The sequence below is a fragment of the Acinonyx jubatus genome, chromosome E1 (assembly GCF_027475565.1).
Source record: "Acinonyx jubatus isolate Ajub_Pintada_27869175 chromosome E1, VMU_Ajub_asm_v1.0, whole genome shotgun sequence".
Classification (NCBI taxonomy): Eukaryota; Metazoa; Chordata; class Mammalia; order Carnivora; family Felidae; genus Acinonyx; species Acinonyx jubatus.
Genome location: NC_069397.1, coordinates 41,236,780 through 41,367,115, shown reverse-complemented (window position 1 = coordinate 41,367,115; position 130,336 = coordinate 41,236,780). Strand labels below are relative to the sequence as shown.

The 130,336-nt window shown below is 52.6% G+C and overlaps 5 protein-coding genes and 1 non-coding gene across 11 annotated transcripts; 3 read left to right on the top strand and 3 right to left on the bottom strand.

The window, feature by feature from the left end:
• Window positions 1–14,193: 14,193 nt before the first annotated feature.
• On the top strand, window positions 14,194–53,521 carry HDAC5 (histone deacetylase 5). 4 transcript variants are annotated; one of them, XM_027049011.2, is made up of 28 exons: window positions 14,194–14,365; window positions 19,694–19,904; window positions 26,123–26,280; window positions 27,509–27,580; window positions 38,420–38,679; window positions 38,785–38,929; window positions 39,033–39,147; window positions 39,446–39,576; window positions 39,708–39,854; window positions 39,944–40,056; window positions 40,373–40,504; window positions 40,731–40,953; window positions 42,716–42,927; window positions 43,193–43,486; window positions 44,209–44,374; window positions 45,223–45,356; window positions 45,960–46,080; window positions 46,552–46,601; window positions 46,771–46,878; window positions 47,285–47,340; window positions 47,489–47,576; window positions 48,527–48,646; window positions 48,904–49,001; window positions 49,180–49,298; window positions 49,920–50,053; window positions 50,365–50,449; window positions 50,580–50,745; window positions 50,825–53,521. In XM_027049011.2, the coding sequence occupies exons 4-28, from the start codon at window positions 27,514–27,516 to the stop codon at window positions 50,862–50,864; spliced, it is 3,324 nt and encodes a 1,107-aa protein (XP_026904812.2). In that variant the 5' UTR covers window positions 14,194–14,365; window positions 19,694–19,904; window positions 26,123–26,280; window positions 27,509–27,513; the 3' UTR covers window positions 50,865–53,521. The 4 variants fall into 4 exon arrangements, with proteins under 4 accessions (XP_026904812.2, XP_026904811.2, XP_026904809.2 ...); XM_027049010.2 differs by lacking the exon at window positions 26,123–26,280; XM_027049008.2 differs by lacking the exon at window positions 26,123–26,280 and having other exon boundaries at window positions 27,506–27,580.
• On the bottom strand, window positions 52,849–57,263 carry G6PC3 (glucose-6-phosphatase catalytic subunit 3). 2 transcript variants are annotated; one of them, XM_027049014.2, is made up of 6 exons: window positions 56,855–57,255; window positions 54,872–54,978; window positions 54,401–54,491; window positions 54,084–54,202; window positions 53,752–53,893; window positions 52,849–53,520 (listed from the first exon to the last, which is right to left on the bottom strand). In XM_027049014.2, the coding sequence occupies exons 1-6, from the start codon at window positions 57,070–57,072 to the stop codon at window positions 53,157–53,159; spliced, it is 1,041 nt and encodes a 346-aa protein (XP_026904815.1). In that variant the 5' UTR covers window positions 57,073–57,255; the 3' UTR covers window positions 52,849–53,156. The 2 variants fall into 2 exon arrangements, with proteins under 2 accessions (XP_026904815.1, XP_026904816.1); XM_027049015.2 differs by lacking the exon at window positions 54,084–54,202 and having other exon boundaries at window positions 53,382–53,520; window positions 56,855–57,263.
• A 2,481-nt stretch (window positions 57,264–59,744) lies between these two features.
• Window positions 59,745–79,708, top strand: LSM12 (LSM12 homolog). Its single transcript, XM_027048830.2, has 5 exons — window positions 59,745–59,965; window positions 61,737–61,870; window positions 75,604–75,713; window positions 77,117–77,243; window positions 78,028–79,708. The coding sequence occupies exons 1-5, from the start codon at window positions 59,842–59,844 to the stop codon at window positions 78,118–78,120; spliced, it is 588 nt and encodes a 195-aa protein (XP_026904631.1). The 5' UTR covers window positions 59,745–59,841; the 3' UTR covers window positions 78,121–79,708.
• An 11,882-nt stretch (window positions 79,709–91,590) lies between these two features.
• Window positions 91,591–95,102, top strand: TMEM101 (transmembrane protein 101). Its single transcript, XM_015071521.3, has 4 exons — window positions 91,591–91,808; window positions 92,109–92,289; window positions 93,167–93,313; window positions 94,074–95,102. The coding sequence occupies exons 1-4, from the start codon at window positions 91,672–91,674 to the stop codon at window positions 94,380–94,382; spliced, it is 774 nt and encodes a 257-aa protein (XP_014927007.2). The 5' UTR covers window positions 91,591–91,671; the 3' UTR covers window positions 94,383–95,102.
• A 965-nt stretch (window positions 95,103–96,067) lies between these two features.
• Window positions 96,068–100,490, bottom strand: NAGS (N-acetylglutamate synthase). Of its 2 annotated transcripts, XM_027048846.2 has the most exons (7): window positions 99,928–100,487; window positions 99,087–99,361; window positions 98,758–98,971; window positions 98,308–98,488; window positions 97,589–97,760; window positions 97,315–97,497; window positions 96,068–96,696 (listed from the first exon to the last, which is right to left on the bottom strand). In XM_027048846.2, the coding sequence occupies exons 1-7, from the start codon at window positions 100,342–100,344 to the stop codon at window positions 96,543–96,545; spliced, it is 1,596 nt and encodes a 531-aa protein (XP_026904647.1). In that variant the 5' UTR covers window positions 100,345–100,487; the 3' UTR covers window positions 96,068–96,542. The 2 variants fall into 2 exon arrangements, with proteins under 2 accessions (XP_026904647.1, XP_053067892.1); XM_053211917.1 differs by lacking the exon at window positions 97,315–97,497 and having other exon boundaries at window positions 99,928–100,490.
• Window positions 100,491–101,109: 619 nt separating this feature from the next.
• LOC113596312 (small nucleolar RNA SNORA61) lies at window positions 101,110–101,242 on the bottom strand. The gene has a single exon (XR_003417062.1). It is a non-coding gene; the product is annotated as a small nucleolar RNA SNORA61 (small nucleolar RNA).
• Between the last annotated feature and the right edge of the window lie 29,094 nt (window positions 101,243–130,336).

Genomic DNA, 130,336 nt, shown 5'->3' with positions numbered 1-130,336 from the left:
GAGATGCACAGGGTCCCAGTGAGCTGGCATAGCTAGTTAGCTCTTATCACTGAGCCAGTCCTCAGTCCTCCTGTTTTCCTTCTTGCTTGTCACTATAGGGAGTGACATGAGAGCCGCATAGTCATTTGTTTGTTTGTTTGTTTGTTTGTTTGTTTGTTTATAAGTAGGCTTCCCACCCAGCTTGGAGCCCAACATGGGGCCCGAACTCATGACCCTGAGATCAAGACCTGAGCTGAGATCAAGAGTCTGAGGCAAGGGGCGCCTGGGTGGCTCGGTCAGTTAAACGTCCGACTTCGGCTCAGGTCATGATCTCACGGTCTGTGAGTTTGAGCCCCGCGTCGGGCTCTATGCTGACAGCTCGGAGCCTGGCGCCTGTTTCAGATTCTGTGTCTCCCTCTCTCTCTGCCCCTCCCCTGTTCATGCTCTGCCTCTCTCTGTCTCAAAAATAAATAAACGTTTAAAAAAAAAAAAAAAAGAGTCTGAGGCTTAACCAACAGTGCTACCCAGGTGCCCCTAGAGCTGCATAGTTTTGAGGACTCAAAAGGCAGGAGGAAGGTAGCTGATTCAAGTTCTTAATGATGTGATCTTGGATCTTCTCTAGGGTGGCCTGGACTGGCCTCACCTCTGGACAGCCGTCATAGCTTCATATGGACCAGTTTACCCATCACATGTCAGAATGGAAGCCAAAATGGCGATGGGAGGTGAAAGCTGGACTCCTCTCATCCAATCTGGGAATTCCTTCATAGCCTCTGTGCTTCGTCTGACCTGGGACCTCCTCTCCTTACTGGAATCCTGGGCACAGCTCTTCCTGCTCAGCTATGGATGATCCTGGAGACCCAGTCTCAGGGCCCCTCAGGCATCCGGGCTCTGTCAGCTCCAGCTGAAGGGGGATCACAGACCCCAAAAGGCCAAGAGGACTAATAGCAACTCCTATCCACACCGGAGTCTGAGGCTTCCAGTATTAATCACAAGCTCATTTTGTCTCCACAAAAATCCCATGAAGAGTGAGGGGCTAGTATTATTTTACAGGTTAGGAAACTGAGGTCCAGGGGATAAGAGACCCCCTGAGGGTCACACAGTCACTTAGTGGTGGATCTTCTGATGGGAAATCCTATTTTCTCCTCCATCACTTTTCTAAGTTAAATGAACTTGGCCATCTACTGCCCCACCTCTTGTTAGAACCTGGATGGAGTTGGGGATAGGTGGTTGGAGCAAAGGGAAAATGTGGACCTGTGACATTTTAGAGAGGAGATGGCAGGACACAGTGAGGAGGTGGTCTGCGATTTTACAGTTGGGAAGGACCCCCATACTGAAGGGTCTCCCTTCCCCCAAATCAAATGTCATCTTAAGGGAAAAGCAAGGATTGGGTCTCCATGGTGATGGGACCTCGATCCTTTTCTCCCTCCTCCTAGAAGAGAGGTTAGTGTTCATTCTAAGAACCAGCCTTGAGGATAATGGAGACTCAGGCCAAAAAGGAAGGGGTGGGTTCCGGGAAAGGGCAAAGTGGGCTGCCCGGACTTGGACTAGAGGGCCACACGAGAAGACACCAGCCCCCCAGCTATGAAGTGGGGTACAAAAAGGAGTGAGTGTAGTGAGAGGGTCTTAATAGCACTCTGATGTAACCCGTTATAACAGCCAGTACTTCCTGAGCACTGTTCTGGAACTTTCCATGTATTGGCTCACTTGACCATTGTAACAAGCCTCGACATAGGTGCTAGGACTACTTCTGCCTTACAGAGGAGGAAAAGGTCAATGTCTTGCCCAAGCTCCTATAGTTAATAGGTGGTGGAGCTGAGATGAGGAAGCAGGCAGTCTGATTCCACACAGGTTTAACCACTATGTCATTCTGCCTGTTAGAATTCCAAGGAATGGGGTTCTTAACCTGGGGCTTCAGGGAATATAGCCCCCTATAATTATAATTATGCGCAAAAACTGTGCACCTATGCCTATATGCCCTGTTCTGAGCGAGAATCCATGGCTTTGATCACATTTTCAGGGGTCAGAAACCTGTTGCCTTGCTCTTTCTTGGGACTAGGATACACCCCAACTCCCCCATCCCCGTCTATCCCTCACCTTGTCCAGATGCCTTCCAACTGTATGTACATCAGGGCTTACAAACTCCCACCTGAGCTATGGTGGTAGCTTCCTGCATGGTCTCCCTAGTCCAAGCTCTCTTCCCTCTGTCCATTCTTTCTAAGATGCCAATGGGATACTATTTTCCATCATAAAAAAATGTCAGTCCTCTCAGTTGCTGAGGGATGACATATAAAATCCCCAGGGCCTGCAATGCCCTGGTGTGTGCCTCCCTGCCCTAGCTCATCTCTCAACCAATCTCCTAATCAATACCAATCCTTCTCCACCCCACTCGTTCTTCATGCCCTGGCTCACAGGCTGCCTCCTCTAAGAAGCCTTCCTTACTGCCCCAGGAGATCTTACCGAGAAGGTAAGAGAGCTTACCTTCTCTTTGGTTCCCTGCATTTTTGGCCTACTTCCATTATGACTTGGGTCTCTTATATACCTTGTATTGTCTTTAGGCTTCCCTCACACCTCTCTGCTGGATTTCAAACTCCTTCAGGGCGACAACTGTGGCGTTCCTTTTGTGAACTGGTACTTGGAATAGGACTTGAACACCGAAGACACTTAGCAAGTGTTTGTTGAATGACTTAATGCCATTTGTCAAGAGGGAGTATAAATGAATCTGCTTACTTCCCCAAATCCTGCAGTTGCTGGATGAGGAGACTCACCTTCTTAGGTACAAAGGAGGACACGCCTTGAGTGTGTATGTGTGTGTGTATGGGTGTGTGCGTGTGTGTGTGTGCACGTGCACCAATGCCAGTGCATGTGTGTTTGCAGACAGCATGCTGCATTGACTATGAAGTTAAACAAATCTTGGTTTGTATTTGACCCTGTTGCTAACTGACCGTGTGACAGTTTGCGTTGTTACTTTTCTTCTCTGAAACTTAGCTGCCTCATCTATAAAAATGGGACAATATACCTTCCTTGCAAAGTTGCTGTGAGATTAACTGAATTAACGCATTGAAATGGCTAACTCCATGCCTGGCACGTTGGCAGGGACTCAACAATGTGGGTTCCCTTCCCCCCTACTTGAGTTGGCAAACATGTGCTGAGATTTGTTATGAGAACCACATGGTTTGAGTTTGTATCTATTTCAGCATGTTTGCAAATGCATTTTCCCCTAACTTGTATTTTTATTGTACCAACAGTTGTATGTGAATCCGTGTGCTGATGTGTGTGTGTGTGTGTGTTTATGTTTAGATTTTCCTTGGTATGGACATTGTGAGTCTCGCGTGGCCACGTTGGCAGGTGGGTGCTGTGTGAGCGTGTGTATGGAATGAAATGACTTGTTGCGTGCTGCATAGTGGGTGGGGGTGCTGAGTGTCTGGGCTGGGGGAGGGCTGATCTGTTTGTGTGGCTTTGTGTGCGTGAAGGTTGTGCAGACCAGCGCTGCTGATAGACCATTCTGTGTTGATAGAGGTGTTTTCTATCCACTCTGTGCAGTGGAGTAGCCACTAGTAACCTGAGGCTTTGAGCACTTGGAATGTGGCTAGTGAAACTGAGGAACTGAAGTTTTTTGTATTTAATTTTAATTAATTTGAATGTAAATAGCCATGGGTAGACTAGACAGAAACCTCAAGACTTGTTCTCCACAGACCAAGTGGTGTGCATCCCCCTCCGTCTTATCCCAGAAACCCATCTATGGGGGCACTGACCCCAGCAGGTAAGTGGACCCGCTGGAGCCCCGCCCCCGCGCGCGCGCGCGTGTGCGCCCGTGTGCGCGCCCGTGTGCGTGTGTGTGCGACAGTCTGAGTCGTACAGAGGGGGCTGCTGCAGCCTCCCCCCCGCCCTCCAAGTCCCCAGGAGAGCAGTGAATCAGCCTGACAATGAGGTGAGTCATTCATGAACTGCTCGGCCGACCCAGCAGGCGGGAAGCAAACGTCAGCCAGCCTCCCAGCCCTACCCCCTACAACCCCCCAGTGGGATCGCTCAACCCCACGCACTGCAGATGTTGAAGAAACTGACGCGGGCGAATCAAGGCACCAAAGCTCATCTCCTCAGCCCCTCCCTCTGGTTTGCAATCCATTCATCCCCCAGCCCCTTTCTCCCTTCGGGTGGCGGGTGGCCTTATGAATCATCTCAAGATCTACGCCCCCAATCCGACACCCACCTGCTCTAGCCTCTCCCAGTTGGTCTTCCTCCAAGGTTGGAGGAGGGGGAGGGGAAAGGAGGCTGGACCCCTGGTGGGATGCCAGGGTCCGCCTTTGGAAGCCAGACTGACCCACTCAGAGCTTTGGGGGTGGGCAGGACTCTGGGCAGGCTGCAGCTGGCTGGATCTTGGAGAGCTGGCATCCAGCTTGCTTGGAGGAGCTTCAAGAGGAACAGGGGGTGGCAGGGAAGGAGTTCCTGAAGTGTGCTGCCTCGAACACCTGTGGCTGGTGGGGGGGGGGGGGCAAGAGTATTCCTCTGGTTTCCAAGGAAGTCCTACATGGTGTCTCCCCAGTATCCCCAGTACCTGACAGTCTTCAATGCCTGGTAGCTTCTCTCCTCTGCACCCCCCCCCCCCCCGCTTGTTCCCCCTATCACCTATACACCGCCACTCCCATGTCAGCCTTCAGCCGTCAGTCGTCTTCTGTTGTACTGAACCCCCTACCTGAGGCTTCTGACTTGGACAACGGGTCCCATGGTAGTGTCCCTTACTGGGTCGGAAAATACTATCCAAAGCCTTAAAAATGTGTAGACCCTTTGACAAAACAACTCCACTTTTAAGAATTTATCCTAAGAAAATAATAATTGAAGGGCGCTTGGGTGGCTCTGTTGGTGAAGCGTGGGACCCTTGATTTCAGCTCTGTGCTGACAGCGAGAAGCCTGTTTGGGATTCCCTCTTTCTGCCTCTCTCTCTGTCCCTCCCCTGCTCACACTCTGTCTCTCCCAAAATAAAGTTTAAAAACTTAAAAAAAGAAAAAAGAATTTGTGGCTTTATACAGGAGAAAAAACGATTTATTAAATGTTTAAAAAAGCAATTTGTGGGCACAGTCCTGGGAATTAATTGTAAGTGGGTACTTATTGGGGTGATGACAATGTTTTAGAGCTGGATTTTTGTGACGGTTGTACAACGTGGTAAATTTACTAACAAATATGGACTTGTACACCTAACATGGGTGACTGTTATGTTATGCAAATTGTACTTAAAAGTGCTTAAAAACTCCTGATAAAAGCCATTTCCTGGGCTGTCTGCCATTAAGGTCAGTCTTCCAAGGAGATCTGGGGCGTGGATGCCAGATAAAATAAAGGACACCCACTTAAATTTGAATTTCAGGTAAGGAATAATCTTTTAATATAAGTATAAAAACAAATAAGTTTTAAAAAGTTATGAAGTTAATATAATAAGTATACAAAATTATTCTTTCTTTATCTGAAATTCAAATGTAACTGGGCATCCTGTATGTATTTTTATTTGCTAATTCTGGCTACCCTCGCCTGGAGTCCTTGCTCCTGCAGGTTTCCTGGAGCAGGGAAACAGACTTGGGGGAGGATATCTGGCCTTGCACCCCCACCCATCCCCAGGGCAATTCGATAAAGCCTGGGAGTGTGAAATGGGGAGCTCAGGAGCCAGAAACAGCAAGGTGAGAGAGGGTGGGGAAGGAGTCATTTCCGGTGAGGAAGGTGAGTACCTTGCCCAGGGAATGGGAGTGGCCAGTAGCCTATCAACCACCTCAGACCCCTGGAGTGGTAACACCGAGGTTGGGGGAGGGGGGGTTACCTGGAGCCTAGCCGGCCAGCCTTTCACACAAATACTGGGTGTCAGGCCCCAAGGACGCAGTGAGGAGGATGTTGTCCATCTTTAGAGGTGATAAAACAGATTCGAAGAGTTTTAAGTACGTTTCCAAGTTCATGGCTAGGAAGTGGCCAACTGGGTCTTTATACTCCGTCCTTGGGGTGGAATCCAGTGGTTAAAACAAGCAAGCTCTGGGCTCCACTAACCTGGGCAATAGCTGCACCCAGAATAGCCTTTGTTTTTACTTTATTTTATTTTTTTGAGTTTATTTATTTATTTTTAGAGAGAGAGCACGAGCAAGCGAGGGAGGGGCAGAGAGAGGGAGAGACAGAATCCCAGCACTGTCCGTGCAGGCCAAGCAGGCTCCCTACTGTCAGATCACGCATGACCTGAGCCAAGATCAAGTGAGATCATGACCTGAGTGATCATGACCTGAGTGAGATGACCTGAGCCAAGATCAAGACCCAGACGTTTAACCAACTGAGCTACCCAGGCGCCCCAGAATAGTCTTTGTTTTTAAACAAATGCCTAGCTTGTCGTAGGAGCCATGACGCTAGCTTTCCCCAGGCGTGGCCGTTGCTAAGTGTAGAGACAGGGGTCTGGGGCAGGGAGGCATCTTTACTTACTGGGTTTGTGGCTTTTGGCAGGTTTGTTAAGTCTCTTGAACTTCATCTTTTTTTTTTTTTTTTTTTTTTAGATAGCGAGCAGGCGAGAGTGAGAGAGACTCTTAAGCGGGCTCCACGCTCAGCATGGAGCCCGATGCGGGGCTTGATCCCAGGAGCCTTGGGATCATGCCCTGAACCGAAACCAAGAGTCGGATGCTCAACCAACTTAGCCACTCAGGCGCCCCTCCTGAACCTCATCTTAAAAGGGAGCTAATAACAATCACACCCACCTATGGGTCAGAGGATGACACCGAATGGTACAGGGAAAGTCTGTTGTCAGCTGCTCTGTCTGCCAGGCAGGATGGACGTGCCAGAGACCCTGCTGCTTAAGGATGATGGAATGTGCCTTCCAGACATATGAATCAAGGATTTCCTGCGGAGGTCCTGGGTCCTCAAGGAGTTTCCTGGAGAAAGATGACAGAGCTGTCTCTGCCCGTTTGGGGAAGACCCCCTCAAAGCTGGGGAGACCTCACCTGGTGCTGTACCCAGAGAGCCTGGGTTGTGCCCTGGCCTGCCACATACTGGTTGCTCAACCTCCCCGGTCCTCCTCTCCTTGTCTAGAAGATGGAGTTCATAATATCGACCTTGTAGAGTTGTGAGAATGAGAACATAGGAGACAAGGCCCTTCAAAAAGGAAGTCGCTCGACAAATATTTACAAAAAGGGGGGGCAAAACATGTGTCACCTGAAGACTGTTTGCTGGAGGGAAGGCAATTAGGCCGGGTTTTGAGTGGTGATAGTCCTTGCCCCTCCACGTAGCATGTAAGTCCATGTCTTGTTCTCTTTTGTTTTATGACCTTTGGGCCAAGAGGGTCTTCCAGAATTAGAGGGTCCAACCCTCCAATCACAGAGGGAAAACTGAGGCTCAGAGAGAGCAGATGATTTGCGTGAGCTTCTAGGCCAACCTGACCTGTGTCTCCCAGACTCCCTCCTTCCCCCCTGCTCCATCTTGCTTTCTGGGGCTCTGTTGTTTCCAAAGGATCATAAAGTTCTGAGAGGGCAGGCACATTTGCATACTCTGTTCCTTCCCAAACACCCATGCTCTGCCCAGAGAAGAGCTTCTGGAGGAACCTGCGGACATGTGGGATGTGACTGACCACAGCTGTCGCTTCCAGTCTTGTGTTCATGTGGCCTCGACTCTTGGGCAGGCAGAGAGGAGCCCTGTATAGTCCAGGAAATCCCGGGCCTCATTTCCAGGTCCCAGCAGGGATGTGGGGGAGAGGATAGGCTTCCTTTTCAGCCATCCCCCTGGACCTCCTGCTCTTCTTGCTGTTAGAGGGGTAAGAAGGTTCTGTGTGAACCGCTCCAGGCTCCTGGGGGGATCTGGGCTAAGAAGCATTGTCTTCTGTGCTAGGCCTTCTGGTCACCTGCTGTCCCTTAGCAGGTACCTACCTGGCTGCTGTGGGAGGCTCTTGGTAGATGTAACCAGAGGACTGGCAGAGAAGCTGCTCTCTCCACACCCCCCCACTCTTTTTAAGTTTATTTATTTTGAGAGAGAGAGAGAGAGAGAGGCAGAGAGAGAATCCCAAGCAGGCTCTGTGCTGTGAACACAGAGCCCGACACAGAACCTGATCTCACAAACCATGAGATCATGACCTGAGCAGAGATCAAGAGTCAAACGCTTAACCCACTGAGCCATCCAGGCGCCCCTCTGCTCGTTCTCTTTGTTTGTGTGTGTGTGTGTGTGTGTGTGTGTGTGTGTGTGTGAATGCACCATGACAAATTGTGGTAGCTGCACCCAGAGCAGTCTATTTTTTTTTAATGTTTATTCATTTTTGAGAGCGGTTAGCGGCAGAAAGGGAGGACAGAGGATCTGAAGTGGACTCTGTGCTGACAGGAGAGAGCCCAATGCCAGGCTTGAACTCATGAGCCACGAGATCATGATCTGAGCTGAAGTTGGACAATTGACCAAGCCACCCACGCGCCCCCAGAACAGTCTATTTTAAGCAAATTCATGGGGCCTGAGTGGCTCAGTCAGCTAAGTGTCTGACTCTTGATTTCGCTCAGGTCATGATCTTGTGGTTTTGTGAGTTTGAGTCCCACGTCAGCCTCTGCGTGCTGACCATGCGGAGTCTGCTTGGGATTCTCCCTCTCTCCCTCTCTCTCTGCCCTTCACCCACTCACGCTGTCTCTGTCTCTCTCAATAAATAAATAAGCTTAAAAAAAATAAATAAATTCATACCTTAATCTATGAGCCATGATGCTGGCTGGCTTTCCCCAGGCTTGGTCATTACTGAGTATGGAGACAGGGACCTGCTCCTGATCTCTGGTCCAGGAAGGCAGGAGCTGGGTGGCGTAGGAAGGGACAGACAGTGTTGAGGGCCAGGTAACACTCAAGTGAATGACTGAGGCTCTCACCTCCAGCCAGGCCTTCTTGGTTTTGTTTTTGTTTTTGTGAGCTACAACTGTAGAATTGTTGGCTCGCAGAGCTGGAAAAATCCTCGGAAGTTAGCCATCCAATCATACCATTTTACCGATGAGGAAACTGGCAGAGGAATGGCAGCTTGCCAGGCACCTGTCACTCTTCCCCCAAAACATCTCAGTCAAGATGACTCTTCCTGGATGCTGGCCTGAAAGCAGTTCCCTTCAGCCCTAAGCCCAGAGAAGAGGGCCCTAGGGGAGAGGAAGGAAGGGCAGGAAGAAGGAACTCCTTTTCCATCCTTCCTTCTCAACTTCACCTTGTTGGACCATCCAGAAAAGTCTCTAGCTGGAAGGAAGGGAATCCAGTCCAACCCTCTAATCCTACAGATACACGTGCAGAGGCCCAGAGAGAGGAAGGGACTTATTCAGGGTCACACAGAGAGACCTGAGCCAAACTCAGGCATCCTGGGGGCAGTTTTCATTATATTCTGCACAACTCGGTCCTCAGTGACGCCTTTGCTTTGTGCCTCAGGGCACATGAATTGTTTGCCCTGAAATAAACTCTTCTGCCCCTAGAACACATTGTAAACAGCCCAAGGGCAGGACTTAGAGCATCTCAGGGAATGAAGGTCCAGCCCAAACTTTGAAGTCCAGCTTTATGCTGGATGTGGACACATCTGCCATCACATCTAATTTGGAATTCACAGAATGTCAGAACTGAAAGAGACCTTAGAGAACAGAAGTCCAAGTCCTGTTTCCCAGATAAGGACACGAAGGTCCAGAGGGAAAATGACTCATCCAACAACACACCGGGATAGAGCTGATCGTAGGACCCAGATTGTCTCACTTCCTGTCCTGTTTTCTTATTTTTTTGTGCAGTCCCCACAGTACCTTGCACTGTGTTAGCCTCATAACCTTTCAATATGCTCAATAAGTTCTTGCTGGATGGAATAGAAACAAGGTGCCTTATGTACAAATCACCCTTGGTAATTGACAAAAGACTTAAAGAATGTACATTTCCTTTGATAAATATCTAGTAAATATCTATTGCTTGGGCTTATCAGCTCACTTTTCCCTTGTTCTATATTATTTTCTGCCGGAGGCTATATTTAGGCACAATTGGACTATTTCCACCCCAGGCACTCTTTGGAGGCCAGCAAGACCACTTAAGTGCTCCTCCACCATAGACTGGAACTGACCAGAGCCTCTGGAATCCTGTCTGTGGATCTGAGGATTTCTACTGCATAAGAAATTCTGGGTGAGAGTTTGGAAGTAAGGGTGCCCTGTCTGTTCCCCAGGAATGCTAACCTTATCTTTTTAAATTTGTATTATTATTTTTTTAAATTTATTTTTAAGTAATCCCAACACCCAACATGGGGCTTGAACTCACAACCCTGAGATCAAAAGTCATCTGCTTTACTGACTGAGCGGCTGACCAGGTGCCCCTAGGTTATGCTAACTTTGGAGGGCCTAGGCCTGGGTGAGCCAGGGGGGTGTGGCAGCAACGGGTGCTATCAGTTCAGGAGTGTCCACTGATCGGGGAGGAAGCTTGTTCTGTCTCCTGGTCCAGGTACTGGCCAGGGCATTTCTCATGATTCCAAATGGGAGTGGCAACTCCCATAGTCCTTAGCAACGTTGTTCGCCATCCTTATTCTTCTCCCTTGATGCTTCTGCTTAAAGTCCAGTAGCGCTGCCAACCTGTCAGGCTAATAGGTTAAATGTCCAGCTCTCCTCCAAGATTGATTTCCTTCCTACCAAGGGGCCAAATTCACTATTGGATCCCAGGGACAGAAGTTCCCTAATCATCTACTGGGTTCTATCTGCAGGCTCCTTCTACATTGGGAAACTGAGGCAGCATTTGAGACAGACCCCTGATCCCTGTTTCCATGGTGAATGGTCTTAGCAAGGGCCTACTCTAGGGACTCATAACAAAAGACAGTTTTATTTTCTGTGAGGAACTCTAAGTTCCTTAAAGGCAGATTCATTTCTGTATCCCCAGCACCTACCACAGGTACTCAAAAACATAATGTAGAGTGAGTGCAGGATTATTTAACCCCCGCTTACCTGAGAAGGGGAAATCTGAGGGCTCCTCAGGGCCCCTCATGATGAATTCTTATAACCCCTGGGGCATTTGGCCCCTGGGGAACCGAGGTGATAATCTCAGGGGCATCTGGAGGAGACACCTAGAGTACTGGGAGCCCAGCCCCTTCGGGCCCTGTCCCGGACCTGAGTTTGAATCCCAGTTCTTGCCTGCGTGAACCCTGTGACGTTGGGCGAGTCAGCTCAGCTTTGCTGTGCCTCAGTCCCCTCGTCTCTGGAATGGGAAGGGCCTAGCCAAGGTGCTCTGTGACAGTTATTGACATCTATCATCCCACATGGGGAGATTCTTTCCCCGTGTTCTGAGATCTTGAGAGAAGAAATTCTAGAGTCTTCAGTATCCCGAGGCCTTGACTGAGTACCTGCTATATGCAGGGTGAAGTGCTAGGTACTGGGAAAGCACAAAGAAATATGATCTTATCTCTTCTCTCAAGTGGCTTATACTCTTTTTGGGTAGGCAAAACATGCACTGGGAAAGCAAAATCCCAACCCAATCCAACCCAACCCAACCGCCCTAGAGACAACATAAGGTTGATCAAGAGTAACAGCAATTGGGTGGCACCATCTTTATGGGGTGGAGGCAAGAGGATCCCTGTCTTGGAGCCACAGGGGATGACCTGGGCGGGGGGGTGGTCTTTCTGCCTAGAGTCCATTGTCTAGTCAGAATGTGCTTCCTTTGGCTTAATGTTTTTTTTTTTTTTTAATTTTTGTAACATTTATTGATTGAGAGATCGAGTGGGGGAGGGGAGAGAGAGGGGGAGACACAGAATCCGAAGCAGGCTTCGTGCTCCGAGCTGTCAGCACAGAGCCTGATGTGGGGCTCGAACTCACGGGGTGCAAGATCATGCCCTGAGCTGAAGTCCAACACTTAATGGACTGAGCCGCCCCGGTGCCCCAATTTTTTTTATGTTAATTTACTTTGAGAGGGAGAGAGAGAATCCCAAGCAGGCTCCAAGCTGTCAGTGCAGAGCTCCATGTGGGGCTCAGTCTCATGAACCGTGAGATCACGACCTGAGCAGAGATCAAGAATCTGATGGCTTAGCTGACTGAGCACCCAGCCACCCCAGCTTAATCTTTTAATACTCATTCATTTCACTCAACAAATATTCATTAAGTCTTTTTGTTGTTGTTCCAGGCACTGTGCTGAGAGGAAATGTAGGGTTTCTGCACTCAAGAAGCTTACAGTTTAGGGGAAGACACGGACACTGAACCAACAATGCCATAAATAGGTACATATTTGCAAGTTGCTATCAGGGTCAGTTAAAGCATATAGAACAAGGGGAATTAATTTAGCTTAAGAACCAAAGAAGGCCACTTTGAGGAAGTGATATTTTATTGAGTTCTATGGATGAGTAAGAGTTAGCCAGGCAAAGAGAAGAAGGGAGTGGAGCATTCCAGAAATTTAAAAAAAAAAAAAAAAAAAAAATAGCGTATGCAAAGGCCCTGAGGAGCAAGGGGCACATGGTTCAAGAACATAAGAGAAAGCCAGCTAAAGGAAGAAAGGTGAGGTGGGTAGGGACCAGATCATGTAGAAGCTTCTAGGCTGTTTGTTTTTTTCTCCAAGTATGAAAAAAGGGCTGGCTGCAGCAAAATCCCCTGGGGTACTTATAATATTTGTGGTCCCATCCCCACTGAAAAAGGTAATTTGTAGGTACCCCAAAGTTTGGAAACCACTTTTCTGGGCCAGATACAGATTTCAGTGACAAAAATGGAAAGGTTTTAAGCCCTCCCTCTATTAGATGTGTGTTCTGAAGGGGTCACCCTGGCTTTGGAAGAACACTGGGATGGAGGCAGGGAATGGACCTGTCATGGAGGCAGCTAGTATTTCAGGTGAGGTATGATTTGTTTTAGACCAAGGGGTGGGGTTAGAGATGGGTCAGAGTGGACTGATTCCCGAGACACTTTGTAGGAAGAACCTTTATCATTCATTACAGAAACATTTATTTCGGTCATTTACTTTTTCTGATTAAGTAAATCAGATATACAGAAAAACTTCAGCTATACAGAAAAAGATGAAGAAAGCAAAGGTAAATATTTAAGTATATATTATTTTAGGCTTTTTTATATGCATACATATTCAGACATATGGATCTAGCTTGTCGTGTACAATAATGAAACAGTTCTGTAATGCTGGATCAATGATTTTCTTTTTTTTTCTTTTAAAAAAATTTTTAACGTTTATTTATTATTGAGAGACAGAGAGACAGAGCATGAGCAGGGGAGGGGCAGAGAGAGGAGAAGACACAGAATCCGAAGCAGGCTCCAGGCCCGAGCTGTCAGCACAGAGCCCCACGGGGGGTGCTGGAACTCACAAACCAGGAGATCATGACCCAAGGGGAAGTCAGACGCCCAACCCACTGAGCCACCCAGGCATCCCGGATCAATCATTTTTAAGAGAACGGTGTATCGTGTGCATCTTTCAGGTCAATATAGACGTGCATAATTTTTAATGTCTGGATGGTATGCTGCTTAGTGGGTGTACGCCAGTTCCCTACTGATGACTAGTTAGGTTGTTTCCAACTTTTTACATTATTATAAAGAACCTTCTTACCTCTGTACTTATTTTTGAACGCAATTCCCATTTCCTCAGAAAAAACTTTTGTTAGTGAAATTACCGGTCATTGCCAAACTGTCTAGGTTTAATTACACATACTCATAGAGTGTCCTAAGGGGAGTTGTAGAGGAGCAGGGCATCAAAGTCGGGAACCGGAAGTCTTCCTTTTGAAGGCCTTGAACTGTTACAGCCATACTCTGCCCTTTCTCAGTTTCTCCTTTCCCTGGCAAGGATACAGTGTGGGCGGTGGGATCTGGAGGATTCGGGACCTGTGCCAGCCCTCCGCCTCCAGCCTAGCCCCCTAGGTGGGGTCTCGGCGGCTCTCCCAGTCCCTAGGAACCCATCTCCAGTTGCCCTCCCCCACCGCGGGAGGACGGGTCAGGGAGAAGCTTAGGCAGGCAACGATTGCACCATCCACGGTTTGAAAAGGAAGTCGAGGGAGCGCAGGGAGGAAAGTCGAGCGTCCCAAAGGCCGGGGCCCAGGAGTCAGACCGGGTCCCCTGCAGCGCTCCTTCCACCACTTCTCGCAGGGCTCGGATCCCTTGCCTTCCACCCCCTCCCCAGCCCAACCCTTTGCTGGGTGTCGGCCCTTTAAGAACCTATCCCGGTGGCGCTGCTGGCCCCGCCCGGCGGGGAGGGCCGAGAGGGAGGGGAGGAGTTGGTGGTGGCTGAAGCTAGGGTGTTGGAGGGGGGGGGGGGGTCTGGGTCTATTTTTAGCTCTGGGTCGGGTCACGTGACGGGAGTGACGTCTCCGAATGTTGTTGTTGGTGGCGGCGGCGAGCGGAGCCGGAGGAGCCGCCGCAAAGATGGAGGAGCCGTCGAGGAGGCGCTGCCGCTGCTGCCGCCGCCGCTGCTGCCGCCGCCGCCCGCGAAGCCGGAGCTCGAGCCGCAGGGGGTGAGCCCGCCGAACCACCCCGGATCCCATCTTCCCCGGGTGCCCGCGACGCGAGGCGGCGCCCCCTCCTCCTGCCGTCGCTGCCCGCGGGCTCCCCGCGCGCGCGCCGAGCTCCGCGCCCCCCTTCCTTCCTCCCGGCTCCCGGTGCCCGGCGGCGCCCCCCGGGAGCATCGCCAGCCCGGGAGCCGGGCCTCGGGGTTATTGCGCGCGCCCCTCCCCGCCACTCCCGTGCAGGGGCGCGTTCCCTGCAGGTGAGGGAGGGGCCCGCCTCCCCGCGACCCGCACCCCCTAATGGCCCGGAGACCAGCCGGGGCTTCCTGATTTGCCCCTTCCCAGGCGGCGCATGTTGCGTTGCAGAGCGATTTGAGCCCTGCACCCGGATTCTATGCAGACCCCTCTACGCTGGACACTCCTTTCTTGGTACTCTGAGGTGAGGGGCGCTGCCCACCCCGCAGCGCTTCCACCCAGACCTAAGAACGCATCCTTGATTTTGTGTCCTTGACTTACGTGCGTGAGGAGGGGGTCTGTGGGCCCACCTTACTTCTCTCTCCCATTATTCTCACCCCCTCCCCCGTGAGGCGTTATTGCGTTTGTTCCCACCCTCTCCACCGTCTGACACCCTGGGGCCAGAGAGAGATGAAAGCTGCCCTCCTTCCTGTCTGGGGTGGATGCCCCCGTTTTTAATCCTGGATCTGTATCTCATAGAGGCAGGGTCTGCTCTTGCCTTTTAACTTGAGGGAGGCTGCCTCCCTACCCCACCCTTCTCTGGGGCCCTGGGGAAGATGAGAACTGGCTGGGTGATAAGGAATTGATTTGGGAGTCTGGTTGTTGGGGGGAGAAGAGGGGAAGGTGGGGGTGCCTCCTTTGGGGGAAGAGGTGACCATCTGATACCTCCACTGTTGGCCTTCTGAGATGAGGTGTGTCCCCAAAGAGGAAGGGGTAGTAGTAGCTGCAGTTACTTTTGGGGGGGGGGTGCTCAAGAGACCCACCACCCTGACAGTGATCACTGTGCTTGTGGGGCCTGGAATTAGTTTTGGCAATTTGGGGTGATGATGGTGATGGTTGGGTTCACCTGAGAAGGGAGGATGATGCCAGATCTGAGGAACAAAAGGAGGCAGGGGATGGGAGATCCAGGAGGCTTGGCCAGAGGGACTCCTGGCCAGACTGCCCTGCAGGACTGGAGCTGGAGACTGGGTCTTGCCCTGGGCCTCTTCAGGTTCCGAGGACTTAGACAGAAAGGATCCTCAGTCCGAGTTCAGGTGCGAGGGCCCCGGAGTCTGTGCTGGCTGTTGAGATGCTGGGCTGGGCTGGGCTGGGCTGGGCTGGGGCTGGTGGGTGAGCCATGCTGGGGGCTGCCTGCTTCTTCCTTCCAGTCTTCTCTCCTTCCTAAAACACAAAGCTTGGGACATCTTGGTTTGCCCCCTGCCCCTTTTGAATCCTCTCTTTGCTCTGTCTCCCCTTGGACTTAAATGTGGACTCTGTCTTGATAAGGCAGGCGGAGGTCTTTCTGAGTTAGAGGGGTGGGCCCCCAGTATCCCCACTCTGTCCTGTATATGCATGTCAGGGGCCAGAGAGACAGAGACCAGGTGTAAGTTACTTGGGGGGCAAGGCTGGAGGACATGTTAACTCTGTGCCAGCCTTCCCTTCCTCCCCAGTATATCCTCCCCAGTAGCTGGACCTAGTAATGGAGGTGGGGGGCAGCGGTATCACATGCCCCACCCACTCCAAGTAGCAGCAGAGACAAAGGTTTGCTTTCCTTTCCCTAGGGGTGGCATCTTAGCTATGTGTTTAGAAATGGGGCCTGGGGATGGGGGGTGGTGTGGTTTGTGTTTCTGCCCAAGGGGGAGGGGGATCAGCTATAGGAGCTGGGGGGAGTGCAGTCGGTGCCGAAATACCAGCTGCTCTTTAATAATTAATTCTTCCTACTCACATCCCTTTGAGGAGGGATGTCTGGAACACGGCATCAGGCTCAGCCAGCCTGCTAGAGGACGCACTCCTGTTGGGGGGGGTGGGGGAGAGACTGCGAGGGGGGGCGGTTCTTGGCATTTTTGGAGCACTGTCGCTTGCTCATGAATGAAAACCTGATGCAGCCCATGAGGGGGCCTATTGTAGTCGACTTTGGCTAATTAAACTTTCTCTGCCTTTCTTCTCCCCTACCCCACCTCACCCCAGCCCCCGCCTCAGCCCTTTCTTGAATGAGGACCCTGTCTGGTAGTGCTGGGGAGGGGGGTATCGGTCTGCCTGAGGTTTTAGGGCAAACAGACCCGGTCTTCTGCCCTCTGCCTCCACCTCCTCCCTCCCTCCCCTCTCATTCCCCCCCCCCCTTTTTTTTTTCTAGAAATAGCAGCCTCCTCCATCTGGCTTGTGCAGATGCCTGGAGCTGCGTCTGAGCAGACAAACAGAAATGGGCCGATTGCAAAAATGAATTTGTCAGCCTGGTGCCTTTTTTCCTTTCCTGTTCTCTCCCCCTTCCCTTAGTTTGGGGCCTACAGATCCAAGTCAGCCACCCCTCCTGGCTCTGATAATCCTGGGTTTCTGGTGGCCCAGCTTGGGGGAGGCACAAGGTGGAGGGAGCTCTTGGAGGCTGGGGAAAGTGATCTGCCAGGGCCACAGTCAGCAGGGGTCAAGATCATAGGTCTTTTGTGCCCGTGGGATGGGATGTCTGGGCTTGCAGCTTTCTGATGAGGTCTTTGCAACTGATCTCAGATTCTGGGTAATCTCAGGTTCACAGGGTTTGGTTCAGACAGCTCCACCCAACTGTCTGTGACCTGGGGAGGGGACCCCAGGCTGCAGTGCTCAGGACCTGGGAGAAGGCTGCCTGTTGGTGCTGGAGTCCAGGTTCCAGAGAGGCTGTTGAAGGGACACCTGACTCCCCAGGAATTCTGAGGGAGTTGTTTGAGGGACAGATCCCTGCAGGGCAGCCCTGTGAACTTGTGGCCTTGGGGTCATTACATTGTTCCCTGCCTCCCTTATTTGTCTGCCCTTCTCCTCCCACCCTCTGCCAGAGTTTTTATTACTCATGAATGGGGTGGGGGAGTCTTTGCCCTACCTCCCCTGGTTTAGCCATGAGCTTGTGGGGTGAGGCGGGGCCGGTTTCCCTCATTCCACGCCCTGCCATCCTGGCTGGAGGTGGGAGGTGGGTTTGGATCCTGGAGTGGGACAGAGGTCTCACTACAAGAGAGAGTTGATGGGTTGGAGACTGGGCTCTGGGGGTCTGCCTGCTGATGATGTCACAGAAGCCAGGCTGCTCACTGGTCAGGCATCAAAGTGTTCTGTTACCCAGAAGTGACACCTCTCTCGGTCCCTCACTGCCCACCGAGACCCTCGTATAACTATAGCCAACAGTGGAGTTTTTGCAGCAGAGGAAGGACCAAAGAGCCAGGTTTTAACCATTCCCCTGTCCTTTTTCCCTTTCATGCCCCACCCCAGACAAGAATCTTTGCCTGTCCGGATCAGGCAGTGAACTCTGCTTTGTTTCCCAGGGAGGCCCCTGTTCACTCAGGAGGAGGCTTGACAGAGGGATGGGGGCGGGGGCGGGGCGGGGGAGGGGGGGGACTCAAAGTTGATCTTAACTTAGGTTTTGTACCGTTGAGGTCCTGCCCCTTCTGAGTGTGCCCTGCTATGGAGGTGCCGAGATGGGCTGGGCCACTCGGGCTGCTGGGAATCGTGGGAATTTCTGAACGTGTGTTCCCCAGCCCACGGGAAAGGGTGTGAACAGGACTGGGCGCCAGCCCTGGGGTGGGCACGGGCTGAGCTGCCTGCCCACGCGGGCCCGGCCAGGGCACCAACAGCCCCACCTGCTACATTCCTGAGCTTGGCCTGAGCCCTGTGCAGCCTCTTTTGTCCTTGCCCCACATCTGTGCCTGCTGAGAACAATTCAGCCCCTTTACTCTGCCTCATCCTAACTCCCCATCTGAGTGCACCTTTCTCCAGCTATAGAGTGCAAACCTTGTGGATGATAGCAGGGGACAGCAGGCTTAGGAAGACTTGAGGTCTTCTGTGTGTGTGTGTGTGTGTGTGTGTGTGTGTGTGTGTGTCTGTGTTTCCTGTGTCCGGGCCATGCCTGACTCCCTGGCTACTGGCTCCAAATGGACCCCTCTCCTGGAATCCTTGATGACAGTGCAGGGCTTACTGAGAATTAATCCTGCCAGGAGGTGGGGCTGTCCAGGGGGGAGAGCTGGTTGCTTGTCCCTGGCTGGGGGAACCAGGTGAGGGCTTAAACATATACCTCCTTTCAGCCTCACTGGATCACTCAGCTACCTAGTTTTCACTGGGTATTGGAAGACCTGCCTTCATTTGGATCAGATGAATGAGATCATGTCTGGGGTGGATCATGGGCTGTTTAGGGATGGGCCCAGGTGGGTGCCTGTGTAGCGTCTGAGGCTTGAAGAGTACCTGTGGGGCTGGAAGGGGGGTGGCGAGTTGCTGAAGGAGTGAGGCCAGGTTGGAAAACTCACGGTCCTGTAATACTGGGCTATCCTCCATTATTGTGTTGGTCTGGGCATACCTGTTATTGAGGTCTTTGGTGCCTTGGTACAAACTGGAAAGAAGGTGTCCCTTATTCTGGGTGGTCTCAGCCTGGCTGACTCATTGCTTGGCAGGCAGAGAACAGGTTGGTCTTCAGACCTCCTTGCACAGGGCACAACCTGTACAACACACGCAAAGCCCTGGGTTTGGGCCCTGGACCCTAGTCTGGGGAGTGCTAGATGTGGGGTACGTGTGTCTGCTTTTCCAAATCCCTGGAAACAGCACGGGTTATGGGTAGAAGAGGCGGCTACCCTCTTTCCTGGACCTGTTGTTGAATGGGGGAGACCAAGACAGAAACCCTTCACAATTCCAGAGTCGGGTGACACGAGGATCAGAGAGGAGGGAGAAAGTGACTGCGTTCCGATCCCAGCTCCGGCTTCTGGGGCTGGGGTACCAGTTTCTCCCGTAACTTTTGCCAGAGACTCCAGATCAGCCTGCCTCGCCCCACCGCCGTAGACGGTTCAAAGCCTCCCTGCACTTTTTTCCTTTCGTGTACACCCAGTCCCACATCAGGCCCCCCGAGCGAACGAGTCTGTAAGGTCTCCCCACCTGGTAGTGGGCACTGTCACCTGAAAAGGAGTTTGGGTGTGGCTTCTGTAGCCATTTCCCTTTCCTCGAGTGCTGGCAGCCTCACCAGTTAGAGAAGAAGCGAGGGTCTGGCTGTTTTTGCTGATTTCCTCTGGGCCCCTGGGGCAGATGTCCCTCCTTCTCTTCCCCAGGTGTAAACTCACAAGCCCTGAGGTCTCCTTCAACTCTCATTCCTGAGTTGGGGGCCTCTAACCCTGCTCCGTCTCTCCCTAGGGATGCCGTTCTGAGTGCCTGACTGCCTCACCCCGAAGGATGGCCTCTGATGGGCATTAGAGGCACAGCGGCCCCGGGCTCCTGTCCCGTCCGTCTGTCTGTTTTCGTCTGTCTCTCTTGACATCACCGCAGCTCCACCCCCTCCCGTCCCAGCCCCCAACGCCAGCTTCCTGTGGGCCCAGAGCCGGCATGAACTCTCCCACCGAGTCGGGTAAGAGCTGGGAGGCCAGAGAAGGGCACCCTGGGGTGGTTTTGGCTAAATGAGCTTGTGTGAGTTTCCAGCCAAGGCCAGCTGACCTTTGGGGTCTGAGCTGTAAAGGAACAAGGGGGGTCAGGAATGGAGAAGCCTTTGGAGAAAAAGACCGAGGCAAACCTGAAGTTATTGACCATGGGGTAGAGCTGGAAATTGATGAGCTGACAGTACAGCCTGGCCCTGGGAGGACATGGGTCCAACTCTGTCCCCATGCTTACCTTCTCAACTAGGGAGCCTCCAGTCCCCCTTCTGCCCTGCCGTTTGCCAAGACAGGCAGGCCTGAGAAGGGGACATGTATCCCTGAATGTCTCTGGGCCATCTGAGGATGATACTGGAAGATTTCCTACAGCAGCCGAATGCAGCTTCCTTTTTTGTGGTGGTGTTTCTCCTCCTGGTGGAGAGTTTCTCTGTGTTCCATGTTTTTTTCTTAGTGGAGGTTCGCAGGGCCTTTGGCCTTAGCCTTTGCTGGGATGTGTGGTACCGGGATGGAGGGGCGCAGTGATGCGTTGGTAGAGGAGTCTTGGCTTTCTCCTTTGAGTCTGGGTACCCCCTCTCTTCTTGGGCCCTGGACATGGTGGGTTCCTAATTTGGGGTCTTTGGCCCTGCAATTTCCTAGTCCCCTTTGCTCTTAGGAGGCTGCCTGGTACTGCCAGAAATAGTCTATGGGTGAGTCTCCAGGCAGATTTATGGATGGGTGGGTCTGGGTGTATGCCCATGAGGATGTGTCCAAGTGGCCCGAGCTGGACCCTCAGGAGTTTCACAGGAGGGTCATGGGTCAGTGTGGTCAGAGTAATAACTACCTTCTTTCCCTGGCTGTCTCCTTCGGCACAGTCTTAGAGGGTCAGAGTCCATCATGTTCCATTTTACCGCCCCCCCCCACCCCAGCCCAGCCTGTCCCCCACATCTTTTTCCATAGGGGTAGAGGGATATTTCCCCATCTTGTAGAGGCAAGACAACTAGGGCCTAGAGATGAAAACCCATTTGCAGGATGGAAGCAGCATCAGGATCCAAGGCTTCTCCCATCTCATTGCTGATCATTGATTTGCTGGACCTGATGCTTTCTTAAAAAAAAATTTTTTTTTATTATGTTTATTTTGTTTATTTGTTTCTGAGAGAGAGAGAGAGCGTGAGCGCACACAAGCGGGGAAGAGGCAGAGAGAGAGAGGGAGACACAGAGTCCAAAGGAGGCTCTAGGCTCTGAGCTGTCAGCACAGAGCCCGATGAGGGGCTTGAACCCATGAATCGTGAGATCATGACCTGAGCCAAGGTTGGGTGCTCAACCTACTGAGCCGCCCAGGCACCCCTAAAAAGATGGTTTTTTTAATGTTTATTTTTGAGAGAGAGACATAGTACAAGTGGGGGAGGGGCAGAGAGAGAGGGAGACAGAATCAGAAGCAGGCTCCAGGCTCTGAGCTGTCTGCACAGACCCTGATGCGGGACTCGAAATCACAAACTGTGAGATCATGACCTGAGCCGAAGTCGGATGCTTAACCAGCTGAGCCACCCAGGCGCCCTGGACCTTGGCTTTCTGTTGTGGGGACCCAGTGCTGGTGCTCTGTGGCAGAGGTCCTGACCAGGGTTCTGGGGGTTCTGTAGACTCAGGGAAGCTGGCAGCTGGGGGGATTGTTTGGCTTTGCGCCGTTTGTTTTAGTCAAGGTTGTGCCCCTTCCCCTTTCCAACATGACATACTCAGGGCATGGGCCGCTGGCAGAGTAGGGCCCCGGCTGGTGAGGGCTGTACTCCTAAGACTCCCCACATCAGCTTTGCCTGCTGAGCCCCCTCCTGCAGGGTTTTTGTTTCCCCTTTGGAGCCTCTAGTCTCTGTCTTTGCCTTCATTCAACCTGTGGGGGCTGTGGCGGGAGTTAGACGTGGAGAGGTCTGGGTGACTCCGGTGCTGGGGGAGGCTCTGACTTCCTGCTTCCTCCTCTGAGGCGGGGCTGACCAAGGGAAGGGAGAGGCCTGGTGGGTTCTCCACAGTCCCCGGCCCACCTCAGCTGGGCCCTGCTGTGGCATGGTCGCTTGTGCCCTGGTCGCTTGTGCCCAGCAGCGGGGCCCAGCTGCTCCTTTCCTCTGAGCTACTGTGCTGACCTATCTAGGCGCCACCTGCAGTCACACCGAGCCTGGGTCAAACCCTTGGTCAAGGGAACAGAAACTGCCCGGAGGCATCTGGCTGTGGCTTGGGAAGGACATTTCCCGGCTTTGGGATTTTATTCCCTTACGGCGAAAGGCTAAAAAACATCACCCTTGGCTAGATGCGGTCACTAGGTTGCCTTGCCAGATGCTGGTGGCCCAGGTTTCCCTGGAAGCTGGTTCTGCCAGGGCTGGTAGGAGTGTGGTGGTAGATGGAGGTGTCCACCAGCGAAGGAGGCAGGCAGCCTGGGAGTGGCTGCTGAGCCTGGCCAGGAGGGGCCTCTGGGGCCTGGAGAGCTGGCCTCACCTCCTGGCTGGTTTTCCAGATCCCCCCAGCAGGGGGAGATGCTGTCTTCTCATGTTTGGGAAGGAGTTAGAGGAGGAGGGGGCCAAGAGGCTGGGAACCACATTTCAGGACTGTGGAGAGGCCTCAGAGCTGGGGATCGTCGCCCGGAGGCTCTTCCCGTCCAGTTTTCCTGGGGCTCCAGGGCTGCCTCTCCTTGCGGAGGAAGAGCTGCTCTGGGCCGGGGGTGGGGGGTGGGGGGATGGCTCGCCTCCACACAGCTCTTCCTTTTTGAGGGGCCCCCGCGTCTCCTGTTCCCAGGGCTCAGAGTGGTATCTGGGCTGGGGCTCCTGGTGCCTGTGCCTGGCACGGGCCTGGAAAGCACGTGCCTTTGGCTCCGCAGAAGTAAAATGAAACTGTAGCTGGGCGGGTGGGTGTCCACTTGGCCTGTGGACACTCTGAAGGGAGCCCCAGAAAGAGCGTGGGGCCCTGGGGCTGGGGACAGAGGTAGGAATGATGAGAACGGGTAGTGCCCGGGACCTGGGTGCCCTGGCCCCTGAGCACTCCTCTCCTTCTCCTGAATCCCTGAAGACTCCCTCCTCTCTCCTTAGGGCACAGAACAGCACTGTTCCTTGGTTCCCTCCACTCTCTCAGGGTGGGAGCTTTCCTATTTGACCAGTGCTTGCTGAGTATCCCCAGCGTGCCCAACCCTGAGTTCAGCCTGCGGAGGGGACACAGAAGGAAAATAGAAGATGGTCCATCCCTGCCCTCCTAACAAACGAGTTAGTGGGAGAGAGTCTCCTGGGTGAGGGGCGGCAGGCAGAGGGAGCAGTTTGCTTCTGGGGCTCACCCCTCCTCCCCCGGGGGTAGGAGCTGATTGACTTACCTCTGGGCTGGGCTGAACGCCAGCATTTGACCTGATTTGCCTCTTTTGTCGTCTTGGGAGTACAGGCAGAGGCCATTGATGGGGCCGCCTGCTTCCCTGAAGAGGCCACTCCCTGGTGTCTGGCTTCTCTTCGGGCCAAAGGGGGCTCAAGGAGCGAGGCTTTCTTTATTTTTCTGGAACTGGTCGTTTCTGCTCCCCTCAGTGGGGTTGAAGGACTGACAGAACCTGCCGCCTGTCTGGGCTCAGACAGGCCAGGTTGGAGGAGATGCCCTGGCACCTGGGACCTGGGACCGAGGCCTGCTCTGGTCCCTGCCCCGTCCTCTGTGCTGTTGCCCAGAAGGGAGGGCAAGAGTGAGGCCCGCCGTGGGAGCCAGTCTGGATGGTGGCAGGGCCCCAGGAGGAGGCGGCCAGGTTCCTTATCCCCAGCGTGGGAGGGGAGACAAGCTTCATGACAACACCTGCCTGGCCAGCACCTCCCAACACACTCCACACTTTCTCTCCTTCCCTTTCCCAGGAAGGAGGGAGGGAAGGCAGCTGCCCCCTCCGGGTGACCAGAGAAACTGGGGCATGGGTGTGGGGTGGAGCCAGGAACCTTGGCATCCTGCCTCCCAGCCTCGGGCTCAGGCTCTGCCTCTGACGCCCCCCCCCCTTAAGGGGAGGCAGGCACCCAGCCCCGAGAAGGAGAAAGTGGGTCAGTACGGGTGTGGGCCTGGGGTCTGGGAAGTGGACTCTCTACTTAGATGCCCCCTGGCACACCTGTGCTTACTGTAGATTGGGATCTGCTCCGCCCTCCTCTTCCCTGCTTCATCAGTGGAAAGGGATTGAAGGCTCAGATGGGACGGCAGGGTCAACCCTGAGGGGATGTGAAAGCTGCCAAAGTAGGTGTTCACGTTTTTCCGGGACTTGGTTTCGAATGGGAGGCTTCAGCCAGCACCTAGCGTGGAACCTGGCACACGCAGCTCTGTCTGATGCCATGGGCTGACGGGCTCCAGCATGATAGGGGCTCAAAGGGCAGGAGAAAGCTGGAGGGCAGGCCGGCCTGATGTCCCCAGGGCCGCAGGGCACCTGGTACCCTCCCTCGATCCAGGGTGCTCCTGAGCCAGCCCTCGGGTTTTCACTGTGCACGAATAAGATTTGCTTTCTTCTCTTAGGTCAGGGCACTACCCCAACCTTTTGTGCCCAGGAAATGGGAGCCTGGAGGAACTCAAGGAGCCAGCAATGGCCTCTTCCCCTCCTCTAGATTTGGAAAGTTAGGAGGCCTGAGGCCGGCCTCTGAGGGAGGGAATGAGATCGTTGTGGTCTGGAGGGGATGGTGCCAGCTGCCAATGGCGTTCACGCACCCTAGGCTTGGTGGGTGCTCTGTGAGGTTTGTGGGATGACACATGGGGGGGCTCGATGCCTGGAGACAGAGAAATGAACCACGAGGAGAGGGGCTGTAGAGTGGGAAACGTTGAGGGTTGGACATGAGGAAGACCTTATTGCATCACCTGAATCTCAGAAGGAGAAAAGACACTTGTTCTCACCCCAGGCCTCGTCTCCAGCTCCCCTGGAGGATTCTGGGAAGTGCGTTGAGGATTGTCTGGTTGTCTGACGCTTTCCTTCCCACTTCGTGCTGTTACAGGAAGTCCTAACAGTGCTGGGAACTGCCCCGAGCCCCAGGCTGTGGCCACCTCTGGTTGCCCAGCCTCCTGGGTGCTCGTATCTTTCCTATGCAAGGAGTTCTCTTTCCTTAGGTTTCTGGCTGCTCCAAGTTCTGGGGGCTCTGCTTTTGAGGACCTCCTCTCCTCCAGAACAGGGCTCCCCGACCATATTCTCCTGTGCCTGGGGCAGGCAGAGAGAGCCAGGACAGGGCTAGCCAGCCCTTCTGGTTGCTCCCAGCGTGGGTGGGTGGAGTCCTGAGCTGGGAGGGGCTCCTGCCCCTGGCTCTCTGGGCTGCCTTGAGTCTGCTGCCCATCCCCTCACTGAGGGGACTTTGGGTCTTTGCTTCCCTTCCTCTTTAGAGAGTCTGGTTGGCCAGGATGAGGTTGGGGCAGGAGGTGGTGAATGAGGTCCCCAGACCCACCCTGAGATGTCTGCCAACGCCAAACCCCTGCGGGGAGCACTGTCGCATCACCATTTTTTCAGAGTCTGCCTTGGCAGAGAAGCTGAAGCTCCAGATCTTTGTTCGGGTCCTGTTTCCCGCCCTCCACCCCAGTGTCCGTCTTATTGTGTGAGATCAGCTCGTCGAGTGCCTGGGAAAGCCCATTTCTGCCACCTCCCTGTCTATATGGTCCCCCACCTGAGGGCAGGAGGCCCCTCTGCTGTCATCCCTGCTTGGCAGAAGCTGGCTAGAATACCGGGCTGCAGGAGCCACGGCTACCATGTCCTTGGTTGGCCAGCTCCTTCAGGGCTCCTGACCGGAGGGTGAGGTCATCCAGTCCAGGGAGAGGACAGGTGTCCCTGGCTCCCTGCCTGGAGTTGGGGGCAAGGGGGGGCCAGGAGGGGGCTCCAAAATAGCAACCGTGACATCAGGAAGGGGGAGGGGGACCGAGACCCAGGAATAACCAGGCTATTAAAAGGCTCCAGTGAGGTCAGGGGGCCAAGTGGGATCTCTGTACCAGTGGGAGGTATAACCCGAGGAGAAGGGAGGAGCCAGCAGTGAGCAGGGTAGGCGGGTGTCACAGGTCCTCGTGTGCACTAGCCCTAGGTCCCAGTAAGGCCCCAGGAGCATGGGCTGCCGTGCCAGGCCTGGAGCCGGTCGGGAAGGGCTGGGTCCTGGCAGCCTCTGGAGTCTTCTTAGAGGGGCTCTGTCCTCACGTGTCTTCCTCCCTGGGTACTGGGGGTCATCGTACCTGTGAATGGAAACCCTGGGGCAGCTTCATGTGTTCCTTTGTGTAGGAGGCAGTGGGCTGTGGTGGTTAGCACTCAGACTGGAGCCTCAGACATCCCGGCCTTACCATTTAAGCAGCTGTATGACCTAGAGTGAGTGACTTCATCTCTGCCTCAGTTTCCCCATCTGCACCTATCTCGTGAGGTCATCGTGCAGAGTAAACGAGGTGATGTATGTGCTGCCGTTAGCATTGCACCTGGTACATAGCCAGGGAGGAGCTCCGTGTGCCCAGAGTGGGCAGGTGCCCCCGCCCCCCGCCCCGCCTCCCCCCCCCCCCCCCCCCCCGCCCCGCTCCCTTCCATGGATGCGGCAAGGCCTATCGAGGAACTCTCCCTGCCCCCTAGAAGAAAGTGGAGCAGCCCATGGAGGTGACACCCCTAGTGGGTAGGAGGGAGCTGCCATTTAGCTGCTGCTCAGGGGTCTCCCTGCTGGTTGAGGGGGTGGGGAGGCACCTTCCAGCTCCGAGGGAGGGCGGAAGTTAAATCAACTCCCATCTGGCTGTTAGAAGGACTCCAGGGAAGATGTGAGGTTAGGCCAGGTGGCCCTGTCTGCCACCCTCTCCCAGACCCTTCTGGTTTCTTTACCTGCTCTGATGGCGAGAGGGAACATAGAGACGGAATCTGGCTTTTTGGTCTCCAGCCCCTCGCCTGCCAAGAATAGTGCCAGAGCGGCTCCTGAACACATGGGTCCTCTGGCCTGTGCCCTTCTCCAGCTCAGCCTCTGGCCACCCGGTTCTGTGGCCTTGGCCCTGAGTGCAGGCCCTCCCCGTTCCCATCCCCCTGCCTGGCGCTTCCTCCTGGGGTGGAACGCGCCTCCCCCCCCCCCCCCCCATGGGGCCTCCGCCAGGCCTGGGCTCCTGGCAGCCGGCCGGCGGCTCCCTGAGCATGCTCCACCTATTTATAGACAGGGCCCTCCCCCAACTGCTATTTCAGTCTCCTGCCAGCTGCCGGCGGCTCATTCGGGAAGGAGGAGCAGGGAGCCAGGCCCAGAGCTGTCACCCAGGGCTGGGAGGGAACACAGAGAGCCCGCCTGCCTGCTGAGCTCCCCTTCCTGTCCCCTGAGCGCCCAGCCATACCCCGGCTCCTGGGAGCTGGGGAAAGGCCAGTGGTCCCATGCCCCTCTAGAGGAGAACCGGGCCTGTAGCTCCAGAGCCTCCTGGCTCCTCCTGCCGCCAGGATTGCCCGGGCCGGATGAGGCACCTCCCCACAGCACGGGTCCCAGCAGCAGTGGCCTAGGGGAGCCCCTGAGCAGTGAGGGCCCCGCCCGACCACCTTCCCTCTGGCCGCCTCCCGCCTCTGGCGGCCCCCTCCCTGGCATGCTGCTGGTGCCCAAGGCTCAGGGGCTCGTGGAGATGCTGCAGACCATCTATGAGACGGAATCCTGTTTCTCAGCAGATGGGATGTCAGGCCGGGAACCATCCTTGGAAATCCTGCCTCGGACCCCTCTACACGGCATCCCTGTGGCAGGTAAGTGCTTTGCTGTCCCCGCCTGCCCTCTGCCATTGGGCATCCTTGTCCCTGGGGCTGAGCACCTGGCTCCAAGCATCGCCCAGACGGGGTCCTGCTTAGATGTTTTTGGAGGGCTTTGTTGAGAATGTGTGGTCAGGGGAGCCGTGCTCACTGAAGTCGGCTCCCCTGCCCTCCCTGGCCCAAACCTGCCTTCCCGCCGTGCCCTCCAGCTGCACTCTGCTGCATTCTGGAGTCTCTTTGGCCTCCGGCAGGGTGGCAGGGTCGGTGTAAGCTGCTGGGGGCTGTGGAGTACTGGAGGATCCTGGCCTAGTTGGCACTGTGGTCAGAGGGGAGGAAGTGGGTCAGTGACCTGCCTCCCAGCGGCCTGCTCCCCAGGTCTGGACAGGGGCATGAGCCATAGCTGAGTGTTCACAAGAGTAAAGGCCCCCCCAGCTCCTGTGACTGAGTTCTTGGGGGCGGTGACTTCTGCAAGTCCCCAGTCAGGAGTTCCCCAGATGCGAGGCAGTTGTGGTAGGGTTGAGTAGAGGCTGGCAGCTTTGGGGTGTCGGGGGTCTTGACTTCCTTAGCTCCCCATCTCTCCTTCCGTCTGGCCTTGATTTCATCCCATCTCATGACGGCGAAGGCGTGTCACTCTGATTCTTATGGGCTTGAGGACCCCCTAGGACTGCCACTTTATCAGCAGGGACATTTTTGGCTCTTGCCGGGGGGTGGGGTCCCCCAGAGCTGGGCCACTCCCTCCCTCCCTCTCAGGAACCTGTTGGCAGCATGAGGCCTTTCTGGCACAGCCTTCCCACCAGGCCGGCACCACAAGATGCTTCTTCTAGGGAGGGGCCTGCTGGCCCCATGCCCGCTTGGCCCCTCCTGGCAGTGCCTTGGTGCTTGGGTGTGGGTGTCTGTGTGCATAGGTATCAGGAGTCTTTGCCTTTGGATAGGTGGGTGTGGGTCCCAGGCTTTGAATTGGAAGGTGGGAGCTGTGTGCCTCCGTGGGTACCTGTGATTTGGCTCTATGCTGTCCAAGGATGAGGTTGCAGCTGAACTAGGATACGTGAGAGGATGAATGTTTTGGGAAGCTTTGGAAAATCTTTGGGATAAGGCCTGTCATCTGCCTGGGCAGTGATGCCCGCAGTGTTTCCTAGGGAAGGGGCATAACCCTGGGAACCAGCCCTGCAGGGTGCCCACGCAGGCCCCTGGGTTGGGGGCATGACCCTGGGGGCTGGCCGTGCAGAGGACCTACACTGGGAGGGAGTATGAACAGAGGAGCGCTCTAACCCTGGTCTGGTTGAGCCGGCGGCTCTAACTGAAGACCCGGCCTGAAGCCCCTGGGAGTCGAGCTGGTCTCTTGGAGAGCAGAGGACTGACTGTGTAGAGCATTGCTTGCAGGCAGATGCCATATCGGTCCACCCATCCTGCCCTTCTCCCGCTGTCCCTTGCTTCCCAGCAGCAGCTGGCGGTTGGCCTGAAGTTTCCTCCTCAGCATGTTCTCTTACCTTCTTTCAAGTTAGACCTCAGAATCCTTGCGGGCTGGAACCCTGCTACTCTTATCCCTTCCCTGAGCCTCCTGTCCTTGCATAGACCCCCCCACCCCCTGCCAGCATCTCTCTCTAGATCCCTGTGCCCCTGCCACACGCGCACTGCCTAGCCTTCTGATCGGTGGTGTGGTCCATGCTGGCAGGAGGGAGGTGTGAGTCACCTCAGCGGCTCGGGGAGAGGGCTAAGAATGTTCCCCCTGCGCAGCTCTGATGCTGTGTCTGTGACGCGGCTGGGGACAGATATAGGCCTGGAGCTCGGCTGCCTTGTTTTTTTTTTTTTGGACTCTGGAATGTAAATAGATGTTTCAAATAGAAACGCTTTAACCTTTGGGTTAAAAAAAATCCACCCCGGATAAACACGGCCATGAGGGCCCAGGCAGCCTGGTGTTCCCCCACCCCCACCCCCTCCCGCCTCCTCTCCCCATCTCTTGATCAGTCTCCAGACAGGATGCAAAAGCCTGTGGCTAAAAAAGCAGGTGTCCAGGGACGCTTCTTGGGCAGTGTGTGTCGCCAGGCCTCCCCAGCCCGACAGATTGGGGAAGAGGACTTTCCGGGGTAGCTGTCTACCCTGGACTCTGCCTACTACAGTGGGCAAATCTTGGGAACCCTATTTTAGGGCTATCCTTCGCTCCGTGGGCTGTCTTGTTCCCCGTCACTTAGCACAGTGCCTGGCACATGGGTGAATGAATGTTGCTTGAAGGGCTGGTGTCCAGAGCTGATGTCAGGATTCCTGGGTTCTATTCTGGGGCTTGGCCCTCTGGGTGAGTAGACAGATACGGTGAGTTGCCCCCATGGGAGAGCCAGAGCCTTGGCAGGGGGTGCTCCCGGGGGATGCAGGGCACTCTTTGCTGTTGCTGCTTGATGAGGGGCACAGATTGCAGCTGCCAATGGTGCCATCAGAGGTCTTCCTTGATGGGCGCGGTCTCTGCCTGGCCCCTCTACAACAGCCCAGCTCACAGTGGGCACTCCCCTCACTCAGGCCTGGTTGCAGCTTGGGGAGCCTCGGAGCTTGCACCCCTGTGTGGGATTCCCAAAGATGCGGTTCTGGGGGATCCCCCGTTACCCTTCTGTGGGCTCTGGATTCCCCTGTGGCCTGGACTGGACAGAGCTGATGCTTGGGCATCGTGCCGGATTTTCTGAGCAGGCATGGAAGAGGAATCTCCTTTACCCAGTGAGGGAGGGTGTGAATCCTGCCTGTGCCAGGAAGGGATGCTCTGAATGCTGGGAAGTGCCATGGGGTTGGGGTTTGGTATTGGGGTTTCCCCTGGATATTCTTATTCACGTTCTTCAGGCCATTCCCAGCTTGGCTGGGTGTGTGGGTGTGTAGGTGTAGGGGTGCGGGGAAGGTAGGAGGGGCGAGGCTCAGGTGGGAAGGGAACTAATATTATAATGCACTAAGTGACAAGAGTATCAGGTGCTTTCCTTACCTCGTCTCTTTTAGGAAGATAGCATTAGCCATGTTGTACGATTGAGAAAGATCAGAGAGGTTAAGGAACTCGCCCAAGGTCACAGAGTAAGTGACAGCTGGGATTCAGATTCAGGTCTCTGTGAAGGGCTGCGGCCAACCCACACAAGCGTTCCTTTGTGCACCTTTTTTAGAGGGGGCCCTTCTTCCAGGTGGATACATCTTCATGCCAGGGCACGTGGCTTAGCAATTGGAGCGTGGGCTAGATTTCAGCCCCAACTTGCCCCTTTAAGTTGGTTGCTCTTTGTATACACAGCGTGTATACACAACCTGCCTTTGTGCCTCTCCAGTTTGTGCTCCTGGAGAGTAAGAGACCAGTCTGGCTTTGGGGGGACTTCTGAGGTTTCTGAGAGGAGACTTTGTTCTCTACGAGTAGTGGGGAGCCACTTGGGCAGCTCTCCCCCTCCCTGCAGGGATTTCAGGAGAGAAGCGGGCTCAGGAACAAAGTTGAACACTCCATAGCATTCAGACAGCCTCCCCTCCCCCGCCCCCCCCCCCCCAGCCCCTCCGACTTCATCACCTCTTCTTGTTTTTGAGACCCTCAGCTGTCCCTTCCCTGCTGCACAGCTGCCAGACAGGAAATCAGATTAACTGTGTCCACACACACAGCTGTAACAGCTGTCAGGTTCGCAGCAGAAATGAGTGCAGCCGGACCGGGGACACGGTGAGAAAAAGTAGTTCTCCAACTTTCAGTCGTATCCAAAATACCAAGGGAATATATTAAAATGCAGAGCTCCAAGGCTTCGCCCCTGCCCTCCGCCACTGAAGGGTTTGGATTCTGTAGGGCAACCCGGGAACCAGGATTTGGGACGCATGTCAAATGGTTCTGATGTGTGTAGACCCGGCCTACGCTTGGAATAAGGGCTGTGTGGACAGGAATCATGTGGACGGGGTCGTGGGGCCCGGCAGCCTGCCTGTGGATGTCACCAGCCTCCCTGGAAGGCCTCAGTGGGCTCTGGGACTCCTCGGAGAAGGGTTGACCGCACCGGAGGAAGGCTGTGGCCCCGGTCAGAGTCAAACACAGCCCCCGGCCGCCTGGCGGTCTGTGGAGGGGGGATGTCTTGAGACGCTGGGCAGCAGGTGTGTGAACCCCAGCTGGGGTGGAGGATTATGGCAAGTGGCCAGGTGGGCAGGGCACCCCGCTGGATGCTCAGGGCTGCGTTGTACTTGCGGTGGGGGGGGGGGGGGGGGGGTGGAGGCAGAGCCCCTGCCCTGGGGCCCCTGCTGTCCACCCCAGGTGTGGAGTGAGCAGTCCCAGCGACAGCTGCAGGCTTTGCGATTAATGCGCCTTTTAACTGCTTCTCGCTTGGTGCCCCAGTGTTTCCTGGAAATGGTGGGGCTGGGAGAAGTGAGTCTGTTTCTCTTCCAGATAGCCGTCTGAGATGAGCGAGTAACTCTCTCTTCACCAGTGAGAGATGCTCGTGCCTTGCACCAGGACTCTCTGCACCCCCTAGGCTTAAGGTCCATCAGAGGCCCGGTCTGCCTCAAGATTTCTGGGGGTTCCAACCACTCAGCCCCGTTCTCACTGGTGCTCCTGGACTCTGGTGTTCTGGAGGCCAACGGGGTGCCCCGTCTAGATCCCTGCATCCTTAATGCAAAGTTTGGCTCCTCGCCCCATCTCTCATTAAGTGCAGGAACAGCCCTCAAGGTTTCTCCTGTTTGTTTGTTTGTTTGTTTGTTTGTTTTTTCTTCTTTTTTAGTGGGAGGCAGATGGAGAGCCAGAAGACCTGAGCTAAGCCTTAGCTCCCCTGCCTCCCTTCCAGATGATGTTGGACAGATCTCTTTGATCTGTGGCCTCACTGTCCTCTGTCACTTTGGGAAGTTGAGTTGCTGATCTGCGAGCCCTTCCTGCACTGATATTCTGAGAGTCTCTGAAGTCAATTGCACGTTGCTTCTGCCTTTCCAGAAGAGGGGCCCAGGAAGATGTGGGATGGTACTGGGGAGACAGTTGGAGCCTGCAGTGGAGTGAGGTTAGATACCAGAGAGGGCTTTCTGACTGCTTGGAGTCGGGACCCCCAGAGCAGGGATCAAAACCTTTGCTCCTCTGTGCTAAGCAATGCTTTTGAGGGACCAGAGGGATGCCACGGCCGTGGGCTGAGCCGCAGAGGACAGAGCGGCCCTTCTTGGAGGTAGCAAAGCAGCAGAAACAGCCTGGATGTGCTGTGGTTGGGAGGAGGCCGTTCCCAGGATTCCTTCTCTGGCGCTGGGATCTCTCGCCGCTGGCCGGTCCAGTTCACGTTGTGCCCCACAGGCAGGGCTTTGATCGGGACAGGACCACAGAGTGACCTTGCAGCAGGCTGAAATGAGAGAGCTGAGGCCTTGCTCTGGCGGAGGTCTGAGCTTGGCGTAGCGCTAAGTATTTTGTATCATGCACTTTAGAAACATTCTGAGAAGTGGTCCCGAAATCTTCACCTAGACTGCCAGAGGGGTCGAGGATAGAAACAGATACCAGGAGCCATTAGTAACAGCCTTGACTGGCATCTCCTGAGATCTTCCCTGGCACAGCGCCAAGCTCCCCGGCGTGTCCTCCCCTGAGCCTAAGCGCTCTGGGAGGAAGGTACTAGTCTTACTCCCATTTCACAGATGCCCGCACGGAGCACCAAGAAGGTGCTCGGTGCCTTGCCCTGGGAAGTGGCGGAGCCTGACTTGAACCCTGGCATTCTCTTGCTCCAGAGCCCTGGCTCTTAACCATTATGTGATGTGTCTGCTTGCGTTACATGAGGAGCTGTGACGATTGCTAGGTGAGAGTCTTCCCCAGCTCGCACATGTGGAAATACCGTCTGAATTGTGGTAGAACCTGTTGAGCCTAAATTGGCCTCGCTAGTCACGTAAGAGCACAGAAATAGATCATGGGAAACCGTCCTCGGTGGGGAGGAGTCATCGGCATCACGGGGAGGAGTGTGAAAGGCTGTTCCCTGCCTCCTTCCCAAAGGCCGAGGAAAGGACAAACCCCCTTTCCCATTCTCCGGAGGGACAGAACGAGGTCATTAGCCATTTAAGGAAGCTGCTGACTGCCCCGCGTGGAGAGGGAGCTCCTGAGGGTACGGGGTGCTGGTGGAAGGTGCCGCCCGCACGTTGCTCTCCAGTGGGGCCAGTTATCCAGGCTGGCTGGTGTGGAGGGCCCGGGATGCCCTGCATTGGAGCCAGGCTGTTTAGGCTAGTGTTCAGAGGGTGTGATTCCCTGCTACTTAGCCGGTGGAATCTTCTACACAGCGGCCTAAGAGGTTTGTGCAAAAGAGGGGGCCGAAACAAATGATCTCAAAGGCCTTTTTCCCCCCTTCCCCTCTTTTGATAGGGTAGCTCCTTAGATCCAGGGTGTATCTGCAGAGGCCTCATTTTTTTTTTTTTTTTTTTTTTTGGTCCTGTTTGTCCCAAACAGCTCAGTGCGCCCCTCTCTCACACTCTGTGTACCCTGGGTCCCTTCCTTCTCCCCTAGCCTTCTGTGGCTGGTGGCTCCTGGGAGCAGGGTCTTTTCAGAGCCCAGCGTTAAGCTTTTTAGGTCTGTTGGACGGGTCCATTCGCTGTGCTGGCCCCTTCCATCTACATCTTCTCCAGGGGGAATGAAAGGTGCCATCTATCCGCTGCCAGGGTTTGGGTGACAGGTATTCTGGAGTTGGTGATTTCTCCATTTGAGGGCTTGGAGCTGGGGCATGGCTTGCAGTATGCTCAGAGCAGGAGGACAGCTTGGCCGTGCCCTGGAGCAACCAGATTTGTTTTTCGTTTTGAACCCTTGTTCCCAAAGTACTGCGAAAACCTGCTCCTCCTGTCCCAGAGCTCCTGCCCCCTCGGGGACAGTGTCCCTCTTTGTCTGGATGCTCCTTTTGGTCTAAGGCTGTGCTGGTGGCCGTCCCAGAAGTTGTCCCGTCAGCACCTGTACTATCTCCCCCTGAGGAGCCAGGCTATCTCTGCTTGCGCCGCCCGAACCATCTGCCGTGGGAGGCCCAGATGGATGGGAGAGAAGTATCATCGTTAAGATTTCGCCACTGCCCAGGTGTGCCTGTGATCTAGGCAGGGTGGCCCCTTCTGAGCCAGCGCCTGGTATGCGTGGGGCCACTCTGATGGCTAGAAATACGCAGCCCTGCCCACTCACCTACCTGGGCTGGGGCTTCTCCACGGAGGCAGTGTGAGTCAGTCTTGCAGAAGGCCGAGGACAGGATGGTATTGCCACTTTTTCCTAAGGCCACCACTCCCAGGCAGAGGGGGCAGAGTCCTTCAGGAGTAGAGTATGGAGCAGGGTAGACCTGGACCCTTCTAGCTTCCCTCTGTAGGAGAGATTACTGTGTGGGCTGTCTGGCTTCCACTCTGTTCTCTACAGCTCTCTGTCAGAAGGAGGCATGGGGGCTGGGGGAAGGACCCAGGGCCTTGCCCTCCCAATTGATCCCTCTCCTGGCCTTTCAGGGGGCTCTTTGCTAGCCAGAGTTCCCAGCCTTTCCTCTTAGGGAAAACTCCACCCCACCCCCTCTCTTCCCTTTCCAACGTCCTCCCACTTTCTTGGTCCACCAGGAGGCGGTCGAGAGCCTTCTATCTTGACACACCCACTTCTCCTGCCAGGTGCTTGGTTCTAATGGCAGCCACTGCCACCTGCTCTGCTCATGCCAAGCTGGCAGAGGGCACAAATCCTCTAGGGGGTGCAAGGCCAGCCGGGCTCTAGGTTTTGTGCCCAGCAGACTTCACCCAGGAGGTTCTGTGCCTCCCCCACATCCTTTCCCTGACTCCAGCTGCCCAGCCGTCACCCCTTCCATCATAGATGGAACCAGGTTATGACCCGGCAGAGCCCTGGGGTGCTGCATTTTGTCAAGGCCCTCCCAGGGCCTGCAGGTTAACATTCTCTAGTTGGCTGTGCTTCCTGCTTGCATGGGAACAAGGCTGTTCCCGGAGCCCGTTGGCCGTCCTGCCACCTGCATACCAATGGGGCTGTGGCTCCCACTGCATTGGGGCCTAGCATCTCTGCTGTGGTGGCGGCTGCGTGGGAGCCCTGGTGGGAGATTCCCCTTGCCTGAGCCCGTGCCCTCTCTGCAGGGCTCCTGCAAGGGAAGCCAGCACTGCTGGCTGTAGTTCCATCCCTAGCAGGGTTATCTGCTGGGAGCCAGGAGTGCTTGGACCCCTGCCCTTCCCTGGGCGGGCAGGCTGGCAGGCATCCGGCTCCTGCAGCCCCAGCAGCCCCAGCACCGCCGGGAGCAGCAGGTTGAAGCCTGTCCTCCTCTTGGCTGAGTGGTCAGAGTGCCACGGGCCAAGCCAGCCTCACTGAGGAATAGATAACTCTCAGCCGGCTTGGGGCTTTGTTGAGCACTTCTAGCACTGGGGAGACCTGAGGCTGGCTGCTGATTCCTTGCTGTCACCCTGCTTTGCACCCTGGGTGGGGTCGGCCACCTCCAGAAAAGCCCTTTGCAGGGCCTTTCCGAGGGCGCTTCCTCCCGGTGCTGGGGCAGGACGTGGGTTGGGAGGGAAAGTGAGCGAGTGTGTGTGTGTCTGTGTATGGAACCCCACCCTCCTGGCCACATCTGGCCACTCCTGCACATGTGGCTCTGGCCTCGTGGCCACAGAGTCGTCAGTGTGGCTGGCGGGCAAACCGCAGAGGAATGTGCCTAGCAGTGCTGGGCGGAGAAGGGGCTGGTGGGGACCGAGATACTCTGCTCAGGCTTTACCGTCCCATCCCCACCTCCACTGGGTCCCAGGGGCCATATTCAGGCATAAGGGTGGTAGCAGGGCCTTAGCCTTCAGCAGGCCTTGCCCCTGCCTGGGTGACACTCATTCAGTATAGGTTCCCTGGAGAGATCCAGGCCCATGAGTTGCACAGGGTCTAGAAGCCTCTCTTAGCTCAGCCCTTAGTCCTCTCCCAGCTCCCTCTCCACTCCCGATGAGGATCGATGATGGGGGCCTGTTTACGAGGGGAGGAGACACTGGTAGCCACCAAGATGTTGGGGTCCTTCCTTCTCCAGGCCCTTCCTTGCCACAGGAAGGTCTTCCCAGCTCCCTGTGGCCTCCCTGGGCTGCAGTGAGAAAAGTGAGGGCTTTCTTTGGAGAATGAAATGGAAAAGAAACAAGGTGGGTCGGCCCTGCCTCTCTCACTTCCTTCTTCCTAGGCAGTGGGTAGCCTGCCTTCCCCTTCCTGCTGGAGGCTCTGTGGAGTGTGGGTTGGGCTTGGGGCTCCCTGCTGGTGTGGTGTTTGCCCAGTTGCCCTGGCAACCACGGGGCAGTGGTGGGGAGTGACATTCAGTGACCAGAGGACAGTGTACAGGGATCAAGAGGTCGAGACCCATGCTTCCCATAAGCCCATTGGAACATTTGCCTCTCCCTGGGGCCCCCTCAGCCCATTGCCCACATGGGGGCCTGGACCCGAAGTCTTGGGACCCAGCAGACCACTCCACCCCTTTCCCCTCCCCAGCGGGTTCTCCCTGAGACCAGAGTTCTGAGATCTCTGCCTGAGCTCCAGCCTCCGCCCCCCTTGCCATTACCCTTCTTCCTGTCTGATTCCCTTTCCTTTCCTGTCTCCTCCTCCCACCTCCTCCCTGCGCCTGCCCGCCCATTCTCTCATTCCCCCTCCCCCCAGGCACAGCTGCTGTTTGGCTCACTCTATATATAGCGGCATTTTCGGGGTAATTACAATAAAACTGTTGAAAGGAGATAATCCAGCAAAGGAAGCAGAGTCTGACTCCCAGCCCCCTCCTGTCCCTGGTTTGTTGCAGCCCTGCACCCCCTTTCCCTGAGTCCTCCTGCTCCACCCCCCCCCCCGCCCCATTCTTACAGCCTCTCCCTTGGGCCCCATCTTCCCTAGCTGGATGTGGGGCAGAGAAAAGGGGAGAGGGTACAGGTGTCCTGAGGTCCCCACAGGCTTCTCCTGGGTTTCCCAAGGGCCTTGGCTGCCAGCCCCATCAGTTCTAGAACCAGCCTCTGTGCTTCAGTTTCTTTAGGTTTCTTGGCAGGGAATGTGTGATGCTGAGAGGTGGGGAGGAGGCATGGGAAGGATAGTGGTTAGAAGCATAGGGTTTGGATTCACATTCTGGTTCTTTGATCACCTGGCTGTGTGTGTTTGGTCATGTACTTAAACCTTGTTTTCTTTCGGGGCACCCGGGTGGCTCAGTTGGTTGAGCGGCCAACTTAGGCTCAGGTCACGATTTCACAGTTTGTGAGTTCGAGCTTTGCGTCAGGCTCTGTGCTGACAGCTCTGAGCCTGGAGCCTGCTTCGGATTCTGTGTCTCCCTCTCTCTCCGACCCTTCCCTGCTCACGCTCTGTGTCTGTCTCTCTCTCTCTCAAAAATAAACAAATATTAAAAAAAAATTTAAAAACCACAACAACCTATTTTCTTTCTCTTTTTAAGTTTATTTATTTATTTTGGGGGGTGGGGAGACAGAGACAGAGAATCCCAAGCAGGTTCCACACTCCGCGTGGAGCCCGAGTCGGGGCTTGATCTCACGAACGGCGGGATCACGATCTGAGCTGAAATCAAGGGTCAGACGCTTAACCTAACCGACTGAGCCACCCAGGTGTTCTTGTACTTGAACCTTTCTAAAGCCCGGCTTTCTCGTTAGGAAGGTAACTCATGTAAGATGCCCAGTAGTGTTAACAATACAAGACAGTTTATTAAGCGTTGAGCACTCACAATCTTCCAGGTGGCGTGCTTCACGCTTTTGCGTATTTTCTTAGTGAAGTTCATGGTTTGGACCTCAATTACGGAAGAACACTGATTCTGTGGAGCAGAGGGCTTTGACTGTCTCCACCCCCCACCCCGCCTGCCATCTATTCTCTTGGGTCTAGTGGGCCTGCCGGGGAGCTTTCTGGGCCCCCAGCGGCCTAGTAGCGGTAGGATCGGGCTCACTGACGCCTGTCTCTTCTCCCTGCAGTGGAGGTGAAGCCGGTGCTGCCGGGAGCCATGCCCAGCTCCATGGGGGGCGGGGGTGGAGGCAGCCCCAGCCCCTCGGAGCTGCGGGGTGCCCTGGCGGGCCCTGTGGACCCCTCACTGAGGGAGCAGCAGCTGCAGCAGGAGCTCCTGGCACTCAAGCAGCAGCAGCAGCTGCAGAAGCAGCTCCTGTTCGCCGAGTTCCAGAAACAGCACGACCACCTGACGCGGCAGCATGAGGTCCAGCTGCAGAAGCACCTCAAGGTGAGCGAGGGGGGCGCGGGGGGGCTGCCCAGACCTCCGACCCCCGCCCGGACCTGGCTCACCCCATCCCTCCTTCCCCCTGCCCCCCTCCCTGTGCCTCTGCAGCAGCAGCAGGAGATGCTGGCGGCCAAGAGGCAGCAGGAGCTGGAGCAGCAGCGGCAGCGGGAGCAGCAGCGGCAGGAAGAGCTGGAGAAGCAGCGGCTGGAGCAGCAGCTGCTCATCCTGCGAAACAAGGAGAAGAGCAAAGAGAGTAAGGCCTGGGGCCTCCCGCTCCTGCCGCCCCCCCACCCCCCGCCCCCAAGCTGTGGGCTCCTGGCCCTGAGCACCCAGGTCAGCGGCGCCCTGTCCTGCAGGTGCCATCGCCAGCACTGAGGTGAAGCTGAGGCTCCAGGAATTCCTCTTGTCGAAGTCAAAGGAGCCCACGCCAGGCGGCCTCAACCATTCCCTCCCACAGCATCCCAAATGCTGGTAATGGCCCTGGGCGGGCATGGGTCTCAGAGGTGCGTCCCCCTCCTCCCCCCCATCAGGGGCTGCCCGGTTGCAGGATGGCAGGGGGCTCCTGGCCGGAAGCCAGATACAGGCCCTGCGATCTCTCTCAGGAGACGAGATTGCCACCCCTGGCTTCCCTCCTTGTTCCCCTCCCCAGATCCACTTCCTGTCCCTTCATGCAGTGGGTATTTCCTAAATGTGACTGCCACTAGGTGGCAGGCCCAGCTGGCTGGGTAATAACCTAGGTCTGTTTCCATCCCCACCCCACACCCCCCAGGGGAGCCCACCATGCTTCTTTGGACCAGAGTTCCCCTCCCCAGAGTGGCCCCCCTGGGACGCCTCCCTCCTACAAACTGCCTTTGCTTGGGCCCTATGACAGCCGCGATGACTTCCCCCTCCGCAAAACAGGTGAGCAGTGCCCAACCTGGCCTCCCAGAGTATGGCTCCTTGGACGTAGGGGTGGGAGTGTGAAGGGGCCAGGCTGCAGGTGTGTGCGCATCCGTGTAGCTGTATCTGAGCCCTGCCTACCTTCTCCCTAGCCTCTGAACCCAACTTGAAAGTGCGTTCGAGGCTAAAGCAGAAGGTGGCTGAGCGGAGAAGCAGTCCCCTCCTGCGTCGCAAGGATGGGACAGTCATTAGCACCTTTAAGAAGAGAGCTGTTGAGATCACTGGTGCTGGGCCTGGAGGTAAGGGCTCCTCTTTTGTTCCTGTTCTGAGGTCCTGGGAGTGGGGGGTGGCTCTGAGCAAGCCCAGGTGACAGCCAGTTCTCCCATAGTGTCGTCCGTGTGTAACAGCGCACCAGGCTCCGGCCCCAGCTCTCCCAACAGCTCCCACAGCACCATTGCTGAGAATGGCTTTACTGGCTCAGTCCCCAACATCCCCACTGAGGTACAGGCCTGCTGAGGGCTGGGCGGGCGGGCCAGAGCTGCTCTGTTTCCCTTGGAAGAAGGAAGGCAGCTCCTTCCTGTCTGTCTTGCTGAGAGTACCCGGCAGGGACCTCTCCGCCCATGTGGACAGGCTAGAGGGACCTGTTGCCTCTAAGTGGGATTTGTCCCATGGGCCTCTGAAGGACTATGATCTCTCAGTACTGCCCAGGTGGGGCTTGGTGTGGGGAGTGGGGAGCGAGGCACCATTCAGAGCCCTCGGCCCCAGGTGGCCCCCCCTTTGCCTGCTCTCATGCCTGTCTCTCCCGACTGCTCCCTAGATGCTCCCCCAGCACCGGGCCCTCCCTCTGGACAGCTCCCCCAACCAGTTCAGCCTCTACACGTCTCCCTCTCTGCCCAACATCTCCCTAGGGCTGCAGGCCACAGTCACTGTCACCAACTCGCACCTCACGGTAAGTATGAGGCACACGCCCCATCCTCCCTCTGGTGTCTAGGTTTGTGGTCCTGGGTGCCCCCAGCTGGGGTTTTTGTCCTCACAAGGCCCCGAAGGAGATCAGATGGCCTTCCTCAGAGTTGGGGGGTGGGAGGTGGGTGGGTGAGGGATGCCGATCCAAAGTTGGCGGGACTGGGGATGGTATGTGCCTCTCCTTCATTTCCGTCTCTCTTTCCCTCCCCCAGGCCTCCCCGAAGCTGTCAACGCAGCAGGAGGCCGAGAGGCAGGCCCTCCAGTCCCTGCGGCAGGGTGGCACGCTGACGGGCAAGTTCATGAGCACATCCTCCATCCCCGGCTGCCTGCTGGGTGTGGCGCTGGAGGGTGACACCAGCCCCCACGGGCATGCCTCCCTGCTGCAGCACGTGCTGCTGCTGGAGCAGGCTCGGCAGCAAAGCACCCTCATCGCTGGTGAGTGGGGGCGGCAGCTGTGCGAGGGAGTGGGTGTCAGGCTCCTCCTCCAAGGGTGCGAGGCAACCACCAGGGAGTAGCCGGGGACACTCTTCAGCTCTACCACAGCTCCCCTCCATGGCATCGTTGATTTCTTCTGTATCGCGTTGCTCGGACATTATCGAGCACCTCCAGCCCGCCGGGTGCTGTTCTCGACGACATCGATTGCTGCGATGTGCTCAGGTTCCAGAGCAGTGCTGTCCAGTAGAAATACAACACAAGCCACATGTGCAACTTAAAGTTTTCTAGAACCGCGTTAAAAATATATATGAAAAGAGGGGCGCCTGGCTGGCTCGATCAGCAGAGCATGTGACTCTTGATCTCGGGATTGTAAGTTTGAGTCCCGTGTTGGGTGTAGAGCTTACTTAAAATCTTTTTTTAATTTGAATTTCATTTCATTTCATTTCATTGTTTTAAAGTTTATTTTGAGAGAGAGAGAGCACACACACATGCACAGGTGTGCACGTGAGCTCGTGAGCAAGGGAGGGAGAAGGAGAGAGAGGGGGAGAGAGAATCCCAAGCAGGCTCCATGTTGTCAGTGCAGAGCCCAGTGAAGGGCTTGATCTCCCGAACCGTGAAATCGTGACCTGAGCCAAAATCAGGAGTTGGACACTTAACCAACTGAGCCATCCAGGTGCCCCAGAATCTTTTCATTTTTATTTTTCATTTTTTTTTTTTATTTTAGAGAGCACACAAGTGGGGCAGAGGGAGGGAGAGGGAGAGAGAGAGAGAGAGAGAGAGAGAGAGAGAATCAGAGAGAACCTTTAAGCAGGCTTCATGCTTAGTGTAGAGCCTGACATGGGGCTTGATCCCATGACCCTGGGATCATGACCTGAGCTGAAATCAAGAGTTAGACCCTCAACCGACTGAGGCACCCCAAAAATAAAAGCTTTAAAAAAATTGTGAAAGGAAACAGGTGAAATTAACTTTAATATATATACGTACACATACATATCTTAAAAATTTTATTTATTTAGTTATTCTGCACATCCAGCGAAGGGCTTGAACTCACAACCCTGAGATCAAGAGTCTCACGCTCCTCCGACTGAACCAGCTGGGTGCCCCAACTTTGATATATGTTTAATTCGCTAGGTCTGGAATATTACCATTTCAACATATAATCAATATAAAGGGTTACCTATGAGACCATTTACTTTGTGCTTCATACTGTCTTGGAAATCCAGTTGTGTATTTCATGTTTAGAGCCCATCTCAACTCAGGCCACATTTTAAGTGCTCAGGAGTCGCATGTGGCTGCAACTGTGGGATTGGATGGCACGGCTTTGGGCAGTCAGACCATAAGCAGCTGGTGGCATCAGAAGAGGTTCTGCTTAAAAGACAAGTGATCCTGGCCCCCAGACTTCCCCACCTGATGGGATCCTTGTCTATGATCAGAGGGGGTCTCGTTGCCGTTGGGGAAAGCTAGTCCTTGTTCAGCCATACTGAGGGCCTAAGACCGTATGTGTAGTCCTAAGGGAATCAAAGAGAGAGAGTGGTGAATCCAGGATGGCTTGCAGGAGGCAGTGGCTCTGAGCTACAAAACTGTTGCATTGTGGGGAGGAGGAAGAAGGGGGCTCAGGTTTGGGGGCAGGGTGCCCCAGGACCCTCCAAGGTTTCTCCTGATCATGTCGGTGGTGGTGTTCCAGGAGGGGGAGAGCCTCGGGGTGGGGGGGGCAGCCTGGAGCCCCGACAGTGATGGTTACTCGCCTTTCCCCACTGCACAGTGCCACTCCATGGGCAGTCCCCGCTGGTGACAGGTGAACGTGTGGCCACCAGCATGCGGACAGTGGGCAAGCTCCCGCGGCACCGGCCCTTGAGCCGCACTCAGTCCTCCCCGCTACCCCAGAGCCCCCAGGCCCTGCAGCAGCTGGTCATGCAGCAGCAGCACCAGCAGTTCCTGGAGAAACAGAAGCAACAGCAGCTGCAGCTGGGCAAGGTGAGCTGGGGGAGGCGAATGGCCAGGGCTGTGCTGGGGGCAGGACACCGGACGGCACCGGGCTGGCAGGCAGGGAGCCGGGGCTGACGCCCGGGGCCACTCCCCACGCCGTATCTGCTCCGAGTTGCCACCTGGCCTCACGCGGAAGCTCTGTACGGGCAGGGCGGCTACCAGGGAGAGGCAAGGGGAGGACGGACCCTCCTGGGCCACGGGCCGCCTGGTTGCTCCCCCTCCCAGCTGGCGTGTCCCTTTGCTCTGCTCCCAGATCCTCACCAAGACTGGGGAGCTGCCACGGCAGCCCACCACCCACCCCGAGGAGACAGAGGAGGAGCTGACTGAGCAGCAGGAGGCCTTGCTTGGGGAGGGGGCCCTGACCATCCCCCGGGAAGGCTCCACGGAGAGTGAGAGTACGCAGGAAGACCTGGAGGAGGAGGAAGAGGAGGAGGAGGAGGAGGAGGAAGAGGAGGAGGAGGACTGCATCCAGGTCAAGGACGAGGAGGGCGAGAGCGGCACCGAGGAGGGGCCCGACTCGGAGGAGTCCAGTGCTGGTTACAAGAAGGTGCTCCCTCCACCCCGGCCCTTGATCGCCACCCCTCTGTCCCCTGCAGCCCCTTCCCATCTTTGCCTTTCCCTCTCCCTGGTCTGCGCTTCCCAGGCTTTCTGAAGAGAGCCAAAGCAGAATGGGAAAGAGACAAGGGGCTATGGAAGGGGGCGCTGCTTGTGTTGGTCTCAGAGCCATCTGTGCCCCAGTCTGCCAGCCCCTCCCTGTGTCTGTGCTGCCCTTGCCACAGGCTGCTTGTGTGTGTGTGTGTGTGTGTGTGTGTGTGTGTGTGCGTGCGCGCGCGCGCGCGCGCACATGGCCTGTGTATCTGCGTTTCTGCTTGCGTAGGGCCGGTTGCGCATTGGTCTCTGCGAGCATGCGCGTGTGTACACACACACCCCCGCTGTTACTACAGTCCCCCTGCACCTAGAACGCGCTCCATTCATTGCGGACACAGCCGAGCCCTCCGGGCCTGACTCATCCTGCCCCCTCCCACGCCCCCGTCCCTCCCAGCCTCTTACCTCAATGCTACTCTGGCGTGACTCATCCCTTCCCCCCACCCCCCTATCTCCTGGGAGGTGGAGATGGTGAAGGCTGGAGTGCCTCCTGTCCCTGGTGGGAGGAGATGGGGGAAGGGGGAGGTTTGGAAGAGAAGGACTGGAACAGGGGCCCCTTTGGGGGGCCCGGGACATTTGCCCTCACTTGCGTCTCACGCTCCCTCCCACTCTCCTCCTGCCCAGGTGTTCTCAGATGCCCAGCAGCTGCAGCCCCTTCAGGTGTATCAGGCACCCCTCAGCCTGGCCACTGTGCCCCACCAGGCCCTGGGCCGTACCCAGTCCTCACCTGCTGCCCCTGGGGGCATGAAGAGCCCCCCAGACCAGCCCACCAAGCACCTCTTCACCACAGGTGAGCCCCACCCCTGCCAGCTGTCCTTCCACCGTGTGCCAGGGTGCCTGTGCATCATGTCTAGCCTCGTGCGACCCGCTGAGGGACCACCTGTTTTTCGCACCATGGCCGCATAAGCCCTTGGGGCCCTGGGTGAAGAGAGCTCACTGTCTCAGTTGGTCCCTGCCCTTCTAGCTTCCTGTCCTCCTCCCTGTGGGGTCAAAAGTGAGGCCTCAGTCCATTCCAGAAAGCTTTCCCACACGAAGCTGCCCTATGCTGGGCTCTGAGGGGGCACAGTTGCCTGGGGATGGTCCTGCCTCACCAGTGGGGTGTGGGGGGCTGGGGGAACGGCACACGGGCTGTGACAGAAGGGGGAAAGGTGGATGTGCCCTGAAGGGAGTAGAGTGTTGAGAGCATGATGTGCAGAAATCAAAACCAGTGGCCGGGGGGCGCCTGGGTGGCTCAGTCAGTTAAGCGTCTGACTCTTGATTTCAGCTCAGGTCTATGATCTCACCTGAGATCCAGCCCCGCATCAGACTGTGCGCTGACCGCACAGAGCCTGCTTGGGATTCTCTCCCTCTGTCTCTCTTCTCTCCAAATAAATACATAAACATTCAGGGGCAGGCTGGTTGAGGCTTGAGGAGCGGTGGGGGGGCTTTTGATGGGCGGTAATGGGAGAAAGGAACCTCGGGAGGAGAGGAGAGGGGCCGGTGTGTGGGAAGGCGGCTGGGGTGGGGCCGGGGTGGCCATGGGGAGGTACTGGGGCCAGGGCTGACTGGGGAGAGCTTGGTGAGCTCTGCCGGGGATGGCAGTGGCTAGGCTGCCGTGGCCCAGAGCGGTGCTGGCTGATGGGTATGTCTCCGGTCCAGGTGTGGTCTACGACACGTTCATGCTGAAGCATCAGTGCATGTGTGGGAACACACACGTGCACCCTGAGCATGCCGGCCGGATCCAGAGCATCTGGTCTCGGCTGCAGGAGACAGGCCTGCTTAGCAAGTGTGAGGTGAGGGAGCCTCTCCTTCTTCCAGCTCCCTGCCCCCCCCAAACCCAGCCAAGGCCTTTGTGTCTCTGTGTCCATGAGGCCTCTCTCTGTGTCTTCCTCATTTTTCTTTCAACCCCTGACCTCAGGGTCAGTCCCTTCAGCCACCTCCCGGTTCCATCCCTCATAGCGCATTTTGCCGAGCGGGGGTGGTCCCGGACTGGGGTATGTGGGGGGCCAGGGCATACAGTAAAACCTGGGATTGTGAGGAACTTGTTCTGCGAGTGTTCCACAAGACGCCTCTAATCAATTTGAACTTGATAAACAAGCGATGTCTTGCAATACGAGTGGTACGGGACGCCGAATGTCACATGATCACCACTGAGCCGATGGTTCTTGAAATTCGCTTTGGTATACAAGTGCTTTGGATTATAAGCATGTTTCCGGAACAAAGTATGTTCCCAGAGCAAGGTCTTACTGTACTCTCTCAAAATCCTTTGGATCTCTTAAGGCCAGAAAGCAGCTTCGTGTGTCCCGGGCGGTAGGACAGAGAAAGGGTCTGGGCATCAGGGAGAACTGGGCCTTCAGTGCATCCCCTTACTGGCCTCTTCTGCGCTCCCCATACAGCGGATCCGGGGTCGCAAAGCCACACTGGACGAGATCCAGACGGTGCACTCCGAATACCACACCCTGCTCTATGGGACCAGCCCCCTCAACCGACAGAAGCTTGACAGCAAGAAGCTGCTTGGTGAGCCAGCAGGCATGGGGCAGGCTGTGTGCACTGCCCTGGGGGATAGGGAGCTGTCAGCATAGACAAGTGGGTCCCAGTGGGCACAGATCATACCCTTGGCCGAGGTGGCACAGCCGCCACATTGCACACCTCCAGGGGGCGCCATTCACATAGACCACCGTGTGGGTGGGGTGCATTGCAGGAGGGTGGAGGGTGGCAGGTCAGGCTTAGTGATGGGGGAGGGCTTTGCTCGTCTCCCTAATCGATCCATGCCCCTTTTTCCCTGCCGTCTGCCCCAGAGGTAAGGTGTTCCCACCTGAGGACAGGGGACAGACCTCTCCCAACTGGCGTGGGGTGCAGAGGCCTGTCCTGTGCTTGGGTCTGGCCTTCTTTTTTTGGTGCTGGAGCTCACTGCCCTCTGGAGGCCCCAGCCTGTAGCCTTGGCACTTGAGGCAACTTCCAGAGTAGCTTTGTCCCTCTTCCTTGCAGGCCCCATCAGCCAGAAGATGTATGCCATGCTGCCTTGTGGGGGCATTGGGGTGAGTAGGGCACCTGCCAGTAGGGATGGATGGGCGGCACTCCCAGCTCTTGCCCCCCACCCCCCTTTCCCGCCCACCGTGGCCGCTGGCCCACTGTCCAGGTGCCCACCCCCATTCTTGCCCTCCCCCTGCAGGGGGCACGCTGAAGCCTGCTCTCCTGCCCCCGCAGGTGGACAGTGACACTGTGTGGAACGAGATGCACTCCTCCAGTGCTGTGCGCATGGCAGTGGGCTGCCTGGTAGAGCTGGCTTTCAAGGTGGCAGCAGGAGAGCTCAAGGTGAGTGTGTGCCTGGGGCCTCGGCATCACGTAGCCTGGTCCTGCATCCTCAGGTAGAGGACGGGGGCAGCCTTGGCTTTCCCCTGAGCAAGCAGGCAACCTTAACTCTCAGGTGCCAGAGTGGGGGGGAAGTGATGGCTCCCGGGCCAGCCGGGGGGGTGAGTGGTAAAGAGGGACTGGCCTTTGCCAGAGGCACTAATATCTGATGCTCTCGTGGGTCTCTTGAGATCAGAGGTGGTGTCTACTTGCCCACGTGGCCTGCGGCTGTGTTCTTAGTGTGTGGGATACATGTTTTTGACCTATGTTCTCTTCCCTGCCTGGTTTGTGTTTCTCTCCTCTGCGTCCACCCCTTCTGTGGCCACCTTGCCTATCTGTCGTCCCTGTCCTCCTGTCTGCACCTCTTCAGAATGGATTTGCCATCATCCGGCCCCCAGGACACCACGCAGAGGAATCCACAGCCATGTGAGTGCCACACCCGCCCTGCCCTAGACCCGCTGCCCTCCTCCCTTCCCGTCTCTCTCTCAGCTGAGCTGATGTGTATCTTTTGCTCATGCAGCAAACAATCTGCTAAAGCTGACCTCCCCCATCCTTTTCTCCCCCCACCCACCAGGGGATTCTGCTTCTTCAACTCTGTAGCCATCACAGCCAAACTCCTACAGCAGAAGCTGAACGTGGGCAAGGTTCTCATCGTGGACTGGGTAGGCAGGGGGCTGGTGGGACCAGGGTCAGCCTTCAGGAAGGCACCCCCCCCCCCCAACACTGCCACCTATTCCTTAGGTGCCCACACTGCTGCTGGGCCTGATGACTTACCTTGTATCTTCCTGCTGGAGCATCCGCCCAGCCCTCCCATTCCCATGGGCCTCCCTCCTTGCTAAGAGAGACTCAAAAGTGGCCTGAGCCCCAGTCCACCTTGGCCCCGACCTTGTAGCCTCAAGCAACCAATTTTCTACTGTGAACAGTGTAGACTGTTGCCACCGTTGCTAGAGGTACTCTTGACTGGGGTTGGCCGTGTGCCAGGACACACGGTACTGCTCGTGGTTCGTATCGAGTGGTAGGAGTTAGGATGTGCATTTCTATAAATGGAGAGACACTGAGCTGTTGGGTGAAATAGCCGACCAAAGTCACAGAGTTTGGGATGTTGGCACTGTGCTTCGGATGAGACCTTTTGGCCCCAGCACTTCTGCTCTTGCTCCTGGGCGCCACTTCTCAAACCCCGCCTCTCACGGCAGAGGGAAAGGCACCCGCCACTCCCCATAACTGGGAAGTAGCCAGGAGCAGTGCTCATCAAAGATGAGGACTCTTTGAAGCCCAACTTTGGCTTAAAAACTCAACGTAAGTTGGGTCCTTCGGAGTGTATCTGCTTTCGGTTCCTTACTAGCCTTAAGGTTTCCCTCCACGCTGTTGAGGACAATGGTGCAGGGCGACCCGCCGTATTCGTCCCACGGCTTTGTATCTCTTCTGTACCGTGCCATGTTCTGGCCCACAGACCCTGGGTAGAGAAGTGTGGGGCGATACTGTTGCGGACAGAACACGCTGCCTTGCACCCCCAGAGTTCACCATAGGGTGGAGGTGGGGAGCAAGTGGAATTTTGACCATTGGGCCTGAGACTGGGCCTTTTTTCTGACACTCCCACGACTCTGCCATCTAGGACATTCACCACGGCAATGGCACCCAGCAAGCCTTTTACAATGACCCGTCTGTGCTCTACATCTCCCTGCATCGCTATGACAACGGGAACTTCTTTCCAGGCTCTGGGGCTCCTGAAGAGGTACAGTTCCTGGGTTCAATCAAATATAGGGCCCCTTGGGGAGGTAGCAGAATGGGACCTAGCAGGGAGCCAGGGAGGCCTGTGGTGGTGCTGATATCCAGGGAGTCCGGGCTTCTAGCGGGAGGACCACGCAGGCCAACTGTCCCTCCACCAAGAGCAGCAGTGAGTGGAGTAAGGGCTGGAATCAGGGCTGAGGGTGGGGCCGATGTCTGGGATCCCCAGGCAGTGAGAATAACCCCTCCCCACCACGCTGCCAGGTTGGCGGAGGGCCAGGTGTGGGGTACAATGTGAACGTGGCATGGACGGGAGGTGTGGATCCCCCCATCGGAGATGTGGAGTACCTAACGGCCTTCAGGTGGGCACTGAGAAGGGCCAAGGGCAGGGTGGGAGCCCCCTGGGCCCTGCCATGGGAGGGGCAGAAGGCACTCAGGTTGGTGTGGGTGAGGGGTCTTGTCTCGCGGGGGGGGAACACAGAGTGAGGGGAGGCCTGGCCTAGCCACCTGCCAGGGTCAGCTTGGGCCCTCCCTTTGCAGGACAGTGGTGATGCCCATTGCCCACGAGTTCTCACCTGACGTGGTCCTGGTCTCTGCCGGGTTTGATGCTGTTGAGGGACACCTGTCTCCACTGGGTGGCTACTCTGTCACCGCCAGATGTGAGCTGCTGGGGGATTGAGGGAGGGCGTGGAGCAGGAATAGACTGGCGTTGCGGAGGTTGGGAGGAGGAAAGCGGAGGGGCAGGTCCAAGACGTGGAATCATCTTGGCAGGGGCTTCCCACTCCCTCTGCCAGCCTTGGCCTTGGGGCGGAGGGCAGGCATGTGGGTGTGGGGTAACAGAGGGTAGATCTCCTCCCAGAGTCACAGGGGTGGGACTTGTTGATCCCTATGTTTCGGTGATGCTCCTTATGACATAAATGGAATTTCTTTTAGCCCACTCGTTCTGTTTTGTCTTTATTTATTAAGATTTTTAAAAAGTATATTTATTTAAGCAATCTCTACACCCAGTGTGGGTCTCAGACTCACGACCCTGAGATCCAAGAGCTGCATGCTCCACCGACTGAGCCAGTCAGGCTCCCCTGTTCTCTTTTGCCTTTAACGGAGCATTTGGTCCGTTGACATTGAATTTTATCGTGGATATATATCTGGGTTTAAATCTACTATTTTATTTTGTACTGTTTGTTCCGCCTCTCACGTTGCTTTTTCTCTCCTTTCTTATCTTCTCTTGAATTTTTTTTTTCCAAACCATTTTGGTTTCCTCACTTCGCCCATCCCTAAAGGTTTTGGCCACTTAACCAGGCAGCTGATGACGCTGGCAGGGGGCCGGGTGGTGCTGGCCCTGGAGGGAGGCCACGACTTGACCGCCATCTGTGATGCCTCTGAGGCCTGTGTCTCAGCCCTGCTCAGCGTGGAGGTAAGGGATGCAGGGAGGCACTGGGGGAAGTGGACTAGTAAGCCAGGGGGTGAGGGCCCAGGGAGAGGCCAGTAAGGGAGGGCCCCTTTCCTGATTAAGCAGCACTGAGCGCCCTTGGGAAGGTTTTCCTGGGTTCCAAAGACACCCGGTGGCTAGGGAGGGCTTTCTGACTCAGGGTTCCTCCTGGGTTCCTCAGGGTTCCTTTCTGCTGTTTACCCTTGTCACGGGAGATGGTTGGGGCTGAATGGGGTGCTCAGAGGGCCAGGCACCGCCACCATAAGCCGTACGCCTTCTCTTCTTTCCCCTGCCAGCTGCAGCCCTTGGACGAGGCAGTCTTGCAACAAAAGCCCAACATCAACGCAGTGGCCACGCTAGAGAAAGTCATCGAGATCCAGAGTGCGTGGGGACAAGGCAGAGAGGCTCAGACCTCGGCTTGCCAAAGGGGCAGAAGCTTGTGGGCCTGCCAGGGCTGGGGATGTAGTATGCTTTCTGTCCTCCCTGATCCCCGTCTACCCCTCGTCCACAGGCAAACACTGGAGCTGCGTACAGAGGTTCGCTGCTGGTCTAGGCCGTTCCCTGCGGGAGGCCCAGGCAGGGGAGACGGAGGAGGCTGAGACTGTGAGCGCCATGGCCTTGCTGTCGGTGGGGGCCGAGCAGGCCCAGGCTGCTGCAGCCCGGGAGCACAGCCCCAGGTAAGGTTCCTCCTGACCTCTGCCCTCACCCAAGCCGGTGCCCCCACCTCAATGCCCCTCCCTGTGCTTGTTCCCACAGGCCGGCAGAGGAGCCCATGGAACAGGAGCCTGCCCTGTGACACCCTGGCCCCCGTCCCTCTGGGCTTCATCATTGTGATTTTGTTTATTTTTTCTATTAAAAACAAAAAGTCACACATTCAACAACGTGTGCTGTGTGGGTCTCTCAGCCTCACCCCCCCCCCCCCCCCCCCCGCTCCTCTAAGCCGCCTCAGGCCTCCTGCTCAACTCCCCCCAGCAAGACCCACGTCTCCACTCTAGAAGTTTGCTCCCCCTGAAAGGTACGGGGGTACCCTTTCCAGCCTCACCTCCATGCTGTGTCCCGTACCCGCTTCTCTGCATTCTGTCCTTTTCCACCTTGGAGACTGGGCCGGCTTAAAGTGGGTGTGGGGCCCAGATAGTACCTTCTAGTTTTGGAGTCTCGCTAAGTGAGGAGGGAACAGTAAGTTTGGTGCCTTGGCTTCAGCTAACTGGGGGAAATGCCTTAATTTCACCCTCCTCCCCTCTCCAACCTCAGGGGAAGATCCGGAAGGTTGCTCTATAGTCTAAGATACAGAGTGGAGGGGAGGTGGGCTCCCACCCTGCGATTCCCCACCCTTTTCCGTCTTTGTTGTCCTCACCATCTCTGCATAGACCCCTTCTCCTCCTCCTTTCTCCTGGCCTCAGCACCGGGGGAAGACTTGTGCTCTAGGATGTGGGCCTGTGGTCTGTGGGCAGGGCTGTCTGGCCTCATACTCCTCAGGACCTCTTTGCCCTGCCCAGGGGTTGGAGAGGGTCAAAGTGTGTGGGGAGGGATGGGGCTGGACTCCTGGGTTCGGAGGGACCAGGAGGAGTCTTAGAACCAGGCTTGCTCTCAGCCTTACTCTGTGGGCTTCCCTGCCCCTCTGCTGGCACAGCCTGGGGACGGGGAGGTGGTCCCTGCAAGGGCCGGGGGTGGTGGAGCCTCCAGGCTGGTGAGAGCCCCCTTGCTGTTCAGGACCAGATTTCCCCAGCTATCCAGTGGTCACTGGCCCACCTCCCTTCTGGGGCCTTTTACGTTGAAGCCTGGGGATGGTGAGAGTGGGGTTTCTAGAAGGGGGCAGGGCCAGAACCCAGGAGTCTGCCCTCACCCATAGCTTCCCTTCCTCCTGGGCTGCCTCTCCTGGCCACTAGCCCAAGGGAGCTAAGACCAGGAGGGGCTGGGGGCCCGCAAGGCCTAGGAAATGCCGTCTAGCCTGTAGGAAACCAAAGATGGGAAGTGGCTCCTAGGGGGCTGCGTCTTCCTCGGTCCTCCTGTCAACACCACATACGCTTCTTTTCTGCCCCATCCCGAGGGCCCCCCCCCGCCCCGTCTGTTTACATATTATCCTAACGGGGGCCTGAGTAGGGTTGAGGGAGCCAGGGGAGGGGCAGGAGCCCCACCACCACTGGTTCGTTGCGTGCTTGTGTCCTGTGTGTTGTTAGTGTATTCTAGATCCTCCTGGGGGATGTGGATGGGGCTAGGCCCAGTGTACCAGGCCTCTCCATGTCGAGCCCCAGCTCCAGGCCCTTCTCTCTCTCCCATGGCTGGTCTGGTTCTCATGTAAACCCACTCCTTGCTTTGTCTCCCTGGATATGGATTTCAGTTAAGTATTTTGTAATCTGTTAAACTGTGTGTCCTTATGTAAATAAACTTGTTTCTGGCAGTGCCTTCTGGGGCTGATGTCTCTCTTCTCTGGGCTTCCAAATGGAGTAGAGGTTCCCATTCCCCACCCTGGCCAAAAAAAACGGCTCTTCTTTTCTCCAGCCCCTGGACTGGCCAATTTAGGAAACAGGAGGCTGGGGTGGGAGGGAGTGGAGTCTCTGTCCTGTAGATTAAAGACAAGGTGTCACTGAATGTAGCCATAGCATCTCATGGGACCTCTCTTGTGGCCTAGCCAATGATGCTGGGCCCAGGCTGAGGGTCTCTGGAAACAAGCGTTGTGGGGGGAGGGGGAGTGTACAACAGGTGGCCTGGCAAGGGTCTCACTTGCACACACACAGGCAAGTTCAACAGAAATGTGCGCATAGGCAAAAAAGAAATCCAGATGTATTCAAGGGCTTTTATTGGGGCCTCTGTGAACCCCTCACAGTGTTACAGGACCCCACTGGTCTTGATGTTGCCTTAGCTCTCCGGAAACTCAGGGGAAGGCAAAAGGACCAGCATTTTTGGGAGAAAGAAGGCCCTTTGGGGTGAAGACCAGATGCTGGAGAAGTGGGAGACTGAGGATGACCAGGGCCTGTGGGAGGTGGAAGGGGATGGGGCTGCCTCCTGGAGTGGGGAGGGAGGTCACAGATCACGGAGTGTTGGCTTTGGGGGGGGGGGCGGGGCAAGTGGCAATAGGAGGCACTTGAAGTCAGGAAGAGCGGATGGGTGGTATTTCCTGGGCACTGAACGTGTGCACCACCCAGGGCACAAGGGCCAGGACGAGGCATGGCCAGAGGGTATACTTGAGGAAATTGAAGATATAGAAAAGGCTGATCTGAGGTGGGTAGCCCAGCCAGTCCAGGGGGCCCAGCAGCCCCACGGCCAGCACAAGACAGACTATCTTCTGGCCATGTCCCAGGTATGCTCGCCGTACCTGGGCATAGCAGGGAGAGTGCAGGGCAATGCCCAGACCCAGGGCGGCTCCTGAGTCACGGCTCAGGGAGGCAAAGGGCCGGCTATCCAAGTGCACCCACTCAGGCCGCTCACACCACTTGGAGGCCAGACTGATGGACCTGTGGGGAGGAGGGGTCTTTGCAGGAGAGACCTCCCCCCTCTGGAACCTAGAGGGCCAATGGCTCTCAGCCCCTTTGGAGTCTACCCCCATGTGTGCTGTGACCCCAGGAGAGTCTGTGTGAACAGGTCACATGTTCCTTTTTGGCTACAACAAACCAGGGACCCACCGGGCTGGGTACGGGTGAGGCAGAACGGGCTCTGGCCTGCCCAAACTTCAAAGCAGGACTTACCAAGAAAGATCCAGGCCCAGTGTAAAAAGGGTCCAATAGATGAGGCTGGCACCCAGCAAGAGGGCCAGTGAGGTCAATCCATAGAAGCTTAGCTCCCGCTCCATGGGTACCCGGGGGGCCATCAGCCAGCCCAGCGCAGCACCTAGGGAAGTAAGGTGACAGCAGCTTCAGGGAGTTTGGGGGATATGAGCCCCCTGAGCTGAAGGGCAGCTCGGCAGAATAGACAGGTATAAAAGGGCCTTGGGGTCAGCTATACGATGGGAGGATCCTATACAGGTCCTCCCACTGCCAGTGGCACCCCGTAGGCCCACCATGTTGCCCCAGTTGCTCACCAGTTATTAGGCCAGCCAGCACCTGGTGGGGGAAATGTGCTAAGAGGAAGACCCGGGACAGGCCGACCGCCAGTAGGAAGGTGCAGTAAGCCAGACTAGGTATCACCCTCACCCAGCGGCTACAAAGAAGAAAAGCAAATGGTTCAGGGGGTGTCCACACACAGCTTGGCTTCCCTCAGCACCCAAGCACTTCATGGTTTGACCAAATGCCCCCAGGGTCCCCAGACCTCCAGCTCCCAGGCTGCCCTGCTGCTGCGTGTTTTGGGTCCAGGGCACCATCACCCCTGTCCTCCTTGGTAGGCAATGCCAACGTGTACCTGTGGGCCCGAGTGGCCACCTGGGAAGAGATGGCCGTCATTATGGGCCAGAGCGCTGCTCCTGTGATCATGCAATGTCCAGAAGGGCTGCCTGCCAGAGGATCCAGAAGATTGAGGTGAGAGGATGAGAGTGGAACCCAGGAGCCCCTGGCAATAGCTGAACCCCGCTGCCCACCCCCTGCATTGGTCCATGGCTCTCTCTGCCCTGAAGCCTTCTTCACCCCTGCCTGAGGCCACTGCTCTCAGGCTTCTGCTTTGTCTCTCAGATCTACTCTAAAGAAGGTGGGCAGCTGGCACTCTAGCATGGGTGCCCTCCTCTGGAATTCAAATCATTCTTCCTGGGGTTTCTTAGTTCTCTGGGTCAGTAACTGAGAGGCTGGGCCTCTGGTTAGGCCACCCTGGCTGAAAAGTACTCTGAAACACTCACTGAACACTAACCACACTGGGACAGGGAGATTTGGGGCTTCCCACCTGGACCAGTTTCACAAGAAGCAGGGAACTGGTGGACCTGGGCTGGGGCCTGGCTGTAGTAGCCAGACTCATGGACCCACCAAAAGGGCCTGTCTCCAAACAGAAGCCTAGAAGAGAACAGACAGAAGATGACATTATATGCGCACGCAGCCAGGGGAACAGGCGGGAGCAGAAGGATCCCCGGGAGTACTCTGGAGGGCCTGCAGGGTGGAGTGGGAAAGGGAGTCCAAGTCTGTGCATTACCTTGCCATGAGTTTTCACCTTGGAACAGAAGAACACATGCTATTTTTAAAGAAGTGATAAGGAGGAAAGAGATCGTGTGTGTGTGTGTGTGTGTGTGTGTGTGTGAGTATGCACATGCACGCTCTGAAATGCTCACTAGTCCCGCTCTTACTCCTCCCACTGCAGGGCCAGCTCTGCTCTTCCCATTCCTAGAGAGCCCAGGACTTGACTCTTTCTGTTGCTCCCAGACTCCCCACTGACCCTCCTGAATCTTCCTCCCTCCAGTTCCCAAACTCCAGTCTGAATTACCCACACGTGAACTCCTTGGGTGAGACTCTCTTGTTTGAGAACGGGAGTGGGAAATGGACAGAGGAGGCTGAGAAAGAATAAAGAGGACAAAAAGCTCAAAGTCCCCTGGCTGGTGACTTCACTGGACCCTGGGAAACCACATGCTGAAGAGGCGAGGCTGCTGTGGCCAGAAAGAGGAAAGGCAGGAGAGCAGAAAGATGCTGCTGGGGAGGGAGACAAAAGGCACCTGCCTCTCCTCACCACTAGGTTCGCACGCCAGGTGCTCAAAACACACTTAGGAAATGAATAGGAGCTTTGTCACTTGTTGGGGGGGGGGGGTGGCATTGAGAATGTCTACCCAAGGGAGTGGTCTGTCCTGTCGGGAACAGTAGAGGGGGAGGCTTATACAGACTCTGAGCGGGGAGAGAGCACAAAGCAAAGGGCAATTAGGCAAGAAGGAAATGAGTAGACAGCTGTTTTTCCATTTTCAGGAGGAATGAAGCCTTTGCAGGGAAGAGTGGGAGGGAAGGTAATTCCTATTTTGTTTTTCAGCAAAGTCATTCCAGCCCATTCAAGTGTCTCCTATGAACTCCCTTCCCTCCCCCAGGCAGCAGAGGTTGAGGTGAGGGGAGGCACAGCTCCCCGCTGCACCCAAGAGAGACCTGGTGGCACAAAGAGATAAGGCCTGGGGGCCCCACCCACTTGCCTGGGATTCCTGGCTTCTAAGTCTGTGTGAAGTCTACCAGTGAATGAAGGAGAGAAGGAAGAAAAGTGTTCCCTGGAAGGCAGTGCTTTTCAAGTCTTACTATGCACTGCAATCACCTGAGGTCCCTGTTAAAATGCAGATTCTGATTCAGAAGCTCTGGCCTGGGGCCTGAGATCTCGCATTTCTTGCAAGTTTTCAAAGTGCTTCCTATGCTGCTGGTCATGGTCTGGGGAAACATACCTTAAATTTTGAGCCCTCTGCCCTTAGCTGCTAGTGTAAAGCCTGGCACAAAGCATGCTTCTTAACAACTATGTCAAATGAATGAATAGATGAATGAAAGAGTGAGCTGACAAGCAGGACCTTTTGCTACTTAAGTCACCACAGATGCTTCTTAAAATACAGATTCCCAACCCCTTCCCTTAAATTTCTAAGTCAGTATGTCTGCGGTGGGATGAGGTATTTGCGTTTTAAATATTGCATTGCACCCCTTAGGTGATTTCTCCCATCAGGCCTGTTTGAGAAACACTGGTCTCATGAGAAGATGGGGACTCTTAGGTCTGAGTCCAAAATGCATGAAGATGCTCAAAGGAAAAAGTCAGGGACCCGGGGGTAGGGGTGAAGAGATCTTAAGGCCATGGGTTCAGTGGGGCGGGGTGGTGGGGGAGGTCCGAGCCTTTGAGGCACCTGCTGAGGGAGATCAGGGCTTGCCCAGGACTCAGGGCCTTTGGGGGTGGGGGACCAGGACGCCGAGGGCTTCGGTGTCTCACCACTTGAAGACGAGGTTGAGCCACTCGGTGATGAGGCTGATCCAGAGCACTGCGATGCCCACGCGGCGGGAGGCGTAGTAGGCCGCGGGGAAGTAGAACAGAAAGAGGGTCTTGGGATCGCCCAGAAAGGTGACCCAGAGCCACACGTTTTCCAGCCAAGGCAGCTGGTTCTGCAGCGCCTCGGCCATTGCGATGCCCGCGCCCAGCGTGGACTCCATGGCGACCGAGGGACCGGCCGGGCGGGGGTTTGCTCTATGGTGGAAGCCGAGGAGCGTCGGAGACGCCTCGGAGACGCCTCGGAGACGAGGATGCTGCTCTCCCCGCTGCCGTCCAAAAGCCCACCTTTCGGAGCCCTAGGCCCCGCCCCCTGCCAGCGACCGGCACAAGCTCCGCCCCTCCCCCGTCCCCGCCCCCCTCCGCCGGTAGTCCCTGACTCGCGCGAGCCCGGCCTCTAGCCGGTACCGTTTCCTCTAGTGTTCCACCCGGGTCTTCCTTTCTACTGGGCAGCGCAGGGGACAAATCTTTGCGAAGGCGTTTCCGCAAAGCCCCACGTGGCTGCTGTTGCCGGCACGTGGGCATTGGGCGCAGAGTCGGCTCCCGCTGCTGTTCCGGGTCAAGGGAAGGACTAACCTGCGGGTGGGCGACGTGCCCAGGGTTCTTGCTTTGCTGCTGCGAAGATGGATGTGTAATCTCCAAGGTCAGGATTCCTTCCAGACCAGACCTCTTTTCTCCAGTATCGCTGCCCTCCAAAGATACTCTGAGATTTCTTGGAGAGAGCGCTACGGAGACTCCTCCGAGGAGCCAGGCATCTCCGGTCGGCGCTGAAGCGGGGCTCTACATTTTCAGACACCGTTAATCGGCCCTTGCCTTTCTCCCCCAGCCCAAGAATCTCCCGCCCGAATTCGTCCGCTATTGATTTGGAAGCTGACAGATAAGCCTCTTGATTCTGAGGCGTCTAACCTAAACGCTTGCGAATTCTTACACATAGCAAGCAGTCCAAGCCTCACTTCCACTTCTAAGCTTGCCTTACCTCCCTCCTTGCCTTCCAAAACCCCGCTGGGCAGGTAAACCATGAGGTAGTAGCTGGGTTGGTATGGGAAGAGGAAGGGCACACACCCACGGCAAAATCTGGAATAATCCTCTCTGGGAACACACACGAAATAGAATCCTCACCTATTCTAGGTGAGGTCCTGCCTAGAGGCAGAGTTGGGGTGGGAGGAGACTGTTGAGTGGCTCCCCAGTTCCTTCCCACCTCAAGCAACTTTGTTCTTGGAGAGTTTTCTGCTGGGTGAATGAAAATGAGAATGTAAATATGGTTCTTCTTGGGGAGAAATTAATTTCACTAATTGAAAAGGTGTGGGGAACGGAAGCTGGATATAAACGTCACTTCACTCCCTTGCTGTTTTTCATTTGTCCCAAGGAGAAAGCCTACAGTTTCTAGGTCTTTGAAAGTTTGCCCAGGTTCTAGCCAGACAACCTTTACCAGCCTACCCCCACAACTCCATTTCATAATATTTCTGAGCTACTTTATGTTCCTTGAAATCCACAGGCTCTGTCTCCTTTTAGAGATCTTGCATGTCCTTCAGGTCTCAGATTTTTTCACTTTCTCCAGGAAGCTTTCCCTAACAGTACCTGGCAGTCATATATATGAAAACTATAATCACAATGCCATATAAAAAGTGGAGCGGCAGTTACATGTGACTTGTGGGGGTCAGAGTTGAAAGTTCTCTGAAATACCACAACTAAGAGGCATCAGTATATTTATTCCTATTAAATGATTGGACTAATATATGCCCAACGTCAGGAAGTTGATGTCTCTTGAAGGGCAAGGAAACACTTTCGAACTGTGTTCAAGTTAAGTAGTGCCAGGGCTGGTCTTTGCCTCCACCTAGAGAAAGTTCAACCTATTGTTACTCATATATGAGGCTCCAGAATTTCTATGGGGGTGGTGGGGGTGGGATGTGGGCAGGTAGGTGGGTTAGGGATGGAAACTGGTCATGACAGGGCTGGAAAATACACTTAACGTGTTAAAACTGTCACAGATCAGAATGGACACTAGTAGGGGGAGGGGCAAAACTCCTGCCCCAAGGCCATCTTTGTAATTCCTGCCCTTTGCCTGGCTTTCTAGAGAGGGCAAGAAGGGAGATGGGGAAGCATCTTGAGTTCCAAGGGTGATGGGTGATCATGGAGGATCATTTATTAAAGACCTACTACATGCCATTCATTTGTACACATTATCTCACTTAACCTAACGACTCTAGAAGGTATTATCTAATACAGTAGAGCATCAAATAGAACCATTTTGGGGAACAGGTAGACCGAATTCTTTTTGGTTGTGCGACCCTGGCCAAGTTTAGTCTAAGACTTCAGTTTCTTCATCTGTAAAAGGAAGATGTTGATTCCTACCTCAAAAGATCGTTGGATCATCAGTAAGTGATAATACAGAAGAAATAAAGATACAGGGTCAGGTTTAGTAATTTTCTCAAGGTCATAGAATTTAATAAAGTGGCAGACCTGGGATCCCAATCCTAGTTTAGCTAATCCTATAGCCAGTGTTCTTTCCACTGCCACTTTGTAACTGGGTATCATCATTCTGAGCAAATTTCCTTAAGTCCCCCGGGTCTGGGATTCCTCATATGTAAAATACAGAGTTCATTCATTAAACTCTTGTGTCAACGTGGGCACATAATGGAGACTGCAGCTCCCTCCACCTTCCCCTTCTCATTCAACGTAGGTTATTTATCTTTAACTTCTAAAATGGACTCTGCAAGCACTTTACCAAGCGGGCGCACTTGCACAAACACTCAGATTCTCCTTTATTTCCTCTTCTTTCCTTTTCCACCTAGGCTCCCGCCCCACCCAGCGCCAGGCCACGCCCTGGCGTGTGACGTCAGCACGCCTCGTGCGTCGCGTCGCGGCGCTCACTGGGGGCCCGGCTTTCGCCCGCTGCTGCCGCCGCCGCCGCCGGCCGCGGCTGCTCTCCCAAGATGGCGGCTCCTCCGGGCGAGTACTTCAGCGTTGGGAGCCAGGTGTCGTGCCGGACGTGCCAGGAGCAGCGGCTGCAGGGCGAGGTGGTAGCCTTCGACTACCAGTCCAAAATGCTGGCTTTAAGTATCCTTCGCTGCGCGGAGCCCGAGGCCGGGCCGGCGTGTATGTGCGGTGGTGGGGGGGTGGGGGACGACGGCGGCGGCTGGGGCCCTCTCCGGGCCTAGGGGCGACCGGCTACCGCGGCGCCCGGAGCGCATGCGCACGGCCCTGAGCTCCCCTCCCCCTCTTCGTGTGTCCCTCGGTCCGCTTTGGGGACCCTGTCTCCCACCCCTTGTGGGAGCTGGGCCCCGAGCGAGGGTCAGTGGGTGGAGGGGGGCTTGACACGCGGATGCTTTTTGGGGGGAAATGCTATGAGAGGGGACACAGTCATCAGGAGAGAGGGTGGTCGTGGGAGGGGGCTGGTGGATTGGAGCCCGGATGGAAGGGGGGCGGGTAGAATCATGTGGGGAGGGGGTGTGTAGAGTAAGGATCTGCTAGTGGGGCAAGGCTATGGAGTTTACGAGGGGGTGTCTCCTGGTGGGATTTAGTCCAAGGAAGGGCGGTGGGGTGGTGACCAAATGGGCCTTGCCTGCTTTGGGGAAGAGTAACTGCAGGACAGTTTGTATTTGAAATGGGGATAGGGGCTTGTTTTGCTGGTGCGTGTGTATGCGTGGTGCTGTTGGGGGCGGGGAGTACTGAATTAGGTTCCTCAGTCATTTGAAGATTGCTGTTTTGAGGATGTTTGCACTGGAAACCTGGTCCAGAGAGAAGACCACGTTTTTTAGGGGCTTATGTGGGGTTGTGTGGGTTACAGGTGAAAGAGTAAGTTAATCTTCTCTTGCTCAGCCCAGCACATGGAGTCCTGACTTTTCCATAGTAGTTGCCTCCCCTTTTGGAAGTGGCGGTGTTCAACAGAATGGAAGAGAAGGCCTGCTTCTTTGGGGGTGGAAATGATTTCTGAGTTACTCCAGGAAACTCAGTCTTGGCAACAAAATACTTCCTGGTTGTAATAAATGTGCCACCCTTTCCCCTTCTTTTTAAGCCACAGGTGGGTTTATTTGGATTTTTTTTTTTTTGAGGCGTAATCCTTTATGGCATCTTTCAAAAGGACGTTTCCTACTGAGTGCTGCATTTGAGTGGCAAGTATTTTAATTTATTTAACCACTAGTTGTAGATTTCCAGTTTAGGAAGATGTCCTCTGAACATCTTTTTTTTTTTTTTTTTGTAAAATATGAAAACTCAGACCTAGATCCTGTGAGACCTTTTACGTTAGTGGAAGGGTTTTGGAATGAGGAATTACTTTTAATTGGCATGTGATATGCTCTTGATAAATAGTCGGAGGATGGGTGAGTGAATGAATGAATGGATACATAAACAAATGGGTTAACTGGCTGGGTCACCTTGAGTGACCCTCATTCCCAGTGCTGTAGTTTTCTCTTCTGCAGAATGGGAAATCTGAAATCTAAAAAAGTGAAAAGAGCAGTATCTAGATATCTAGAACTATTATACCAGGAACAGAAAGTACCGCCTCTCCTGTGTGATTCCTTAGGTTCAAGAAAAACTATATATACAGCATTAACACAGCATTATGCCTCCATACGACCAGTAGAGAGGTGACAGAAACCCTTTTTGAGGCTTCCAATTTTAGATAATACTTGGCTTTGAAAAGCTTGAGATCTTTTGGTTCTGGGGTTTTGAGCGGGTGGAAGGTGACAGGCAGAGATTTCCTGAGGAGAGCTGTGATTCTTGTGAGGCTCCCCTGCCCCCCTCTTGCTCGTGACATACCTTTTACACCAGCCTTGTGTGAGTTGTGTTCTCCATGCCCCTATTTTCCTTAACTTTATTTTCTCACCAGAATGTCCCTCTTCCAGTGGAAAGCCCAACCATGCAGACATCTTGCTCATAAACTTACAGTATGTTTCAGAAGTGGAAATAATTAATGACCGAACAGAAACCCCTCCTCCCCTAGCTTCACTCAATGTTAGTAAGGTAAGGACTTGAGGGCAGTTCTGGCTCTTTAAAATGGTGGGAAAAATTGAGACTCATTGACCCCTGGTGGTACATACGTTGTCCATTGTTTTTCACGTTTTCATTGACTTAACGGTTTGTTCTGATAACCTTTTTGAAGAAACACCAATTTAAGTTTTCTTTTTATTCCTGCATGCCTTAAAAAAATTTAAGAAACCTTTTAATACCCAAATAAAGAAATAAAGTTGCAAGCTTGCTTTTGTCCTTTGTGAAAGAGGGCTTTTTTTTTTTTTTTTTTTTTAAACCTGGAGTCCATGTGCGAACTTTTGGTGTTTGTGGGGTTGGGTAGGGGCATTGCCTGTGAACCTCCTGAAATTGTGTGTATGTGTGTATGTGGTTTTGGGTGAACACATGGAGTATTTTGGAGATTCTCAATTCATGACATACAAAAAATTGAAAACTACTGCCTTCAAGCTTCATTTTTGTCTTTATGTTTGAATTTTGAGGTCTGATAAAATTAGAGGCTTAGGATATTTTAATCTTGGATGTACGTACTGATATCTGGGAACCCTCAAATCACTTTTTTTGACTCTTCCCTTCTATCAGCCAAAGTTCACGTATTGTAATAATAATACCACTCCATGCCTTGTAGTCTTTGCTGTCCTTGTATTTGGAATGCTCTTTCTTCCAGAGTGTCTGGAGCCTCATCCTTCAGGACTTAGTTAAATGGCACCTCTTCTGAGAAGTCTTCTCTGATCACAGAGGCTAAAGGAATTTGCCCCCATTCTCTTTACAGTACCTTATCTTCCAGAGTTCAGGTGACATAGCAGTTATAGTCCAACTTGGGACATTTTTTGAGAGGAAAGCAGAGTGCTTTTGTTTTACACTGAGACAAGCATAGATCAGTGTATCCTGCGCAAATTGGAACTTTAAGGTTACCTATTCGTAGTCTTTGTATAATTATAATTGTGTGTCATTTGTTTACTTTTTTATCTCACCAAACTTTGTTCTGTGAGGATGGGAACCATACCTGTTTTGCTCATGGCTGAATATACAGAGCCTTGCACAGGATAGGTGCTTAATATTCTTTGAATAAATAAGTTAGACCTTTGATTTTAATAGCAGCTGCCTTTCCTTTAGTCTCTTGAATTCGTATGGTGGAAGTTTTTCCCTCTAGAGGAGTCTTGTAATAATGTATATTCTCTTACCTCTCTTGGGAATGTGGTGTGTTGGCTACAATTCAGCAAAGCAAGGAAACACTCAGGCAGCTGAAACAATAGAGGGTAACTGAGGCTGGCAGAATATACTTACCTCAGATTGGGAGCTCCCTTTCAGGTTCCAGAGAAATGCCACTCGTTTTTTCAGTGATGGCTGAGGACAGATTCAGAAAGGTCTTGGGTTCCGTATTAAAGGCTATTGCATATAGAACGTCCAAGTCTTGGGTGCCTGGGTGGCTCAGTCAGTTAAGTGTCCGACTCCTGATTTTGGCTCAGGTCATGATCTCTCGGTTCGTGGATTCGAGCCCTGTGTTGGGCTCTGCACTGATAGTGTGGAGCTTGCTTGGAATTGTCTCTCTCTCTTTCTCTCTCCTTAAAAATGAATAAATAAACATAAAAAAATATTTCCATTCTTAGAAACTTCTAGATTTTTGAAACCCTGGCTTAGGTACCTTCTAGAGTGTAGGAGTTTTTTGCATCGTCTTCTTTTGGCTGAAGAAATTTTAAAAGATTCAAGTGAAATAGTTTATTCCTCATATGTTGAAAATAGGCTCTGAGTTAGTTTTTATAGGGTAGGAGAAGTCTGTCACTAAATAACTAAATCTTTAGTGAGTAGTAGAGGAAAGGTTATCTGAAAGGGATGATTTTCTCTAATGTAAAACATAATAAGTTTCTGCTCTTGTGACCAGTAAGTGCCACCATTTATCTGAGAGGGCTTGGAGTGTTATGGGTGGGACTGTTAAAAGGTCACTCTCTTATGTTTGACCTCAAATAGAAATAGTTCTTGGTTATTTAATTTTGTAGATTATCTTTGCCTTTGGGGTTTTGCTTTCTGCTGCTCAGTTTTAGCTTATTAGCATTGTTGTAAACTAGTTGTTTACCCACTCTTTGAAGAAAGTGGTTGTGTCATAGGTTGGGGAATATCAGAAATTTTTACTTTTCTTTGTGGCCTGCTTGCCAAGTCTTGAAAAGCGTTTGTTTTCTGGGGAGAGGAGTCAAACTAAAAACTAAAATTAGGTTGGAGGGCTATCTTTGGATTTCATTTATTCCCTCTTTCATTTGCAGAGATGTTTATGAGTAAGCTTATATTGGCTTTCTGAAACCCAGCGTTTGAGGATGCTTTGCGATTCCTCCCTGGATTCAGTTAGAAGAGCCTTCTGCACTGTTATTGAAAACTTAATCTGGGCAGCTGTTTATCTATTGATTGAATGCCATGGAAAGTTCATCCCATGGAAGAGCATGGACTTGGGTTTTTTTCTAAAGATGGAGGATTGTTTAAGCATGTTAGAACTAAAGTGCTCAGAGATCCCTGGAAGAAAACTTGCTGCTCACAGTGTGGGGAAGCACCACCTGTGTGTACCACTTCCAGTGGAAGATACCATCACATGTTGGCTCATGTTGCTGACATAGTAAGCGCTCTGTTTAATCCTGTTGATATAAAATGGATATTTGTTTACTCTGACCCAGCAGGAACTGGAAGAGAAGGTCCTTCAATAAAAGAAAATACTTAATTCCAGCCCAACTAGAGAAGGTACGAACTAGCAGTTCTTAGAGATGAGCCTGTTTTGTTTTCAGTTGACAGTGTACTGCAGGCTAAGAAGTCCTGTGTCTACAGGGATGTGGGATGTGAGAGGCAGCTTGGAAGAGGACAGTGGGGTTGCTGAAGTTCATGAGTATCACTCGATCTACTCCACGGTACTGTTGTACTTTTAAAGTGTTCTGAGTGTCCTGACTATAAGACAGAAGCATTTCAGCAAAAATACAAAAGCACATCAAAGCCAGTCATAAGTGAGGTTCAGATTACTCACTATGTGGCTTATTAGTTTATTCTGTCATGGGGAACTTAAATACTGCTTTAGGGTGAGAAGAACCCTAGGGTCCCTGTGGCAGAATGAAGTTGGGTGTTTCTTAACAAGTTCTTTTGCATTGACTCAGCATCTTGTTCCCTGGGGATGAAGACTGCCCATGGATTAGTAGTGCTCTCAGGAGATGATTTGGGACATGTCAACATTAACAAGGGTCTCTTTTATGTAGCATTATAAAACATTTCCTGAAATCTGTTTTGTGTAGGTGTTGTGGTAAGCTCTGTCGGGGACCACATTTATTTTTCTAGAGCTTTACAGATTACAAAGAGCTTTGACACCTCTCATTTCATTCTCACCACCACCATGTGATCTTTGTAGTATATTCTTTTCCTTTTCATTTAACAGGCTTATTAGTTTAAGTGACTTGTCTAGGTTATATGGCCAGTAGTGTGGGAGCTCATGTTTTTATGTGCCATTCTCTGAATTAGCAATTGGTAGATGTCTCATTTAATGCTAACGATAGTTCTTATGGTGTGGCTACCATCACCATCTTAGAGAAGAGTAAACTGGAGGCTCAGAGAAAATGAGTCACTAGCTCAGTGTCCTGCAACTCGTGATGGAGCTGGCATTTGAACTCAGGTCTAATATTTTGACTGCGAAGTCCCATGTTAAGTAATGTTTCTACGTAGAGAGAACCTCTGTATTGTGTGGTTAGGAGGAGTGCGGTCTAGTAGAAAAAACGGGCTACATGGGTAAGTCTTTAAAAGTCACTTCTCTGCCTCTTAACCTTACTGAACATCAGTTTTCTCACGATAAAAATGGGATAATGTTAGTGTCTATCTCATAGAGTTGTTATGGGGATTAGGTCACGTTGACTGGAATTGGCAAATGTTAGTTCTGTTCTTTTGCATTAGCTTTGTGTAGCCAACTGATGTTCCTTGAATTATGGCATGGGGGCAAGATGGGGAAAAAGGGGCAGTATGACAGCGGGAAGGCAGCTAAGAACATGAATGCCATTGCTATGTCATTCTAGCCTGGATTTGGTCTGACATTCATTCAGATATCCAAACTTGCCAAGCCAGGACTGGGGAAAATCAAAATTGTATTGAATACCATTAATATGTAATGTAGTTAAAACGTGTTTTTAAGAGATGTCTTCTTGGTGACCAGAATTAACTTGAACTTCCAGAGCAGTGTTATCAGGTGGCATAGTTAAGTGAACACTTAGCCGAGTACTGGAGTTTAGAGTGAGCAGTCACACAGCGAAGGAGGCTGTGCTTTTTTAGCCTCTGAGATTCCTGGGAAAGAACTCACCGACACAGCCAAGGCACGTGTATGTATTTGTTTAAATAAATCATCTGCATTGAATGAGATGTAAGTTCTCACTTTGCTGAGTCGGAGAAGACTTTCTTGAGATAGTTGTATGTTGTGGAGGGAGGCAGGGAAAGTGACAAAACATCAAAAATTGAAATCCACAGGTAAGGTGTCCACCTCCCTTACCAGACCACTGACTAATTTTTTAGCTTTTTTTATCCATTTATTACCCATTTATACCTTACTAATAAGCAGTGAGTTATCTGATGCAACCAGGAAGAAGAAAGAGATTGAAAGGGCTTATCATTAGCCCTTGGTAATGAAGAATGAGTTGGCTGCCTTTGAATAAGAAGGGTATTTGGAGATTGGTGGTGATTGTGGGGAGGTCTGGAAAGAAAGGCTGAGAAAATGGAAGAGTCACAAAGTTGACTTTTTAAAAAAACTGACCTTGGGGACCTTGGATGGCTCAGTTGGATAAGCATCCTACTTTGGCTCAGGTCATGATCTCAGGGTTCGTGAGTTCGATCCCCGTGTTGGGCTCTGTGCTGACAGCTCAGTGCCTGGATCCTGCATCCGATTCTGTGTATCCCTCCCTCCCTCTGTCTCTCTCTCTCTCTCCCCCCCCCTTTCCGATTCTGCGTATCTCTCTCTCTCTCTGCCCCTCTCCCGCTTGTACTCTGTCTCTCTCTCAAAAGTAAATAAACATTAAAAAAAAATTTTTTTTTAAACCTGACCTCAGTGCTCACCTTTAGGTATGATGTCACACTGAGGGAAGACCTGACTCTGACTTTTTGTTTTGAGTTCTCCCAGTTCAAAGCTAATATTTAGCATAACCATAGACTTTCCAGTGATGTGAGGGTTAATTCTCAGTGTGAGTAAACTCCTGGGGTAGTTAATAGCTACTGCATTGTGGCCTGCGTTCATGGACCTATCCTGTTAGCCAAGTCCTTGACCGTATTGTGACCCTAATGTATTGGGGTATGGAGTTCACACCAAGTAGAATCAGATGGCCTGATTTTAGGTTATGTGTATATTGGTAGGAGGTAGAAGGTGTTCATAGTATGTGTAAATGGGAAGGGAAAGAACTACTTTTCTAGAGAAAGCAGGATTTTTTTGTCAGATAAAATTTTTCTAGCCTCTAGGAATCGCGTCTAACCTATTGGCTCCTCGATTAGAATATATTGTCAAGTGCCCAGTACTAGGTTAGAGTCCACCAGTAAGTTTTGCACCTGGCTGTGAACAGACACAGCTGTTCTTCATGAAAGTGTCATGAAGGTAGAGGTGGGGGGTGACTGCTGAGTGACGGGACATGTTAAGTAGTGAGTGGTGTCAGATGGAGTCAGAGAGGTAGAATGATTGACTACCATTTCAGAAATCACTAGTCTGTTGAAGGATGTCACGTTCTGTGGCATTTAAACTTTGGGGTCAGACTGACCCCCCTAGTGGGGGATGCGGTGCTCTAGGCGAGGGCTCATGACTCCATTCAAGCTAGGGTGCATGGCTGCCAGCTGACTCTGTGAGCCCTCGTTAGGTTACGGTTTTGCTTTGGAAGGGGGCTTTCTTGACATTACAGGGTGTGGGGACAATCGCTATCCACCTGAAAAGACAAATTGCTGTGCTCGAGTGACTAGCAGAGGTGTGCCACAGGTGTGTTATTGAAGGCATGTCTGCACTCTTTGACACAGAGATGATTGGCAATAAGGATTTTTCTGGTGGGTCAGTGGTGGTATCTCTTCTGCTTTAAGAAAGGGGCATTCTAACTGGTTTGGTCTTCCTGCTACAGGACAGGCTTGAGGGGAAAAGGCTGGGGGGAAAGGTGATGCAGTCAAGTTCTAGCATTGGAATTTTGAGACTAGCTTAGGTAAATACCAGACACTACCCTGGAAAGGGAAGCAAATTGTACCTGAGGTGGGAAATGAAAGGATCTGCACGCTGTGTCAGAAGCTAGCAGTATGTGTGGTAGAATGTGGGGAATTTAAAGAACTGGGTTCTTTTTGCAGCTGAGCTGTTAGTAATTTGTGTGACCCTGTGTTAGTCACTTAACTGGAACCTGGATCTGTTAGTTCTGTGAATCTCTAATAGTTTCTGTTCCTTTTATCCTCCTTTCCTCTTGCTCCCCCTTCCTTCCAGGTGCTGGGAATGTCAAGATGATTAACACTGCCTTTGCCCACAAGAATCTCCTGTTTGGGGGCGCCTGGGTGGCTCAGTCAGTTAAACATCTGACTCTTGATTTCAGCTCAGGTTATGATCTCACAGTTCATGAGATTGAGCCCCGTGTCAGGCTTTGCACCGACAGCATGGAGCCTGCTTGGGATTCTCTCTCTCCCTCTCTCTCTGCCCCTCCTCCTCTCTTGATCTCTCTCAAAATAAATAAATTAAAAAAAAAAAAGAATCTCCTGTTTGTTGGCAGGGTGAGGGAGAGCTGCATTTAACTAGTGCTGACAATGTGGCAGGGTCAGTGTTAGTGGGGGTGTGAGCGAGGTGCTGTGAGAGCATAGAGCAGGGGGCAGCAGACTCTCCTGGAAGGGCCAGATAGCAAATGTTTTAGGTTTGTGGGCTGTACATTCTGTCACAACTACTCAACTTTGCCTTTGTAGCAAAAGCAGCCATAGATGATATGTAAACAAATGGGCATGGTCTTTCCAATAAAGCATAACTAAAACAGGTGTTGGGCTGAATTTGGCCCACAGGCTATAGTTTGCCAGTCCCTGGCATAGAGTAGTAAACATTTTAGGGAAGGCTTTTCTGATGTAACAATGGAGTAGGGTCTTGAAGAATATTCGATAAAAGGAAGGAAGTTAAATGGAATCCAGCGGATTTGGAAGGTGCTCACTTTGTCCATCTCTGCAATTGGGAAACTTCTTTTAGTAAGCTAACCCGGAGGTTGGTTGTTCTCAGGGAGTAAAGGGATGAGTTGTGTGCCATATTGGTGTTAGGTGCTTTCCATGCTTACTGAACTCCCAACAGTAACCCTTCAGGATGGGCCCCAGATGAATGAACTGAGGCTCTGGAGAGGTTATGCATCTTGCTCAGGTTCGTGCAGCTAGGGCGTGGTAGGCAGGGGTTTGAGCTGGAATCTAGGCGTAAGGGGGTGGCTCTTCTATTTTACTCTGCTTTCTCTCTTTTCAGAGCCCAGGAAAGAACAGTGCATGGCTCTTTCACTATCATGAATAAGATCAACTCTTTACTCACTAGATAGTGTACCCATTTTGGCATGTGAAGGGGAAAGGGATTTCCAATAGATTATTCCAGTTATATTTTGAAAGATGTCTTCTTTAGGACTTACAACCTATCTAGCAGCTCTTACAGAAACCAGAAAGGGAAGCACTGAGCCCATTGGCTAAAGGAAGGTTGGATTGTATGAGTTTTCCTGAAATGACCCACAGGCCACCTTCTCTGTGCTAACAGTAATGATGTTTTAATAACGATGTTAACAGCTAATATTTGCACAGTGCTTTACACCTAGTGCTTTCACCCAGACTGTCTCCCTTAATCCTCACTGCCATGTGTGAGCTGGCTAATTTGAGCGCACATTCTCAGAGATGGGTTGTTGAGATCAAATTTCAGCCTATATCCCAGCCAGTTTTCTCTCTGACAGGGCCATGTGCAGGTTCCATGGCAGTGCTGGTTTCAGGGTCTCAGGACTAGGAAATTACTCATTGTCCTGGAGGTTTAGTTTTCTGTTGTAGCTGTGAATTGTGTTTGGTGACATAACTTACAAATAGCTGACAAACTCTTGACTTACTGACAACTAGTTTTTGTTTTAAACCCAGTGAAAGAAAAAGCTTTGCCTATGGAGGGGACTGTGACTCCAGGCTGGTCTGTATTGTGCAGCAGCTACATCATGGTAACAAGGATGGTGTTGAAGCTTGGAGATTTTAGGTGGGGCTGCGGCCCCTGGATTTGCACGTTGTTTTTCCTCGTAGTTCAAAGCACTCAACATACCTTAACGTGCAAGTACAAGAGACTTGCTTGACTTAGCTTCCCTAGTCTCAGCCCAGTCAGAAAATGATGGGTCCATGGGGCATCTGGCTGGCTGGCTTGCTCAGTCAGAGGAGCATGCAGCTTTTGGTCTTGGGGTCATGAGTTCAAGCCCCACATTGGGTGTAGAGATTACTTAAATATTAAAAAAAAAAAAAAAAAAGATGGATCCAGGGAATACCTGTCATTATTGGTCTGAACTGCTTTCTTATATAATGTCTGTTTTCTGAAAAGCATTCCTGCAAGTTACCTTTAACAAAAGAAATAAAGGATGTCCTTGAAGTTTAGGGTGAGACTGAGGCCCTTTTCAGAAGAGATACCCTTTACTAGAAAGCAGACAGCTGTGTTCTGCACTGGGGACATTGATGGAAATGCCAGAATGCGCTGACAAAAAGAGAAGGTGGCAGCTAAGTTTTAAAATATTTTTCCTTTCTGGAAAAAAAACTTTTTTCCTTTCTGAAAATACTTTCTTTTGCATTTAAATTTATATTTTCAGCAGTCATTTAGACTTCCTTAGGTGGAACTGTTTATAGTGACAGGGTTAAGAATGCAAGCTTTGGAGTCAGACTGAGTTCCAATCCACTCTCCCACTTGTGGCTTGGTAGACCTGGGCAGGTTTCTTAACAGCTGTGATTAGTTTCTCCATCTATTAAGTAGGAGGAATTTTAGTCCCTATTTCATAGGCTTGTTGTGCAGATTAAATGCTGAATACATGTAAAGTGTGTAGCTTGGTGCTTAGGGCGGAGTAAGCTCTCACTCAACAAGTTGGTTCTTAGAATTTTAATATTCACTGCCAGGCCTCTTGGGCTCTGCGGTTCCTGTTTGATTCAGTGTTTTGATTCATTATTATGTATTCTAGGACACAACGGCAAGTGGGATACTCTATTTTTGGAGTTCCCAACCATGCAAAGTATGGTTCTTCTTTACTGTTTGTAAAGAACTGTATTTTATTGAAACCAGCAGACAGGAGCTTTCAGCTAGGGAACAAGAAGAAGACTTGGGGATATTGATTTGATAGTTGGAAGAAATATTTTTGCGAGCCCACTTATTGCTGGCTAGGAAGGAGGGCTTTCTAAGAGTGCACCCCAGAATTGAAGCCACAGAAACAAGCATGGGCCCTCCTGATGACAATTGTCCTTCGTTGCTGCAGTCTGTCTTCCCTCAGCCTCCACCAGGCTGTGCGGGCAGCAGCTGCGGTGTTTCCTAACCTCTCTGTGAGGGCAGCTGGTTGGAAAGCCCGTGTACACAGAGAAGACAAACTGAGAGTGGCTCATCGGAGTCAGTAGGTCACATCCAGCATGTTCCTCCTTTGGACTCTGCTTCCCTTGTTGTATCAGCTGTCACAGCCTGTTAAATACTTGCGGTAGGAATCCCTCTGGGTTCCCCACAGCACCTGTGCTTTCCTGGTCTGGGTGTGTGGAAATAAGATGGCCCAGCTGGTGACTGAATAACAAGATGAAGTGCATGGTGCTTGGATTTTGTTGTTGTGGCTGCTTCCTTTTCCCCGTGTCACTGAGTGCAGGAGGTGTGTGTCACTGGTGTTCATTAGTTCACTCACTCAAGGGTTACCCAACAGCAGGCGTGACTGGATGCCTTTTAATATTGATGTGCTCTGGTGTCAAGTTCCTGTACTTCTCTCTGTAGCCCGTGTCAAGTTGCTATATATAAAATGGCCACAGGAGGAAGTGCTGGTTAGTAGACAGGGAATCACTTTTTCACCGGGTCTCGTACAAAATAAAAGGAGAGGCATGTTAGCACAGGTTGTCTTGTGCAGTCATTTCATTTAAGCCACATGCATGTTAGTGACACATATTTGTGGGGTTTTGCTTCTCAGTTTGCCCGAACCCAGTTTGTAAAGTGGTGCCTTTAGTATTCTCTGAGATTCTAACCAGTTAGTGCTTCAGATTTGATTGGAAGAGAGGCCAGCACCTAGCATGTTTGCGTTGAAAATAGATGTAGTGTGGTGACGGTCATTGAATTTAAAAAATCATGATCCTGCTAACCTTCCCAAGCTGAGAAGGCACACTCTCCACCTCTACCGAGGGCAGCTTCCATTGGTTCCCTCTAGTGGTTCGACAAAAACCGTAAACTTACTATCTTGGAATAACTGGACCATCTATACGTATGCGTTAGTTTACAAAAATGTGGGGAAATTTACATCTGTGTAACTGCTAACTTGAGGGTGGAGTGATAGTTATTTGCTTTACAAAGGGACGCTTATCTATACTTTTCATGGGTTTTAAGGAACCTGCCTAAAAAGAACAAGGTAATCTTCTTCCCTTCTCAACTCCCAATTTTGAGAGAAGAAAGACTTCTAGATTCCTTTTGTGAGGGTAACCTTCCTTGTGCCTAACCGATTGGATCCTTTGTAGAAGAAATTTACCCCATTTGTACAAGTTCCTGGTGAAAGCATATCTGTAGAGCTGAATGTCAGATTTAAGCATTTTTCAGATTGCCGTGAAAATACAGTTCATAAACTGACAGCTGGAGGATTCAGGGTTTGCAGTGCATCCAGACCCCCCAAAGCACAATTGCAGGTCCAGGTAGAGTAGTTGAGGATATTGGGGCAAATTGAAATAACAGCTTACTCTGATTTCTGTTGACTTTTCTGAGGTTTGTATATCATTTAGCATTTGGGATCTGTTTGCACTGTGACTTGAAATGGAGAATTGCCCAGTTTATTCTCCTTTGCTTGCAGAGCCTTTAGAAGAGGTGTTTTGGGGGGCTAGAAGTGTATTTTGAAATCATTGTTCTCTAGTCATTGTGTTGCTATTACTCAGGCTGTCCAAACGAATCACTCTGGCTAAGATTCATATGTATTTCATTATGCCTCTGGCAAAAATTCAAAAGTGGCTCCCAGCCTTTCTACCTCCTCTTCTAGCTTAATTTGTCCATTCCATTCTTAACCATTCTGCATAGGTGCCTGGTTTCCCTGAGCCAGTTCCTCCCACTGAATGGGTCATGTTAGGTTTTTAATCTACTAGGTGGATGACAAGGATGTTTTGCTCTGGTATCCGTATTGTCTAGTCAACACAAGCTTTATAGACGCAGCTTTGTCAGACCCAACACTGGGAGATGTTTTTGGTTTTCGGGGATAAACATTTTTTTTAAAAAAACCTCAAAATGTGAGACCCTCCTGCTTGTTCATGGGGTAAGTAAGATAAACATCTGCTTGGTCACTTGTGCTTCCCAGGAGCCCCGTAGGAGTGTGGTTAATCCAGGGGAGCTTTTGTTGCCCCTGGTTTTACCTTCTGTCTTTGGAGACTCCAGATTTGTACAGGGTGTTTGAAAAATGAGAGTCAAGGAACCTCCTTGTTATCAGGGTGTTCTTGGTGATTGAGTAAGTTTTGCCTGTTGCTGCTTAAATCACACCGGCAGCAGCTCTCTCTGCAGAGAGACCGAGTGTGCTTTCTTGCTGCCGCTGGGATTGCCCAGGCTCCAGGGGATACTGTCAGCCCTGTGCATTGATTTCTCTGCAGACTCTGGCCTGGTGAGGCCAGATTGGCAGGACCAGGCTTGAAAGATTATTTATTTACTCCTGCTTTATCTCTCTCTCTCCATGTACCGGGGACCATGTGAGAAAGGATCTCCAGCTTCCAATCACTGTAGTTTTGGCCTTTCTTCCCCCTCTGCCCTAGGGAGACTGAAATGACCCTGCGCGTCACCTCTCTCTTCGGTGCTCACACCCCTCCCCCCCTCAGATCTTTGAAGCTCAGAGACAGGGCTCCCCATGACCCAGTTGAAGGTCTCCTTTTCTCTTCTTCATAGTCAAACCCACACCTTAATAAAGTGCTTCAGTTTGCTAACAAGCGATTAGACACTTTGTCTGTAGAACTAAATTTGGTCTGTGGTTTGAAGGGTCACTGTTAGGCGGAATATAAATGTTTAAGAATTCCAAATGTCTAGGTACTTTGGGGATGTGCAAGAGGTATGATCTCTATCTTAAGGAGCTGGTATTTGGGGACAAATTATGTGTGTTCACGTGTGTGTTTGTGTGTCTGTGTTTGGTGAGCTGCAGCATCGGTATACTAAGCCCTTAATGGGTCTGAAAAATCTCTAACTCATTTGTTTGACTTTCAGATGCATTGTCTGCCTTTCATTTTAACCGTCTTGTCCAGCATATTTGTTGTGTCTTATGCTCTAGCGAATTTGCCCTTCTGGAGTCTCTAGCAACCAGTAGTGTAGGGTGGGGACTAGAAGTGTGTTAGAGGGGCAGTAGGGGTTGACGGGGCAACCCACCCCTGTTGGGAGGGATTTCCTAGATTTTAGTAGACTGTGGTATTCCCCCCTTACCTGCAGGGTGTGCATTCCAAGACCCTGGAGGATGCCTGAAACCATGCATAGTACCGAGCCCTGTATCTACTGGCTTTTTTCCTGTACATACATACCTATGATAGTTTAATTTATAATTAGGCGCAGTAAAGATCAACAACAATAGCTATAAAATGGAAAAATTATAACAGTGTGCTGTCCTGACAGTTACGTGAATATGGTTGTCTCTCTCTAAATACCTCATTGTACTGTTCTTAGTTACCCTTCTTGTGATGATGTGAGGTGATAAAATGCCTACGTGAGGAGATGAAGTGAGGTGAATGATGTAGGAGCTGTGGTGTAGCGTTGGGTTACTGTTGACCTGATGATATGTCTGGAGGAGGATCATCTATCTGCTTCTAGACCGAGGTTGACTCTGGATCAGGGCCGGGGGTGGGTGGGGAGCGACTACTGTACTAGATTTTACTAGAATTTCTTTTGATCAGTCTGTGAGCATTCCACTAGAGGGCAGTTAAGGAAAGACATAAGGTAGAATGTGGACCATTCCTTTTTCTAAAGAGCAGGGTAACGGTAGCTCAAGTTGAAGGTGGACAGTATTGGGTTAGGTTTACTTGGGTCTTGGCTCCCCATGTGAGCACAGATAGTGTGGTACCAGAAAGATAGTCTTTTGAACCTCATATTCTGGTCTCTGAAGGTGTTGTAGACGTTGATTTCTAAAACTGAGACTAGCAGTGGCTGATAAAAGGTCTTCATTCTCTCCTTTCATAGAGATGTATGCATTACCTTTTATCTGATGGTCACTTCCCAGTCCCACTGTGTGAGGTTGCCCTGCTTTATTTTCTTCCCAGCTCCTTGGCACTATCTGCAGTTACTTTGTTTCTGTCCGTAGTCTGTCCAGTCCCGGCGGCAGTGCTGTACTCTAGTTCAGCACAGTGCATGTCTGGTATGTGTAGGCACTTAGTAAGTACTGGATGGAAGGAATGTCTGCCGCAGTGGCAATAACCCCTCAGGCATATTATGTATGTGTATGTTTCGCTTTTGAACTCTGAGAGAATTGAATCTACCAAACTAGTCTCTTCCAGCCTCCTTTCCTCAACAGGTCCTGACTGTTGGGAAGAATGAAGGTGAATGCTTTTCTGAGTCTCTTTCCTCTCCCCCACCCTAGCTTGCCAGCAAAGCACGGACAGAGAAGGAGGAGAAGCTGAGCCAGGCCTATGCAATCAGCGCTGGTGTTTCCCTAGAGGGCCAGCAGCTCTTCCAGACCATACACAAGACGTGAGTTGGGGGAGCATAGGGGTCCCTTGTCCCCGGGGGCAGCGCTGCCAGGCTGTGCTGTGTGGGTAGTTGTGTTCCCGAAAGTCAGCAGAGATGCTGGTTAGTGTGTCTGCAGCACCTTGGTGTCCAGGGATGTGGGTGTCTGTTGCCCTTCCATACAGGAGAATGGTGTAATCATGGACAAGTTGGTTTTTTGGGGCTTCGGTTTCTTCATGTGTAAAACTTGGTTTGGGATTAGATTATCCTGAGTCCCTTTCAGAACTGGTATTCCATAATTTAGAACACGGGGCTTCTTTCTCTTTCATTATTTTGAACTTGTCATGCCTTTCTCCAGAAGCTGATGGGGTTTTATTAAGGGAGTTACAAGTCTGTCTCTGATTGTACACTGGGAGAAACATAGGGAGTTAGGGAGAGCAGAAGGCCACCTTATTACCACCTTCTAAAAGACATTTTGTCACAGCAGAAGTCATTTGACTCTCCACTAGCTTCCCTAGCTGCCGAAACACTGAAACATTTGACACTCCCCCTCCCCCCTGCTGCCTTCTGTTACCCTATTTAACCACCTGGGTCTGGTGCACAGATGGCAGCTGGCATCAGAGCTGTTCGAGGCCATGGTATGAGTATCTGAACACTTACAGGTATGTGAAGGAACTCTTAGGAATATCAGCTGCCCTGTGTTTCCCCGAGTGTGAACTGGAATGGGTTTTCCCAGTCTGGCAAGTGCCCAGCTGTCTGATAACTGAGAGGGGCCGGTTTGAGGAGCAGTTACTGTTTCAGGAGGTGGGTGGCAGAGTACAGATCACAGGAAGATGGGGGGATTTCTTTTCCTGTCTTTCTAAAGGTGCCATTTCCCCCCAGGCCAAAGGCTGGCAAACTCTAGGTAGTGGGCACATCTGTTCATTTGTTTATGTATTGTATTATCTGTGGCTGCTTGTGTAGTACAGCAGCAGAGTTCAGTAGTTGTGACAGAGGTTGTATGACCCTCAGAGCCTAAAATATTTGCTGGCTGACTCTTTATAGAAAAAGTTTGCCAACCCCCTGCCCTAGGCTGCTACTTAAGTTGCATCTAGTGGCCTGAGCCTAGCTCTTTATTTGAATTCAATTTGGTTTGGACTTCTGAGGCTGCCACCAAGTTTTTTCTGGTTTTCCAGGTCCCTGATGCTTCAGAGTGCCTCTTCTGGGCCCTTCTCAGAATAAGTACACGTCAGGTCATTGCTTTTCCTAGCCACTGGTGCCCAGGAAATGTGTCGTGGCTACTCTTCCCTGTAGGCTGCGGGCATCTAGTTGTTGGCTGAGTTGTGAGCTGAGAACTTGGGGTCAGTTTCCTGGAGTTACTTATTCATCAGGCAGGAGGTGTGGGATGCCGCAAGAGGCAACTTTCACCTGCTCTCTTCTCCTTCCAGCATTAAAGACTGTAAATGGCAAGAAAAAAACATCGTAGTCATGGAAGAAGTTGTTATTACACCCCCATATCAAGTGGAAAACTGTAAAGGCAAAGAGGGGAGTGCACTGAGCCATGTACGCAAAATAGTAAGTAAAGGAGCCATGAACCTTTAGAGAGAGGATGATTCCTTGACCTTCACCCCTCCCCAGCATCAGGGCAGGACACTGTGCTGAGATCCCTGCCTCCGACCTACCAGCCTGAGAGCAGCCCTGCCTAGCCACCTGCCCCCTGCACTGCAGTGCTCTGGAGCTTATGGTTTGGCCACTTCTGTGGGGATGGAACCCGCTGGGCAGCATGCGGTAAAGCAAGCGGCCAGCCCCATGTCCTCCCTGGCATGGCTTTTTGGAATTAGCCAGACCATTCTGTGGTATTGCACCTGAGCAGTTCCTCTCATCCCAGTCTGGGTTCCTCTCGGGAGGAGCTGGTTGGTAGAAGTCAGTTGCTGTTGGGTCTCTGACCCTGCATATGTCACATGACTATCTAGGTTGCGTTGTAGCATTTAGGAAAAAACGCTCTGAGGGTTGAGGGACCAATGTCGTGGATGTAAAAAGTCCAAGACTGCTAATTCCCTATTAGCTTTTCATTCTGCACTTAGATGAAGAGGGGCAAGGCAGTTTGGGACATAATAATCTCCTTTCCTACTGTGTTTTAGCTTACAGACTCACTTTCTTCTAGATAGTCTTGGCCAAAGCTGCAACAAATGTGGTTGAAACAAGAGGCCCCTGCCTACCTTTGGCTGGCAAGACCAGCAGACAGCAAGGGCAGAGATGCCTGAATAGTCCATGAGGCTGTGGAGACCTGGAGTGAACTGTTGGGGAGGCCTCGGTGCCCATCTCCTGTTCTGACCTAGGCTGAACTGGTCTCTTTCAGGTTGAAAAACATTTTAGAGACGTGGAAAGCCAAAAGATACTGCAGCGTTCACAAGCCCAGCAACCACAGAAGGAGGCTGCCCTGTCATCCTGAGTCCACACACACGGAGGACTCTTCCAGCATCCAGCCAGCGAGGCGATGGTGGTGGCTTCGGCGGAGGCAGGCCGGGGGAGGGAAGGGATCCTATATTTCCTGTTGGCTCTTGTTAACAAAGGGTCAGCATTTCCAAATCTTAGACTTGAACAAACAAAACACCCAACAAAAAAGAACAAGAGAATAATTTAAAAGTTGAATCATTACTTGACTAACAGACTTCGGTCCACCATGTCCTTTTCACAGTCCCCTTCTGGAACAGTCACCTTGTTAATTTTATTTTTGAAAATTCCTTTCCTGCTCTGCCCTTTCACCTTTGACTTTCCTAGTCTGTCCCTGCCATTCTGTTTTTATAAGTGGCTTCACTTGCCTTCTGAGTGATTGAAAGAAACTTTTACATCTCTTCCAAAATAAAAGTAACAAGTTGACTGTGACACTGAAGTCGAGACTAGAGCAGCAGACAGAGGTCTCACTTTAAATTTGTCTTTGGTTTTCTTTTTCTTTTTTTTTTTTTTCTTTTTTTTGCACAGGGCATGGCTTGAATTAGTTTTATTTTTCTTAACTTTAAATATATATATGAAAATATATATTAAAATGTTCTCTAAATATTTTCTGCTTCTTGCAGGTCTCTTTTTACTAGATCATGGCCGCTCTTCCCACCTCCTCCCTTCGAAAATAAAAAATGTATTCCCCTCCCCACCACCTATAGCCAGGCAACTAACTTGACTTGGTTCACAGCAAGAATCTTCTGCAGCACTTTCTAGAGCCGGTGTTTGCAGGTGGAATTCGGCTGTGAGGGTTCCTGATGGCTTTTTAGTCTTTAACTGTGTGTGTGTACCAGTCTCACATTTGGCCAAAACCTCAGGATTCTCCCTCTGCCTTTTGTCTTACTTCATGGTACTAGAAGAACTTCCTCACCACACTCCTGTCTCCTAGATGGGAGAGTCAGCTGCCCTGTCTCCTGTGCCCTCTGCAGGAAGAACTATTTTGCATGGCACGTCTCAGCTCCTCCTCGAAGGATGATTTTCTTCCTAAGAAACCTGGAGCCCACCTCTCCCAGTCTCTCGGAGTCTGTATCCAGAGCCAGTAGCCCAGGAGAAAGCTTGGGTGACCTGTAGTTTCTCTGCTCCCACCAACCTCCTGCTTTTATGCCCTTCCCCACCCCCCTGAAATTTTACAAGCTTATGATAGTTTGTATGTGCTCAGCCAATGGGCAGAAAACCTGGAGAGAATTTCTGGACTTTAGCCCACCAGTTTGTCTGGTTTGACTAACCTGCTGAGTGCTAAAACTGGCACCTGTTGCCCCCATGCCTTCAGGGCAGCCCAGGGGGGCAGAGTGTGCCACCAGCTGAATGTCAGGCACCGAGTGGGAAGTGGGTGATGCTCATGTGACTGGCTAGAGCTTTGGGGGTGGGGTGGGGGGTAACTACTATCTTTTTGGCCATGATCTCTTTCCCCTTCCTTTTTTTTTTTTAATTAAATAAATGGATCAAAATTAAATAATTCAAGCCCTGCCTTCAAAATGAATTTTTTTTTTTTTTAGTATTGTTTAGCAAAAACAATAAAACCCAAATTTTTTTAACCATCACTCATGTCTCAGGTTTGTACGTGCTTTAGAGACCCCAGGGGGGAGCGGTGTGAGGGGGGAGTAAGTGTTTGGTAATCTTTCCCTTTAGATTCTCTGCTTCCTACTCTTTATTCTCTCTCCTTCCATCTCCTGGAGCTCTCCCAGTGATATAGTGCAAAGGATATAATTTAAGAAAGGGATCCTGGGTTGGGAGGTGTGTGTGAGTGGGGTAGGGGCACAGAGGGGTGGGCACGTATGCAAGGCTGTTTGTTACGGCTGTTTGGAAGAAAAGAGAAGACTGATACGTGTACTTGCATACCCACTTGCCATTGGCAAGATCTAGATTATTTTTTTTAATGTTTATTTTTGAGAGAGAGAGACAGAGCGTGAGTGGGGGAGGAGCAGAGGAGAGAGGGACACAGAATCCAAAGCAGGCTCCAGGCTCTGAACTGTCAGCATAGAGCCCGATGGGTGGCTTGAACTCACGAGCCGTGAGATCACGACCTGAGCCGAATCAGATGCTTAACTGAATCAACCACCCAGGCACCCCTGGCCAGAGCTAGATTTAAAGTACCAGGCCTTCAATTTAGTCTGCACAGAAGTATAAGCTTCTGGAGAAGGTAAAAGGGAGAAAGGAGAGGGACTTTGTAAGCTCCAGAAATGCTAAGAGATGCCGTTAAAGTAGTGTGAATCATGGAAACTGGAAGGCTGGAAGGAAGCTCCGTGTCACATGTCCCACACTGTCACTTCCTCCCCTTTAGGTCTATGAATGGGAGACAGTAGGTAGCAACGGTTTCTGGTAGGAAGCACTTCAAGAGGTGGAATTAAGGTCGAGTGAAAGGCAGGGAGGTGAAGAAAGAACAAGGGCTTTGGCAGCATGAATAGTTGAGCTCAAATCCCCACACCTCCCATTCTTCACTTTGAGGCTGTGGGTAAGTCAGTTCATGAGTCTGAGCCTTAGCTTCCCCAACTGTACACATGGAACACCTACCCATTTCCTAGGATTGGTGTGGAAGTTAAAGATACTTCAACTGCTTGATACCTAGAAGGTGCTCTGTAAATGTTAATAGAAATGTTAGCTGGATCCTGGGATGGTTGAGTCTGGGGTTGAGTTTGGACTAGGTGATTGTCAGAGGCTCCAGCTTTGCTGTCGAAGTCTTGATTTTTATTAAAAAAAAAATTTTTTTTAAGTTTATTTATTTTGAGAGAGAGTGAGGAGGGAGGGCCAGAGAGAGAGGGAGAGAGAATCCCAAGCAGGCTCTGCACTGACAGCACAGAGTCTAACACGGGGCTTGAACTCATGAACCGTGAGATCATGATCTCAGCCGAAATCAAGATTTCGGACACTTAACCTACTGAGCCACCTAGGTTCCCCTGAGGTCTTTCTTAGATGGCGTTTTAAGTGAAGCTAATACATAAAGCAGTCAGGCAAGTGGGGAAGGGGTCTCAGAGCTCTGCCCTCTGTCTCTCACAGATCTTACTGTATCGCTGCTCTGGAGTCCCAGGGAATTCCTTTGATTGTATTTTGAAAAGCCCTCATTTTCGCAGGGTTAAATGACTGCTGCCTGTCGTGGTGGAGCTGGAGCAAAACCCCAGCCTTTTATCCACTCGTGGACTCCTGTCACTGCTCTGTGACTTTCCAAACTGACGGCTTGTGCGTCGCTCACTTGTTTGCCAGGTGTAGGATGGAACACAGGACTGGGTGAGGTTGCCTGCTAGGTTGGAAGCACCCTGAACTGTTGAAGAGTATAGTGCGGGGGGCTCGCGTCTCTGATGACACATGTACAGGTTTTGCAATGTCTCCTTGGTTTTGTGGCATTCTCCCCCACCCCCACCCCCACCCCAGTGCACACGGACCTCTCCTCCCCAGCACCTGATGACCTCCCACTGCCACATGCCTTTGAGTTTACTGCTGCGTAGAACTGTCTGTAGGGCATACGTAGCTTTCCTGTGGTGAGTTGATCCTGAGTCTGTGCTGTTAAGAGTCTGAGCAGCTTCTTGGCTGCTTTGAAAATTGCTCAGGCACTTCAGTATTAGGTCAGGGGCTTCAGCCCGGAGCCAGTGATTCAGGGTAAAGGCTCCTTGACGTTTTTGAAGCTAAGAATGTGTGTGTCGCAATCTGTTCTTCCACAAGACCTACTAGTTAGTAAAAGATGTAGAGAGCTTTCAGTCCTACACCTGGATAGACTCGGCTGTCCGTTGATAGGATACTGTGGTAAGAATGTATAAGGCCAGGACCTGCCACGTTGCAGGGTAAGCAGTGGGGAGAGTGGCAGGGGCAAGTTTGGGACCTGGGGTTGGCCATTGTCTGCTCTGCGTGATGGATTTGCTTTCTCATCGCTGCTGGAGTCTGCTCGTGCCAGAGAATTCCCCTTTGAGAACCTCGAAGTCACCGCCATGTACTGCGTAAACTTAAGGGGTTTGACATAACAGCCCCAAGTACTTAACAGGTGAAAACAGCCTAACAGTTTGGGCTGATCCACTGGTCGTAGACTGCTGCTAGGTAATCAAGTTTCAAAACGAGTTTGTTCTTTTATATTCTAAAAGCCTTACGTGGCTCATAATACGGACACTAGAAGATGAGGCAAACATTTTCCCTCCAGCAGCCCCCTCCCCCCCATTGTTAACGTCTTTCATGCCCTCCGGATTCTAAGACACTTCTTTCTCCCTGCCCCTTGCGTTTCTGACAGTGCGGGGTGCTTCACAATGTCAGAAGAAACTTGCCAGTTGGTTGCCTTGCTCTGTAATATTAGCATCTCAGGAATTGTTCTCTAGGAAAGGTATGGGGCTAGGTGATCTCTCAGATGACTCCCAGCCTATCTTATCTCATCTGTCTTACCCTACAATGCCTTGCTTCAAAGCCACCTGTGAAGTCATCCTTGACTTTTTAATTAGTAGAAAGTTATTCCTAGAATTGTTTTGTAGCACTCATGTGGCATGTATGACTTACTTATAGTAACTTGTTCAGGTTTCTCTTGAGTGGTCTAATGGGGGGATTTTGAGGCTCCAAGGCAGAAATAGTGACTAACTCATTTTTGTATTATTCCCCAGCACCCAGCCATTGTATGACTGAAGGTAGACCTTTGAAAGTTACCAGTTCAATAACTAGATGAGTTGCCTGAGTCACGTTGACAAGTGATCCAGGACTGACCATGATTTGAGGAACGCCTGAAGTCAAGCATGGCAAGAGGACAAGGGACCAGTAAAGGACGTGGGAGATGAGCGAGGTGGAAGCAGCAGGGCTGTCCCTCAGGTTTATGGAGAGCAAACTTTGGCAGCTGGGACCAACCCTGGTCAGGTTGTGGCCTTCCTGTCCCATTTTCCCTGCAACTCTCAATTTTGTTGAAAAGTCTAAAGTGGAACTAAATCTCTTCCTAAACAGGCAAAGAGAGGTGAGGGGGAAGTAGATTTCTAGTGACTTCTCTCTCAACTAACTTCTCTTCCCTTTCTCCCAATTAACCCTTCTGATGCTGACTTCAACAGTTTTGTTTTTTTGTTTTTTGTTTTTTTTAAGTTTATTTATTTTGAGAGAGACCCAGGGAGCACCAGTGGGGAAGGGGCAGAGAGGAAGAGAGAGAATCCCAAGCAGGCTCCATACTGTCAGTGCAGAGCTTGACACGGGGCTTGATCTCACCAACCAGGATATCGTGACCGGAGCCGAAATTAAGAGTTGGTTGCTTAACTGACTGAGCCACCCAGGCGCCCCTAATTAAAAATTTTTTTTTTTTTTTTTTTTTTTTAATTTTAGAGAGCACAAATGTCAGATGAGGAGAGGGAGAGAGGGAGAGAATGTTAAGCAGGTTCTATGCTCAGCGCAGAGCCCAACGTAGGGCTCAATCCCACCACCCTGGGACCATGACCTGAGCTGAAACCAAGGGTCACCCGACTGACTGAGCCACCCAGGTGCCCTTCTAGCAGTTAGTTTTAGCAGAGGGGCTATAGTGGCTGGCCCCTACTTTTTCTAATCCGGCCCCTTTTTTTCTGGTCTCTATCGGAGTTTCGAGCAGCTGCTCATGCCTAGTATAGGGGTGTACGTGTACTGCTCTGAAGAGAATATTCTGGGATGGTCTCTGAGCTGCCATTTAAGTAGAAATCTGAATGAGGTGCCAGCCAAGAGTACTTGGAGAGAGGGAAGAGCTAGTGCTAAGTTGAAGGTGGTAAGAACTTGGGGTGTTTAGGAAATGCTAGAAGATAGGTTGGCTAAAGCCTAGTGAGCCAGAAGGAGGAATTGGCAGGAGCTCGATCATGCAAGGCCTTCTTGCCATTGTAGGTACTGGAGTCTGTCCTGGGCACAATGGGGAGCTGTAAGGGGGTTTTAAGCTGCTGAAGGCTTTAGTCTGGTGTCAGGTGGCAAAGGGAAGCAGAAAGACCGCTGCAGTAAGAGCCTGTTGCAGAAACCCAGGTAAGACGCGGTGGTGACAGATGACTTCACGACTGACAGGGCTTGCTGATGGATATGGTTTGAGGCCAAGGTGGTGAGGGGGAGAGGAACGGAGAGTGGCTTGTGTGTGGATGGTGAATGGTGGGAGAGGAAGAGGTTCGTGGAAAAATCAAGCCTTATTTTGTCATTTTTGTCTTGCCCATGAAACTAAAGAGCAGCTGGCAGATGGGCAGCTGAATGACAAGCCTGGCGTCCAGTGGGGAGGACTGGGCTGGAGCCAGGTGTTTAGGAGTTACTGTCTTATTGCAAACTCCGCGAAGATGGGAGGTGAGAACCGTGGCCACAGAAGATGTTTTGGTCTCTGACAGGAGGGTGCCTTTCTCCCACCATGAAGAAGGCAGGAGAAGACAATACAGTTGCTGGTGGGTTCGTAGATTTGGCAGGGAGGTGAGGGTGAAGGAGCACGTGTCCAGTAGTTCAGTAAACACGGGTAATGCCATCATTGCTCAGGTCCGTACTCGTGCATTTAGGGTTTAACCAGATGCCCATTGTGTGACTTCATGTTCGTCACGTCAAGTGACTTAGGTGCAGACACAGAAGGTGGGTAGCTGGGTACAACCAAGGGTGTTCTTCAGGTCTGTACGATGGAGGGAGACGGGAGTTCCGCTGAGGATATCTGCAAGGGAGTGGTTATAGTAATGGGACCCTTCACCCCTACAGATGGAGGCTGTCATCAGATACACTTTGGCTTTTGTTCAGATTAGGCTTTCTGAAAGCGTCCTGCTGTCATCCTCAGGTCCTGGCTATAGGAAGGATATGCAGCCGTGTAAATCCAGAAGTCAGTGTGTGAATATTGTGCAAATAGAGGATGCTTCCAGTGCCAGGGATGGCCCAGGCAGTATCAGAAGCTCAGCACTTAGAGACACCAGGGATGTTAGAGTTCATATGGAATAGTCCAGCCTTCCAGTTGAAATATCCTCCTCCATAGCATCCTTGACAGCTTGTCTCTACTTGAACACTTTTTTTTTTTTTAACGTTTTTTTAAAGTTTATTTTGAGAGATGTGTGCACGCAAGTGGGGAGGGGCGGGGAGAGAGAGAGGGAGGGAGGGAGAATTCCAGGCAGGCTCCGCACTGTTAGCATAGAGCCTGACGCGGGGCTCGAACTCCCAAACCGTGAGATCATGACCTGAGCCAAAATCAAGAGTCGGACGCTCAACCGACTGAGCCCCCCACGCACCCTTCTACTTGAACACTTTCCTTGATGGGGGAGCTCAGTTGCTTTGAGAAGCAACACATGGTACTCTGCCCTTTTGTCCTAAGCAGCAGCTCATTTCTAGAACTGTGGCTGGAGCTTAGGTCTCCTGCATGCTAGCCCTTGCTCTTCAGGATGTTTCCTTTTCCTCGCAGCCCCTGGGTAAGGGGCACACAGATGTGACTGGGAGCTGTCTTGTTTTCTCCAGTGAAATGGCTTTTTTTTTTTCAGCCAGCTTTTCTAACCTGTTAAGAGTTTTTAAAAAATCTTAACTCTGTAATATAGCATTTATCCATCCCAGTGTTGTATTAGTTCCAATTTGTATAAACCGTCTTCTGTGTTTTCATTATCCCGAGGGATATGATGAGAGACTTTATTTATTTATTTATTTTAATGTTTTTTAACGTTTATTTATTTTTGAGATAGGGAGAGACAGCATGAATGGGGGAGGGTCAGAGAGAGGGAGACACAGAATCTGAAACAGGCTCCAGGCTCTGAGCTGTCAGCACAGAGCCCGATGCGGGGTTTGAACTCACGGACCGTGAGATCATGACCTGAGCTGAAGTCGGATGCTTAACCGACTGAGCCACCCAGGCGCCCCTGATGAGAGACTTTAATAAGATCCAGATGTTCGTCTGCAATAGTCATCTGGTTAACCCTATCAAAAAAGGAATTAAAGTTGTCTGAGTGGAACTTATTTTGGGTGCACTCATGTGGGCACCTAGTGTCATCATGTTTTAGGTAACCGGTCACACAACACGCTCTGAATTTTAACTATTGTTAACACTTGTCTGACTTGTGAAAATTGGAACTTTTGCTGAGCTCGTCTCTGGCAACCGTCTGTAATATTTTCTCAGAGATTATTGTAATTTATTTAAAATTTTTTTTCATGTTTGTTTTTGAGAGAGAAAGAGAGCAGGAGTGGGGGATGGGCAGAGAGCGAGGGAGACACAGAATCCAAAGCAGGCTCCAGGTTCTGAGCAGTCAGCACAGAGCCTGATGCGGGCCCGAACTCACAGACCATGAGATCGTGACCTGAACTGAAATCAGGTGCTTAACCAACTGAGCCACCCAGGCACTCTTACTATAAAAATTTGTAATGTTTATCATATTGAGGGGCGCCTGGGTGGCTCAGTTGGTTAAGTGTCTGACTTTGACTCAGCTCATGATCTCACAGTTCGTGAGTTCGAGCCCCATGTCAGTCTCTGTGCTGACAACTCAAAGCCTGGATCCTGCCTTGGAATGTCTCCCTCTCTTCTCTGTCCTTCCCCTGCTTGTACTCTGTCTCTCTCTGTCTCTCAAAAATGAATAAATGTTAAAAAGATTTAAAAAAAAATTAAACATTAAAAAAATTATATTGAGAGAGCTCATGCAAGCAGGGGTGGGGGGAGTGCGAGAGAGTGACAGAATCCCCTTTTAATTTTTTTAAAAAGGATTTATGTAATCTCTACCCAAATGTGGGGCTCAAACTCTATCAACTCAGCCAGCCAGGCACCCCTCAAAGATTATTGACAGTTTTCAAAATGTTCACCATAATTTCTCTGAGCCAGATCCCTTGAATTAATTCAAAGGGGCTCAGATCTGATCAACCGATGGGTCAGATTCATATCCTAAGTTGATGGTGGCTCAGCTCTTCTTCCCTTTCTGAAGATCGTCTGTGTTATTCACCTGTAGACCTTAACTTCTTCGAGGGGTGTTTGGCTGGCATGCGGGACAGCGGCCCAGTCTTTGGAGCAGTGGTCCAAAGTGGTCAGGAGCATGGCTGCATTCAGACAGGTCGAGGTTGTAGAAGATTGCACCTCAGCCACTAATTAGCGGTATGACTTGGCAACTTCTGTATCCTTGCCAAGCATTAGTTTCCTTCGTAAAATGAATGTCTCAGTTGAGGATTAAATGAAGCCTTTAATGAGACGCCAGGCCCTTGGTAACCAGCTCTTCCATATGGCCATTATGATTCTCTTAAGAGTTTGCTGGGTGGGGCTGGTGAGCACACACACTAGGAAACCTAGGAAGTAACTTGTTTGGTTGGCCTCCTAGGGCAAGGCAGAAGAGCTGGGTACAGACAACCTGGCCCCAGATCCCTCTCTATTTCAGAAGGTGATGCTGGACACTTCTCGAAGACCAGAACGGGGTATCTCAACCTTCGGCCTAGTGAGAACAAGAGAGAACGTCTTCCTTTGTGTCTAGACGAGACCTAGCTGAATTATAGATGGTGGCAGATGTCTTAGGCAGACAGTATAGCATATATAGAATGAAAGAGGAGATGCCTGGCTCTTTCCTGACTTGTGCACCTGTGATGTGGTGACTTGAGGCCTCCAAGGTCCTCCAAGCTGCCGTCTGGACAAGAGATAGAGCAGGGTGTGGGGCTCGGGGAGAAGGCTATACGGTGGGATGAGAGTGGCGTTCTTAGAAAAGCGGGGCAAAGCCCTGTTCCCCTGCGTATAAGGCCACAAGGCCTTGGAGATTTCCTCAACCTGACCCCCCTTCGCCCCCCAATCCTCGCTCAGCGCTGTGGCTACCCTGAGAGCTTATCTCCTTACTGCTTGGGGCTGGGGGGACGGCAGGAGGGCAGGTAACTAGAGCTGAGACCTCTCCATTGTCATTCCCGGGCTGGGGCTGCACTCGGCAGGCGGTGGTGCCAGGAACACTGGTGAGTGTGTTGAACTTCCGTGGCCTGAGGCCCTGACCTCGGTGGTCAGATTAGGCCAGCATCTAGGTGGTCAGATAGGGCCAGGATCTCGGCGAGGCTGTGTCCTCTTGCAGAACAACGACTCTGCGAATGTTAGCTGGTTGAGTGACCAAGGGCATGTTTAGGGGCAGGAGAAGGCAGAGTAGCTCCTGGGCTGTGTGGGAAATAAGTGGGGGTGAGGGTGGGTATGGAGAGGGAGTAAAGAAGGGGCGCCGGGGATTAAAAAGGCCATCTTCCCTGATTGCTTTTCATCCTAGTAGGAAGAAGGGAGTGAGAAGTGGCTGGGGTGGGGGATCAGGGTGCTGGGGTCTCAGGCTGTGACGGCTCTTGCCAGAAGCCTCGGTAGCACGTAACTTTGTGGGAGATGGAGGCAGGTGTCCTTAAGACCATGTTGGGGCACGTGGCAAACGGTGAGACCCCTGAATGGTGCCTTTATTTTTCTCCCCCTAGCATGCCCACGCTTTCCCAGAGTCCTGGGTGAAGGAGTGAGGCACGAAGATCGATGGCATCCACGAGTGCCTGGGGCTGGTGTGGCCGCTTCCTCACAGTGGCCATGGCCACGGTGGTGGCATCGGCCTTCCTTGGGTATCCGGTGGCAGCATGCCCAGCACCACGCACCCATCCAGCTGCCGGCAGTGTTGTGGACTGCGGGGGCCTCTACCCTCTGAGGCTCCCTCCCAGGCTCCCTGGCAGAGTGGCTGTCGTAGCTGCGCCACGATAATCCGAGTCGCCTGCCAGGAGGCTCCTTCCAGAGCCTGTGGTGACCGGGTGCTGCTGTTTCTCACAGTGTCCTGTGGGATCCAGCTGCTGGAGCCCTGGGGCGCCTGGGTTTCCTGGAGCGGCTGCGCCTCAGCCACAACCAGCTGGCCTGCCTGCCCCTGGACTTCTTTGCCAGCCTGGGCTTTGTACGCCGCCTGGACTGCTCTCACAACCTGCTTGTCACCCGGGACGCCTGCAGCCTGTGGGGCCTGGGGCACCTAGAGCAGTTGGACCTGAGTCACGACTGGCTGACCAAGCTGGGCACAGCCAGGCTCGGGGGCCTCTTCTGTCTACACTGACTCTTGCAGGCTGGGAACCGCTATCTGGGGCCTGGCCACCATGCCAGGCCTGGAGGTCCTCTCTCTGACTGGGGATAAAATCAGTGAGCTAGAGGCCGAGGCCTTTGTGGCCTTGTTGGTGCTGGGCGTCCCCTCTCATAGGTGACTGGCTGTAGCACTTTGGTTTCAAGGTGACAGCGGACATCTGGATGGTGGGCACGCAGCTGCTGCTGGCCAAAAACTGGGTTGCACGACTGTGATGTGCAGTGGGCCTTTGGGAAGCTTGGTCCACCTGTGGCACTTTTATGGGTGGCCGACCTGGGCAACCTGATACATGCTGGCCCTTGGCAGTCAGGGGTGGTGCTGAGCAGCGCGGAGGCCCGGCTCTGCCTGGCTGAGACGACTACCACGCTGGGTATCCTGGGCACCATGCTGGCCACTATGGCTCTGGTCGTGGCAGAGCGCAAGTGCAGGCAGGGCTTCAGAGGAGCTGGGGGGTGGGAGAGCCCTCTGGAGAGGTGGGGGAGGGGCGCTGCAGAGAGAAGTGGAGGCAGCTGGAGGAGGGAGAGCGGATAGAGATGGGGAAGGGCTGTTCTTCAGAAGTCTTTACAGCTGAGTTGCCACCCCAGGCAGGAGTGGGAGGAGTGGGGGGCAGGGGGACAAATGGCTGTGTTCCTCTCCCAGAGCCTCTGACCCGCCCATTCATCTATTCTCTGACCTAGCACAATGTCAGCATCTTTCTCAACCCGAGAAAGAAGGATTTGGCCCTTAGTGCTTCTCAACAACCCTCTGGGGACTAGGGCAGTAAAAGGTGGAGGAGACAAGACCAGAGGGAACTGGGGGTGGGCTGGGAACCAAGGGAAGTTTGGTTAATCCTGGTCTCCTGCCCCTCCCCACACCTCTCCTTGGCCTCTGTTGTTGCTAAAGTCATGAGGATGGTGGGATGGGGTAGGGGTACTGCTCCCGTGGGCAACACCCCAGTCCGTTCCAGTTGTCCTCAATACCTTAGCTCCTTTCCAAGGGCTGTGCATCTTGTCACATTTAACTCAAGGATGGAGCCTGGGAAAAACAAAACAAAACAAAAACAATTGAAAACTTGATTCTATGCTATGTGCCTGTGGAAAACTTAACGTCATGTGTTTGTCACTGGCACGTGGGCAGAGATAGACAAAATGGCCTTTAATCCAGGCCTTTTCTCATTCCCTTTGCCTGGAGATTCCTTTCCCCCACCCCCAATCCCAGCATGCACATACACAATCCTGTTCCCTAGTTTTGTTTTGTTTTGTTTTTTGTTTTTTGCATGAATATATCTATCCCTCCATCACATTTCTGTTATACCCACTGTTTATCCCAGCGACTTTGTAAAAAACGTGAGAGGTGTTTTGTCAGCTTTCACTGGCTGATTGGGAATTTTTAATTCACATTGTCAGAAATACTGTTTGGACACGAGGCCCCTCTCCCGACCCCAGGGAACTGGAAACAATCAGACCTGAATTAAACAGTCTAGTGGGAGTGCTTGTAGAGTCTTAACTTCAATATGGGAAGAAGAATTTGTGTGGCAGCGTGGTGCAGAGAGATGAGTGGGGTGGCTTTGTGGTGGCAATCCTGGAGGGCCGGGAACTTTTGCCCACTTATTCAACTAATACTCACTGAGTACTATGAATGAGACATAGTGGCGACATCCTTTGTTCTTGTATCTATTTAGCACATGTTTCCTGAATGCATCTTACACTAGGCTGTGAGCAGAAACCTTGCCCTAATGAAACTCACAATCTATTGTTAATCTGGTCATTAGCAAAGAATCCCAAATATATAATTAACAATGTGCTCAGGGATTCAACAGAAGGGTACCTGATAGTTATGAAAACATAGAGGAGCTGAGAATAAACAAGGAGGCCAAAGGAGAAGCCAGGAGGCCAGTTGGAAGCCTGCTGCAGTCAAACCAACAAAAGGTGGTAGTTTGGGCTAGAGCAGGAGCATTGGAGCTAGAGAGAATACACTGATTTAAGATGTCCCATATATCCACATCAGATTTTATTCCTCTCAGGGGACAGAGGGAAAGCCAGACTTGTCTACAAGTGACCTAGCCAAGGGAACACCTTACTCTGAAATTAAACAAAAGTAGAGAGAGTTTGTGTGTGTGTGTTGCACCCTACTATGAGCTAGTACCCACACTGCCACATGTACACATCAGAACAACCCTGAGGTAGATGTCCTCTCCATTTTAGAGATGGGTCTTGGAAAGTGTAGGTGATATACTCAAAGTCACAGAGTTGGGAGTTAGGATTGAGCCCAGGTCTAGCATCAGTCAAAGACTAGTTCGCTTCATTACATCAAGTTATTGCCCATGGTTCTGATAAGGAACCTTCCTCTAGTCTAGTTTTCAATTTTGCAGCCACACAAGGGATCCTTTAGTCTCCATGAGCGGCGATTAAGGCCGAACCCCCAGTTGGAACACCTCCTTCGGTCCGGAACTAGAAAGCGAGAGCGTTGTTTCCCGTCGGAAGGGAAAGATGCTGCCCCCTCACCCACCTCCGCTCCTCGGGACCCGGAAGCTGCGTGTCGCATCCCGGCGCCGGCCTCCCCGTCGGGAGTGACGCCGCAGCGGACTGCCCTTCTCCAAGATGGCGTCGAAGATGGGTTCGCGACGGTGGATGCTGCAGCTGATCATGCAGCTGGGTTCGGTGTTGCTCACACGCTGCCCCTTCTGGGGCTGCTTCAGCCAGCTCATGCTGTACGCTGAAAGGGCCGAGGCGCGCCGGTGAGCGGGCCCACGCGGCCGCCGAACGCGGTGGGGGGCGGTACGGCCCGCCCCAGGAACGGGGGTGCGGTGAGGTGGGGAAGAAGTTGGGACCCTTGGGCTGGGGAGGGATTGGGACCTTAGACTTGTTAAGGGCTCTGGTCTGGGGCAAGGTGGGCATCGGGCGTAGTGCCGGGGTCCTGGCCGTGAGAAGGGTCTCCGGTTTCGGGGAGCTTGGAGCTTGTGGGAACTCAAGGGGTCGCAAGGCTCTTCTCCCGCTTCATCCTGTCCCCGTTGCTTCTTTTCCTCTCCGGCTCGCAGGAAGCCCGACATCCCAGTGCCCTACTTGTACTTCGACTTGGGGGCGGCCGTACTGTGCGCCAGCTTCATGTCCTTTGGAGTGAAGCGGCGTTGGTTCGCGCTGGGGGCCGCACTCCAGCTGGCCATTAGCACCTACGCCGCCTACATCGGGGGCTACGTCCACTACGGGGACTGGCTGAAGGTGAGCACCTCGGCCTAAGGGGAGATGGGGATAGGGAGCCAGAGGCCAGTGCCCCCGGGGCAGTTGGGTAATGCATGGTGCCAGCTAGGTGCACAGTGTGAAGCCTGGGAAGGCAGAACCCCCGGGCTTGTGGACATTATTACAGACTGGAAGAATGAAAGGAACTTAGGGACCACACAGGACTGCCTTTCAGAGTGTGAAAACCGAGGTGGGAAGATGAGAAACAGATTTTCCCAGGGTCACATCACAGATAGCATTGCAGGTGAGACCAGAACCCAGGTCACCTAGTTCCCAGAACCCTTTAAAGCATTAGTTTAGTAATTTCAGACTATAGGGCAAAAGGGACCTTGGAGAGTAACCGGTTGCAACCATCTGATTTTTATGAAATTTAATTAATCTTCGTGCAGCATTTAAACCTTAAAACGCCAGAATGCAGCCTTGGAGATAAGCCTGGACAAAGGCACTACCCACCCTCAAGGAATGCACTGTCAATCCAGTAGAGGAGGGAGAAGTGTGAACAGGATAGTGAGACCAATGGTTTTCTTAATGGCACAGACTCTGTACTATATAGGAGAAGGAACATTGGGATTCGAGTCTGCACACCTGCGAGTAGAGATGGATGGGGCAACACTTGGCATCTGGATTCTGCCACTTTCTGTAGGACCTGGGCCAATTTTATGAACCCTGCCAGGCCTCAGTTTCCACTCTGATTAAAAGAGTTATCCTTGTCTGCTGCACCTGCCCAGCACACTTGGAATTGGTGAAAGGGTTTATCAGATGCAATGGGGTGTATAGAGGTGGGCAGTTCAGTGCTCTGGACAGCCGGGAGAAATGTGGTGGCTGCAGTTTCTGACTGGGTCCCCTCACCTCGGCCTAGGTCCGTATGTACTCGCGGACGGTTGCTATCATCGGCGGCTTTCTCGTGCTGGCCAGCGGCGCTGGGGAGCTGTACCGCCGGAAGCCCCGCAGCCGCTCCCTCCAGTCCACCGGCCAGGTGTTCCTGGGCATCTACCTCATCTGCGTGGTAGGTTGGGGGACTGCTGGCTGGAAGCGCTTGCCTGGGCGTGAGGTTTGAGCCCATGCCTGGCAGAGCCCAGGGACGTGGGCATGTAGTTCCCGATGGTCTGCCTCCTGGGAATTGCCTCAGTCAGCTTCTGGGCCTCGGGTTTCCAGGGCCTGAGACCTGGCTGAGAGTTCCTTCTTCCAACATCGTTGCACTGGGGAGAGAAGACATTGGCTTGAGGAGAGTGAGGAGAATGAGATGGACCGGTCCTCTCGTGGATTCAGCCCCCAGAGGGCTGGGAGAGGGGGGCCAAGGAGAGGTTTGGTGGGGTCCAGGCCCCAGATGGGGCTCTACCACTCAGAGTTGATGGAGGTTGACTAGGGTAGCCAGTTATGGTACTAGTGGAGGACCTAGGGGTGGGCCAGTGTGGGTGGGGACCTGGACAGGCTCCGGGTCGCTTGGTCCCATCTCAATTACTGGGCACCATATTCCACACGCAGCGCTGTGTATTCAGAGGTGAGAGCCCCAGTCTGGCTGTGGAGACACACTTCCGTCCTTCTGAGCGGCCCCCCCCCAGGGTGAGGAGAGACAGGCCCTAATCTCGTGAGCTCCCGAGTCTGTGAGGGAGACGCAGGTCCTACTTTTCAGAGAGCCCCAAGTCCGAGATGGGAGCCAGAAGCCCAGCTTGCAGAGGCTGACTTTCAGGTGCCATCTCAGGGGCAGCGCTCCCCAGACAGGCTCCCCCGCCCGTTGGAGAGACTTAGCAGATGTGTGTCCCTAGGCCTACTCACTGCAGCACAGCAAGGAGGACCGGCTGGCGTATCTGAACCATTTCCCGGGAGGGGAGCTGATGATCCAGCTGTTCTTTGTGCTCTACGGCGTCCTGGCGCTGGCCTTTCTTTCGGGCTACTACGTGACGTTGGCCGCCCAGATCCTGGCTGTCCTGCTACCCCCAGTCATGCTGCTCATTGACGGCAACGTTGCCTACTGGCACAACACACGGCGCGTTGAGTTCTGGAACCAGATGAAGCTCCTTGGAGAGAGCGTGGGCATCTTCGGGGCCGCTGTCATCCTGGCCACTGATGGCTGAGTTGCACGACAAGAGGCTGAGACGGGTGCAGGGAGCCACTGAGGGCCACCCTGCCTTCCTCCTTGCTGGCCCAGTTGTTTCTTTATGCTTTCTGCTCTGTTGGTTTGGTTCTTTGCTATGTGTGTATGTGTCGGTAAGACGCAGGTCTCTTCCCCAGTGCCTGGGCTCAGCCCTTGGGGGTGGGAGCCCTGAAGATGATGCCTTACGGGGTTGTTTTTTCCTGTTTGTTAGGAGGAGAGCTGAGGCCGACTGCTCTCTGGGTCTGCTGTCCCAGAGAAGGGAGTAAGGCAGGGCTCGGGTGGGGGTACTGAGAGTGGGAGACAGAGGAAGGAAGACTGCTCACGAACCGGAAGTGAGCAAATGTGAAAAATTCCTTTTCGAACCTGGCAAGAGCAGCTGGGCTCTACAGTGCTTTTTTGGAGACTGAGAGTGCATATATGTGTGTTGATGTGTGGTTCGGGCCGGGAGATGCTGAGGGGTGGGGCACCACAGGAGTCACGTGAGTTCTCAGGGTATGCCAGGGGCAGAAACGGCACTAGCTGTTGCCCCACCTTGAAAGCAGAGCAGGTCCCAGTCTGGGGTGTGCAGGGGTAGGGCGGGCATCGGTCAACTTCCCGCCTCCTGCCTTCTGTTTCCAGCCGTACGGTTGGCCTGGTTGGGGTGAGTGCCCTCCCAAACACCAGACCACACAGTCCTCCAAAAATAAACATTTTATATAGATGTTTGGCTTTGCTTCTCCGCTCTCCCCACAGGGCACTTTGCCATTGGCTGGGATTGATCTTGGGTTTCTTGAAAGACCACATCTGGTTAAGCCCCACTTTAGTCCTCCCATGATCTCTGCCCTGTTCTGAGAGTTCCCACAATCCTTGGCTGTCTGGTCAAGACCCTCCCTGTGGTCTGCTTTTGACCCATACCCTTGGTCCCTGTGTTGTAGGTTGTCTTGTCCTCCCCTTTTCGGTCCTCCTGCTTTCTTTTGAAGAATTCTTGGAGGGCAACGAGAGGGGGAGAGCTAATGTTAAGGTTCCCCTATGAGGGTTTGACATCTTACAGATGAGGAAATGGAAGCTCCAAGAAGGCAAGCAGCTTGCCTCCAACCGCAGAGCTGGATTCTAGGTCAGGCCTGTCTGATGCCTGTGCACAGCCGTGCCCCCCACGCCACCCCTCTCCCGAGGGAAGTCAGAGGCTGCTCTGGGGGTTTGGTTCTGTCGTGGCCCCTGCTGTGCCGTGGTGGTCTTTCCCCTACTTGTCCATGCACTTCCTGATTGAAAGTAGCCAGCCTGGGGCCTGGTGCATCGTGGGGGCCAAAAATGCGGAATGAAACCTCTGACTTTGGGCTCCGGGAGGCTGAGGTGTTCCCCTCCCACAGATGCAGACAGCCTCCAGTGGGGCCTAGGGAAAAACATGCAAGTCTGCGCTTGGCTCAGAGCCTGGCTTGGAGAGACAGCTGCGGCTGCTGTCAGTCTGGTCTGTGGGGTGGAGGATGCTTCCTAACTCCAGAGTAAGGGAGCCCCTCGGGGGGCTGCTGACACCCAGCTGAGGGAGACGGTGGCAGCATTGATCTTGGGGGCACTCCGTCTCATTGAGCTCTCCTCTTCCCCCTGGGAGTCCCCTGGTTCCCCGGCCCTCGGGATCTTGCTCTCAGAGGGTCACTGCTCATTTCTTTTCAAGTGTGTTTTACTTCACTCTCAAGACAAGTGTTTGTGTTTTAATCGAGGCCTCCTGGAAAGTTGTAAGACCCAAAAGAATTAAAATAAGTGGTGGAATATCAAACAAATGAGGGTAATATTGTGGGCAAGGGAGCCTCAAGACAGCACAGCGGCCAGAAGACTGGCCCACCTATAAGATTAGCCCTGAGTGGAGCCCTGGAAGGCAAGCCCCCCACTCCCCCCCCTCCAAGATCTCTAGACTGAAAATTGAAGGCTGTCTGGTTCTAGCTTTGGAGCCAGTGGGGGGGGGGTGTCTTGGGCACACCCTTCTTCCTGTGCTTGTCCCCACTTGGGTGCCCCCCTCTGGGCAGAGTAGAGTAGGGGCTGCTTCCTCCTCTGCAGATCCTTAGCCAACAAGCCTGGTCCAGCCTGCGGCTGCCTGGGGTCACCTCCAGCAGGCATGGCTTTTGGTTCACCCTGGTTATCCCAGGGCCTGCGGGGCTGGTGGTGAGGGTCAGCTGCCTGGGTCAGAAGCTGGCTTGCAGAAGGAGTCGGGCAGCCCCTTGGCATGGTTGACCAGCTCATAAGAGTCCCGGATGTCAGCCAGGCCAAACCAGAAGAAGATCCACTGCTTGTTGGAGAAGCTGCCATCACTGTGTTTGAAGTACCTGATTGGGGGGGGGGGGGGGGCGGGGGGAAGAAGGATCTTTTAGGGCAAGGCCAGTGCTCACTACTCACTGGTTATTTTGAGGACCTACTATATGCTAGACACCCTGCTATTATCTGAGCCTGAGGGCGGGGCTCTATCCCACGATCATGACCTGAGCCAAAACCAAGAGTCAGACGCTCAACCCTCAACTGACTGAGCCCCCCAGGCGCCCCCCAGGGGTGGGGTTCTTGTTCACCTCTTGGTGCCCACAGACCCCGGTGAAGGGATAGTTGCAAAAGGAAAAAGAGAGAGGAGAAAATGCTCCGCTGGAGATGCAGTGGGCCTGGAGTCAGAGCTTGGCAACTGGACCTAGAATGAAGCCTGGAGGGTCAGGATTTCTCAAGACTCCGGGAGAGTCGGGGAGTGTCTTCAAGGAATCCACTGCAGCGGGGCAGAGCGGGGTTAAGTGTGCTCTGCTCGAGGGGGAAATCTCAGGCTCCGTGTGTGGTCTGCTCCCTTGGGGAATGTCTGGCCTCACAGAATGGGGCCTTTTCCTTGGGGGAAGCCCGGCCTTCTGGGGCGTGGCTGTGGAGGGCGGGGGGTGGGGCGGCCCGGAGGCGGGAGGGGCGGGACCTACCAGGGATTGATGGGGTTGGTGACCCGGGAGCGCCAGAAAAGCGTCTGCAGGTCCCGCCGCAGGCACTCCCACAACATCTGCCCGGAGCCTTGGCCCTGGCGGCTGGAGCTCACCACAAACTTGTCTAGATAGGGGGTGCCCCCCAGTACGGGCTCCGTGGTCAGAATGGCAGCCGCGTTGTACCTGGCGCAGCAGGGGAGAGGCAGGCTGGGACCTCCCTTCCGCCCCAAGCTGCCCAGCTCTGTCCCTCGCCCTCTGGGGCTCGCAGGCTCACCCCTCAGAGACGTAGACAGAGTGCAGCCGCGGGCGCAACGAGGCCAAGTAGTCGTCCCGGAGCTTCTTGCCGAAGCTGGCGTTGACCAGGTTCACTAGGCGGCCCTGGTCCAGGCTGTCCAGGCTGCGCACTCGCAGCATCCGCTCGGCGTTCTTGAACAGGGTCCCGGACCCTGGGGGTGGGATGGAAGAGGAGGTGTTAGTTTCGCCCAAGAGCCAGGTCCCATCCGCTCTTGCATTTGCGCGTCCTGGCGGGGGTTCCAGGTAGGACAGGGGCTCGTGGGACAGTGACCCTCTTTGGAAGACCTCCACAGTGAAATGCGTTCTGCGGACTGCATAGATACGTCGGTGATTTTCACACTGGGAGATGCTTTTCCCTGGCAGTTTGTCCCTCAACGTCCGTCCATCGCCTGTGGTCCCACTTACTTCCCCTAGACCCGCCTACCTCGCGGAAACCCTGTCTCCAGCCCCTGGTCTCCCCACCCCTCCTCCAGTTCCCGCCCCAGGTTCCTAGCCTGCTCCTCCCACTTGGCGCCGGTGTCTATCCACCCTGCCCACCTGCTCCGCGCTCACCTCCCCCAGGTGCAGCCAGAGCGGAGAGCTTGTGGGGTGGCGGCCCCCTGCGGCTTCCTGACTGGCAGACAGCCACCTCCCCTGCTCACTCCTGGGACCCAGCCCCCCTTCCCTCCCCCCCCCCCCCCTCCGAGGCGAGGCCCTCACCCTTGTTGCTGAAGAGCTCGGTGAGTAGTGTGCTGGCGGCGGTGATGACGGCAGAGGAGTGGTGCGGCAGGCGGCTGAGCACGTCCACGATGAGCCGCATCTGCTGCCGTTCTTTGGTGCTCACCCACTCAGCGTTGGTCACCAGGTCCAGATCGGCGGGCAGGTTCACGTTACTCAGGACCTGCGTCCGGGGCCAGGGGGTGAGCCTCTGGCCCGTAGCCGGCCACGACTGTGCTCCTGCCCCACAGACCCTTCCTCACTGACCCCTTTACCCTCCCTTCCTCTCGGAGTCCTAGGCCAGGGAGGGCTCAGATTTGAGCACCACTCCACTCCCGACCCACCCGGCTGGAGAATGACTCTGGGGACCGTCTGGGAGGCGAGCAGGGAGCACAAGAGGGGTTCGGCCAGACCCAGAATCGCGAGAATGGGGCTGGTAAAGAGGGGACACACCTTTTGACTGCTGTCGCGCAGGCCGCCTGTGGTATTGAGGAAGATGATTTTGGTGGGCTGGAGCGCCTTGGCTAGAGCCGCGGTCACCTCCAGCGAGTCGAGGAGCACGGAGCGGCGTGCGGTGGTCTCCCCGATGGGGCACAGGATGGGGATGCTGCCCGATTCCAGGCACCACTGTAGCAGGTCGGTCTCCACCGAGACGATGCCGCCATAGCTGTGGGCCAGAAGTGGTGCTCAAGAAGGCTCCCACCAGGCCTGCCGGGCTGGCAGGGGCGGGCGGGCGGGGTAGCGAGGTCTAAAGACGCCGGGCTGGGAAGACCCGCACTAACCTGGCATGTGGGGCTGGCTCAGCCGCGCTCAGCACCGACCCGCCACCAAAAAAAGGCACGGCAGTGGCAGCGTTGTGCCGCAGCTCATCCACCAGCACCTTGCAGTTCTGGGCAAGCTGTGCCTTGGCCTCCCAGAAGGAGAGGCAGCCAGAGGGCGCCGTGGGAGCCGGCAGCCCGAGGACGACTAGCGGCTTCATGTCCATGCGCTGCAGGAATGCCAGGGCGAAGGCCAGACTGGTTACCGCCCGCCGGCACTTGAGGACCTCCTCGTCCACCTGAGGAGGAGTGAGCGTTCAGGAGCCGCGACATTGGCCCCGACTCCTGCCGAACCTGCTCACTCCAGCAGCAGGGGGCCCGTGGTGCCCCTTCCCTGCCCAGGAGCAGTCAGGTCCCATTTCTGGCCAACGGCGAGCACCTGCTCCGCCCTTTGCCCTGTTGGGTCTTGCCATCCTCTTATCTCACACTGGTGTTCCTCCCTCTGTGCCTCCCTGCGACCTTGGACTCTACGACTCCTTGGGGGGAGGGGTAACCCGGGCGGCTCCCGTCCAGGTTCCCCACTTGCCATCTGAACCCCTAACTGCGCCCGCGGCAAAGGGGAGTTCTCCAGCGCATCACACTTGGTGGATCAGGGGCCTCAGGCTCCTCACCCGGGGCCGGGCGTGAGACTGCTGGAGGAGCGCGCAGCCTCACCCAGTCCGCGGGGCACTTGTCCCGGCTCCGTCGCGCCCCTTCCCGCTTCCGCTGCGCAGAGTCTGCGGTCGGTCCCGCCCTGCCTGGTGACACGTTGCCGCACAACCCCGATCCCCTCGCTGTGACACGGCCGGCGCCGGGCTCCGCTCACCTCGATGACCGCGAAGGGCCTGTCCGCGGAGTGGTAGCAGGTCTGGAACTGCGTGAGCCAGTGGCGCGCCTCCCCGGGGCTGGCCCCACACTGGTTCAGGAAGGCCTGGATGTCCCGCTGCACCAGCGAGCGGCCGGCCGTGCGCCCGGGGGGCTCGGGGGGCAGCGGGGGCGCGGGGGGCGGTGTCCACTCAGGCTCCTCCGCGGCAGACGAGTGGGTGTCGTCCCCGGCCGCTTCTCGCGCGGGCTGGGCGGGCGCCCAGGCGGTGCTGAGCCGGCGCCCCGGGCTGGTGCCCCTGGCCGCCCGCCGTCGCGCGCTGCCACTCAGCCTCCGGGCGCCCCCGGCGCCTCGGGGACCGCGCAGCCTTCCGCCCACAGAGGTGGCTCGCAGGGCCCAGGCCACCCGCGCCGTCGCCATGACAACGAGAACGACTGGCCCCCCACCCCCACCCCCCAACGAGTGCGCTTCTGTCCGCAGCTCCCGGCTCTGGGGGGCTCTTAACCTGCTACAAGGAGGGGCTGGACCAGCCGGGGCGGGGCGCAGACTGGGGGCGCAGAGTAGTCTCTGGGTGCCTTTGAAGAGGGTCAGGCCATGGGTCAGGGGGCGGGGCCAACAGAAAACCCCGCCCCCGCGGGGGACGGAACCCACTAGTGCGGGTCACGAGGCAGAGATAAACGGTGGTGGGGCGTCTTTAATCTGTTGCCAAGGCCGGTTCCAGGAAGGGCTCGGGGGACCCTGAGTGGCTTTGGCAGTCTGCGGGGTTCTGGATGATTAAAGGGGAGTCCGATGAGGGCAGGAGGGGAGAGCAAAGTGGCAGTTACCGTGGGACTGAGGAAGGAGACCTGAAGGAGAGGTGGGGAAGAGTGAGAGGAGAGTGGGGGAGTGCCAGCTCTTTGCTGGAGGTCGGTGTGCCTCTGTCCTGTCCTCTGAGTTCAAAGAAGATCAGGAATTATGGGATTACCAGGGTATGCCAAGCTCCAGACGTTGGGTACCACTTTGAAGAATTTTGTCATATCCTCAGATCACCCCTTATTTTTTTAAATTAAAAAAAAAAAACGTTTATTTTTGAGAGAGAGAGCAGGGAAGGGGCAGAGAGAGGGGGACAGAGGACCCGAAGTGCCCCCTCCCACCCAAAGTCCCAGGCTCAACCGACTCAGCCAGCCCTATTTTTTTTTTTTTTTACCTTGTTTGAAACTAGCCCATGGGTTATATACCAGACCATAAGCACTGTGAGGCCAGCTTCAGTGTTTCTCTTCCTTCTCTTATGACCACCAAAACCAGTGTTCAGATTTGATGGGAAAGGGAACCGGAGGGTAAATCATCCTTATTAGTAATACAGTTTTTATCTATCTATCTATCTATCTATCTATCCGTCTATCTAAAAGTTTATTTATTTATTTTGAAAGGGGGTGTCGGAGAGAGAGAGAATCCTAAGCAGGCTCCACATTGCCAGCGTGGAGCTCTACTTGGGGCTGGAACCCCTGAACCCACGAGATCATGACCTGAGCCAAAACCAAGAGTCCAATGCTTAACTGAGTCACCCAGGCACCCTTAGTATTAAAGTTTTCAAGTTTAAAATTTATCCCTATAGAAATTGTAACTAGAAGGCCAGTATCACTTGCTCTAAACAGAAGAAAGCCTTAAGAATAAAGCCAGAATTGGGGCGCCTGGGTGGCTCAGTCGATTGGGCGGCCAACTTCGGCTCAGGTCATGATCTCGCAGTCCGTGAGTTCGAGCCCCGCGTCGGGCTCTGTGCTGACAGCTCAGAGCCTGGAGCCTGTTTCGGATTCTGTGTCTCCCTCTCTCTGACCCTCCCCTGTTCATGCTCCGTCTCTCCCTGTCTCAAAAAGAAATAAAACGTTAAAAAAAAAAAAAAAGAATAAAGCCAGAATAAAATATTATTAAATTCTAGCTGGATAGTGTTTCCTGCTCTGCTGGTAACACAGAAGGCTGGCAGGTGCCCAATGTCAGAGGTCCCCTGGGCCCCTGAGAGACTTTCTCCTGGGTCAAAAAACAGCCAACACATGTAGAATGGCAGGCACTGGGCAAAGTGCTTCATATGTAGTCCTCACAATGACTCCAGGATGGGTATTATAATGCCCATTTTATAGATGAGGAAATCAAGGCACAGAAATATGTGAGGGTCAAGGTCATTCAGCTCATTAGCAGTGGAGCTGCTTTTTCAAACAAAGCAGTTCTGCTCCAGATCCATGCTCTTAAGAGTTGAAAAGGACAGCGAAAACTTTCACAGAGTATGATTCATTGTTACTTGATATTGTATCCACCCGCTGCCTGCCCGAGAAAGCTCGGGGTACGCTATCAGTTGGACACATCCTGCATTCAGGTACACTGGGAGTCCCACTCTCTGCTGTTGTAGAGTAGGACACCAACTGTAGAGGAGCAGTGACTTGACCAAGGTCACCCAGCTGTTAGTGTCATGGCCAGAGGCTAGTCATCCTGAGTTCTCACCACTGCTCTTCCCTTCCTTCTACCCAGCTCTACGCTCCCGGTGCCGGGAGTCAGGACTCTTGGGGTGCTTCCTGAATGGCGAGTCGTGGCCTGAGCTGCTTCTCTCCTGAGTATCCCGGAGGATGCTGGGTGAGCACACCCTTCCCGGGATCTCCTGCCAACACCCTCATGCACGCACCAACACGTGTGCACGGCCAGCACATGCATGCACTGTCCCAGGCAGGAGACTCCTGGCAGAGGGGTCGGAGTTGCACTTGTGACCTCTTCCACTGACTTTTCCATTTTTCTACTTGGAAATTCCGGGTTTCATTAGACAGTGAAGCATGGAGAGTCTGTACCCCCTACTGTGGGGTCACCTCTAGGGCCTTCTTTCTCTTCCCACTTTACTGCTGCCCACTCCCTACTTTCCTACACTTCCCAGAATCCATCAGAAGAGGTGGTCCTAGCTCCAGGGGACCTAATCGTTTTCCAAGCCCCTCATCTGAGCTCCCACCCTCCCTGGCCCCTCCCCGCACAGGATTCGTCCTTCTGTTTCTCCCACCTCTGCTACGCTGGCTGGGTCTCTCCGCCTCAGCCCTGGCCTCTCTTCATTCCTCCCCTCCCAAATGTACGCCCCTTCCAGGCACCCGGCTCCCTGCCACGCTGCAGCTGAGGGCTGCCTCCTGCCAACTCAGGGCCTATGTGAGGGCAAGGATGAGTTTCTCCCTTCAGACTGGGGCTCCCCTGAGGGCAGGGATGATTGTCTCCCTCCTCAGACTGGGGATCACTCATTTCAGTAGCCAGCAGCATCAACCCCATTGCCCCTGGGCCACTGGGGCAGACCCTGGCTGGGGAGCTGCTTCCCACTGCTTTGGGTGTTAGCCCAGAGGGCCGTGTCCCCAGGCAGCCAATGGGCCCAGGGATACCCTGGGTAGATGATTAACTCCAGGCCCAATGACCCTGGGGCCACTGTGTCCCCACTGCCTCTCCCTGGGGTAAGGCCAGCCTCTGGTTGGAAAACTGACCCTGCTTTGTGGGGGGGATGAATGTGGGTGTATGAAGTCAACACCCCTAACTGACCCTACCGCTCTGAATAGAAGGCCTGCAGGATCACTGTCGGTCTGGGGTTCCAGCTCGAATTTTCTTTACGTTTTTTTTTTTTTTTTATGTTTATTTATTTTTGACAGAGAGAGAGAGAGAGACAGAGCATGAACAGGGGAGGGGCAGAGAGAGAGGGAGCCACAGAATCCGAAGCAGGCTCCAGGCTCCGAGCCATCAGCACAGAGCCGGACGCAGGGCTCGAACTCACAGACCGTGAGATCATGACCCGAGCCGAAGTCAGACGCTCAACCGACTGAGCCATCCAGGCGCTCCCCGCAGCTCAAATTTTCTTTGTTCCCCTCTGAAGCAGGCCCTTGTTTCGTTTTTCAAGGCAAAAAATGTTGTCACCATGCCCGGAATTGGGCTCCAGTCTTCCCTCACCAGGCCCTGGGTCCTGGAGATGCTGGGGAACAGACACAACCTTCCTACCCCTCCGGATACTTCCCCTCAGCGGGGGGCCCTCAGCCTTGAGCACAACACCCAGCTGTCGTCATGGACAGCTACAGGGACACTCAGATCTGGGACATGAATGTACAGACTTTTGTACGCACACACACACACACACACACACACACACACCCCATACAGAGGTAGAAACAGACACCCTTCCTGAGAGCACATCCATCCACCCATGTGCGGAGGCACAGAGCCGTACTCGTTCACGGGCCTCAATGGTGCCTGGCGCGGGAGAACTGTCCAGTAGACGTTTATGGAACGAACGAACGAATGAATGAACGAGCAGAAGGCAGAAAAAAAGAGGTAGGGGCTTGTGGAAAGGGAGACCTGGCTCTGTGGAGTCTGTGTCATGGGACTGGCCCCAGGACTGCCCAGGTGGCCCCAAGGTGGCTCTCCATCTGTGAGGGGGCCGAGCCCAGTGGGAATGTACGAAGGCCTCCTGCACCAGCCGCAGTCTTGTGAGCACGCGCTATGCGTCAGGTAGTGAGCAGGGCGCTCTGAAGATGTAGTCCCACTTTGCCCTGGCTCAGGAGGCTGGAATCTGCCACTTCCTTGGCTGCAAAGGTTTGACTTCTCTGAGCCTCCCTTTTGTCACCTGTAAAAGGGGGGAAGAGAACAAAGCTTAGTCTCTTTACGTAGTAGTGAAGACGAAAAGTTCTCTGTGGGCATACAGTCAGCAAAATCCCCCCTGTGGGACACAAACGCCCTGGTTTCTTCAACCAGTAAATTATAAGAGTAGGAAAGGTGGAATTGGATGAAAAGATGTGTTTTTTTCAATGAAGTAATTTCTAAACCCAACGTGGGGCTTGAACTCACGACTCTGAGATGGAGGGTTGTATGCTCTACAGACTGAGCCAACTGGGTGCCCCAAAAAGATGTTTTTGAAAGTCTCCGGGCACCCGGGTTGCTCAGTTGGATAAGCATCTGACTCTTGATTTGGGCTCAGGTCATGATCTCATGGTGTGTGGGTTTGAGCCCCGCATTGGGCTCTGCATTGACAGTGCAGGGCCTGCTTGGGATTCTCTCTTTCTCCCTCTCTCTCTGCCCCTCCCCTGCTCATGCACATCGGCTCTCTCTCTCTCTCTCTCTCTCTCAAAATAAATAACTTAAAAAAAAAGTCTCTTTTAATCCATGTTTGGATTCTGACTGAAACAAGCCATAAAAAATTCGACAATTGGAAAAATTTTTTGCACATAGGATATTTGAGCTATTAATTTTTAGGTGTGCTATGATTGTGTGTTATGTTTTTTTTAAACTACTCCAAGGATTTTAGCGTGCATACTGAATATTTATAGATGAAATGGTAACATGTCTTGCATTTGCTTGAAAATACCCTTGGAGGGGAGAAGGCAGGGTAGGGGAACAGGTGCAACGGGGCTGGCTGAGTCAGAAGTTGATATCTGTCGAAACTGGACAGCGGGCACAGGGGATTCATTATACTGTCTCTCGACTCCTATGTATGATAAGACGGATGAAAAAAAAAGTTCGGTGAATTCCCATATGCGCAAGTTACCAGCCTGACACGTAAACACTCAGTAAAAGCTAGTTTGCTTCTTCCATGAGTAGTTTGCCTTCAAGGCACAAATGTGTGAAATGGTAAATACTCCACAAATACATAATTTATGAGTGTTTCAATTCCAAGTGTGCCGTGAGCCTCTTGTCCAGCAGGGGACTCCCTATTCTCTGCCTCTCTTTCTGGCTGCTGCTCTGGGGGGTTGCTAAAAGGAGGAAACCATCAACAGTGTGAGGGAGTTATTGCAGACCTGCAGACCCGTTAGCGTCTGATCGAGACCTCTGAGGTGACAGAACACACACACACACACACACACACACACACACACACACACACAGAAAGCGGGGGCGGGGCGGGGGGGAGAATTTGTCCATACCCTATGATAACCCTATGATAGGAAGTCTTCCTACAGTTTAGCATCTCTGGGGGTTGGGGGTATTTAGAAAAGGCTACTGGAGCTCCCAACCAGGGAGCAAGTGGTTGGAGAGGGGCCTAGGCTGAGCCCATAGGAAATCCTGGGGGAATTGTGGCTGGAGAAAGAAACAGAACCTCGTTATTCAAAGTATGGTTCACGGCATCACCTGGGAGCTGGTTGGAAATGAGGAATCTGGGGCCCTCTCTAGGCTTACTGAATTAGCATCTGCATTTTAATGAGGTCCCCAGGGGATTCTATGGGCATTAAAATCTGAAAAGTATTTGGAGCAGAGATGTGGGCTGGCCCCTAGAGGTCAAGAGAGGTGGCATTCAATATGGGGATGTCCCTGGTGAGTTTGAGGCCAAGGAAGAGGTGAAGACGCTGGGGAGGAGCTGGACTCAGGGGTGACGTGGTTACGGCTTTGTGGGGGTTGGGTGTTGTGTGGGGCTCGTGGGTGAGGCAGTAGTTCTGGGTGGTACTTTCTGGCCCGCGGATGAGAGCTCTGGAGGGATACCCATGTGTGTGTCCCCCAGAGGAAAGAGGAATGTGTAGAGGCGCTCTGTGTGTGTGTGTGTGTGTGTGTGTGTGTGTGTGTGTGTTTGAGGGTTTAGCATGTGTGAAGGGTGAGGTGTGGGGCAGAGTTCATGTGTGACTTTTGTATATTTTTGTGTTTTTATATGCCAGAAGTCAGCAAATGGACGTTTCATATGGCTCATCTTAATATACGCATGTCCCAAGGTGAAGTTAACGTGTAGGCAGCGATTGTGGGGTATCAGGGCTTAGGAAACTGTCCTGGAGTTGAACAGCCAGCCTCCTGGACTCAGGGAACTCTGGGCGGTACCCTACCTGTCCTCAGTGGATAAGGACGCGGGTTCCGTCGTGCGCCCGCAGATTGTAATTACACACTCTTGCCACGAGAGGGCAGTGTCGGCCCGGCCTGGAGGCACGAGGTGCGCTCCTTCTGAAGTTACAGCGATCCGCTCTGCTCGAGGGGGCGAGTGAAAACCCGCCCTGGGCGGGGGGGGGGGAGAGGGGGGGGTGTTGACTTTTGGTTCCCTGGTGCCCAGGCTTGCCGCCCCTCCCTCCGGGTTCTGGCTGCCCCCATCCCAGCCAACACCCTTCCAGAGCCACCCCATCTTCCCGCGTCGCTCTTGCATCGCATCTCGAAACCCCAACCCTCCTGCTTGAAGACCACCAGCCGGGGTGGGCACTTGCCCGAGAGGGCAAGGGAGGTGGGGAGGGTAGGGGAGGGTAGGGGAGGTGGGGAGGGGAGGGGAGGGTGGGCGATTGAGGGTGCAGCCAAAGGGAGAGTCAGGGGTAAAGGCATTGAGAGGAGTGGGAGGTTTTACCGGGAGCAAAGGTGGGAAGAAGGGGCTCAGCTGTCCTCAGTCGGGACACACGAAGGGCTCTCCCAGTATGGACTGGGCAGGGTGCTGGGCGAGTGAATCCGGGGGCAGGGCTCGGGCCCCCTTGCCTTCATCTGGGGTCAGACCCCATGCGTTGGAGTCCCAGCCTCACAGAGTGGCCTCGGGCTTGCTTAGAGCAAGATGGTCCCTCCCACTGCAGGGGTCTTTTGTTTCCTGTTCTCTGTGGGGAGAAAGCTGGCTTCCCTTCCATTCACCGGTGACTCGCTGGTCTTTGCCTGTGGGACTGAGAAACCCCAGGGAAAGTACCAGCGTTCCTGAGCCCGCTAGCGTGGCAGGGCCAGGCCAGGGCACGGAAGGGAAAAGCCCAGGGAAGGGAGGCCAGTGGTGTGGGTGCGGCTTGAGGAGACCAGGGCTTGGAGGAGCAGAGTGGCCCGACCTCAGTTGGGCTCCTGCAAGTTCAGGGGTGGGGCGGAGGTGGGGGACCCCAGGCAGAGACCAGAGGCCTGAGGGTGGGGCTGGAAGAGGAGCTGGTGGTTACGTGTTTAGGGTATACTTAAGAGCAAACAAACAAACAAACAAACCAAACACTTCTTTTTTTTCATCATAAAAGTAATTTAGGGGGCGCCTGGGTAGCTCAGTCGGTTAAGCAGCCTACTTTGGCTCAGGTCATGATCTCTCGGTTTGTGGGTTTGAGCCTCGTGTCAGGCCCCGTGCTGAGAGCTCAGAACCTGGAGCCTGCTCCCCCGTCGGTGAGTTCCAGCCCCACATGGGGCTCTCTGCTGTCCACACGTGGAAACTTCCACCTTGGAACCTCTGTCTCCCTCTCTCTGCCCCTCCCCTGCGCGCTCCCTCTCTCTCAAAAATAAACATTAAAAGCATTTTTTGTAAGTAATCTAGGAAAATTACTGAAAACTGGATAAATAAAACCTCCCTAGTCTACTAATATAGCTGCGGTTTGCCTTTGGTCTATTTCTTTCCAAGCTCTTCTTCTACATTAAACAAACAAATATGGCTGTGTTATTGTGCACCTATAATTATTTTCCTCATCTTCACTTAGGATGGCAGAAACAAGGGCACCTGGGTGGCTCAGTCGGTTAAGCGTGGGTCTTCCACTCAGGTCGTGATCTCATGATTCATAAGTTCGAGCCCCGCATCGGGCCCTGTGCTGACAGCTCAGAGCCTGGAGCCTGCTTCGGATTCTGTGTCTCCCTCTCTCTCTGCCCCTCCCCCGCTTGTGCTCTGTCTCTCTCAAAAATAAATAAAACATTGAAAAAAAAAAAGGATATCAGACACATTTTTCTTTTCTTTTTTTTTTTAATTTTTTTAACGTTTATTTTTGAGACAGAGAGAGACAGAGCATGAACGGGGGAGGGTCAGAGAGAGAGGGAGACACAGAATCCGAAAAAGGCTCCGGGCTCTGAGCAGTCAGCACAGAGCCCGACGCGGGGCTCGAACTCACGGACCGCGAGATCATGACCTGAGCCGAAGTCGGACGCTCAACCGACTGAGCCACCCAGGCGCCCCCAGACACATTTTTCATAGTAGGTCCTGTATTAGTTTCTGAGGCTTGCCCTCACGAAGAACCACAGCCCCGGTGACTTGAAATAGCAGAAATGTATGGTCTCACAGGTGGGGAGACTGGAAGTCCTAGAGGGAGGCGTCCACAGGGCCACCTCACAACCCCAAGATCAAGAGTTGCATGCTCTGCTGTATATTTGTACATACACTTACTAGCCTTATTTAGTTTTTTTCCGGGCCGAGAGCTTATTTTGCAGGTAACATTTTGTATCCTGCTTTTCCCACTTAGAATCCAAGACAGCCTCTCATCTCATATAATTCATAATCATCTTTTGGGCGACTGCATGATGTTAACACTATAGGAATCTATTAAAATTTAATATTGAACGTGCTGTTGTTAGATATTTATGATGCTTCCAAGTTTTCCCTGTGATAAATAAACTGAGGTACACATTTTTGTGCTTCTATTGCTGAAAGAAGTCTCTTTCAGTAAGTGGCCAGAAACTGAATTCCTAGGTTAAAGTGTGTAAATACTTTTTCTTTTTTTTAAACGTGTCTTCATTTTTTAGAGAGAGTGAGCGGAGGAGGGGCTGAAAGAGAGGGGGACAGAGGATCCAAAGCGGGCTCTGGGCTGATAGCAGTGAGCCCCATGTGGGGCTCAAACTCACGAACCGTGAGAACATGACCTGAGCTGAAGTCGGACGCTCAACCGACTGAACCACCCAGGCGCCCCCATGTACTTTGAATGCTGTTGAATTTTTGGAAGTTGCTTTGTGTGTGAGCATGAACGAGCAAGAGTCAGACACCCAACCGACTGAGCCACCCAGGTGCCCCAATTTTATTTATTTTTAAGTCTTGAAATCTTACCAGGTAAAGCACAGTATTCTGTTTTGCCTTTTTGGGTTACCAGGGATGCCATTTGTTCAATGTTCCCTTTGTCTGTTCATATCCATTTATCTTTTGGGGACCCTAATGTTTTACTTCGAGATCTGTATAGTCACTTAACATATAAAGCATTAGCTTTTTCTGGGGCGCCTGGGTGGCTCAGTTGGTTAAATGTCTGAGTCCTGATTCTGCCTCAGGTCATGATCTCACGGTCGTGGGATCGAGCCCTGAGTCGGGCTCCGCACAGAGCGTGGAGCCTGCTTGGGATTCTCTCTCTCTCCCTCTCTCTCTCTCTCTGCCCCTCCCTTGCTCATGCTCTCTCTCAAAAATAAATAAATAAACTTAAAAAAAGATATCAACTCCTCATATCTGCCATATGGATTTTTTTTTTTTTTTTAGTATGTTGGCTCTTTCATTTATTTTTTTTTTCCAACGTTTTTATTTATTTTTGGAACAGAGAGAGACAGAGCATGAACGGGGGAGGGGCAGAGAGAGAGGGAGACACAGAATCGGAAACAGGCTCCAGGCTCTGAGCCATCAGCCCAGAGCCGACGCGGGGCTCAAACTCATGGACCGCGAGATCGTGACCTGAGCTGAAGTCGGACACTTAACCGACTGCGCCACCCAGGCGCCCCTGGCTCTTTCATTTAAAAACGACTGGTTGGGCAACGTGGATGGAACTGGAGAGCGTTATGCTAAGTGAAATAAGTCATACAGAGAAAGACGGATACCATATGTTTTCATTCTTATGTAGATCCTGAGAAACTTACCAGAAGACCATGGCGGAGGGGGGGGGGGGGAGAAGAGGTTAGAGAGGGAGGGAGCCAAAACATAAGAGACTCTTAAAAACTCAGAACAAACTGAAGGTTGATGCGGGGTGGGAGGGAGGGGAGGGCGGGTGATGGGTATCGAGGAGGGCACCTGTTGGGAAGAGCACTGGGTATTGTATGGAAACCAATTTGACAATAAATTTCATATTTGAAAATAAATAAAAATAAAAACGACTGGTTGGGAAATGCACATCAAAACGACAGCAAGGCGCCACCTCACACACGTTAGGATGGCTACTGACAAAAACACCAGAAAATAACAAGTGTCGGTGAGGATGCGGAGAAATTGGAATCCCTGTGCGCTGTTGGCGGGAATGTGAAGCGGTGTAGCTGCTATGGAAACAGGCCGGCGTTTCCTCCAAAAATTAAGGTGGTAAATTTTGCATTATGTGTATTTTTCTGATGTCTGTTATGTGTCTTTTGCTACATAAAAAAAAAAAAAACCTAGGGAAGGAGAAAATAACAGATATTCAGTAAAAAACTTAATTCTACTCTGTAAAGTATTTCTGTGTGCTGGGCATGGAGATTATAAAATCAATAAGATGTCCAGGTGCCCACGGACCACGAGGATCGAAATAGAAACCAACACTCACAACACAGTTTCATCTGTGCTTTGATAGAACATGGATGGAGCAGCCGGGGGGGCCGGGAACATTCAGGGGCAACAGCCAATCCACACTGGGTAAGGTGAAGGGTGGGGGCGAGGTGAGGGAAAGTTCCCTGCCGGCTGGATCTAGGACGGGTGAGAAGTGAGCTTGGCAAAGAGACGCGGTTCGTGCGTAATTTCAGTTACGTGTTTATGACACACACATGCGTTTAACGCTTCTGTGGGCAAGGTTGGTGACCTTTCTCTGTGATTTCATCCCGTGCTTTCTTTATACTCACAAAGCTCTCTTCCCTCGAGAGGTCTGGTTGTCCTTTCTTCCCGATTTTCTATGGTTCAATTTACTGTTACGTGTAACTCTTGAGTCTGCCTGGAAATTACTTCAGTAATGGGCAGGGGGTGGGGGGATTGGGGACCCCAGTGGGAGGGTGGAGAGACCAAAAGGGGATGTTGGGTGGCTGCAGGGAATACTGTCTTCATTCTGCTGTCCTCTTTCCTGACATGGTGGCTCAGGCTCCCACACCGAGGACCGTCTCTTTTCCCTCTGGTTGTTTGAGGTGATAGGTAGGGTGGGTATGTAGCCGAAGCCCTGGGTGATTGGAGGTGATAATCCAGTAAGACCACGGGTTGGCCTTGAAGTACGAAGGATGTAGGGAAGACAGCTGGAGGACTTCTGTTGTAGGGATTGAACAGGATGGGCTGGAAGTGAATGTGGCATCTCTCTCTCTGCCCATCCCTGCTACTCAAGCTATCACTCCATCTCAGCTCCCACTTTTCCCCCCTCCCTATAAATGCAGTTGACCCCTGGGACATGTGGGTGGCTCAGTTGCTTCCGGGTCTGACTCTTGGTTTCAGCTCAGGTCACGATCTCATGGTTTGTGAGTTGGAGCCCCGAATCGGGATCTGTGCTGACAACGTGAAACCTGCTGGGGATTCTCTCCCTCCCTCTCTCTCTCTGCCCATCCCCCACTTGCACTGTCTCTGTCTCTCTCAAAATAAACTTAAAAAAAATGTTTTAAAAAGTCACTTAAAAAAATACAGTTGACTCTGGAACGACGTGGGTGTTAGGGATGTCAACCCCCTGCACAGTCAAAAATCTATGTATGATTTTTGACTCCCCCAAAACTTAACTACTAATAGCCCACTGTTGACCGGAAGCCTTATGGATAACATAAACAGTCGATTACACATATTTTGTGTGTTATAATTACACTATATTGTGTTCTTACAATAAAGTAAGCTGGAGAAAAGAAAATGTTATTGGGACGCCAGAGTGGCTCAGTTGGTTAAACGTCTGAGACCTGATTCTGCCTCAGGTTATGATCTCACTGTTCATGGGATCGAGCCCCGCAAGGGGCTCTGCACGGACAGCGCAGAGCCTGCTTGGGATTCTCTCTCTCCTCTCTCTGCCCTTCCCTCACTCATTCTCTTTCTCCCTCTCTCTCTCTCTCTCTCTCTCAAAATAAAGCAACTTTAAAAAATGAAAAAAATTATTAAAAAAAGAAAATCATAAAGAAAAGATGTAAATACATAAAGAAGAAAAATTATTAAAAAAAGAAAATCATAAAGAAAAGATGTAAATACATAAAGAAGAAAAATTATTAAAAAAAGAAAATCATAAAGAAGAAATGTAAAATACATTTACAATGCTGTACTGTATTTATTGAAAAGGCCGGCAAGTAAGTGGATCATATAGTTCAAACCCATGTCGTTCAAGAGTCAAGAGTAGTTTTATTTATCTGCTTGTTCCCTTGTTTTAGGCTTTGTTCTGGCTGGACCATAGGTTCCTAGAAGGCACGCATCTTGTCTGCCTTGCTCCCTGTCGTGTTCCCGGTGCCTGGGGCAGGGACTGGCACAGAATAGGTGCTCCTGGAATGTGGGGTGAATGAATAAGAGGAAAGAATGATCTCTCTGTGCTGCCCCCCACGGGTGTGGGTGTGCAGAAAACCAGGAGGAGCTGCCATTCTGAGCTGTCTGCTCCAATGCCTCTGGGCAGATTGCTGGATGAGGGACTGAGAATCTGGACCCCCCCCCACCCGCCTCCAGTCTGGGGCAGACCCCTTGTGGTCTGGTTTTAGGGCCTGCATTCCATGGGGGGGGGGGGGCAGGGAGGCTGAAGGCCGGAAGGAGCCTCCCACCCCCAGATGCCCTCTGTAGCTGAAGCTGGGACTAGGTCGGAGATGGGGCAGAGGCTGGGCCGCTGTCTGGGTCCAAAGGGACAGGGCTGGGGGAGGCAGGGCTGAATCATGGAGGCGGCTGTTCCTGATGAAGTTTCCTGTCTCAGGGGCTCAGAGACATTCATTACAGCCAGGAGGAGAAGTAATTAAGCCACAGAGCAGCAGGGGTTGCAGGGAGGGAGGCCTGATTTCCTGGGGTGGCTCCTGGTGCAATTAATAAGGGTGGAGGCAGGGAGAGCTCTGCACGGTCTGGGCATATTGGTAATAGAGACATGGCTTCAGGACCACAGTCACCTACATCTGTGCTGACCCCCACAGGCGTGGACACAGAGGCTCGAGGAATGTGCGGGCGTCTGGCTCCAGGAGGATGGCCTGAGACAGAGGAAAGAGCTTGGGCCTGGGGCCAGACTGGCCTGAGCTTCCGCCCTGGTATCCGTTTACCTGCTGTGGGGCCTGGGGCAAGTTGCTTAACCTCTCTGAGCTTCAGTTTCCTTATCAGTAACACGGAGCTGACAACGCAGACCTTATGGGATGGCCATGGGGAGTAAATGTAAAATGCTTAGCAGTGTGCCTAGCTTGCAGCAGACACGCAGAGCTGGGATTCGAAAGCCAGTTTGTGGTGGCTGGGCACGACAGTGCATCCACCTGCGAGCGGGGCACCGGATGGAGGGGCAGGGGCGCGCAGGCTCCCTTGACAGCGGCACACGGTTCCGAGTGCTGGGGCAGGCGTAACAGCTGTGGGTCAGGTTCATGGCCACCTCCTCTGTGTTTCTGCTCCATTTTCTGTGCTCCTTACAATGACCTTGCAAGGGTATTATTCTTATTCCCATTTACAGGTGAGAAAACTGAGGCTCAGAGAGGCAAAATCAGTGGGCTATAGACTTGAGATTCCACTTTAGGCCTGTCTGGGGCCACAGTCCTCAAATGACTCTTCCCTTTGGACTGACAAACCCAGGGAGAACCACGGGAGCAACGAGGGCACCTAGCCTCCTCCTCAGACACCCCAAATGCCATCCCTCTGGGACAGACACTTGGGCATATGTCTTCAGGAGAAAAAGACCTGGGCGCTCACTTCCCTTTATGGGCCAAGGGCCCACCGTGTTGCCCAATCCTGGCCAATCTTGAGTCTCTGCTCCTCCCAGGCACTGAGCCTGGCGCAGGCGCTTTCCTTGCTGAGACCACAGCCCTTCTGGGCTCTGGTCCTTCCTCCGGTCTCATTCCTGGCTAGAGGCTGCAGGGGGGAGGGGGAGGGGGCCAGGCTTTGGGACTAGGGTAGGAAGGTGTCAGTGGAAGACATTAAGTTATAGTCCTGGGCCGACAAGATGGAGGGAGAGGGGACAGGGAGCTGGGGGACAGGACGAATTCCCGCCATGCAGAAGGCAGGCAGGAAAGAAGGGGATGGCAGCAGGTGGGGTTCGGGTGAGACACCCGTGGGCCAGGGTAGAAGTCCCTGGGGGGGGAGGGGGGGCGGGGAGGTGACCAGCCTGGGGCAGCTTTCAGGAAGTCTGGGGCCCTGGGAGGAGGAAGTGGGGTCTCCTCCCCCAGAGCAAACTTCAAAAGTACGGTTCCCTGGCCCGGGCTAGGGTGCCGAGAAAACAAAGAGAACAATGTTTGATGGATTATACATTTGTTGTGTTCTTATTTCTTTTATTTGTTTGTAATTTTCTCAGTTACAACTTTTCTGATTATGAAAGTAATATCCATTGCAAACTATAAAAATTCCGTAAAAATATAAAGAAAAAATCACCTGTAGTTCCATCCCAAGAGACAACTATCCTTGACATTTTTATGTATAGAATATCTCTGAGGGATTTCCTTCCATGTATAGGCATATATATATATATATATATATATATATATATATACACCCACATATATGTATATATACATATATATGTATATATATATGTATTTATGTATATATACACATATGTGTATATATGTATATATACACATATATGTGTGCACGTATATGTGTATACACATATATACACATATACGTGTATATATGTGTATATATACACGTATATGTGTATACACATATACATGTACACATATACGTGTGTATATATACGTGTGTATATATACACATATGTATACATGTATATATACGTATGTGTGTATATATGTATATGAGAAAGAGAGAGAGGGGGACTTGGAGCCTTTCTGTATGTACTATTTTTTTAAAATTTTTTAAAAAATTGATTTAAATAATCTTTACACACAACATGGGGCTGGAACTCACAACCCCCAAGATCAAGAGTCGGATGCTCTTCTGACTGAGCCAGCCATGCACCCCTATACAATTTTTTAAAGTTTTTATTTTGAGAGACAGAGAGAGAGAGAGAGAGAGAGAGAGAGAGAGAGTGTGTGTGTGTGTGAGTGGGGTAGAGGGAGTGAAGGAGACAGGAAGAGAATCCCAAGCAGTCTCCATGTTCAGCTTGGAGCCGGCCAGGGGCTCGATCCCATGACCCTGGGATCATGACCTGAACCAAAAGCAAGAGTCGGATGTTCAACTGCCTGAGCCACCCAGGTGCCACTACAATTTTTTTTTTTTGTACTCAGCTTTTTTCACCTGTAAGCATATGTCCTAAATATTTCCATGTCGTTCAACAATTTTCAAAACTGTAATTTTTAACGGCTCCATTAACATAGTACATCTTTCATATGTGTCATAGTTTACCCATTGTTGGACATTTGGGAATTTTGTGTTTCCCTTTTTGTGTGCGTTTTGTTAATTACCACTGTGCTGAGTATCCTTGTACTTAACCTCTGGCTATATCTACTGTTACCTTCACAGAAATGGAAACCTGGATAAAAGGTAGACACCCATTACCCTAAGCCAGCGTTCTGAAAATTCTCCTGCAGGTCTCATCTCCAGTGTTTGCAAAGGGGCTGGTCATAGCCTGGGCAGCACTGGGTATTATCATTGAAAAAAAATCTTTGCCCCCAATTTTTTAATAGGAAAAAAAGTATCTCTTTCTTTTAATATGTATTCCTTTGATTAATAGTGAAATAGAATCAATATTTTTCACATTTTTTGGTGACTTGGTTATTGTCGTTGCTCACTATTTTTGAAGTTTATTTATTTATTTTGAGAGAGAGAGAAAGCGTGCAAGCACCTGAGCAGAGGATGGGCAGAGAGAGAGAGAGAGAGAAAGAGAGAGAGAGAGAGAGAGAATCCCAAGCAGGCTCTGCACTGTCAGCCCAGAGCCCGATGCGGGTCTCCATCCCTCAAACCGTCAGATCATAACCTGAATGGAAACCCAGAGTCAGACACTCAACTGATTGAGCCACCCAGGTGCCCCACCTTTGCTCGCTTTTTAAAACGGGGGTCTCGGTCATTTTGTTATTGATTTGTAGGTACTCTTCATATATTCCAGATCTTAATTAATGCTTCTTTAGTTTTATATGTTGTAAATACATTCTCTTAATTTCAAAGCCTGCCTTTTCACTTCGTTTTTTTATTAGATAGAAAAGTGTTCCATATTAACGTAGTCCCACGTACACAGTTTTTAAAATATTTATTTTATTTGTTTTGTATTTAGGAGGGCTTTTTCCTTTTTCACTATGAAAGTCATATAAGCACTTTCGTACAAGTTTGGAAGAGTAACAAAGTCATGCCCAGAACCACCGCCTCATGCAACCAGACCGGATTTAATTAAGAGCAAAATCGAGATTTAACGATCTGGCCAGGTCGCCGGTCTAGACTTAGGCGATCAATTTCAGTGACCTCAGCGCCCCGACTGTGTGCCTGACATCCAGATGCCAGCTGCCTCCCCCGATGTGCCTCGGCGTCTTCCTCGGTGAACTCGGTTAACCGCGGAGGCTGGACTAACTCGCTGGTCTCTTAGGAGGAGGAGCAGGGTAGGCTCTGGGTTCAGACGGTGCCAGGTTCAAATCCATATGCTAAGGTTTCGAACCTAAGTAAGTTTCCACCTCTGCAAAATGGGAATAATACAGTACCTACTTCCCTGAATTGTTGGGAAAATGAAATCAGATGCTTGTAATGCTTCTCAGGCAGCCCTGCGGCCCAGTTAAGCCTCGATCAAATTACATACCTCCTCCTACTACTGTAATTCCTGACGAGTCTCCTGCTCCCACCCATTGGGAATCCAGGTCAAGACATGGGTCCCTGGCTGTGTCGTCGCTGCCACAAGGGGAAGGTGGCTCAGGGCAGACAGGGCTGGTAGCCGAGGCCCTGGGAGAGGAGGGACGAGGGCTGATGGGTGGGAGCAGGGCAGCAGCGACGCAGGGCGCTGGGGAGGCTCCAGCCTCCCCGGGTCGGGGCCCTCCTGTGACCCCATCATCTTTCCGGATCCGCGGGCCGATCGGAGGCGGCGGGGTGCCGGGAAGTGGGGGGTGCCCTCTGCTCCCTCCGGTCCTTATCAGCGCTGGCCGGATGAGCGTGGCGGGGCGAGGGGTTCCGGCACGGCGCGCTGATGTTGTTGCGGGAGATAATGTGTTTGCGGGAGATAAGCGCTGCGCGGCAGCTTTCCGGCTCTGTACACAGACGCCACTTAGCTGTGCAAACACCTGCCGCTCGCCTCGGGCTGGCGGCCGGCGCAGGACCCCCGGGGAAGGTGGGGCGTGCGTGCGACCGTCGAGGAGGTCAGCCAGCGGCCGGCAGGGTGTGGGGTGAGGGGTGGGAAGGGTGTGGAGTGGGTGGACCGGCACGCGGGTGTCCCTTTGCAGCATCTAGGTCCCCGAGGGCTAGAACTGGGTGCGTGCTTGCATGGGAGGGTGGGCAGTGGGTGCAGATGGACATCTGAAGGACTCTTCCCCTGATGTAGGAACACCCCCCACCCCTCCCCGAGTAACAACCCTCACACCCAGCAGTGTCGCCTCCAGCCAGGCCCCTGGGATTAATCCACCCCTCGCTATCAGGTCTCAGCTTCGTCTCCTTGGGGGCCAGGCACCCAGACCGGTGGGGTCCCAAAAGCCAGTGGCCTCTGGCTGTAGATGTCCTGGCAGGGCTGGGTCTGTGCTACACTGATCAGCCTCCAGAGCTGGGGGCTAAGTTGGGGAGGGGCCTCCCTGGGAGAGCCCCTGGAAGGTGACCACGCCCTCTCTCTGCCTCCTTCATCCCAGGGCTGTAGCTCTGCCCCCTAAACCCCCCTTGGCTCCCTGTTTTCCACTCCCAGCTGCTTTCAGGACCTCAGCACGATGCTGGAAGCCACACTCGGTGCCACCACCATTCTTCTCCTTCTTAGTTCACCCTGTGCCCAAGGTTGTCTGAGGGACAAACCGTCTTATCTAGGTCAAAATGAGCAGCTGCCCCCAGACCAGGGAAGCCTACTGAACAGACTGGTCCTAGGTGTTGAGCCCAGACGCCCAGTGGAGCACAGAATCTAGCTTGGCCCAGCCTCAGGCATACGCCTTACTGACATCTCATTAGCTTGAAAGACTGTCCACGTGTTTCTGCCACATGCCCAAGTCTGTTCTGTTCCCTTAGTACTCCTGCTTTGGCCAGAACCTTGGCTAAACCTTCTGTTTTTGCCCGACTCCTGCCTGAGAGCAAAGCCACCAAGTACTAGCATACAGGTTGTGCACTGCACAAGAGCATCGGATCTCGGGCACCGTTCACACTGTAGACATAGAGTAGTGTATATGAGCACGTGGTGATCTCCTCATCAAGTCCTTGATCAGGCCCAGCTGGTTAAGATTGGGTGACGTCAGGGAAGGCAAGTCACTTTACCTCTTTGTGTCCCATATCTTTGTCTATGAAATGGAGACTCATTCATGTCTTTGTCCAACACACATTTACTGAGGCTCTTCCCAGCCTGGCACTGGGCTGGACGCCACGATGGAGAGAAGTAAGTCAAGGGCACTGTAGGCGAGGTGCCCACAATCCAGGCATCAGATGGGCAAACACCTCTGCCCTTTCAATGCAGGGTGTTGAGGGCTATGCTTTTGGGGCGGCGCCCAGCCACAGAGCAGGAGTGGGGGTGACCTCGGGGAGGGTGGGGGGCTTTAAATATTGATGGGAGCCGTGGTTGCTCTTCCCCAGAAAGATGTCCCTTCGTACGAAGTTTGGGTGGGTCTGTGGTGCCTGTGGCCGGGGCAGCTGGCCTAGAACGGGCTTCAGGCCAGGGTCCTCCCGGCTGGGGACAGCAGCCCCTGCGTCTCATAAGGTGCAAGGGGGTGTCAAGGAGAGGCCCCCGGAACCCTAGTTTCCGTGCAGCTGGCCTGGGCCTCGGTCTCCCCGAGAGGCGCCAGGAGGGCGGATGGTGCATTGTTTTCTGTTTTCCTCTGGCTCTGCTGTCTCCTCCCCGCTCCCCTCATGGATGACACAGACTGAGTCACACTAATGGCTTTCCACGGAGCCCTCAGAACTAATGAAGCTGCTAACAAGTGATTGAGCAAATGAGTCGACAGCACTTTACCACTCCACCGAGGGCCACGGAGCAGGCCACGGGCTGCACAGGGGACGTGGAATGGAGTAGGGGTGAAGCCTGTCACTGGGCTGGGCGAGGGAGGTAAGGGGGAGACAGGGAGATGCCAGAGGTTCTGGGTGAGGGAGGAGAGGACGGTGTGTGGAAAGGGAATTGGTGAGAGCTCTGGAGAGGGAGGGGGAGACGCAGGGGGCAGAGATGTAGAGAGAGGAGTGGAGGGGGTATTGGGTGTCAGGGGCTGGGGTGAGGGTCCCCCTCTCTGCTGGGCACTGGGGGAGGGGTGCAGAGATAGGAAGCCCAGGCCTTGGCCTTGAGACCGCAGTTTGGATGGGGAGGGAGACAGGTGTATCCAATTTTTTTATGTATCAAAAGAAGCCTGTGACACGGGCTTTGTTATTGCCTTTGTGCAGCGAGGTTCAGAGAGGTCAAGCAACTTTCCCAAAGTCACCCAGCTGAGATGCAAGCGAGATTCAAACCCAGACCGGTCTGACCCCAGAATCCGTGCCTTTTCCACCACCCTTGGTGTGCAAGTGTGTGGAGGGGAAGACATGATCAGAAATCACTAAGGACAGATTACTCTGGGTTGATCTGATTTGCCTCATTAATGGAATTACTTGGACGGAGGTGGGGGAGGTGCTATAGACTCCTTGTGTCTGGACTTCAGCAAGGGGCTTGGCCAAAATCTCTCCTGACATCCCGTGGACACGAGGGTGATGTATGGGTGAAATGGCCCAATGGCTGAAAGAATTGCTAATTAGATGTGGGGCCGTTTCTAAAGACAGTTGATGGCACAGCAGAGGCTGTCGGTGGGAGAGAGTGACTTTGAACCATGGGACTCTGTCCTTGGTCCTGTTCTCCCTCACAGTTGTTTTTTTGTTTTTTTTTTTTTCCTTTTCCCCTCCCTTGTATTTATGTTTCACTATCCAGGCAATATATGTCTATTGTAGAAAATTACAAACTATGGATAAGCAAAAAGAAAGAAAAAGCATCCTGGATCTCATTAAGAACATTCCCTGAACGGTCTTTTCAACTTGCCGTAACTTTGAAATTTTTTTGTTTTATTTTTGTTTTTTCTTTAAAAACAAAATTTTTTTTTAATGTTTATTTATCCCTGAGACAATGCGAGAGACAGAGTGCAAGCAGGGGAGGGGCAGACAGAGGGAGACTCAGAATTCGAAGCGGGCTCCAGGCTCCGAGCTGTCAGCCCAGGGCCCGACGCGGGGCCCGAACTCACAAACCATGAGATCATGACCTGAGCCGAAGTCGGATGCCCAACCCGACTGAGCCACTCAAGCGCCCCACTTTGAAGTCTTTTTGTAATGAAATGTTGAGGATAAAAAAAAAATTCCTAATAAGGGGCCCCCAGCTGGCTCAGTCGGACGAACATGTGACTTTGGATCTCGAGGTTGTGCGTTCAAGCCCCACATTGGGTGTAGAGCTTTCTGAAAAATAAAATCTTAAAAAAAAAAAATCCCTCCACAAAACATAACTCTCTGTTCACATTTAGGGTGTATCCTGCCAATCTCTTTATTGCAAATAATAGCCATAAAGCGTAGCATTTTATCGGGCATTTACAACGAGCTGGCAACGGTGCCGAACATCTTACAGACACCATATTAAATCATCATAACACTTTATGGCTAGTTTTACGATCTACTTTTCACGGATGACAAAGCCGAGGCTCAGAGAGGAGGCAGCTTGGCCACGGAGGTAGGACCAGAAGGAGCACAGTCTGAACCAGGATTTGCCTGGCTCTGGAGCTGAACTCTGAGCTTCTAGAAGACCCCACACTCTCTAAATGCACCTGGACCCTCTCCCCACAGTCTGTGCCTTCTCACTTCACCTCCTCCTGGGAGCTGTTTACACCTGATGATCATAAATCTTCATTCCGCTTCTCTTCTGCTTGCACAAAATCATCTGGGGACACCACCTAGGGGGTGACCTCACGAAGGCACAGGTCCCAGTGAAGCGGGATATTCTCCTGGTCTTTAAGTCGCCCCAGCCGGCATTTCTCCTGTGTTCCTTATACGGGCAGGTGCCTCGGCTTCGAAAAGACAGGAATTTATTTGAATGCTTTTTGAAAGCTTACTATTTACCACGCACTGTGTTGAGCTCTTTAGAGATAGTAACTTTAAGAAAGTGGTTAAAAAATTAACGTACGGTAAAATTGACTTAAAAAATTTTTTTAAACATTTATTTATTTTTGAGAGACAGATAGAGACAGAGCATGAGCGGGGAAGGGGCAGAGAGAGAGGGAGGCACAGAATCCGAAGCAGGCTCCGGGCTCCGAGCTGTCAGCACAGAGCCTGATGCGGGGCTCGAACTCATGAACCAGGAGATCATGACCTGAGCCGAGATTGAGTTGGACGCTTAACCGACTGAGCCACCCAGGTGCCCCTTAAAAATTTTTTTTGATGTTTATTTATTTTTGGGAGAGAGAGAGAGAGAGAAAGTGAGCAGGGGAGGGCAGAGAGAGACAGAGACAGAGACAGAGACAGAGAATCCGAAGCAGGCTCCAGGCTCCAAGCTGTCATCACAGAGCCTGACAGGACTCGAACTCATGAACCATGAAATCATGACCTGACCCAAAGTCGGAGGCTTAACTGATTGATCCACCCAGGAGCCCCTGATCTGTTCTTTATCACCATAGTTTTGAGAATGTCCTATAACTGGAATTACACGGTATGTGACCTTTTGAGACAGCCTGTGCACTCAGCCTAATGCCATTGGCATTAATCGAATTTATCCTGCATCTCAAGAATTCATTCCTCTTAATTGCTAAGTAGTAAATATCCCAATATACGAATGTAACGTGACTTGTTCATTCAGTCACCCGTTGAAGGACATCCGGATTGTTTCCAGCTTAGGGCAATTATGAATAGAGCTGCTGTAAACATTCGTGTACAGGCTTCTGTGTGGACACGTGTATTCTCTAGGATAAATGCCTTGCAGTGGGATTTCTGGGTCATACAGGGTCTAAAGGTTCTAAAGTTTAACTTTAGGAGAAAATGCCCATGTCTTTAGACATCTGTCTGAAGAGTTTCCTTCAGCAACTCTTTGAACGTAGATATGCCGGCCGCAAATGCTCTTAGCTCTTTTTTTCACTGAAAATTTCTTTTTTTTATAAAGATTTTATTTTATTTTATAATTAAATTTTTTTTAATGTTTATTTTTGAGAGAGAGAGACAGAGAGACAGAGTGCAAGCCGGTGGGGGGGGGGTGGGCAGAGAGAGAGGGAGATACAGAATCGGAAGCAGGCTCCAGGCTCTGAGCCATCAGCCCAGAGCCCGACGCGGGGCTCGAACTCACGGACCACGAGATCGTGACCTGAGCCGAAGTCGGAAGCTCAACCGACTGAGCCACCCAGGCGCCCCTTAAAGATTTTATTTTTAAGTAACCTCCGCACCCAACGTGGGGCTCGAACTCACAACCCCAAGATCAAGAGTTGCAGACTCTGCTGACGGAGCCAGCCAGGCGCCCCTCGCTGAGGTTTTCCTAACCTCACTTTCATTATGGAAGATATTTTCACTGGATATGGAATTCTGGGTTGACAGCTTCTCTCAGCACTGGAAGAATGTTATTCCACTTCCTTCTGGTTTCACAGTTTCCAGTGAAACATACGAGGTCGTTTGCATAGTTGTTTCCTGATGAACAACTTTTTTTCCTTGGCCGCTTCCAAGAGTTTTTTGGCTTTGGCTTTCAGGGGTATGAGTGTGATCTTAATTTGTCCTGTTTGGGTTTGCCGAGGTTCTTGGATCTGTAAACTTAGGTCTTTTGCCAAATCTGGGAAGTGAAGTTTTCAGCCATTATTTCTTCAAACTTTTTTTTTTTTTTTTTTTTTTTTTTGGTAGCACAATTTCTCCCTGCCTTCTGGAAGAACCGTAGGTTTACTGCTCAGGGCCCGACCCATGGAGTACAGCTGAGGGGGTGAGCTCAGCTGGTGAACAACTTGGCCAGGTTGCTCGGGGGGGGGGGGGGGGGGGGCGGTGCTTGAGTCACCGTCTCTGCTGCACACTTCCTGGGACTGTGCCCGGGTTCAGGCTCACCCCTATCCTCTTGGGACCGTAGCTCTTTGACCAGAGGGAGAAGTTTTCCTCCCTCAGAGGTTAAGGTGTCAGTGGGCTCACTGTCACCACTGCCACTGCCATGGAACTGTCGCGAGGGGTGGGAGGGGAGGGCTGGGGCAGGAGAGAGGCAGAAGAGAAAACCAGGGGCTGCACTACTCTGAGTGTTAGACCCCCCCCTTTCGCCCCTCGAGGCAGAACCAGAGCGTTTCTGCGGGCGATCTCTCTCATCACCGCAGTGCACGTTCTGGATTCCCGGCTCTCTCGTGTCCAGGCTTCCTCAATTTGGCTTAACTGACTGAGCCACCCAGGCGTCCCCGGGAAATTCAAGATTAAGACACTGATAGGTGCAGGGTCTGATGAGAACCCCCTCCTGGTTCATGAAGACTGTTCTTGTTATGTTACTCATGTGGTGGAAGGGCTGAGGGACCTCTCTGGTGTCTCCTTCATGAGTCCTCATAACCTAATCCCCCACAAAAGGCCCCACGTCCTAAGAGCATCACCTTGGGGGTTAGGATTTCAACATATGAATATTTGTTTCTCTTTTTTAAAAAATGTCATTTATTTATTTTTAAGTTTCTTTATTTCTGAGAAAGAGAGAGAGAGATACAGCATGCGAGCAGGGGAGGGGCGGAGAGAGAGGGAGACACCGAATCCGAAGCAGGCTCCAGGCTCCGAGCTGTCAGCACAGAGCCCGCCACGGTGCTCGAACTCACGGATCTCGTGAGTCTCGGATCATGACCTCGCCCAGGTGCCTGTCCCCATCGAATCTTGAAGAGTCACAGACATTCAGCCCGTTGCAACTAGGCAGACGATAAACATAATAAATAAGTTATTATATAGTGTGATAGACAGTGGTAAGTGCTGTGGAAAACAATCGGGCAAGTGAGGAGGATGGGGGGGCTGCGGGGAGGGCTGGGTGTATATTTATTGGCAAAGAAGGAGGTCTGCGACATATTGTTGAACGACAAACGTAGGCCAAAACCCAGCATATCCGGCCTGTCACCTTTTATACCGATGGATAAAATGTGTTCTACAAGCATTAAGCGGGGGGGGGGGGGGGGGGGGTGGCACCCCCTCAATCAGCTGTGATTTCAACTGGCTTCTTCGTATTCCAGGGGAATATCACAGAATAAAGTTAAACCCTTTATGAAGAATTCCTCTGTGGCTACCCACCCCCCCCCCCCCCCCGGCCCAGTTCCGAGACCTGCTGCTCATTCTTTGATTTGCACGGTTCTGTCTCCAGACTTCCGAAGAGTCATTCAAGCCATTTGTGGTTTCCGGGGCCGCTGCCTGAAGCGATGGGGATCCCTGGAGATTTGGGGGTTAAGGCAGGGGCCAGCTACCGATTTGACCTCTCTGTGCTTCAACTCCATCTTCCCCCCAAATGGGGCTAATTATGTCTGCAGTGGAGACTGAGCTCATGTATGGCAGCACTTGAGAAACGTTGATTCATTATTTATTTATTTGTTTTCAATGTTTATTTATTTATTTGAGAGACAGAGAGAGAGCAGGTTGGGAATGGGCAGAGAGAGAGAGAGAGAGAGAGAGAGAGAGAGAGAATCCGAAGCAGGCTCCAGGATCCAAGCTGTCAGCTCAGAGCCCGATGCGGGGCTCGAACCCGTGAACCACGGGATCATGACCTGCGCTGAAGTCAGACACTTAACCGACTGAGCCCCCCCGGGGGCCCCTGAATCATTATTTTTGCTCTCTAGGTGACATGGAGTTCTAGATGACTGGGAGACAACCAAATAGATACGTCTGGGACAGAGGGTCATATGGGTCAGGCGCTCAGCACAGGAGCAGGTGACAAAGATTTGGGGATTCTTAGCACAAGGGGCTGTGGCATAATAAGAAATATATATTTGGTCTTCGTCCCGAGCTCCTGAGACAGAGCTCCTAAGTCTCTTGGCATTTCCCAGGTGAAAGGAGTATCTTTTGTTTTAACGAGGTGCCTCTTGGTGAGTGGGCCTCTAGATAGCTTCGGGTGGGGGCTGGTCGACAGAGACACCAAGCCTTGCCGGGAAGCCTGGAACTTCCGGCCCCACCCCTATCCCCAAAACGGGCAGTGGCTCCTGCGCTCAGGACCCTTTCACACCTTCTGCTACGTCCCTCTTTGGCTGCTCATTTGTATCCTTTAGAACTTCCTTTATAGTAAACCAGGAAATGTCAATCAAGTGGGTTCCTGAGTTCTTTGAGATGTTCTAGCAAATTGTCAAACCTGAGGAGAGGGCCGTGGGGGTCCCAGATTTATAATCAGAAGTCCAGGAGGCTCGGGGCGCCTGAGTGGCTCAGTCAATGAAGCGTCCGACTTCGGCTCAGGTCACGATCTCATGGTTCGTGAGTTCGAGCCCCGCGTCGGGCTCTGGGCTGACCGCTCAGACTGGGGCCCGCTTCAGATTCCGTGTCTCCCTCCGTCTGCCCCTCCGCTGCTTGCACTCTGTCGCTCGCATTGTCTCAGAAATAAATAAACATTACAAAAAAAAAAAAAAAAAAAGCAGTCCAGGAGGCTCAGGACTTTCGGTGGCGTCTGAAGTAGGGGGCAGTTCTGTGAGACTGGACCCGTCAGCTATGGGAGCCCTGCCAACCTGACGTAGTTCGCATCAGAATTGAGTCAACTTGTCCAGCACCCACCTGGTGTCAGGAGAATCAGAGCATTGGCTGTGGAGGTTGGAGAGCACCACAGAGGGGGGTTAAAACCGGGGGGTGAGGGGGAAAGATGATATCCTCATGGTGAGGACCTCATATCCTGGCCTCCTTCCTGGTCAAGAATGACCACATGACCAAATTCTGGCCACTGGTGTAGGAGTCGAAGTAACATGTGCAGCTTCCTCACTTAATTAATTGAGAGAGAGAGAGAGAGAGAGAGAGAGAGAGAGCAGGGGTAGAAGGGCAGAGGGAGAGAGAGAATCCCAAGAAGGTTCCGTGCTGTCTGGTGCGGAACCCCATGCTAGGCTCGATCCCATGACCCTGGGATCATGACCTGAGCTGAATTCAAGAGTCGGCCCCTCAACGAACTGAGCCACCCAGGTGCCCCCACCATTGTCTTTTTAAAAGGAAAATCCTCGCTCTCTACTTCCTCTTCTCATTCCCATGAGCTGGAGTGTGGATGGGGGGGGGGGGATGCGGGGAATGAGCATTCTCCCAGCATACAGATGAATGCAACAATCTTGGGGTAACAAGACAAAAGGTGCCTGGGCTCCTTGTGGGTCAGAGCCAGGACCAGAGCCCTACCTCTGGACCATCCACCAGCTCAGACTCTTTTATGAGAGGGAAATAAACCTCCATGGTATTTAAGCTCCCATTATTTGGTCTCTGTTCAGGCAGCTGCACCAATATTTTAACTTAATATTCCCACTCGTTCACTGATTCAACAGCCATTTCCTGGGTGGCACCACGTGAGACATCCAGAGTCACAGATACAAAGTCTCAAACGGCCTGGGTTAGAATTGCTTCTTCCCAGAATCACGTCACTTTCAGGACCCGAGTTTCTGTACCAGCAGCACAGGCCTCCTGTGACTGTAGGTCCCCGAGACGTTCCGGACTCAGGCCGGGGGCTCATCCCCAGGAACAGGAGCATTTATGCGATGGGAGGGGCGGTGTGCACAGGCCTTCTGGGCAGCGGCCGGAGCCTAATTCAACATTTCGGCAATTCTCTGTTCAGCCTTTTCAAAGCCCCCAACTTAGTTTTCAAGGAAGTGACTCTTTCAAGCGAGCGCATCACATTTCATTAGTTTGTGTAATATTTAATTGAATTACACGGTAATAGGATTATGTGATTATAGGATTACAGTGACAAGTATACCTGGCTGAAAGAGGCTCGAGATCCAGCTGAGTCTTGGTAAACAAGCAACTCAACCCCCGGGGTGGGGGCAACTGAAGTACCTGCTTTTTGAGACCACGGGGTCGGCAAACTGTGGTCCCGCGGGTCTGTTTCGGTTACGTCCTGAGTACAAATGGTCTCACAATGGATGCTTTTACATTTTAGACGGTTGGAAAAAACAATCGAAGAATATTTCATGACGTGAAAATGACGTGAAATTCAATCTTTAATATCCACACATAAAGTGTCATTGGAGCACAGCCACGCCCGCTCGTTTCTTTTGCATAGTTTTATGGCTGCTTTTGTGCTACAGTAGCCAAGTTGAACCGCTGAACAGAGACTAAAATATTTACTGTTTGATCCTTTACAGAGAGACTTTGCTGATACCTGTTCCAGAGAGAAGCCTGGGTCTTGGGAATCCACCATGCCACAGGCATCTGTCGCTGCGTTTTATAGAAGGACCAACAACTCTGGGTAAGGGAAGGTCTCCTAGGAGCACTCCTGTCGTAAGAAGTGAAAATCCTTTCTTTCTTGCCATTACTACCTCCCCAACCCACCCCCTAGATATAACCAGAATCCAAGGTGTGACAGCTTCACGCCTTGACTCTGGCCAAGAGCCAGAGTGTTTTTAGGCAACAGGACATTTACACTCGTGGCAAAACGAACAAGCTTGCATTTCGATAAGCACCATCATGGTAGCCAATGTTTTCCTGGGCTACGGCTAGTCATCAAGGTGACACGGAGAGTTTCACATGGACTAATAAATGAGGAGCCTTAACAATCAGAGAGCAGACAGGTCCACTGCCTAGCTACTGTTGGCACCCATTGATTTTCTGCTGTCTCCTCCAGGGGACTTTCTTGGCTAGATGAAAGGTTGTCAGCACTGTCCGGACATAATTGCAAGTCATGGGGAATGTACACCTATGGGGAGTGTGTGTGTGTGTGTGTGTGTGTGCATCCGTGACACCATCGAGTCTTAGCTGGATTATTGCAGCAGGTTCTTGACTGGCTTCCCTGTTTTCTCTCCTCCTCCCCCCTCCTCCTCCTCCTCCCTCCTCCTCCTCCTCCTTCTTCTTTTCTTTCTTCTTCTTCTTTAAAATGTTTTATTTATTTATTTATTTTTTTTGAGAGACAGAGTGCGAGCGGGGGAGGGACAGAGAGAGAGGGAGACACAGAATCCGAAGCAGGCTCCAGGCTCTGAGCTATCAGCACAGAGCCTGACGTGGGCTTGAACTCCCAATCCGTGAGATCATGACCTGAGCTGAAGTTAGATGCTTAACCGACTGAGCTACCCAGGCAATGCGCCCCCGCCCCTTTTTAAAGTTTGTTTATTTATTTTGAGAGAGAGAGCAAGCAGAGGAGGGACAGAGAGAGAGAGGGGAAGAGAGAATTCCAAGCAGTTCTGCACTGTCAGCGCAGAGCCCAATGTGGGGCTCAAATTCACGAACCTCGAGATCATGACCTGAGCCCAAACCAAGACTCAGACGCTTAACCAACTGAGCCACCCAGGAGCCCCAGGGCCTTCCTGCTTCTGACCTTGCCCTCCTTCAGTCTATTCTCAACACAGCAGCCAGGATGCTTCCTTCAAAACCCAAGTCAGGGGGTGCCTGGCTGGCTCAGTGGGTGGAGTGTGTGACTCTTGGTCTCAGGGTTGTGGGTCGGAGCCCCGCATTGGGTGCAGAGATTACTTAAAAGGTAAAATAAAATCTTTAAAAAAAAAAGCACCTAAGTCGCACCATGTCACTCCTTGGACTGAAGCTCTCATGTCATTCTGAGCAAAAGCCAGAGTCCTCATAGCGGGCAACAAGGCCCTACATAATCCAGTCCCCTCCTGCGTCCCTGATCTCTCCTTCTAACAGCCCCACTGCTCACTGCTCTCCAGCCACATGGGCCTCCTTGCCCTCCTCAAACTGCCAAGAACACTCCTACCTCAGGGCCTTTGCACTTGCTCTTTCCCCCACCTGGAACATTCTTCCCAAGGTAGAAAGAAGGTAGGCATTCCTTCAAATGCCATCTTATAGGTGAGGCCTTCCCTAACCCCCCAACATAAAGTAAGCCCTGTACACCCCAGGACTCTTTATCCCCCTTACCCTGACTTTTTCCTATAGCACCTCTCATAATCAGACATGCTCCACGCTTTCTTGTTTATTTACTGATTTTGTATTTCCCGCCTCTAGAATGTAAGTAAGTTCCATTAGGGCAAGGATTTTGCCTTTTGGTTCACTGCTCTGTCCTCTGTGCTCGTCATGGTGCCTGCCACTGAGGAGGGGCTTAATAAGGGCTTGTTGAATGAGGATTGACTCTCTCTTACTGCATGGCAACTTGCTGTCCCTAGGACCTTGGGCCTGAGGTCTTGGTGAGGGTGGAAGGCAGTGGTCTAGCACTGCCCAGGACGTGGTATATCACAGAGAGCCTTTGTGTGGGGGAAAGTGGGGGACAGTGGGTGCGTGGTGCGGTGGGGTACAGAATGCTAAGCCTCTGGGGATGCATGGCACGGGTCATCTTATCTTGATGAGTGACCCTTGAGCCCACTGGGTAAGGGGACTGCTCAGCTGGGGTCCAAGTTCCTGGCCTCCCTGATCCCTGGAGTGGCCTTGCTAGGTATTCTGGGAACGGGGATCAAGGCAACCCCAGTGATTCTGCCCCCGCTACCCTTTGAGGACAGGTTGGAGGCAGATGCTGGCCGCAAGTCTACAATAACCATTATTTTGTAGTTTCTCCTTTTATGAATATCAGTCCCCCCACCTCCCAGACATGTCTAATAGCAACTGAGTCATGGGTCAATGATGGTGGCGGGTGTGTGGGTGGGGGGG

Excerpts from the sequence above, each read along its gene's own strand:
- HDAC5 (XM_027049008.2), top strand. The coding sequence starts at position 19,883 with ATGAACTCTCCCACCGAGTCGG. Across the intron at positions 39,148-39,445 it reads CCACAGCATCCCAAATGCTG|GGGAGCCCACCATGCTTCTT; the intron begins GTAATGGCCCTG and ends CACACCCCCCAG. Across the intron at positions 46,879-47,284 it reads TGGCAGCAGGAGAGCTCAAG|AATGGATTTGCCATCATCCG; the intron begins GTGAGTGTGTGC and ends GCACCTCTTCAG.
- G6PC3 (XM_027049014.2), bottom strand. The coding sequence starts at position 57,072 with ATGGAGTCCACGCTGGGCGCGGGCATCGCAATGGCCGAGGCGCTGCAG. Across the intron at positions 54,979-56,854 it reads CTCAACCTCGTCTTCAAGTG|GCTTCTGTTTGGAGACAGGC; the intron begins GTGAGACACCGA and ends GTTCTCTTCTAG. Across the intron at positions 54,492-54,871 it reads TTCTTGTGAAACTGGTCCAG|GCAGCCCTTCTGGACATTGC; the intron begins GTGGGAAGCCCC and ends ATCCTCTGGCAG.
- LSM12 (XM_027048830.2), top strand. The coding sequence starts at position 59,842 with ATGGCGGCTCCTCCGGGCGAGTACTTCAGCGTTGGGAGCCAGGTGTCG. Across the intron at positions 59,966-61,736 it reads GTCCAAAATGCTGGCTTTAA|AATGTCCCTCTTCCAGTGGA; the intron begins GTATCCTTCGCT and ends TTTTCTCACCAG. Across the intron at positions 61,871-75,603 it reads CTTCACTCAATGTTAGTAAG|CTTGCCAGCAAAGCACGGAC; the intron begins GTAAGGACTTGA and ends CCCCCACCCTAG.
- TMEM101 (XM_015071521.3), top strand. The coding sequence starts at position 91,672 with ATGGCGTCGAAGATGGGTTCGCGACGGTGGATGCTGCAGCTGATCATG. Across the intron at positions 91,809-92,108 it reads GAAAGGGCCGAGGCGCGCCG|GAAGCCCGACATCCCAGTGC; the intron begins GTGAGCGGGCCC and ends TCCGGCTCGCAG. Across the intron at positions 93,314-94,073 it reads GCATCTACCTCATCTGCGTG|GCCTACTCACTGCAGCACAG; the intron begins GTAGGTTGGGGG and ends GTGTGTCCCTAG.
- NAGS (XM_027048846.2), bottom strand. The coding sequence starts at position 100,344 with ATGGCGACGGCGCGGGTGGCCTGGGCCCTGCGAGCCACCTCTGTGGGC. Across the intron at positions 97,498-97,588 it reads TCTGTCTACGTCTCTGAGGG|GTACAACGCGGCTGCCATTC; the intron begins GTGAGCCTGCGA and ends CTGCTGCGCCAG. Across the intron at positions 96,697-97,314 it reads ACCAACCCCATCAATCCCTG|GTACTTCAAACACAGTGATG; the intron begins GTAGGTCCCGCC and ends CCCCCCAATCAG.